At 35.0% G+C, this 144179-nt stretch overlaps 1 protein-coding gene across 2 annotated transcripts; it reads right to left on the bottom strand.

Moving 5' to 3' along the window:
- Positions 1-32513: 32513 nt before the first annotated feature.
- HNRNPLL (heterogeneous nuclear ribonucleoprotein L like) lies at positions 32514-83463 on the bottom strand. 2 transcript variants are annotated; one of them, XM_074286621.1, is made up of 13 exons: positions 83038-83463; positions 63976-64094; positions 57475-57712; positions 53054-53139; positions 51439-51535; positions 51279-51351; positions 47535-47606; positions 37054-37271; positions 35064-35185; positions 34135-34336; positions 33461-33518; positions 33282-33380; positions 32514-32730 (listed from the first exon to the last, which is right to left on the bottom strand). In XM_074286621.1, the coding sequence occupies exons 1-13, from the start codon at positions 83215-83217 to the stop codon at positions 32675-32677; spliced, it is 1620 nt and encodes a 539-aa protein (XP_074142722.1). In that variant the 5' UTR covers positions 83218-83463; the 3' UTR covers positions 32514-32674. The 2 variants fall into 2 exon arrangements, with proteins under 2 accessions (XP_074142722.1, XP_074142721.1); XM_074286620.1 differs by having other exon boundaries at positions 51439-51524; positions 53034-53139.
- Between the last annotated feature and the right edge of the window lie 60716 nt (positions 83464-144179).

Here is a 144179-nt window from a genome sequence, read left to right on the forward strand (position 1 = left end):
GGTTGTCCACTATCACCATTACTATTCAATATTTTATTAGAAATGCTAACCAATAAGAGTCGAGAAAGAGATTAAAGGAATAAGAGTAGGTAATGAGGAAATCAAACTATCACTCTTTGCAGATGACATGATGGTATACTTAGAGAGCCCCAGAGATTCTAATAAAAAGCTATTAGAAATAATTAGAAATAATTCACAACTTTAGCAAAGTTGCAAGATACAAAATAAGTCCACATAAATCCTCAGCATTTTTATACATCACCAACAAAAATGCAAAAGCAAGGGATACAAAGAGAAATTCCATTCAAAACAGTTGTCGAGAGTATAAAATATTTGGGAATCCATCTACCAAAGAAAAGTCAGGAATTATATGAGCAAAATTACAAAACACTTGCCACAAAAATAAAGTCAGATTTAAATAACTGGAAAGACATTAATTGTTCTTGGATAGGCCAAGTGAATATAATAAAAATGACAATACTCTCCAAATCTATTTATTTAGTGCTATACCAATCAGACTCCCAAGAAACTAATTTATTGACCTAGAAAAAATAACAACAAAATTCATATGGAAGAATAAAAAGTCGAGAATTTCAAGGGAATTAATGAAAAAAAGTCAGATGAAAAAAGTCTAGCTGTACCTGACCTAAAGCTATATTATAAAGCAGCAGTCACCAAAACCATTTGGTATTGGTATTGGTTAAGAAACAGACTAGTTGATCAGTGGAACAGATTAGGTACACAGGACAAAATAGGGTACAACTATAGCAATCTAGAGTTTAACAAACCCAAAGATACCAACAGTAGGGATAAGAATTCATAATTTGAAAAAAACTGTTGGGAAAACTAGAAATTAGTATGGCAGAAATTAGATATGGACCCACACTTAACACCATATACCAAGATAAGATCAAAATGGGTCCATGATTTAGGCATAAATAGATTAGAGAAACAGAGATTAGATAAACAGATTAGAGGAATTGTCTACCTCTCAGACCTGTGGAGGAGGAAGGAATTTATGACCAAAGGAGAACAAGAGATTATTATTGATCACAAAATAGAAGATTTTGATTACATCAAATTAAAAAGCTTTTGTACAAACAAAACTAATGCAAATAAGATTAGAAGGGAAGTAACAAATTGGGAAAATATTTTTACAATTAAAGGTTCTGATAAAGGCCTCATTTCCAAAATATGTAGAGAACTGACTCTAATATGTAAGAAATCAAACCATTCTCCAATTGATAAATGGTCAAAGGATATGAACAGACAATTCTCAGATAATGAAATTGAAACTATATCCACTTATATGAAAGAGTGTTCCAAATCACTACTGATCAGAAAAATGCAAATTAAGACAACTCTGAGATACCACTACACACCTGTCAGATTGGCTAAGATGACAGGAAAAGATAATGATGAATGTTGGAGGGGATGTAGGAAAACTGGGACACTAATACATTGTTGATGGAGTTGTGAAAGAATCCAGCCATTCTGGAGAGCAATTTGGAACCATGCCCCAAAAGTTATCAAACTGTGCATACTCTTTGATCCAGCAGTGCTACTACTGGGCTTATATCCCAAAGAAATACTAAAGAAGGGAAAGGGACTTGTATGTGTCAAAATGTTTGTGGCAGCCCTTTTCATAGTGGCTAGAAGCTGGAAGATGAATGGATGTCCATCAATTGGAGAATGGTTGGGTAAATTATGGTAAATGAACGTTATGGAATATTATTGCTCTGTAAGAAATGACCAGCAGGATGAATACAGAGAGGTTTGGAGAGACTTGCATTAACTGAGGCTGAGTGAAATGAGCAGAACCAGGAGATCACTATACACTTCAACAACAATACTGTATGAAGATGTATTCTGATGGAAGTGGAAATCTTCAACATAAAGAAGATCCAACTCACTTCAATGATCAATGATGGACAGAAACAGCTACACCCAGAGAAGGAACACTGGGAATTGAATGCAAACTGTTTGCACTACTGTCTTTCTACCCAGGTTACTTATGCCTTCAGACTCCAATTATTACCATGCAACAAGAAAATTGGATTTACACACATATATTCTATCTAGGTTATACTATAACACATTTAATATGTATGGGATTGCCTGTCATCTAGGGGAGGGAGAGGAAAATTTGGAAAAATGAATACAAGGGATAATGTTGCAAAAAAAATTACTCATGCATATGTACTGTCAAAAAGTCATAATTATAAAATTAATTTAAAAAAGAAGCTGTTAAAAAATTTCCAAGTAATGCATCTATTTTCATAATTATAATACAGAAGAAACAACAAGTCAGGGGGAGGGAGAAAAACAACCAAACAAAATTATTCCTCTTTAAGATGTTAGTTGATCATGAAAGTCAACATGGAGACAACTAGGTGGTGTAGTGGAGAGAGCACCAGCCCTAGAATCAAATCTGGCTTTACACTTGATGCATACTAGCTGTGTGATCCTGGGTAAATAACTAAATTCCAACTGCTTAAAAAAAAAAATCAGTGTAGCATGGTGACTAGAGGGCTGATCTTGGAATCAGAAAGGCCAGAGTTCATGTCATTTCTCTAATATGTACTAATTCATATAACCATGACCAAGTTACTTAGCATCTCCATGCTCAACAGGTAATTTCTCTAGCACTAAAGTGCTAGATCTGCAATAAACCAGATCTGCTTCATTGAATATATCATCTGTTGCTAAGTGAGTAGAACCAAGAGAACATTGTAGACAGCAATGAGAAGATTATTATGTAATGATCAACTCTGATGGACGTGGCTCTTTTTCAACAATGAGGTGATTCAGGCCCATTTCAATAGACTTGTGATGGAGAGGATCATCTGCATCCAGAAAGAGGCCTGTGGAGACTGAATGTGGATCACAACATAGTATGTTCACTTTTTGGGTTGTTGTTTGTTTGGGTTTTTTTTTTCTCTTTCTCATTTTTTTCCTTTTTAATCTATTTTTTCTTGTGCAGCATGATAAATGTAGAAATATGTATAGAAGAATTGCACACATTTAATCTATATTGGATTACTTGTTGTCTAGGGGAGAGGGTGCGGGGAAGAGAGGGAGAACAATTTGGAACACAAGGTTTTGCAGGGATCATTGTTGAAAACTCTCTTTGCATGTATTTTGAAAATAAAGCTATTATTTAAGAAAGGAACATATCATTTGTTTTTCAATCACATATGACTCTTCATGCAAAGTGAAAGGAGCAGAACCAGGAGATCATTATATATGGCAACAAGATTATACAAGGATCAATTCTGATGGACGTGGCTCTTTTCAACAATGAGATGATTCAAACCAGTTCCACTTGTTCATTGATGAAGAGAGCCATCTACACCCAGAGAGAGAAACATGGGAACTGAGTTCCCATTTAGAGTTTTTCTTGGCAAAGATATTGGAGGGGTTTGCCATTTCCTTCTCCAGTTGATTTGCCAGATGAAGAAACTGAGATGACAAAAGAGACTTGCTCAGGGTCACACTACTACTAGTGTCTGAGTCAGGATTTGAACGTAGGAAGGTATCTTCCTGACTCCAGTCCTGGAACTCTGCATTTATGACCCCACCTAGCTGCTCCTACAGAGATCAGAGGTCTGGACAAAAATAGAAATCTCTCTCCAAAATCAAGCACAAGTTTATCCTAACTGGCTGACTGCATGCTAGATGTTCTATTGTGTATTGAAAATACTTCCAATGAATCTGTAAAAGGAGCAAAGATACCCCATAAAGTTAAAACCATCAAATAGCATGCAACTTTCTTACACAAAGGTCATGTGAAAATATACTCAACAAAGTGGCACAATTTTCCAGTATACAAGGGCTCAGAACCATTCTTCATAGGTAAATTCATACTAACCATATCCCTGAACAGAGGTATCAAACTCTTGACCCATAGGCTAGAGTATAGCCCAATCAGATTAAAATGTAATTGGGAAATGTTTAACAAAGTAATAAAAATATAATATCATGGGAGACATGTCTTTTTGAATTGGTAAATAATTGCTGCCAAAATAGATCTACCCCAATGCAAAAATTATAGAAGTAAAAACATTTATTTTTATTATACATATATATACTGTATATAATTATTTTACTATGCTTAAGTATAGTTTCAGAGTTTTAGAAAAAAATAACTCCCGAATCCTGAGGAGGATTCTAACAAGGTAAACAAAAATTACATCAGAGTGGCAAGGAAATAAATGTTTCACATATTATAATAATCTCTTACTTTCTTTTAAGTTATAAAAGTTATCTGGGTTTTATTTTTAAAAGATTCTTAGTGCTTCTTTCAATGCCATAAAAATTGAACAAGTTTAGTTTAAGTAAAATCATAATCTCAATGCATCCCCTAAGGGAATAAATCTAGTTAAGCAGACTGTATATTTAAGCTAAGTCAGGTTACAATTAAAACTGCATTTAACGTTTGTAGAAGCTCTTTTTGTAATGGCAAGTACCTGGAAAGTGAGTGGATGCCCATCAGTTGGAGAGAATAAGTTATGATATATGAATGCTATGGAATATTATTGTTTTATAAGAAATGATTAGTAGGATAATTTAAGAAAGACCTGGAGAGACTTACATGAACTGATGCTGAATAAAATGAGCAGGACCAGGACATGGCAACAAGAATATGTGAGGATTAATTCTGATGGATATGGCTCTTTTCAACAATGAAATGATTCAGGCCAGTTCCAATGGTCTTGTGATGGAGAGAGCCATCTGCATCCAGAGAGAGGACGATAGGGACTGAATATGAATCATAAGTAGTGTTTTCACCTTTTTTTTTCTGTTTGCTCACTTTTTTCTCTTCTATCTCATTTTTTTCCTTTTTGATCTTTTTTTTCTTGTGCAGCGTGATAAATGGCGAATTATGTTTAGAATTACACATTTAACCTATGTTGGATTCCTTGATGTCTAGGGGAGGGGATTGGGGGGAGAGAGGGAGAAAAATATAGAATGAACGGTTTTGCAAGGGTGAGTGCTGAAAATCATTTTACATGTATTTTGAAAATAAAAAGCTATTATTAAAAAAATAAAACCAAAAACCTACATTTAAAGGATTCTCAATGGGCTGATTGAGAGGAGATATTTACATGCTTAGAATCAGCATCAGTAGAATCCTTTCCTCCAGTCAAATTACTTGGAAAGCCTTGATTCCTTTTTTGGCTTCTTAATTGAGGAATACATGGGGCCTTAAGTAAATTTTTGCATTCCATGGAATAGTTTCAGCTAGCTTACTAGGAGAACTAAGAAAAAATGGCCTTGACCTCTCTCCACAAATAATAAAAATTAATCAATGAAAATAAAAAGCAAATATTCCCATAACAAATATAACATAGTTAATGTTTAATTTGTGGTCTTCTTAATATCTGGCCCACAGGAATCTATTTGAGTTTGACAACACAATTTATAATAATAAGACAAGTATGGACACATAGACAAGACTTAACAAATGTTCCTTGATTGATAGTTTGAATCAGGGAGAGCTGGGGGTTGGAAAATGGATGGCTAAGATTGTAAAACCATCAAGAGCTTAGTACTTGCTCAGCATCTCCAGCAAGACTACCAGAGTGAGTATGGGATTTCCCAAAGTATGATTTTTTTTTTTCATTAACAGGTTGTGTTAATGGCTAGTAATGCCATCTCGTGGTTAAACACAGATCTCATTATGTTTTAAAAGCCTGGAAACTCTTCACAAAACACTTTAATTGCTTTTTATTCAACCAAATAAAGTTCAAACTTCTTAAACTAGTATTCAAGGTGCCCCATGCTTGGCATCCTACTTTTCCAGCAATTCAAATCAAACTAGTGCCCTTATATATTCAAAATTCCAGCTAAATTAAACTTTTCAACATTGTCCTTACCCCAGCTTCCCTTACTATCCTTTTGAAATTCCACTTATTTATTAAGGCCCAAAAAGCCTTATCTACCCTCTCTTCAATTAACAATGAGTCTTAGAGAAATCAGTGAGATTCTGTTGTATGAGATTCATGCAATATTGGTTTTGTATTTCTCTTATCTGCTTACCACCTATCATTTTATATTATTTATTTTTATATTTTTATATATATTGCATTCCTTTTCTAGAGTTAGCAGATTCCTATATCTTATCTGATCTTATTTAATATTCCGTGGATTAGCCTAGTGCTTTGAATATAGAAGGCTCTAAGGAATATAGCTAAAGTCTATCTTCAGATTTGTGCCTATAACCCTATTATACTGTTTTTGTGGTGCTGTGGATAGAGTTCTGAGCCTAAAGTCAAGAAAACATCTTTGTGAGTTCAAACGTGGCTTCAGACACTAACTAGCTGTATGGAAAGTCACTTCCTTCTGTTTGCCTCAGTTTCCTCATCTATAAAATGGGCTGAAGAAGGAAATGGAAAACCTCTCAAGTATCTTTGCTAAGAAAATCCCAAATGGAGTCATAAAGAGTTGGATGTGATTTGAAAAAAACAACAATCACAACCATGTGTCTATGCTGGTCACCTGTATCTCCACTTGAACTCATTGTCCCTGTCTAAAATTAGTTTTCATCACAGCCTCCCCCTCCCTCTTTTGCCCTACAATTTTAAATGTTAAATTCATTCTGTTTATTTAAAATATTTTTTTCTTTCTATTCTTTATATGAGATAAGGCACTGGACTCTGACCCTGGCCTATTTACTTGTAATCTCTTCCCTGCCTGTTCCCTTCCTGATACATGGAACTTTCAGACTATGGACTCAGATAATACTCCACAGTTACAATATTATTCATGTTTTCCTGGTGCTCTATCAATAACTATGGACTTTGTCATCTATGATACCTGATCAAACTCTTATCCCTACCTCCTCCCACACTGGCCTATTTTACAATTGCTCTTGACCTAATATGACACCATATTTTTTTTTCGATTTAGAATATCCCATGCATTTTTTATTTTTCCAGGTGATCAACCAAAGCCTGAATCTACAAATTGTTTTGCATTCGGAACTAATTTTAAGCTATTTAAAAATTTTTAAATTCTTTTAATTTTTTAAACTTTTGGTATTTAGTATTTTTATTTTCACTTCTAGGATCAAATATACATATCAAATATATATTATACATAAAAGTATGTTATGTTATAATACAATTATAATATATTGTCATATAATTATATTTATATAATACTTATGTTCTATAATTATAACTTCAATATGTAATGAATATGTTTACATTTCAAATATAAAATCTTCCATCCAAAGCCCTTCCTAACCTGCTTCTCCCTGTCCACCTTTCCAGTCTTTTTATACCTACATTCCCACACCCACATCCACCCACAAATTCGCCAATTTAATGATGTTGACCTCTTTACTATTTTTTACAAAAAGACACTTATCCCCTAATTCCCAGCATTTTCAATGGCTGTTCCTCAGACCTAATATTCTCTCTTTTCTCATATCTACCCTTTGGACTTTCCTGCCTTCTTCAAAATCCCAGGCAGAATTCTAACCTCTGCAAGAAATCTTTCCCTATCTTTCTTCCTTTATTTTTAAATTTTTTTTTTTAAGCTGAGGTTAAGTGACTTGCCCAGGGTCACACAGCTAGGAAGTGTTAAGTGTCTGAGACCAGATTTGAACTCGGGTCCTCCTGAATTCAAGGCTGGTGCTCTATCCACTGCACCACCTCGCCACCTAGCTGCCTCCCTACCTTTCTTAATTCTCATCACTTCCCCCTGTTGATTATCTCCACTTTATCCATGATATACAGTGTTTATATATTGTCACTTACATGTTATCACCCCCATTAAATTATCAGCTCCTTGAAAACATGAGTGCCTTTTGCTTTTCTTTGTATCCCTAGTATTTAGCATAATGGCTATCATATAGTAGGTACTTTAAAATATTTATTGACTGACATGTATCCAATCTTAAATTTTATAAGAAAAACATTTTTTCTCTAAATACAATTTCCGTCATGGAAATGTTAATTATGCTGCCAGTAGGGGGTGCTCATAAAGGAACTTTTTATTTTCTTCCAAATATTTTTTATTAAAATCTTTTTTTATTTTCAAAATACATGCAAAAATAGTTTTCAGTATTCACCCTGAAAAACCTTGTGTTCCCAATTCTTTTCTCTCTTTCCTCCGAAAGGAAGGAAGGAAGGAAGGAAGGAAGGAAGGAAGGAAGGAAGGAAGGAAGGAAGGAAGGAAGGAAGGAAGGAAGGAAGGAAGGAAGGAAGGAAGGAAGGAAGGAAGGAAGGAAGAAAGAAGAAGAAGAAAGAGAAAGAAAGAAAGAAAGAGGGAAAGAAAGAAAGAAAGAGGAAAGAAAGAAAGAAAGAAAGAAAGAAAGAAAGAAAGAAAGAAAGAAAGAAAGAAAGAAAGAAAGAAAGAAAGAAAGAAAGAAAGAAAGAAGGAAAGAAGGAAAGAAGAAAGAAGGAAAGAAAGAAAGAAAGAAAGAAAGAAAGAGGGAAAGAAAGAAAGAAAGAAAGAAAGAAGGAAAGAAAGAAAGAAGGAAAGAAAGAAAGAAAGAAAGAAAGAAAGAGACAAAGAAAGAAAGAAAGAAAGAGACAAAGAAAGAAAGAGACAAAGAAAGAAAGAAAGAAAGAAAGAAGGAAAGAAAGAGAAAGAAGGAGAGAAAGAGAGAAAGAAGGAGAGAAAGAAGAAAGAAAGAAAGAAAGAAGAAAGAAAGAAAGAAAGAAAGAAAGAAAGAAAGAAAGAAAGAAAGAAAGAAAGAAAGAAAGAAAGAAGAAAGAAAGAAAGAAAGAAAGAAAGAAAGAAAGAAAGAAAGAAAGAAAGAAAGAAGAAAGAAAGAAGATGGAGGGAGGGAGGGAAGGAAGGAAGGAAGAATAAATCTGTAAATACTATGAGTTAATAATTTAGAATTATTATTAGTTGAATGTTATTTAAATTATTCAAAGAGAAAGATTGGGGGAGCAGAAAATAGAAATCTGAGGCAGCTAACATCTTTGCTAAAATAGAGTTAGCACACTTGGTGAGAGCACCGTGCAATGAAACAAAGGTTAAAACTTTGATCTCTTATCAGGACCAAGTATCTTAATTCGGTTATAGAATTTTGCTCCAAATGTTATTCCCCTAACGCTGATTGAGACTGACTAGGATATCTGTTCCATTTGCCATGGTTGGCTCTAGGTTAGGAAGAATGAATAAATCAATACAAACTTTTCACTTTTTTCTGAGAAAACAATTTAGAATAGATGTCCTGCTAAGAGGCAAAGGTGGGAGGCAAGAACTCATCATATTCAGTGCCATTTTTTTTTTTAATACTATGATACATTCCTGAGGCAGAATCCGAAAACATAATATTGAAAAATGGACCCTCATACACTTAAGGGTTAAAAAGACTTTACATGCAGTTACTGCGTTTGCCACTAGATGGCTCATGGGCATAGGTAAGGCAAGATGCTGAATGAATTTTATATTTAGTTCATCTAGAGATGGGCAAAAACTGTGGAAGGACAATTTAAGGATGTTAGAAGTGCAATAGACAATATAGTCATTCTTTGTTAAATATATATATATATATATATTTGTAAAATGAGGAGAAAATCAAGTGAAAGACAATATGGAGGACCTGTGATCAATGACCTGGAACACCTCACTCTAGGTTTACAGCAATTGGGTTAGTTATAATCTTAGGGGGCTATGTCTCATAATACTAATTATTTTGCTCCCACCCAGTTTCTTCTGGAAACCTCAGAATACAGGTACTGTCTAGGTTTCAATCTCAACAGCAGTCTTTCTACCCTGGAGAGACCTCTACCCTGAGATTCTCTTTGTATTAATACTTATCATAGTGCCTGGCAAATGGTAAATATTTTACCTATCCTCTCTCTCTCTCTCTCTCTCTCTCTCTCTCTCTCTCTCTCTCTCTCTCTCTCTCTCTCTCTCTCTCTCTCTGTCTCTCTGTCTCTCTCTCTGTCTCTCTCTCTCTCTGTCTCTCTCTCTCTCAGTCTCTCTCTCTCTCTCTCAGTCTCTCTCTCTCTCTCTCTCTCTCTCTCTCTCTCAGTCTCTCTCTCTCTCAGTCTCTCTCTCTCTCTCTCTCTCTCTCTCTCTCTCTCTCTCTCTCTCTCTCTCTCTCTCCATCTATCTCTCCATCTATCTCTCCATCTATCTAATCTGTCTGACTAAATATATCTCTACATATACAAATAATTGCTGTTCTTACACAAACATTTAAGGTAACAATGCATATCAGATATAGGACATCTATATTCTTGTTTCATTCCATAAACACAAAGGGTTCCCAGAAGCCCATAAACAGTCAAAATTCAATTCTTTTCCCCTTTCATGTTAATCCCGCCTTTATTCTATGGATTTATGGCTCCGTGTAGTTCAGGCAGTAAATAATCTTGAAGTTTCTAGAAAGATAATCCCTAAATAGTCCAATGAGTTCCCCTAAATTTCAGGGAGTCACAGGCTTCCTATTTTATAGTACTCTCTGAAGGTTTTGAACTTCTCTAAGAAGGAAAAGAAATGGAGGTTGTTAGAAAAACAATCCCTGAGTCTCACTTTTTTAGCCCAAGGCTAAATTCATAATGTCATAGATTCATAGTGTCATTCTGTAGTTTGAAATTCTCTAGAAGGAAAGTGAACTTGAAATTGCCAGTGACATTCGCCGTCAAACATTAGCCAAATGAATAATGAATGATCATGGGAGTTCAGATTTGTCTTGAGTCTCTTGCTATTCAGTACCAGCTATAAGGACTACATACTCAATCCTTAATGGCTCTAGTATCATAAAAGCAACTTGAGCTCCCATATTTTTTATTTGTATCCCAGAACCCTAGTATAATACCTGACTCACAATAGGCACTTGATAAATGCTTATTAGGTTAGAGTGGGTTGGTCTGGAAATGTCTTCCAAGGTCAGGCTTTCAGGTACTCTCACCTCCTCCAAAAGAATAGGAGAGGAAGAAAAGGGAATAAGCATTAAATATGCTAGACACTGGACTAAGTACTTTACAAAAATTCCAATTAATACTCCCAACAATCCTATGAGGTAGGTGCAGTTACTAGCTTCACTTTACAGTTGAGGAAACTGATACAAACAGAGGTTAATGTTTTTTCTGTAATCACACATAGATGACAAGTATCTGAAGGAGAATTTTAACTCAGATCTTCTTGATTTCATGGGTTCAAGAACTTTCAACATTCAGCCACATAGTTAGCCCTTCTTGTGATCACATTTTTGACAGTCTGTGTCTCCTTCCTCAAGTATGACTTTTCATTTGTCCTCATTAAATTTCATTTAATTGGATTTGGTTTGATATGCTGAAGATATGTCAAGAACTTTTTTGACCCTGTCTCTGTTATCCAGGGTATTAGTTATCTCTTCCAGTTTTGTGTATCTGAAAATTTGCTAAACATGTCATATGCTTTTTTTCCCCCAAGTCATTGGGGTTGAGTGTTAGGATTACAAGGTGATAACTCAGGTTGTCTAAACAATTCTCTAGCTCAGAGTTCACATCTTTAGTTCACACCTTTAAAGGAGTTTACACCTTTAGACTTCTAAAAAGAAGTTCATTGGTTGAAGTATTTTCCTACAAGCCCCTGAGTTCTCACATGCCCATTCTCTGGGAGGATAAAAGAAGACAACATTGGGTCTGGAGGAGTTAGTCTGGATTGGGGAAGGACAAAAGTGGAGGAGATTCAGAGCCAGCATTCAGGAAGCAGAAGAGGCTGGCTGGAGGCTCCGGAAGCCTTTTAAGAAACCTACACACAGAGAAAAGGATTCACAGAGAAAAGAAACCTCTTCCCAGAGAAGGATTACAATTGAGAGAAGATCAGGACCTTTAAAGTGGAGGGAGTTAAACAATAAAGAACCAGGCACAGATCCCTACTATATACTACTAAAGACCCCATTCCAAATTGACATCATATTATCAATGACTCCTTTCAGTGGAAAAAAGATAGGTAGGTTTTCATGGTCTCTTTCCCAAAAGGTCTATCATTTGCGCTCTAGCAACCAGAACCTCCTTATTATTGAGAACCATATGTGGCAAAGAAGTTCCACTCACTGATTGTTTTACCTTTTGAAAAACAAAATTATCATTAAGATGATAAGGCAAGAAATTACAAGCAGAGAATTCCAGCAGCTATCCAGATGATCTGTGTCCCATCATTAATATAGTATTTCTTCATGATAGACTTATAATCTGTTTATCTACTTCCTCTTTTTTACCACTAACTCATAAATTTCCTTTCTGTCCAAATAGTCTATAGTATACTCCATATATAAAATTGATTTTCTGTCTGCTTTTATTACCCAGATACTCTCCATTATGCTATAAAATTTGAAAAGCAGATCCTATAAGTATCAATGATTAGTCAGTGATAGAAGAAGTAATTAAAAAGAAGAAATTATATGGGATGAATTTTCCATGAAAAAAAAAATAACCAAAGCACAGATGAAGGATACTCCTGTTCATGTAGCACATAAACCAAACAAAGCACATGGATGCTTGTGGATAGGGTAAGTTTCTTAAAGAGTAGAAATTGTTTCATTTTCTGTATCTGTATTATCCCTAGCACTTAGTATAATGTCTAGGACATCGAAGGAACTTAATAAATACTTGCTGATTGCCTGATTGTTTGATTTCTACAAGCTGTACCTGTTAAGTACAATAATGTAGGCTACTGCTGAGGCTATCAAATGGGTATAGGGAGCAAGAAAGAGCTCTATAACTATTGATTCTCAACCCTTTCCCTACTTTGTCCTTCAGAGGCTGACTTTGCCTTTCTTAAGAGTACCAAACCCTCCCAAGCCACAATGAAGCACAAGTTTATAGATATGTCAAAGATACCTGAAGAACAATAATGTGAAGTCTCCTTTCTTTCCTCATAAATGACGCTCAAGATCTGAAAGGAGATAACTTACTGCTTACATCCTCGTCTGGATTTCATGTCCGTCTTCATGCCTCTTTACCAAGTAGTCCACCAGAACTTGGTGGCCACATTGAATTCTATCCTCTCTCCAAGATAAAAGATCTGGGGAGAGGTTGCTGAGCTCCAAACAACAAGTCAAAGAATGGCCAACTTCTCATTCTGACTTTACCACTAACTCAGGATATCATTAGGCAGATGATTTCATCTCTCTTAACCACAATTTCTTTGTATGCGGAATAAGGACTGGTCTGTATGACCTCTAACTCCCTTCCAGATTCTAAAATTCCATGAAACAATGGAATCTAGTTACAGCAAATTGGACCTACACAATCTGGCCTCTTCCTCCATTTCTAGTTTTCTTGTACTTTATTCCCTTTATTATACTCAAAGAAATGGTAACATTGGTCTAATTGCTGTTCTTCACAGAAGACATTCTATTTCTTGATTCCATACTTTTGTGCTAGCTTCTCCCTATGCCTGAAATCCTCTCTGTTCTTATCTTTTCCTGGATTCCCTGGTTTCCTTCGAGACTCAGCTTTTATAAAACCTCTTCTCATTCTGTTTAATATCAGTGCCTTCCCTCTGAAGTTATCCCCAATTTATCCTGTATATCGCATTTGTTCATCATTATGTGCATGTTGTACCCCCTTTCTCATTATATTGTGAGCTCCTTAAAGCCTGTTGTTTTTTTTTTTTTTGCCTTCCCAGCACTCAGCACACTACCCAGCATATATGAGGTGCTTAATTAATGCTCCTTGAATGTCCATCAATTGGAGAATGGTTGGGTAAATTATGGTATATGAATGTTATGGAATACTATTGCTCTGTAAGAAATGACCAACAGGAGGAATACAGAGAGGCTTGGAGAGACTTACATGGACTGATGCTGAGTGAAATGAGCAGAACCAGAAGATTGCTGTATACTTCAACAACAATGCTGTATGAAGATATATTCTGATGGAAGTGGATATCTTCAACATAAAGAAGATCCAACTCACTTCCAGTTGATCAATGATGGACAGAAACAATTACACCCAGAGAAGAAACACTGGGAAGTGAATGTAAATTGTTAGCACTACTGTATATCTACCAGGTTACTTATACCTTTGGAATCTAATACTTAATGTGCAACAAGAAAATTGGATTTACACACCTATATTGTATCTAGGTTATACTGTAACATATGTAAAATGTATGGGATTGCCTGTCATCAAGGGGAGGGAGTAGAAAGAGGGAGGGGATAATTTGGAAAAATGAATACAAAGGATAATATTATAAAAAAATTACTCATGCATATATACTGTGAAAAAATTATAAATAAAAAAAATTAAAATTAAAATTAAAAAAATTAATGCTCCTTGACTTGCCTTAATGACTTGCAAGACCTTAAATCCTTGCTCCCCTTGGGAAAGAGGAAACTAATTTAGAACAAGGCACACAAGCAGCCTAGGCAGAAATAGTTATAGAAAACATGGAATTTAATTACTTTCATTATAAAATTGAATCAAGAATAAGGATAATTAGTGGATAGGCTTTATATTCCACTAGCATTCACACAATGTCAAGAGATTTTTATATATGACTATAATGCATCAAATAGACCCCCTTCCATAGGTTTACAGAAGGACTTGAACAAGAGGCTAGGCTGGCGTGAGTTGTCATTCTCGATCATGATCCAGTTAAGCATGTGTCAAAGGATGGCAGTATTCCCACGCATGCAAAAATATTTGTCCCACATGCGCAAAAATGTTTGTGGCAGCCCTTTTTGTAATGGCAAGGAATTGGAAACTGGGGGGATGCTTTTCGATTGGGGAATGGCCGAATAAGTTATGGTATATGAATGTAATGGAATATTTGTTCTATAAGAAAAAATCAGCAAGATTAATTCAGAAAAGTCTGGAGAGAAGTGTATGAACGGATGAAGTAAACCAAGAAAACATTGTACACAGCAACAACAAGATTATGAGATGATCATCACTGAAGGATGTAGCTCTTTTCAACATGAAGATGATTCAGGACAATTACAATGGTCTTGTGATGGAGAGAACCATATGCATCTAGAAACAAGACTATAGGGACTGAATGTGAAACATAGTATTTCCACCTTTTTGTTGTTGTTTGTTTGCTATTTGTTTTCTTTTTTTTCCTTTTTGATCTGATTTTTCTTGTGTAGCATGATAAATGTGGAAACATGTTAAGAAGAATTGCACATGTTTAATATATATTAGATTACTTGCTGTTTAGGGGAGGGTGGGGAAGGGAGGGAAACAATTTGGAACATAAAGTTTTGCAAGGGTGAATGTTGAAAATTATCTTTGCATATATTTTGAAAATAGAAAGCTATTATTTTTTTAAAAGGATGGCAATATTCCAACAGAAATCAGATTTGCCATTTGCCATTTACATTTAAATATAGATTTGGGAGAGACAAATGGTTGATAACATAGCATACCCATTTTGCTAGAATTAAGATAACCAATAAAACATTTGGAAAGCTCTTCAAAGGAGAATTCAGAGACAAAGATAGCACCAATAATAACAAAAATAACATTTGGCTTAGAATCCTTAACACACTCTATGTTGCCTCATTTGAGTCTTACAACAACCCCATGAGGTAGGTACTCCCATCCACCCATGTTCATCTTCATTTTATTTCTGTGCACTACAGAGTTCCTTCTTCCCTCAGTATATCTTGCAGACATATGGCCATCTCAGATACAGACTGTGAGGGCACCCAGAAGTATAGATCTCATTCTTTAAGGAGACTTAATAAGTTATGCAGAATGGGACTAACTCTATCTTTCATACTGATTCTGCAGCAAGAATGAAAAACTGGCCAGAGACCAGTATTTGTTCCCCTTTGTACTCAAGGAGTTCATGAGGAAAGTGGCTTCTACAACTATTTAGTAGATGATAGAACACACTCCATTTCTCTTCAGAGAAGGGCTTTCATTAGGCATTGACAGCATTGTGACATCTTAACAAGTTACACAGCCATACCAATGTTTGTTTCCTGAATGGGATCTCTGTTCTAAGCTATCTGGCAATGGTGCTTTGAGCCTCAGAATAGTTATGTCGAGTGGGACTTAAGGAAAAGAGCCAGGATTCCAAAATGAATGTGCATTCAGACATTTCCCTCTGCAATCCCCCAGAGCCTGCTTTTAAGGTCCCCTTTCCCCAGCTGCTCTTTAATCATTTCCCTCCGGATGCTAACTGAAGAGCTTTTTATCCCTCTGGAAATACAGGATTTAAGTTCTTTGGGAGCCATGGGGAAAGGGTTGAATGGGTGGGCAAGATTGGTTGTTGTGCTGTTTCTCTCTGGCCACAAGAAACAAAGGGAAAATTTTTTTTTAAATAATACTAGTAATTACAGTAAGAAAAGTAATAGAGACAATATAGAAAGAGAACAACCAAGGAGAAAATGGCAAGGCAGGGGTGAGGTGGTGAGGTGACAAAATACTGCAATTAAAGTAAGAAATAAGTCTGGACAAAATCCAATTGGGGTAGCTTCCTAAGAAATGAACTGGTATCCTATAACAAAATATTTTGTGTTAAATACCCTACCAGTGCCAAAATCATCACTGCCTTTGCCAACATCATGTCAACAACCATGAAGAAAAAAACATGTGAATCTGTAAAATGAATTAGTAAGCATCGGGTATCCCCATTAAAAAAGAGGGCAAACTTGAGAAAAGTTACTAGGGTATCTTGTCACACTGGTAAAAATGGCAGCTATTATTTAGTGTTTATGACAGTGAGACAGCCAGATGACAAAGTGGAAAGAGCATCGTTCCAGTTAAGGACACTGAATTCAAATCCAGCCTCAGACACTTAGTAACTTTGTGACTCTGAGAAAGTCCTTCTAACCTCAGTTTGCCTCAGTTTCCTTATATGTAAAATGGGAGTAATAATAGCACCTATCTCCCAAGGTTGCTGTGAGGCTCAACTGAGAAAATAATTATAAAATACTTGGAACATATTAAGCACTATATAAATGCTAGCCATTATTATTATTATTATTATCATCATCAGCTGTAAATTAGTCAACAGGTATCTATTGAGTAACTATTGTGTGCTCTATATCATGCAAGGTTTTGTTGTTAGTCATTTCTCAGTCATGACTCTTCTTGACCCCATTTGGTGTTTTCTTGGTGAAGATACTGGAGTGATTTGCCATTTGCTTCTCCAGCTCATTTTACAGAAGGGGAAATTGAGGTAAAGAGTGTAAAACTGGTTTGCCCAGGGTCACACAACTAATAAATGTTTGAGGAGGGATTTGAACTCAAGAAAATGTTTTCCTGACTCCAGGCCCAGTGTTCTACCCACTGAACCTCTTAGTTGTACTGTTGTGCAAGATAGTCTAAGTCAAGTCAACAATCATTTAAGTATCTACTATGTGGAAGTGTTAAGTTAAATGCTATAAGAGAAAAAATGAAATATAAGATATGAAATAATGACAGTAGAGAGGATGTCCCAGAAGCCTTGGTAAAATTTTAAGCTTTAATAATTTAAGAAATAGAAATGTAACAAACTTACAAAAATTTTGAAAGCATAGTTATCAGAATTCTTAATACATTGATGTTTATTATTACAATTCAATATATATCCATTACTTTGTTCTATACATCACTCTAATCAATTTTCAAACATTGTGAAAACTTTCAAGAGCTGTTTTTCAATTACTGAAAGATCAATCCTAGCATTAAAATTATCCAAAGAAGAATGCATATATGATGATTTTGATGTGATACCACAAGAAAAAGACTAATGGAAATAGATCTGGTGATTGAGATGGTCAAACAAGAGGAAGACCTTCAAGAGCCTCTATTCTATTCCAGAAAACTATCCAACACATTATATATTTATATAGGATGCTCCATCTAGCTAAAATCAAAATCATATTTTTTCCATTTGAAACTTACTAATTTAAATACATGTAAAAAGAAGGTAAATAAACTTCCAGATAATATATTTGTAAGTTTGTAGCATGTATACTTCTGAAGTTATTAAACCTTAAAATTTCACTAAAACTTTGAGTCACCCTGTATAATAATTAAGAATTCAATTGTGTAGTGATGATCATAAACACTGTTAAAAACATACCCACGATCATTAGGCAGAATTGGATTACCTCTTATTCTAGGAATACACAAATCATTGCAAAATGTAGGGGACAGATCTAATTCAATTCAACATTTATGAAATGACTACTATGTGCATCGCCCCGTGTTAGTATGGAAACATTGTGGTTCTTAAGAGCAAGAGTCAGATGAGGTCAGAAAATCGAACTGCTTGATTCTGTGTGTCCTAGATGATATATAGCTATTTTTTCTAGTGCTTTATTGATACCTTTCATGTTTTACATTCAAGTCATTTCCCATTATGTCACCATCACCACTAAATCCTTCCTTATAATAGCTTAGCAAGACAGAGTCACAAAGCAACCATGTGTGAGACCCTCACATCTCTAACTATTATTTCCAGCTAGCTAAGCCCTGCTATAGCTTATACTCTACTGGGATAGATCTTCAAAGCCTATGATCACCTCCATGATAATAGAGTAGAATTAGTTGAAAATACTTGTCTTATCATTTAATAAATACTTTGAGGTCATGGAGATATGATATGTATATAGCTTGCTGGTTCCTAGTAATTTGTCTGGGATCTCCTTGTAAGCAGAAGCTGGGGTTTGTTTTTGTTTTTGTTGCCTTTCTTTATATCCTCAGCATTTAGTACAATGGCTGGAGTAGCAGGTGCTTAATAAATATTTATTAATTCTAAGAAAAATGTGCCATTATAAAAACCATCTTAGCTGCATGCCCTTAAGTGTTGAGCTGAGCCCAGTTAGTGTTTTGGAAAGTTTTGGATGTTTGGATAGTGTTAATGGAGTAGGGTCCAAAAAAAAAAAAAAAAAAAAAAGGTTCATATAGCAAAGCTCTGCAATGGCTAGAAAAGATGATAACATTCATGGCCAGAGGATACCTGCTACCTCTGACCTAAAGCTAACTTTTTACTAGAGTCACTCACCTCTCCCAGCTTGGTCTTATCCTGCCTAGCCAGCGCCTTAAGGCTTAAAGGGCAGCCAAGGGTTACAGGAGGTAGAACGCTAAAGTCTGGAGTATGGAAGACTTGAGTTCAAATTCAGATACCAGCTATATGGTCCTGAGCAACCCACAATCTCAATTTGTACATCTGTAAAATGGGGGTGAAAATAATAGCACCTATCTCTCAGAGTAGTTGTGAGTATCAAAAAAAAAAAAGAAGAAGAAGAAGAATTATGAGCATTCAGCACAGCTCCTGGCACATAATAGTGCAATATAAATGTCAGCTATTATTATTAAAGAATCATTATTGATCTCTAGTCTAAATCATACCCATTAACAATCCCTGTTTGGGAAATATTCTCTTACTAGAGGCATGGAATGATATAGAGAGGATTCTTATTCTTACAGAAGGTGAGCTAAATGGTTTCTAAGAATTATTCTATCTCTGGGATTCTGGAGTCACTCTTCCCATAATATACCACACTAAAGAGAATCCAAATTGACTTAAATATCTGTTCCTGCCCTAGTGGATATAGGTGGAGTACCAAGTGTGCATTTAAGACATAGTACTACTTATAATTATTTATTAAGTGCCGATTTTGTGCCAGGTACTGTGAGAAAGACTGAGGATATAAAGAAAGGTAAAAAAACAAAAACAAAAACACAGAGCTCTTGCCTTCAAGAAGCTTGTATGACGGGGAGATGATATGCAAAGTACTACATAAGGACAAGATATATATGTATATGTAGATATACATATATACAATAATATATACAAAATATGTATACACACATATATATTTATGTGTGTGTGTCTGTGTGTGTGTGTGTACAAATGAAAGGGAAGAGACAAAGAGTGGAAGAGTGAGGGGAGTTGTTGGGGGAGAGGGAAGAGACCAAGGAAAGCCATTTGCAGATAGTAGGATGTGAACTGAGCCAAGAACCACATGTTCATTTGCTTGTGTACATCATCTTGCTTACATGTGTTTTTATTCCTAATAAATGTTCAGCTATATATTCTGGATAGCTCTCTAAAAACATAGTTATAAGAATTATAATCAATAGTAAGACGTTAATAAATTTCCAGCAACCTTTCTTTGATTTATCTTATCTCACTTGAATTCCGGAGGACCAGAGTTCAAATCTGGTCTAAGACACTTAACACTGCCTAGCTGTGTGACCCTGGGCAAGTCACTTAACCCCAGCCTCAGGGGAGGGAAATTGATTTTACTGATAAAAAAGGGGGGGAAGTAGTAAAGGGAAGGGGGTAGTATCAGAAAAAGGGGAAGGAGTGACAAAAAGAGGGAAACTACATCCCAGGAGGCATAGAAAATCTACCACATCTGAGGGAATTTAGAGAGGGGGAGAAACATTGTGTGAATCTTACTCTCATGAGAGTAGGCTCAAAGAGTAAATAATTGACATATTTGTTTTTCAGAGAATTCTCTCTCACCTCATTAAAAGTGGGGAGAGGAAAAGGGAAAAGGAAAAGGGGAATAAGGGAAGGGTACAAGAAAAGTGAAGGGTCTTAAAAGGAGGGGGGAGGGATATACAAAAGGGAGGGCTGCGCGTCACAAGTGGGGTCTATAAATTAAATATTGGGGAAGGGGTTCAGGGGGGTCAAGGGAAAAAGCATAATCTGGGGATAATATGATGGCAGGAAATACAGAATTAGTAATTTTAACTGTAAATGTGAATGGGATGAACTCTCCATCAAACGGAGACGGATAGCAGACTGGATCAAAAGTCAGAACCCTACAATATGTTGTTTACAGGAAACACACTTAAAGCAGGGAGATACATACAGAGTAAAGGTAAAAGGTTGGAGCAGAATCTATTATGCTTCAGGTAAAGCCAAAAAACAGGGGTAGCCATCCTTATCTCAGATCAAGCAAAAGCAGAAATTGATCTAATTAAAAGAGATAAGGAAGGAAACTATATCCTGCTGAAAAGTAGCATAAACAATGAAGCCATATCAATACTAAACATATATGCACCAAGTGGTATAGCATCTAACTTTCTAAAGGAAAAGTTAAGAGAGTTGCAAGAAGAAATAGACAGTAAAACTATAATAGTGGGAGATCTCAACCTTGCACTCTCAGATTTAGACAAATCAAACCACAAAACAAATAGAAAGAAATTTAAAAAGTAAATAGAACATTAGAAAAACTAGGTATGATTTTGGAGAAATTTGGAGAAAACTGAATGGTGATAGAAAGGAATATACTTTCTTCTCAGCAGCTCATGGAACCTATACAAAAATTGACCATATATTAGTTCATAAAGATCTCAAAATTAAATGCAGGAAGGCAGAAATAATAAATGCCTTCTTCTCAGATAGAGATACAAAGAGAAATTCCATTCCACACAAATGTCGAGAGCATAAAATATTTGGGAATCCATCTACCAAAGAAAAGTCAGGAATTATATGAACAAAATTACAAGGCACTTGCTACAAAAATAAAGTTAGATTTAAATAATTGGAAAAACATTCAGTGCTTGTGGATAGGCCGAATATAATAATATAATATAATAAATATAATAAAGATGACAATACTCCCCAAACTGATCTATTTATTTAGTGCTATACCAATCAGACTCCCAAGAAACTATTTTAGTGACCTAGAAAAAATAACAACAAATTATTTGAAAAAAAATGTTGGGAAAACTGGAAATTAGTATGCGAGAAATTAGATATGGATTCACACTTAACACCATATACCAAGATAAGATCAAAATGGGTCCATGACTTAGGCATAAAGAATGAGATCATAAATAGATTAGAGGAACAGAGGATAGTCTACCTCTCAGACCTGTGGAGGAGGAAGGAATTTATGACCAAAGGAGAACAAGAGATCATTATTGATCACAAAATAGAAGATTTTGATTACATCAAACTAAAAAGTTTCTGTACAAACAATACTAATGCAAACAAGATTAGAAGGGAAGTAACAAATTGGGAAAATATTTTTACAGTTAAAGGTTCTGATAAAGGTCTCATTTACAAAATATATAGAGAATTGATCCTAATTTTTAAGAAATCAAACCATTCTCCAATTGATAAATGGTCAAAGGATATGAACAGACAATTCTTAGATAATGAAATTGAAACTATATCCAATCATATGAAAGAGTGTTCCAAATCACTACTGATCAGAGAAATGCAAATTAAGATAACTCTGAGATATCACTACACACCTGTCAGATTGGCTAAGATGACAGGAACAAATAATGATGAATATTGGAGGGGATGTGGGAAAACTGGGACACTGATACATTGTTGGAGGAGTTGTGAAAGAATCCAGCCATTCTGGAGAGCAATTTGGAACCATGCCCCAAAAGTTATCAAACTGTGCATACCCTTTGATCCAGCAGTGCTACTATTGGGCTTATATCCCAAAGAAATACTAAAGAGGGGCAAGGGACCTGTGTGTGCCAAAATGTTTGTAGCATCTCTTCATAATGGCTAGAAACTGGAAGATGAATGGATGTCCATCAATTGGAGAATGGTTGGGTAAATTATGGTATATAAAGGCTATGGAATATTATTGCTCTGTAAGAAATGACCAGCAGGATGAATTCAGAAAGGCTTGGAGAGACTTGCATGAACTGATGCTGAGTGAAATGAGCAGAACCAGAAGATCACTATACACTTCAACAACAATACTCTATGAAGATGTATTCTGATGGAAGTGGATATCTTCAACATAAAGAAGATCCAACTCACTTCCAGCTGATCAATTATGGACAGAAACAACTACACCCAGAGAAGGAACACTGGGAATTGAATGTAAAATATTAGCACTACTGTCTATTTCCCCAAGTTACTTATACCTTCGGAATCCAATACTTGGATTTGCACACATATATTATATCTAGGTTATACTGTAACACATGTAAAATGTATGGGATTGCCTGTCATCTAGGGGAGGGAGTAGAAGGAGGGAGGGGAAAATCTGGAAAAATGAATACAAGGGATAATGTTATAAAAAATTACTCATGCATATATACTGTCAAAAATTATAATTATAAAACTAATAAAAAAATTAAAAAAAGAATTCAAGGAAATTCTCTTGTAGTCACAAATCTTTATTACCACCAAAGAATAGCAGGCTAAACTCAGAGGAGAACATCCAATTGAAGTCTAACAAAGTAGCTAAGGGGGTGGAGAATTTTTAAGAGGGACTTTTGGAAGGCAGCCAAGCTGGCTGTCAAATGGTCCAGATAGTGAATGAAGATGTAAGTCCATGTCTACTTTAAGGAGTGAGGCATGTAATGTCAAAGAAATAGTCAAATGATGTAGGGCTAAGGCACACAAAAATAGCCTGCTGACAGACATATTTCCTTGTACCCCAGGGTGTTACAAGAGTGTCACAAAGCCCCTAGTTAGCTCACAAAGGGGCTCTGAGTTAGAGGTTCTTGCTTGGGGGGGGTTCTGGGGCCCATCAGTATTAGCTCAAAAAAATATTGAAATAAAAATGAACAAAGATTTTATAAAACCAGATCATCTTGAGAGTATTTGCAGATAAAACTAGAAAGAGGAAAACAAATAGAGAAAGAATGAAACATCTGTTGTTAGTGTTTCAAAGCTTCTATTCTAAGCAGTGATGATAGTAGAACCACTGTCTCAGTCCCTGGTGTACCATGTCAAGAAGTAGCAATGATATTTAATAAGATAAAGTCACTAGAGCAGCTGAATCTGACTAGATAAATATAGGAAGAAAATAATCTTGGAGATTTTCGAGGTGATGAAAAGGAAGATCATTTCAGCCATAGGAAGAAAGTCAGTAAAAATGCCTTGGAAGTCAATGAAAATGTTCCAGGAACAAGAATCACAGAATATGTGGGAGGTTTGAATGTAGTGTATGAAGAATGGAAAGGGAGAGAGAGGGAAAAAGAGGGGAAGGTTATGAAGGGTTTTGACACCAAAACAGAGAATTTTATATTTGATGATGTCAAGTTGATGTTCCTAAGATACAGGTCTGACCACCTCACTGCCCTACTCAATATTAATTCCATGGCTCCCTATTAGCTCTAAGATTAAATACAATTCCATCTCTAGCTCATCCTTTTAAAAATTATATTTTATGTAAATTTTGTAATAATAAATAATAAACAAAAAATTAAAAACAAAACCAAAAACAAAAAATTACTTTGTAATAAAGTAACTATAGTTTATAAATATATATATATATACATATATATATGTTGGAGATATGTGCTCAAAATTTTTTTAGTTATAGAAGTACAGCATTAAAAGCGTGGTGACCACTTCTAAAGGAAATCAAGCCAAGTTCATTTGTACTTTTTTATCCTCTCCCTAAGAATTATGATCAAATATTTATTTTGTATTTATTTTGCATATTTTGTTTAGTCATTTTTCAGTTGTGTCCAACTCTTCGTGACCCTTTTGGGGGTTTTCTTGACAAAATATTGGAGTGATTTGCCATCTCATTGGAGTGGTTCTCATCTGCAAAACCTCCAGCTCATTTTGCAGATGAGAAAATGAGGCAAACAGGGTTAAGTGACTTGTCCAGGATCTAGGAAGCATCTAAGATCAAATTTTAACTCAAGAAGATGAGTCTTCCTCATTCTAGGTGCTCTATGTATTATGGCATCACTAACTGTCCTTATTTTGCATAAACATTCATATATACATATATATTTATTCTCTGCTAAAATAGATTTATTTTTGTCTTTATATTCTCAGAGTCAAGTACAGTTTGATATAATCATCATTAATGTAGGCCTATGTACACAGCAAGAAAAAGAGGAGCTATAGAGAAGCAATCAAATATAAAATCCTGTTTGACATTTTAAACCTTTCAAAAAGTGATTCCTTCCTACATTTCTAGTCTTCATATACCTCTCTCCCCTCTAGTCATATTCAATCCAGTACATTAGCCTCTTGACTCTTCTTTGATTTGGACACTTCCAAAATCACCCAACATCCCAATACTTCAGACCATCCTAACATCTCCCCCCATCCCAACAGCTCCCAACACTAACTCTCTGAATTGCTTACCTTTGTACTAGTTATCATCCACATCTGCAACTCTCCTACTTCTCCATCTTCTGGCTGGCTACAAGTCTCACTTTCTGCAAGAAGCCTAAATCCCTTTTAATGCTAGTCTCTTCTCTGAGATTATCTCCATCTCTGTCCAGTCCATATCTTGTCTGTGCATAGATATTGGCTAGGTGTCTCCCTCATTAGCTTAAGAACTTTTTTTTCCCCTGAGGCAATTGAGGTTAAGTGACTTGCCCAGAATCACACAGCCAGGAAGTGTTAAGTGTCTGAGGCCACATTTGAACTCAGGTTCTCCTGGGGCAGCTAGGTGGGCTGGTGCTCTATCCACTACACCACCTAGCTGTCCCAGGCTGTGAACTTCTTGAGAGCAAGGGCTACTTTTGATCTTTCTTTGTAGCCTCAACACTTCACATAATGCTTGGCACAAGCAAGCACTTAACACACACTTGTTGACTTCATGGTTGCGCAATAGAATTTAATTACTTATGCCATCCTTTTGCTGAGAAATATACTGGCATTAGCTGAGGTCTGGAAACGAAGATCCTACAAGACCCCTAAGAGAAAGATTTTATTGACAGCACACAGAACGTACATTGACTGGCAAGGAGAAAAAAATCACTATAATCTATGTGCATTGAGTTTGGAACTAATAGATCCACCCAATCAATCAATTTCTATTGGGCAGCAGCTTTGAGTCCATGTAATTTTCAAACACATAAAATGTTAATTGCATTAGATAATAGCTATAATAACATAAGTGAGCATATATATGTATTTATTTGTTCAGAGGGGTGGTTAGAAAAAAGGACAAGGAAATAGGGAAGAAAAAGAGAGGGAGACGAGAGAAGAGGGGAAAGGAAATGGGGAAAAGGGAAGACAAAGGTGAGGAAACGAGACAATGAGAAGGAGAGAGGAAAGGAAAGACAGAGGGGGAGGGGATTGATATAGGAAGAAAAGGAAGATGGAGAAGAGATGGAAAAGGGAAGGGAAAGGGGAAAGGGAAAAAAAAACAAAGGAAAGGGGAAAGGGGGAGGGAAAAAGGAAAGGGGTAAGGGAAGGAAAGGAAGGGGGGAATAAGAGAGGAAGATCAAGAGCGTAAGTGAAGAAGGAGGAGAAAGGGAAGAGAGTCAGGGGAAAGGAAGACAAGAGAAGGAGGGGGGAAAAGGGAATCAGGTACTATTACTATTCCCATTTTACAGATAAGGATATTGAACCAGATATAGATTAAGTAATTTGGCAGAATCACACAGTAATTAAGTGTCTGAGGTCTGGTTTGAATTTCAGGTCTTCCAGAAAACAGGGATAACCATTGAGCCACTTGATATATTTCTGATTAAAAAAATTTCTTTTTAGGATTGCAATTTCAAGCCTAAAGCTTCTTGAGCGATCAATGAGTGTGTGTGTGTGTGTGTGTGTGTGTGTGTGTGTGTGTGTGTGTGTGTGTGTGTGAATTAGATTCCATTTCAAGCCTTTGAAGTGATTAATTAGCAGTCAGGGTCTCAACAAAATAAATGGCTTAAAACTGAAAACTCATCCTCTTCAATTGATTTGCTTCTTTCTGTTACCTGAAAACCTGTTTGCTGGTAAACATTTATGAATACTGCCTTCGGTCTTGACAGTACTAAAAGTGATTGGAACTGGACCTGAAAGTCCAGGAAAATTAAAAGATTGTTATGAGAACACCTGCCCCCAAACACAGATTGATTAGAGAGGGTGCAATCTAGCTTTTACCACTCCTGCTCGCTGGAGCAATTGAAAAAAGCAAATCAACAGATCTACAACTATTACTTTAAATCCACCTACATTCAATTGCTTGAGGTTGAAGGACTCTTTTCCTTAAGTCACATAGGAGATTAGCTGTCTCTATTCTTTCATGGGTCACAAATCTCTTTATTCCTGAAAACTGGAATTTTTCATATAAACACGGGCAAACTGGGTCTGAATCAGCAAAGAATAGATTCAGATTGCTAGTAGTGTGGAAAGGATCCTATGAGAAGTTGTAGTGATTTGAGGGGCAAAAGCATTCAGTTAATCTATTGGTTTTGGATTGTACTTTCAAGTTACTGTAAAAAAAATATAGTCATAGCTACTTTGTATTCCTGTATTATGATTAAAGTTACATTTTCTTAAATAGGGAACTAAGATTGCACAGTGCAGAACAAAGAATTTAAGAGTCAAGAAGATGAATTCAAATCTTACCTCAGATAATTGCTTGCTCTGTGACTCTGGAGAAGTCAGTTAACCTTTTTCAGAACGTTTTCTCCCTCTATAAATAAGGATTATAGCACTACATGTTCCAGAGTTGTTAGGAAGTTAAAATATTTTCAAAGCACTTTGTAAAAATTAATGAGCTGTATAAATGCTATCATTGTTAATAAAGTAGACAATTTGACTCTATCTTGGGACATGGGAATTGGAAGAGGCACTAGGTGTCATTTCTGATACAAGCTGTGACTCTACCCTCCTCTAAATGTACTTTCTTGCTTATAAAATGATGCAGTTCCACTTTGTTTCAAAGAAACCTTTCAACTACAGTGTTCAGATGGCATGAATTCCCCATTCACCTTCTCTACCGAATGGGATTGATTTTATGTCTTTCCATCATGGTTAATAAAGGTATGGAATAGCATCAGTTTCATTGTAAAATTCAGGAAATACAGAAGTTCTTTTACATTGCTAAAACTTTAGTAGCAGAATGCTTACTAAGAAGAGTTAACATGGAGCAGCTTAGTAGCATACTGGTTAGAGGACCAGCCTTGAAATCAGGAGGATGAGTGTTCAAATCTGACATTGGACATTTATTTAATGCTTCCTAGCTGTGTGATCCTGGGCAAGTCACTTAACCCCAATTGCCCCAGGAAAAAAAAATAGTAAACACTATTTGTTATTGTCATATTACATACACTTGTTAGGACCTTGTACAAAGACCTTTGTTCAGGGTTGGACAGTTAGCCTCTGAAATACTTCAGTCACATAATTATATTATCATGTTGGGAAATATCAAAGGCAAAAGAATAAGGGAATGGAAGAGGATGGGGACAGATGGTGTCATGGAAGCAACAAAGAGCTTGGGCATACTTTGGGAGATAGTGAACAGAAGGGCCTATTGTACTATGGTCCGTGGGGTCATGAAGAATTGGACACAACTAATGACTTAGAAACATATGCCAGGGGCTAAAGTTACAAAGGCAAAAATGAAAGAACCTGCCCTCAAGGAGCTTAGGTATGGAGCCTCAGTGTTGCTCCTGTTGAGTTTCAAAGGAAACCTGGGGTTTTTAAAGGGGGACAACAGGACTCTTAAGGGGAAATTTTCATTGACAGTACACAGAACATGTCACATTGACTAGCAAGGAAAAAAATCACTATAATTTATGTGCATTAGGGTTTGGAACAGATACACCCACCCAATCAATTTCTATTGGGCAGTAGCTTTGGGTCCCCCATGTAATTTTCCAACATATAAAATTTTCATTGCATTAGATAATAGCTATAATAACATTAGTGAATATATGCATTTATTTATATAGAGGGGTGGTGGGAAAGGAAGAGTAGTAGTAAGTACTTCTGTGCAGCAAGGAAGAGCATGGCCAGTCTAGGAAAGTGTGTAAAAGGGATTAAGTATTGTACAGAATGTAAAATATATAATAAGGTAGCTTAGAACCTAATTTGCAAGGGGTGAAGCAAACAATTCTCAACATAAAGTAGGAGGTTTTAATGAATATTATTTCACTCTCAGGAAATACGATCTCTAAATATGTTTTTTAAAAGGCCATTGATTAATATTTTGGTATAAAATAGGTCAAGCCTGAAATATGTCAAGATCAAGCATCTTGAACATAAGCCATAATTTAAGACACTTACTGGTTTTTATCTTTCAAGTCCTTTAATAAGCCATAATGGCTCCAAAGCAAGATGTCCATAAGTTCATATTAGCTCTCATTTTCATTTGCTATTCAGTTCAAGTGGATGTTTAGCAACTACCCAAGAGCTGATGGAGTAATGGGCCCAGATATTTAAATCAGTTCATTATTTCCAAACTGGTGACTTCTTTGATCTGATTAGTTTGTCACACGATGGCAACTGACCTAGGCAAGGTGCTCAATAAGGATCTGTCCCTGGCTCCAGGGCAGGATCTTCCTGTACCAAAATAGCCCAAGTGCCACTTAATATTTAACTGATGTCCAGTGGTTTTAAATTACAGAGTAGAGACCACACTAAGCACTACCCCTATCTGATGGTACAAACTATAGTCACTCTTCTTTTTGTAGAAAAGCTAGCACAGCTTGCTGATTCACAGAATCTCCTTCAGCCAAAGAAAGGTTGTGAAAAGTTTAGCAGTGCTATATTCTCATGTAAAGGGCTCTCTACATGACAAGGCTACATAATACTAAAGCAGCATTCTGCTTAAAGTCTGTGCCTAAGAAACCCAGGTAAAAACAAAGCCCCAGGATAATGAATAATCTCAAAATATTTCCTGTCTTACCAAGTATTTTAATCAATGGCAAGTTGAAGGGATGAAAATTACTACTGGTATTTTAAGTCTCAAAATATTTTTGTTTTCACCTTCACCAGTAATATGTATACATTCACTAACTTTTCGGAATATACCAGGTATATGCTGAAATCCTTTAGGAAGTAGGAGGGATTGAAGAGGGAAGGATAAAAGATGAAGAGAAAGTTTGTATTTGCATTTTTAATTTATTGAGTTTTAACATCACAGTAAAAGTTTCATAATTATGGACAAGTTGGTGGTACAGTGACTAGAGGGGCTTTTTAGTCTATATGTACTATTATGGAAATATACCTCCATGGATTGAGAACTCTGTAGTCAATCAGTAACCATTTGGAGATGTTATGGCAGCTAGTTTACTAGTGAAAATTTTATGATCTGTAGAATTTAAAGTCAGGTGGAGCTCCCTATATTCTCTGCTCCTGATTACAGCAGGATGTTTTAAACCCACAACCCCTTTACTCCAAAGGCTCATTTCATTTGAAAACTACTCAAAAACAGTTAAGTGGAGTGGTTACCTAGCAACCTTTATCCCTGCAGACAGCAATGTAAAGATAACTGTAGACACAATTGACCCCTTTTCTTTATTTCTATCCTTGTCCTTGAGATAATTAAGTCATGGTTAAGCAGCATATCAATGATCCTAAGTCTAATGATGCTGCTTTTGTAAACATTAATAACTAGCTGATATATTCAGCCACAACAAAGGGATTTTAGAAAGGCAGCCATCATCATTTCATCTGCCATAATAATAATAAGCAATTAAAGGGCTTATTTTTATTTTGGAGGGCTTTTTAAAATGCAGACTTGAAACTATTTCCCCCTTCATTCTCAGTAGCAGTGATTGCTGCAGGCTTCTCTTCAATATCAGAAACAAGTTATCAGGGGGAAACATGTTAAGAGACAAATCTAGGGGAAAGAGCCAGTTCCTTCCAGGGCTGACTCAGGAAATGGTAATAACCCTCCAATGAAATCTTTAAAAAGGCATTTGCTACAGTGGCTGATCTACTACTAATACCTGTGCTCAGCTCAATGTCAGAATCACAGAATTCATCGAATAATTAGATTTATATGGCAGGGTCTCACTTGTCTTTTCAGTAGATAAGGAGCCTTTATCAATATACCTTAACACAGGCACCACTCAAAAGCAAGCCGATACATTAAATAAACTCTCCCCATTTCCTTGTTTTCTAAAGTCACAGGCACAACAGAACAATACTATTGGTAAACTGCATTTGGGTTGATATTAAAAGCAAAAACACCAAGGAAAAATTAATAGAGAAAAAGTTAACATAAATCCATCAATTCACATTAGAAAATCCAGACTAATTTTATTTTAAGAATAACTATATAGAAACATGAAGTAATAGAGAAGAAAAACAAAACCACCTTATACTAGTGGGATTACAGTTTATTTTAAATTAAATAAATGGAGGGAAATTTATGATATTGATCCAGTTATGAATGGCTATGTTTTAGGCAGCTCAGTACCCTCTAGTTATTGATCTAGCCAAAATTACACTTGGCTAAGCATGTTTTGTCCCCATTTTTAAGAGAGGTACTAAGTATGAATTTGAGATTTTCTGTGTCCTTAAAGAACTCCAAGGACCTTGGGTCCAATATTTTGAAATCTCATTAGCAAGGAAATATGTTGTTTTTAATTATAGCAACCACAATAAATAATTTTACATGAGATCTATATGGAATTTGCATTTACTTATATGAATCTAAGAGAAAATGTCATCACAAAATAGTTTCTGTCAACTAAAGACATGTATTTTCCCAGATATTTTCCCCCCTTTAAAAAGATGAACAACATATGTTAATTAATTTTCTCAGATACAACCACTATGAACCTGAGAATAGTAAGTTCTAACACTTGGTCTTTAATCTTTGGACCACATTTTAATTAACTGTATATCAGGTACTTTAAAAAAATTATTTCCCATGAAAGATTGATGCACAACTATATGACAGTCAGTATTTTTCTAAAACAAACAAACAAAAAACTGTTTAGGTTTGCTTTCAAAAGAAGTTTAAAATAACAATGCTAACCTTTCCCTTTTAGTTGTTGGATAAAACTTGCAGACATGTGGAAGGCACACATCTTATCCAAAGACCAGTAACCCACAAACTTTATTTAATCAAACTGTATCCATCATATTAGCTCATTCAAAGAAGATAGTCCACCTGCTGAAAATAGTCTAATTACTAGACAATCATGATTAGTTTTACTTCTTGAAATAAAAATAAACAAAAGAAATAAATCCACCACAGGACTTTTACACTTTCAAGTTATGAATACATAATATTTTAGTCTGTGGGGATGAAAGGGCATGGGGAAGAGGCACACCTCACACAATCTGAAATTCACAGCAGCATAGACTCAAAGTGCAAAGGGCATATAAAATAAATGCCTTATAGGATTCCTTCCAGATAGTCATTACTTTTTTTCTATATTAAATTTTTAACAAGCATTGAAAGTATACGTAAGATTAAGTCACATGCAACAAATGAAGATGAACACACTAACTCAATATTGAAACTTTAATTATAAAATCCCCAACTGGAACTAGCAACAAATGTAGCATGTCAATACAAATGGACAATGGCTAAAAAAAATACACCAATTTAAATAAGTCTGAGTGAATACTGTACAAGGGTATCCATGTCTGTTAGCCTTTTGGAAATATAAAATTAAGTATATTTATAGTAATTAAAATTCACCATGTGTCATGTTATCCTGAATGAGCACACTTTATAAATACAAGTTAGATTTCATGTGGATAACGTTGACAAATCTAAATAACTAAACAGATAACATTGGATTCTACTATATTAAAAAGCAATACTTTCACTTGCCAATTTATTTCATTCACAATGGAAAGACACCCGCAAATGCAAATACATTTCCAAGTGTGAAAAAAATAATTGTAATATTAGAAACAATATAACTGCATAATCTACAATGCAGAAGCAGATATTCTACATATTATGTAGTTATACTATTTTAAAATGAAAACAATATTTAAGCTTACAACAAATTCACTTGAGGCCAAAAGAAATCTGTTTATTATAAAACAACATACAAGGTCTTAAGAGAGAGCAAGGCAACATTAGATCAACCACTTTAGATTTTGAAAATGAAGTGTAGTTTGAAAACGTAAAGAAAGACGGATGTAGCTCCTAACATGCTATCCTCTTCTCTTCTTATAAATGGGATGAAGTTGAGAAGCAAAGCTTCAATGTGTAGGGATTAGAACCATCTGTAAAAATTAAAAATCAAGGTTAATGGTTAATTCTGAAACTGCTTTACAAACTACACAATTGGCAATTTAGAATCTCTAGTACAAGTTAATTGACCCTCTTATCGAGGAAATTAATACAAAGAGGAATGGAAAGAAGCAAAAATCCTAGAGTAAGGAGAAGTCTATTATTGTATTTGCTCTTTCCCTTGAAATGAGAAGCAAATTCAAGCTTAAGTTTTCTCCTTGTCACCACCCTCAGCTTACTTTGGATCAAATATTATTTTTCAAAGAGTGAGAACACCACCAATACTAAACCCCAAAACAGCTCAATTTCTTCCCTAGGTTGTAGGCTGAAGTTGGAAAAGGTATGCAGATGGTCTACTCTGTAGCCTGATCTGAGGATACCAGAAACTCCTCAAGGAAACTCAGCTGATTTAGAGCTTTTTAAAAACATTTGAGTGCATTACAGAGAAATATTTTATGTTAAAATAACATATCACAACTTTGTCCCACAGTACTATAATGATCTGGTACAGGTTATACAGGTTTGTAAGAACTGTTTGACTTACTTGGAACTCTTATTTGGTAGTGATTAAGAGCAGTAAGGGCTTCTACTGCATCCGTCTTGCATTCCCATTCTAATAGGCCAGAGAGTGTTTTGGCAGAAGCTAGAAGATAAAATGTAACTATTGTTTTCTTGTCATAATCAACTGTTCTAGAAACTAAAATATAGAGGAAATTCACTTACGTTTTGCATCAAACACTTTGTATTTGATAAATGTGAGAACTTCATGATCACTACATAACTGCCAAAGAAATAAAAACAAAAAAATTTTTTTTTGAAAAGTTTGTTTAAAAAAAAATCGCATCTTCTTTCCAAAAAGTAAATAATATTAAGGAATGCAGGTTAGGATCTTACAATTAATTGTTTAACATAAAAAAAGACTAAAAACAGCATAAAAGTAAACAACTTAGTGCTTACTGAATGATAAAGATAAATACAAAGTTCTCTGATGGGCTAAAAATAAATAGGAATACAATCTCTCTTTAGAAGACCAGGTAATTCTGGAAGCAAATTCTAAAATGTGATCCTAAAATAAGGATGGGCACAATTTTGCTTCAGGCCAAATAAAAGTAGATAAAAAGGAATAATTCTGTTAGTATAGGAGCCTGTACATTTTACCCCAACCTTGCCCTCCTTTAAACCCCCCTTTCCTCCCACAAAAGAAAATTTAGCTAGAAACCCATAAAGTAAAATGAGGGGGTTGGAATAGGTGATCTCATTAAAGTCTTTTAGGCATTATAACATTCCAAATACTGACTAGAAGAACAAAGACACTTGGCCCATACAAGATTTGGAGATGGATGCAAATTACAGTCTCTGCTTAACATTTACATTTTTCGGAAGCAATTAATTCCTACCTTTGAAAAGGTGTCTTCTGTAACACACAATGGAACATTGTAATAATGCAGCACACAAGAGGGTGGTTGGATTATGTTCTTGGATGCCTGACCAGCACTTGTAAAGCGATTATTTTTGCTCATGGCAAAATCTTTGTAACTGCTTGTACCATCCTCTAGTTCAAATATTTGACTAGGCACAACTGAATGTTGCTTAGACACACTAAATATCAGAAAGGAAAAAAAATACAGAATGAACACTGTTAATAAAGGTCACTAATTAAACCCAGAATAACATGTATACTATGTTTATAATAATCCCAAGGAAAATAAATTATAAGCAAATTTAGCTATTTAAGCAAATGACTAATTAGCTTAGGTTCTGATTGTTCTTATTATTTGCTTATCAATTAAAGGGCAAGTCTATTGAATATATTTTCTCATATTTGAATACTATTTTAAATTAAGCAAATTCCTCTTTTATTTTTATAGTACCTTCTTTTCCCAACATTTCTCCCCCTTATAAACAAAAAGATTTGAGTTCAACAAATACACTAATCACATTTAGTAGTCTGTATCAATTTTTCAAAAACAGAGGGGAGAGTGAGGGAGGCAAATAGAGAAAGAAAGAGACAGAGAGAAGGACAGGGGAAAGAGAGGAAGAATGAGAGGTGTAGGAATATACTTATTAGCACTAATCAATATTAGCATATTTTTAAAAATACTTATCAAATTAAAAGCATCATTTTAATCCAGTCTGTTGTAATATGGCTAAAAGGTCAGCCCAAGTAACACAAATACTGTAAATACCATTTCAAATATGGTTCTCATTTCAAATATGCTTTGAATTCTAAAAAAGATTAAGTTAAACTTCAATTCCAATTTTTAAAAAACTACAAATCAAGAACTCAAGAAGCAACATTTAATACATGTTTATTAAAATAAATTACCAAACATTAAGTCTTTTCCCAAATAACTTGACATTATTAAGATGTGTGACAGCTCGTTCTACAGCATACTCATCACCCATTTCTACCAATGCTGTACCGGGAATGGTTTTCATAAATTTTACCTGTCAATATAAAAGAAAAAAAATTCTATATCAAATATAAAGAAGCTGTGAGTAAATGGTTAAAGACGAAGCATGAAGATCATCTGAAGTCTCACTTAATTCTGGCACACCATTGACATTATGGCTTCATTTACACCAAAATCCAGTGGAAAGTGATTAGCCTTAGATTAGAATCTGTAGCCATTATCCAGGGAGGACATGATAAATGGATATCCTATTTATCTTCTTGACCTTCTCACTCAAAGAATAGTAATAAAAACAATACATAAGAGAAAGCAGGGTGTAATTGAAAGAAAATGTTGTAATAAAAAAAGACATAGGTCCAAGTTCTGCCTCTGACATAAAATGGCCCAGGTGACCCAGAACAAATTATAGAATATTTCAATATCCTAGAAAACTCTAACTTGCAGAAGTCACTATTCTGGACTGAGGGGACATCCTTGCCAGAACTTTGTTTCCTTCATCAATGAAATTACAAGTCTAAACAAACAAATAAAAAAAGATGAAGAAATGTAATGAAGCATCTATTTCTCTTAAATTTTAGTTCAATAATTTTTATTTTTGAGTTTTGATATAATATATGCTATACACATATACATACACAGCCATGGGGGAGAGAGGGATACTCCTACAATTCATTAGGCATAAAACCTCTCTCTTAAATTAGCTATTAAATATCAGCTCCAAAATTTGAAATTGACTAAGATATCAAGGGAAAAGACACTTAAATATCTGTGGGCAACAGTTCTTTAAAAATTACAGTGGTTTATATTTAATGTGTTTTAATTTTCAATATTAAGGTTTCAAAATTTCTATTAATAGAGAAATGAACTAAGTTTACCAATCAAATATTATTGATTTGGATAGGTCTGAGTTTTTTGATTTGTTTTACAATTTAATTCAATCAAGTATGGTGGGCCACTAAATCACACATATGTGATTATTAACATTTGTTTTATAAAATGAACAAACATCTGATCAAAGCAGATTATATATGCCAGATTCCAGAAGGTTTCAGTGGAGCTGATAGGACCTAGCCCCAACAAATCACTGATCTTTAAGGTTCTGCAGTAAGACTGGGTTGAGCATGGATATTAAATGTAAAGAAAGGAAAATTTTCTGTGCTCACTTCACCTCTTTCAATTTTTCAAAGATCAGTAATTTTGTTGAGGTGAGTCCTTTCACTGATCGATTTCAGAAACTCTCTTTGATTCATCAGATGGCCTTTGAGAAGAACTCAGGCCAAAAAACTTACCACTGTGTAGGAAATCAAGGAATAAACCTATCCAAACTTAGCCAAAGGATTGGTCTTCCAAAGACAGCCAGTAACCTCACTGGACTAGAACTTGATCTTGAAGTATGATTTTTTGGGGGTTTTGTTGTTGTTTTTTGGGGGTAGGGGGATGGGTCACTTAGTTGTCAAGAAGCCAATTCTAAGTACTTAGTTAGGAAAAGGGAAAGGAAAGGAACAAACATTTATGTAGCACCTATTATGTGCCGGCATTGTGTTGAGCACTGTACAAACATCTCATTTTAGTTTCACAACAAATCTGTGAGATGGATATAGCAAACAGAGGTCAAATGCTTCTGTGCCCAGCGTCACACTGCTAGAGTCTGAGGCCAAATCTGAACTCAGGTCTTCTGACTCCAGGCCCTGCTACACTCTGCCTCCTAGCTGCCCAATGAAGTTCTTACCATCTAAATTAAAGACCTGTGGTGGTTTTAAGCTTTACTTGTCACCATTATAATACTGGCTTAATATGAATGAGCTGGAAGAGTAAATGAGGAAAAGGAAGAGAATAAATGGAACAGTTTCAGGACTTCTAATTGGACAGCATAGCAACAAATGGTCACTTCATAAAGTTTACCTTTTCGATATTTCCATATAAACAGAACAGATTGAAGACCCTTGAACAATTCATCTTCAGCTGATGTAACCCACTAACCATAACAACTGAACCGGAAGGATTCCCCCCATGCATATAGGAGGAAGAAGCCTGTGGTAGGGGATATGCAACAAGTTCAGGTGTATCTCGGGAGCCCATTCGGTAACGGCTTGGTAAAGGCAACAATGGACCATGTGAACCTACAAAAATGGATGAGGGGGAAAAAGCACTTATTACTTATTTCATTTTCAGTGAATATACTTCATTATTAAAAATAACTTTCTAGAATTAGTTTTAACACTTCATTTATTAATGAAAAAATGTAAGAATTACTCATTAACACATTCCTGAAGGCTTGCTTTTAAAGCATATATTCTAAATAAAAAAGAATTTCACTCGTTTTTCCATGTCTATCTTACCTAGGTGATTAACTACAAATTAAAATATTTTTCTAATACAACTAATATCCTACAAAAGAATCTTTTGTTAGCAATTTCTAATTATAAGTTGACCTTTGGCCACTTTAGTTCTCTACTGGAGCAACTAATTCCATATAAACTGTATCCCAGAGTAGAATTTACTGCAATAAACTTTGTCCTGGATTCTATGGCTTATATAAAAGCTAAGAAAGCTAGAGGTACTAAATACAATATTTAATTTATCTGAGCAGCCTTACCTACCTAGAATCTAAAATTTTCTAAGTAGTCAACAAGAGACCACAATATGTTTGCATTAAAAGATATGTACTTTATTTAGAGGAACCTATTTCTTCATATGGTCGATACTATTCTAAGGAACTTTGTTACCTGATCACCCCACACAGCATCAAGCCAATAAGAAAGCAAGAATGAGAGTTAAGGAGCCATCAGAAGCAGACAAAATGAAAACAGAACAAACAATATGATCCGTAAAATTCAGACACAATAACTCAAAATGTATCACTATAGGACACTTTGGGACAAAAACAATTACCTTTCAACCCTTACAGGATTACTGATCTAGAGCTGGAAAGAACCTCAGATATTACTGCATCAAATCCTCTCACTGGACAGATGAGGAAACTGAGCCAAGGAGATTAAAGGATTTGCCTAAGTAATTAGTAATTCAATTAGTAATTTGTATTAGCTAGGATTTGTAACCAGGTCCTCCAATGCAGTGCAGTTTCCCTTCAATAGTACTACAGACCCGCCTATATGCTCATGCTATATAGTTTAGAATAACTAATAATGCTCAAAATAACAAATCACCAAGATGAAATTAGGTTATAATGTATGTGCTATTTTAAAGAGGGCTAAGAAAATTCTGACACATTCTGGGAAAATTTCCATCAATACTCCTTCTCTGACAATGACAAGATTTATTATAAATTCTCTGAAGATAGTCTTCATCTCTTAATTAAAAACCTTTCTGATAACTATAATCAAAGGTGTTATGCATTCACTCGCAATTTGTATAAGAAAAATCTTCTTGAAATCAAAGCAAACAAATTTTTGTCCCTAGCACTGTTTCATGACTGTTTGAGATAGTACGATTAGTGGATAAAAGTCTTGCCTTGCAATCAGGTGCAGATTCCATCTATGGCACCAGCTGCGTAACCAATCTCTAGCAAATTATTTAATTAGCAGCTTGAAACTCCTTATGATTTATCTGCAAAGGTATAGACAAACTGCAATCTGTTTTGGTGGAAGAACTTCCAACACTGGAAGTTTCCCTAAAATTATAAATCCTGCATTTGCTGAGAACTGCTGAATTATGGTTACTTCTATTGGCTCAACCAAGGATTGAACACTGTCCACTTTCCCTGACACGCTCAATGGAAAAGAGGTTTTTAGGTATCTTCTGGATGTTTTTTCTGTTAAAAGCAGAGGATATAAAAATCTTTGACTTGGTCTATTACTTATTTTAACTTTCAAAAGGAATTGAAGGAAAATCATGGACTTGAATTGGCTGGTAAATAGAAATGAAAAAAATCTTAAGAGTGACTATCATCTTAAAGTTCATAATAGTTAAGGAAGGGAAGGTTGAACATAATCTCTATACATATAGACTTCAAAGATGTAAATTTCAAAAAAATTCAGAAAAAAGAAGTAGTTTTTATCCTATGTTATGATTTACCTAGTTCAAATTCTAAAAACAATCCCATGTGACCACTATGAAAAAGAAAATGAGGAAGCATCATTGTCCAGCCCTGCTTTTTAGGAAATCTTGAGATGTTTGATGGAAGTCAAAACAAAACTTTAAGCAGTACTCACCATCTAAAGACCATTATGTAGTGCTCTGGTTGATACAAAGTTTAGCTAAAACAAAAGCCCTTACTCTCATCGAGTTTATTGCTTGTAGGGAAATGTATGACACAAATGTGGCTATAACAAATTAGTAAAGACTTGGAAATATAAAATGTTAGGTAATGTAGATTCAGTGCCCAGAGAAAGGAAGATGGGGAATGGAGGAGAGGGAGAGAAAGGGAAAAAAAGAGAGGGAGGGAGTGAAGAAGGAACAGAGAGGGGAAAAAGGAAGAAGGAGAGGGAGGGGGAAGAGGACAAAAATGTACAAGGGAGAGAGAGTGGGGGAAAGACTCATGGATGGGGAGATTCATGGAAAGTGTCATAGGGAGTAGACAATGAGGCAAAACACAAACAAGAAAACACAAACCAAGAAACACAAAAATATGGGCAAAGTAATGAAGACAGCAAATTGCAAAGTATGATCTAGGGACAAGAAGTCCAATTTGATTAGAATGTGGCATATGTAGAAAGAGGCAGTATGAAATAAGCCTGAAGTTAAGATGAAACCAGACTTTCGAGGGTCCTTAAGGTGAGAATATGGAATTTAGATGTTTTTCAGTGGTCAAGCATGAGGAAGCATGATCAAACAGACCTACTGTCGGATTTGAAGATCCAGGTTCCAATATCATCTTTCTATTAATTATCTATGTGATGCTAAGACAGACAATAAACTCACTTGGATCCTCATTTTATCATTTCCAGTAAAATAGAGATTTCCAAGGCTCCTTTCCGTTCTACACCTATGGCTCTAAAGGAAGTGAAAGGGCTACATAAGTGCACTCTACAATGCACTCAAACACACAGAAGAATGGAATACAAGAGGGACATAAGAAAAAAAAAACACAAGAAAGCCAACTCCCCAAATTAGCACACATTATGAAAAAATACTAAAAGGTAATAAAAACTTTGGGGGCCAAAATAATATGCCTACTCCTTGGGGCAGACGGGGCAAAGTTAATACATATTAGAAAGTACTTCTGTTTTCTCTAAAATAGTCAACAATCTTCAGACTGGAAATATAAACAAACATGGTTGGGAGTAAATTAAAAGGGTCAATTGAGAAAAAATGACAATGATTATACTATCTAAAATTATTTATTTATTCAGTGTCATCAAAAATCAAAAGATTATTTTGAAAAGCTAGAAAAAAATAACAAAATTCATCTGGAGTAACAAAAGCTTGAAAATCTCACAGAAAATGAAGGAAAAAATGGGAATGAAAAAGACCTAGCAGTTTCAGATCTCAAACTATATTAGTAATCATCAAAAATGATTGGTACTAAAAATATATTTTTAAAAATTATTCAACTCTAGCTGAAAAAAGTTTGATGTTAAGAATCAGAGAAATCTATGAAATAGTTTGGGGCATAATACATAAATGCAAACAAATATAGAAGTCTAATATTTGATAAATCCAAAGAGTTTGCTGGAAAGTAGTCTGATAGAAATCAGGAGAAATTAGGTTTGTACCAACATCTCATATCATATATCAAGATGAATTCGATGGATACAAGAACAAGACTTAGACATAAAAGGTGTAACCATAAATTGAAACAGCAAGGAAGAAATTTACCTTTCATATATTTGAATAAGGGAAGAGTTCAAGACCAAACAAAGGACTGAGAGGATCACAGAAGATAAAATGGACATTTCTGATTACATAAAATTAAAAATAAAGGGACAAAAGTAATTAGGAGAAAAAAATATTTGCTTCCAGTTTCTCTGAAAAAGGTCTTGTTTCCAAAATATATAAGGAATTGATTCAAATTCATAAAAGTAAAAGCCATTCTTAAACTGAGAAAATAGTCAAAGAATTTGGATGATGAGAAGTTTTTTTTAAAAATCCAACCTATAGATAGCATATGAAAAAAATGCTCCAAATCACTAACAAAAATGCAAATTAAAGCAATTCTGAAGTTCCACCATACATATCAATTAGACTAACAAAGTTGTCCAAAAAGAATATTACAAATGCTGGAGGGACTGTTCAAAAACAGGGATATTATTCTGTTCTCCTGATGCAGCTGAGAATTGGTCTAGCTATTTTGAAAAATCATTTGGAACTATGCCCAAAAAGCTATTAAATTATGCATGCCCTTTAACCCAGAACAATACTACTACTAAGTACATGCTCCAAGGAGGTCAAAGAAAAAAGAGAAAGACCCATATGGATGAAAATATTTATAGCAGTTCTTTTTATAATGGCAAAGAATTGGAAACTAAGAGGGTGCTCATGAATTGGCAAGGAATAGCTGAATAAATTATAGCATATGAATGAAATAGAATATTATAGTGCTATAACAAATTAGGAAAGTGTTTCAGAGAATTTGGGAAAGTTTATATAAATTAATGTAAGATGAAGTAAGCAAAACCAGAACAAATTTATATAATGGCAGCAACTATGACCAATGCAGTGACTAATCCAATTCCAGAGGAACAATGATGAACCATGCTAGTCATGCTAGCTCAGTCTCCTGACTAACAAGTGATGGAGTCATAATGGTGAATGAGGCATTGCATTGGAAATGGTCAATGCAAGAATGTTTTGATTGACTCTGCATATTTGTTATATGGTGGTGGTGGTGTTTTAAGACAAGAGAGGTAGTAAACAGAAGAAATAAAATTTTCTTCATTGAAAAAAATTTCCTTGCAAATTAAGACAACTCTGAGATACCACTACACAGATTGGCTAAGATGACAGGAAAAGATAATGGTGACCATTGGAGGGGATGTGGGAAAACTGGGACACTGCTACATTGTTGGTGGAATTGTGAATACATCCAGCCATTCTGGAAAGAGATTTGGAACTATGGTAAAAAAGTTATCAAAATGTGCATACCCTTTGATCCAGCATTGTTACTATACAATATCCCAAAGAGATCTTAAAGAAGGGAAAGGGACCTGTATGTGCAAGAATGTTGTGGCAACCCTTTTCATAATGGCAAGAAATTAGAAACTGAGTGGATGCCCATCAATTGGAGAATGGCTGAATAAATTGTGGTATATGAATATTATGGAATATTATTATTCTGTAAGAAATGAGCAGCAGGATGACTTCAGAGAGGTCTGGAGAGACTTACAGGAATTGATGTTAAGAGAAATAAGCATAACAAGGAGTTCACTGCAACAAGATTATATAATGATCAACTCTGATGGATATGGCTTTCTTCATAATAATATGATTCAAATCAGGTCCAATTTGTTCAGTAAAGAAGAGAATCAGCTATACCCAGAGAGAGAACTATGAGAAATGAGTGTAGACCACAACATATCATTTCCACTCTTTCTGTTATTAATTTGCTTGCATTTTTGCTTTCCTTCTCAAGTTTTTTACATATTTAACATGTATTGGGCTACCCTCCAGATAGGGGAGAGAGTGGGGGGAAACAGGGTAAAAGTTGGAACAGAAGGTTTTGCAAGGGTCAATGTTGAGAAAAATTACCCATGCATATGTTCTGTAAATAAAAAGCTATAATGAAAAAAAGGAAAAAAAAATTTTAATGTGTGAAATTAAACTCAAGAGGGAAAAAAAGAAGATAATAAAAAAAAAACTTCAATCTTTTCCTAGCTAGTTCTTTCCTACAACATACTTGGGTCTCCTGTGCCCATAAAAAACCTTCATTTAATTGTCTCCTCAAATTATCATTCTAAAGCACTGCTCATTTCATAAACAGAAAAGCTATCTGCACTTGTGTCTTCAATCTCTTCCCCTCTCATTTCTCAACTACCTGCAATACAGCTTTTAGCCTTATCATTCAGCAGAAACAAACTCTTCTCTTCAAAGTCACCAATGATATCTTTTCCCCCCCTGTGGTAACTGGGGTTAAGTGACTTGCCCAGGGTCACACGGCGAGGAAGTGTTACATATTGGAGGCCAGATTTGAACTCAGGCACTCCTAACTTCAGGGCACCAATGATATCTTAAGTGCCTCTTAACTACTCTACAACATTTGACAACAGGATCACAATCTCATCCTACATACTTGTTTTGTTTTGTGACACTGCTTTCTATTGGTTTCTCCTCCTATCTTTCTGATTGCTCTTTCTCCTTTGCTTGATCTTTATTCACATGCTGCTTCTAGTGAGTATACCCCAGGACTCTGTCTTAGCTCCCTAATCTTCTCTCTTTACATTTGGTGAAATTATCCAATCCTATGGATTCAGTTATCATATCTGTGCAGACAACTCCCAAATGTGTAGATCTAGACTTAGTTTTTCTTCTAGCTTCCAACCCCACAACACTAGATGCCCAACGGATATTTCTATTAGAATCACAAATTCAACATGGTGAGAAAAGAAAGTGGCAGAGAAGATACTGAGTTCCATTCTAGACATGTTGAATTTGACTGCCTTCACATTATCTGCTGAATCCTTGGCTTCCTCTTTACTCACTTAGTACCACCCTACCTTTGGCCCTCAAAACTTGTCATTTGGACTAGGGCAAAAAAATCTTAATAAATTTCCCTGTATCCAGTCTCTCCCTTTTATTTCCTAGCCTTCAGAGAGCTACCAAAGTGATTTTCCTAAAGCATAAGTCTAACCATATCACTCCCCTGCCCAATAAACTCAAATGATACCCTATTGCCTTTAGAATCAAGTACAAACTGTTCCATTTTGTTATTTAAAGTTCTTCTCAATCTGGCTCTAACCAGTTTTCCCAGACTTATTACACATTTTTTTATTCCCTTAACACACTGAAGAATCCAGTCAAACTTGCCTTCTTTCTTTATTTTCATGTTGTGTTATCTTTTGTCTCATACCTTTGTGGATGCTTTCCGCCATTTTTAGAATATATGCCCTTCTTGTTCCTACCTGTTAGCATTCTTGTTTGCTTCAAAGTTCAGATCAAGTATAACCTTCTATGCTAAATCTTTTCTAATCCCCCCCACCTTCTAATAACTCCCCCACAAAAAGTACCTTGTATACATTTATATATCCATACTTTGTCTCCCTTGATAAACTATAAGGTCTTGACAGAAAAGATTTCATTTTTATCTTTGGATTCTCAGACTAGGGGTTCTTAATCACATTTGTGTAATGGGCACTTAAGTAATCTGATAAAATCTATGGATCTCCTCAAAATAATATTTTAAATACATAAAACATTTAAGTTAAGAAATTATACTAAAATACAGTGACCAAAATATTTAAAGTTCCAAGGTTCATAGCTCCCAGGTTAAGAACCCTTGCCTTGAACAGTGCTTGGAATACAAAAGGAATTTACTAATTCTTTGCTGCCTAAAAAAATAACAAAGTTCAAATAACCCAGGCCTAGGTGCAATACTGCAGGTACTAAAACTATTTTCAAATATAACTAATAAAATAGGGCCACTTATCTTTGAGGAGTCCTAGAGAATAACAGAAATGCCACAGAATTTGAAATGGGAAGATGGTCTGAATTTTCAAAAGAAAAGGATGAAGATACTGCAATCTGTAGGTCAAAGAACTTGATCATCACTAGAAAAATTCTAGATTTGATCGTTAATGGCTCATAAAAATTAGAGAAATAGTGATAATGAAGAACTAGCATGAGTTCACCTAATAAGAATAAGTCATGCCAAACTAAGTTGGTAAGTCAGGGAAACATTATAGATACAAAATACCTGAATTTTCAGTCAGGCATTTATTTTAACCAACAACCTTGTGGAAAATGTGCACAGAGGAAAAAATGCACTCAACAGTACATTATGGTGGATTTATCCAGCACTTAGCATAACGCCTTGTATGTTGCAGTCATTTAATAGGTGTTTTATGTGGTTGTTGAAAAACTGATTGAAAGACTAAAACCAAGTAATAGTGATTAATGAATAGATTTAACCTGAAGGGATTCTTTTAGTGGTAGAGAGCTCCGATACTTGGACCTAGAGAAAACATATATGGTACACTTATCAAACCTAAAGGATTGAAAAGAAAGTGAGGGGAGGGAAGAAAGGGTTAGAGATCTAAGTATTTAATTGGATGACTGAATCAGGATATAAAAAATTCAGCTGGCTGGAACAGTGGATTCTAATCTAACAAGGAATGTGACTGTTATAAATGAAAAATACTACACTCAGGTTTTTTAAAAATCAACCATACATGAAGTACATATTGGGGCAGAGGATAGGTCTAGAAAAAGATTCCGGTTAACTGACTCAAGTGTTACATAGTTATCCAAAAAGATAATCCAATCATATGTAGAACTAAGAACCAAACTACATATGGAAATCACATTAGAATTTCAAAAGATATTAATAAATTGGAACATCTAAAGAAAAAGGAAACCAGGAAAATTGGACAGGAAACCTTGTACTAGAGATATTCTAAGCAAAAGGAGAATATTTATGGATGACAGTTTCATAGTGATTTAAGGCTTATAAAACACTTTATACACACATTATCTCATTTGATACTCAAAATAAATCTTTTAGTCAAGCACTGCTATTATTTTCTAATTTTACAATTTACAGATGAAGAAATTGAGAATCAAAGATATTAAGTGACCTTCTGAAAGTCATAAAACTATTAAATATCCAAGCCAAAATCTGAACCTTGGTCTTCCTGACCTCCTGGGTCCAGGATTCTTTATCATCATGCTATAATACTGCATAGATACCTAAATGATAATGTATTGGGTATTTCATAAAAGGAATTCACAATAACATAAGGAAAGCATCTTCAGCTGCCAATTTGTACAATCTCAATAAAACATTTTATCAATAGTATTCCTACTTGCTGCTGGCAAGAACAGCAGCCAGATACTTATCCTATAGTTCCTTTTTGACAAATACTCAGTTCTTTCTTTCTCTTATCACCTAAAGTTTTCTAATGTCAAAAATGCTAATAAAAGAATAACCTACTGACAGGCAGTAATAACAACTTAACCAGATGAGAGTTCATCTATTATGAGGCAACTAGATAGAATAAAATACTATGAGCTATGGTTTCAGAAACCCCAGATTCAAGTCCATCCCATCACTGTCAGTGTTACACATTGTAAGTCAGTTTTCTTATCTATAAAAGGAGGGGATTGTACTAAATTAGATGGAATTGAAGGTCCTCTCTAGTCCTAAATCCAGCATCCTAAAAGTTTTTTTTTTAGTCTATAGTATGAAACCATATCACAAAATAAGCACAATAAAGTTTCTAAGTCCCAGTCAAAAAGTCCATTTATTTCAAGGAATGTTGGCATGTTATTTACTACTATAAAAGAAAACACACAACTTCTTAAAAGTCCACTATAACATAGTACCAGTATAAATAGACCTCAAAAGAATAACTACCAACAGTACCAATAATATTACCTTCAAGACAGTGGGGGGAGGGGAATGGGGAGGTGTGTTAAGAGGTGGGAGGTGAGATTAAGAAAGAAGCATTTGATCCAAACCTTTGATTTCACTGACACAGGGAACTCTTAATGAAAGAACTCTAACCACCAAGGTAGATAAGCCACCCCAGTGCAATTTAAGCTGCTTAGGTCACTAACCATTAGTACAATCATCCGTTTCCACATGGTGGGGAGTTAAGAGTGTAGCACCTCCTTGGTCCAGAAAATCCATCCCCCTCATCCCAGAGAACTCTGATTTTTTTTTCTTCTGTTTCTGGGTTGTTTACAGTATCTTACTGTAAAATTTGGGTTTAAGTATTTGGTCATAGGCTTTGTGTCATCTGTTGAACTTTGCATGTCATCTGTAGCTTCTGCAAAACTTCTCCAAAAATCCTATTTAATTTCTTTTGATGCAAAATATACTGAAACTGTGCTGGGGAAAGCTACAATGTGAAAGTGACAACTATTTTAAAAGTACCTACCATAATAGGTGCTGAGGAACACAAAGACTGAAAAAAATCCTTACTCTTACAATGCTTACTTCTATCAGGGAAAAAAATATGTAGATTTATCAAGAATATGAAGAAGAAATTAAGAGAGGTTAAATGACTTGCCCAGGGTTACAACAAGGTCAGTATGTGTCAGAGGCAGGACTTGAACCCAGGTCACCTCACCCCAAGACCCATTCACTGTCCATTATAATGGCTCTCTTCCATTTAAAGAAATGCACTCACATGTGCGTGTGCACGCGCACACACACACACACACACACACACACACACACAACCATTCTGCACCAGACATACAATGTTCTTTTTTTTAAAAATCAGTTTTCAATTTTTCTACTATATTTTTCACTTTCATCAACTTACCATATCCATCATGTCTAAAGGATGAAGGGTGCTCTCCCAAAATGGCTTGCCTCTGACGACCCTTTCCTCTATCTAACACAGAAGTAGAAAAGTGGTTTTAACAGTCTGGATCTGTAGCACTTGATATCGTTCTCATACCGGACACATAGTATTACAATTCAAAGAAAGAAGATTGATTCCTGTTTAACTTTTAAAAACCATTCATATCCAATTTAAACACAAATCATATCTGTTTAACACCAAAAGTTTAGATAGATAAATTTTTCTGTCTAACAAACTCCACTTAACTTGAAAATATCTTTTGGCCAATAGCAGATACAAACACTTTAGAATTTAATGGAAGACTGAGTAATTTTCAGAAAGTGCAAAGTACGCCATGCTAAAAGGTTAACATCATACAGGGTTTACCAATGTATGTCTTTAAAACAAGCTGTAAGTGCAGGACTTTTGAAAGACAGTACCTGAATCATACTATTAGCTTCAACAGCAACACATTTTCAAAGTGGGCTTCTTTCAAGAAGTTTCAGCATAAGCCAACAACAACCTGTATTACATGGTTTCACAATCAGTAAACAGAGAGTATTTTTATATGTACATATACATATTTACAAATACCTAATGATTTATGAGAATGCTGAAAATTGCACATTCCTAGCCCATATGGTACCATGGGTTAGGATTTCAACTATCAAGTCAGTTTCTATTGACTTTAACAATAAGCAATAACTTGAACAACCCCAGTTTAAAATACCAAGAGAAAGCTAACCAAGGGGTCAACATTATTGGATGAGAGCAATAAAAGACTCTCAAGGCATTTTTACTAAACTACAGATTAGCTATATCAGATTTCCCAAATTTAACTAGAGTCATTAAAGTAAAATCTGATTCTAAAAATTTCAGGAATTTTTTTTAGCTTTTTTTAACCTCATTTTACAGTTTTCTGAAGATTTGCTGACCAAATATAGTGATTGGTCTAATTCAACTTAAACATTTAAGTCTTTATTTATTATTATTATTATTTATTAAGACTTAAAAGACTTAGGGCTTTGCCAGTATTATGCTTTCTATATTTTGAGCAAATGAGTTCTGTGGAAGATGAGAAAAACTCGGTTTTTTTTTCAAGTTTGGAGAGATATCCCCTCCACTTTTGTCTACTGTAAAGTTTAACAGATTAGTGATTACTATTCTCTACAGAAATTATAACTAGAATTACAGCTAAATTCTAATGTCAAAAGTGGCAATGTGGAGAACTGGAGGTTAGTTAAACTGAATTACCTAGTCTTAGCACTAATCTGATGTGGAATCCATTATAACCACTGTATTCCTCTGTTACCGCATTTATAAAATGAGGAACTAGATTAGATGATTTCTATAGTTCCTTTTTATGATTCTCTGTACTTGAGATGTTATTTTTTATTTGTGGACTTCTTACATTAGGACCAGCAATTCCACAATATACTTAAATCAGGACAAAAAAATTCAGGGAAAACTTTTCTTAAAACTTAGTGAGGATCTAAAAGAACTTAAAAAAAAGAAAAAAGCCCAAGTGTCTTTTGCAGAGAAATTCAAATAAAGTTGTTGGGTTTTTTTTTTTTTTAAAGAGCAACAGCAAAGATAGTTCCAGTGCCTATCATACAATAATGAAGGAAAACAAATTACCAATTTTTCTTTACAATATTATGCTAATAAATCAAAAATAAAGAATTTCTCTTTCAAAGAATGACTTACAACTCTTTTTTCACACTTTTCTCAGATAAATTAGCAGATACTATTTAAAAATCTAACTTACTTGAATTGGAATAAACAAGCTTTCCTTAGAGACAGAGGCAAGTATTTAAAAATGCAAATGTATAAGTAATATTTTAATGTTTAATATTTAAATGGATCCCATGATCTCATTATGGGTAATTTAGGCCACTCCATATAAATAAAAGATCTAGTTAATAATAATGAAAAGTTGGGAATTCCATGTTATACACTCAATGTCTATACTCTTAAATGAGTAATAAAAATTAACAAACTCTGAAAACTTATATAAATAAGAGGTTTCTCATCAACCACTCATCCCATTATTTGCATTAATAAGAATTGTTCATTATTTTATTCACATATACCAATACTTATACTTAATAGGAAAATATGAGGTTTGGCCAAAGTTAAGTAACAAAAGAAAACTATCTATAACCCCATGAACATGCAAATTAAGATTCTAGATATTAAAGTTAAAGGCTGATTGTTACTCAAGGGACCAAAAAGGCAAGTAAGTGGATAATCAATTATCTAATCTTTTTTGCAAGATTATGCTATTTAGCTCCTATCATCCAACATAGGATATTATAATAGAATCTGCCTTTTTTTTTTTAACTCTGCAGATTTACTAAAAAACAATTTCAAAATCTCATTCAAATGCTGACATTCTAGATGAGAACTAGCCAATACTGTAGTCCCCTTGTTAGCCTTTTACAAGATACACATTTTAATTTGTATATTCCAGCATTACCACAGTTATTTTGACAATTTTATGAATCAAATCTGTATTGATGAAATCCAGCATTTCTATAAAATAGCTGAATATGCATCTCAGATGAATTAAAGATTTTGTTTTCATGTTTATCTATAGTTTAAATATATTCTACCTTAAATAGACACGTTGCTTTCAATCTCTCAAATTTCTAAAAATTACACAACTTATACATAAATAATGCCTAAGAATTGTTACAGAAAGTGACAACTTTTATGAACAGCCACTTTACAAAATGCAATCTACACAGCAAATTGTCTCTTTTTAAACAAATGATGCATATTTTTAATTACTGTGTGAGAATTAATCCCTGATGTAATGTCCACAGTTAAGATTATACCAGTAAAAGTAATGTAATTGCACCAAATGGACACCTTCCTATTCCTTTTACTTTTAATATACCTGTGTGGACTCATGAAATATTATCCACCCCTCTCCCAACCCAAGGCCTTTGGGTAAATTAATCCTGATCATTAACTATATAACAATTTTAATTTAAACTATAAAGAACTAGTTACAGTAATGTGCAAAATCATTTACAACATTGTAGATAAACTGCATTTTATAGACTTTCCTTTAATGAAATGTTAACTTCTACAACTACAACCTTAAGGGAGAGTAGATCAATATACATACAATTGAATAAATGGGCACAGTCTATCATGGTATTCATCCCATGCAAGTCTGAAGTACTGTTAAGTGTCCTCCTTTAAAAACTGGTGGTGGTGTTGCATGCAGTATGCAGTCAAGGTGAATTGCAAGTCTGAGTTTTTTCAGAGGGCTTTTTGCTGATGCCGATGTTGTGCATGATGAAGTGTAGAGTCAGCCTGCTGGAGTCCTCTATCCTTCTTAATGCCTTGTCCAGCTTGGGGGGAAAGTCCTTTCCATAGAGAAGCAGTGTGCAAGTTTGTAAGGAATATTCTGAATCAGTTTCCTCTCCTCCAAAGAGTGAGAGCTGCTTGGAGAAATGCAAGTCCTGGAACTGCGGGCGTGCCTGCATGTGGGGGCTCCTTGTTGAACTACATGATAGCTCAGTACACATCAGGAGGGGGCGCTAATGTTCAATGTTAATTTCTCCACGATTACATCATGGCCTTTTGAAACAATGCATTCACCAACAAGACCTCATATGAACTAATTAGTTCATTGCAAGAAAAAGAAAACTAACTGCATATAAAAATGCCAGCATACACATTTACATTTTATAATACACAAACACCTACCTCGCCTTCCCAAGTATGGTTTTGTGTAGTCCCAACTGTCATTGTCGTTCCTAATAACATTTAGGCGAGTTGGCTGTTGAGATTAAATGACAATAAGTCAAAAGCATGAGGCTAAAACATAAAAACTGCTTTGAAGAACACAGAACTAAAAAATACATACCCTCGCATATTCAATTTTTAGTGTACAACATCCAGCATATATATCTGCTCCATTTAGTGCTGCTTTAGCTTTCTGGGCACAAAGGACTGATTCAAACATAAGTTTTATTAAGGAAATTTGTTCAACATAGATTTATTTGTTTTCCTTTTCTGGAAAAAGAGAACAAAATCTGAAACTTTACATGTATGAGAAGTGTATAAGCAAAAGAGGCTATAAAAGATTTAAAGTGAAGTTTTTGTTGCTGATTTTAATGTATGAAGTCCCAAAATGCAAAGGAAACAACCTAATTTCCCAACTAGTTCTTCTAATTCTAACAAAAATCATCAACAAAAGCATCTATAGAATTGCATGGCCATAATAAATACTACACAGATAAAATCTGTAACTAATTGACAAGTTTCTAAAATCTTATTCAATACTTAAAGCATAGTTTCCAGAAGAAAATACTGAAGGAAAAACAACCAAAAGATTGTTTTTAAAAATGTATGAATTACAGGGGCAGTTAGATGGTGCAATGGATAAAGGACTAGCCTAGTCAGGAGGACCTGAGTTCAAATCTGGTCTCAAACACTTAAAGCTTCTTAGCTGTGTGACCCTGGGCAAGTCATTTAACCTCAACTGTCTCAGCAAAATATATAGGATTACAATATGCTTATATTTCTCATATTCCAAATGTATACTCCATCTACAGGATTAACAATCATTTATTAAAGTATCACGGCACTAAGGATAGAGAAACTACTTAATTTGAAGGAAAGGAAAGAAATTAAATTTATATTTGTCTTGAAAGGGAAGGATTTCAAATCTGAGGGGAAAAGAGGAAAAGATGAGGCCATTCTGGGCATAAGCGATACACCAATAGACACAGAACCAAATCAACTCAAACTGTGATAAGGAAATTAGAGCAGGATGACATCTAGAAATGGTGTTCTACCCCAAAGTATAAAGGGAAGTAATATGAGACAAGCATGTTAAAGCAGTTTGGGAACAAAACTGTGGTGTGCCTCAAGTTTTTAAGTCAAAAATCCACACTTTATTAGATAAACAATGGAAGCCACTGAGAACAGCAGTGTGACACAGACCTATACGTTAAGAATACCTTAGCAAATGGTGTGAAGGTTATAATGGAGAAAAAATGACTAAAGGCAGGGAGCTAGGTGGGAGACAATTGTAAAAGCCTAAGAGAATTAACAAAGACCTAAAAAAAAAACAAACAATAATTTACACTGATACAGAGCTTTAAGATTTGTGAAGTACTTGACACATTACTAAATTGTCACAATAATCCTGTGAGATGGTAAGAAACCCTTGCCACAAAACAGACTGCTCAATAATTTAATGCTGTATAACTTTTATTAGCAGGTTGTTTTCTATTCTTCCAAAGGCCTCCCAATCAAGTTTCTTAAAATTGTGACTTGAAATTAATTTATAGTGAACTTTAAGGGTATAGTATACACATTATCTAATAATTATAAAAAGAAATTCATCCTATTAGAACTCAAAAGAAGTAAAATCTTAAAATATAACAGGGCTTCATTATAAAGTGCTAAAGAAAGTAATACTATGATTTTACATTCATAATCCCAAATGAGTACAAATATGAAATAAAGGATATTCAACCATTGCTTGTATTCCATTTCTCTTAAATATGACAATCCGTTGCACTTTTCCAACAGGATTGCACACTGTATATAAAACATCCTAAGAAAGAAAAAAAGAAGCTTTTAGCAAATTATTCACATTGTAAAATTCAGTTAATTATTACATTAAAAGGAATTAGTATGCTCCCCTTAAAAATAATAAAACCAGTACTACTGACAATACCTGGAACACCAAATTTCTAAATTACAAAAGTATTTTAAATTTGTTACATGAATCTGATAAACAAAAATCTCCCTAAATACAAATATGACCATGTTTCTTATCATTCCAGATATTTTCAAAAGATAGTATATACATCTAAAAATACTGTTAGAAGAAAATAAAGTATAGGCAATAAGGACACATAACTAATAAGAACATGAGATCCAAATGGGTATTTCTCTCAAACAAAATTAAAGCAATAAATGTTGGACAGAAAAAAATGTCAAGTATGCTATGTGTTTGTCCACTTATGTCTTCTTCAAAATATCAACTCTGTGAAGATAAGGACTATAAATTTTTCAAACTGCTGTATTCATGGTACTTCCACCCTTAAGAATTCATCCCTGATTTGAGCTTCAGGTAGATAAATGGACTTAGTTTTATATCATGGCTACAGACTGACCTGATAATCCTGACCACATAGTCTGCAAACACATGGCCTTTGTTACAAGAGCTGAAGATAGACAGAATGCAAATCTACCATAACTGTTGGAAAAGTTTAAAAGCATGTTATAAATAGTATGTCAACAGGGTCACCATGTACAAAGGACAGGTAGTAAAATAATGTGTGTCCACTGACATGTTATTGAGAATTATAAGAATAAAGTATGATGATGTAGAATGATATTTTATCTTTGTTTAATTACTCAGGAAGATAAACTACCAATTGCTTACAGTGTCTACTAACTATACCCCAGACACAAAAAAGATAAGCAAAAGTTGTGGTATGTAAGAGATCATATCCCTTAAGATTGGATATGTAGCACCAAACTCATTATTACAACAGATTTGTAAACTTGGCAAACATAGTACCTACTTATTCTTCTCTTGGTCTCCTTTGTATGCCTGAGAACTGCTGAAGCTTTAATCATCACTGTGGGAGATGGTAGTTGGCAATCAAAATGATTTCTTTGATGATAATGAGGTATGACCTACCCCAACCCATTGTTCAACAAATCAACCAGTATTTATTAAGCACATATGTAATCAGCACTAGAGACACAAAGACAAACCCTAAGCAGTGCTTGCCTTTTAGAAGATCGTGTGTACATAGATTAACAGAGTGTCTGGAGGATGGGAATACTAAAAATTGGAGGAACTCTGGAAAGGTCTCTTTCTTCCACTGCTTAAAGGGAACCAGCGATTCCAAAAGTTGTAAGGAAGGAAAGAATTCTAGCCCTAGACCTAGGGATAGCCTGGGGTGTGTGTCGTGTGTGTGTGTGTGTGTGTGTGTGTGAGAGAGAGAGAGACAGAGAGAGAGAGAGAGAGAGAGAGAGAGAGACAGAGAGAGAGAGAGAGAGAGAGAGAGAGAGAGAGAGAGAGAGAGAGAGAGACAGAGAGAGAGAGACAGAGAGACAGAGACAGAGAGAGAGAGACAGAGAGAGAGAGAGAGAGAGAGAGAGAGAGAGAGAGAGAGAGAGAGGAGATGGTATGTCCTATACATGGGACAGCAGTGCCTAAAGTTACATAAAATCAAAGAATAACTACTGTAAAATATCCTTTCCTTTAATTCTGAAAGCAATTTTGCAAAGAACCTAATTTGAACTAATTCTCTGTTTTCCCATGTTTCACTTTACTTTCAGAAGGGAATCGTTACACAAGAATAGCAAATCCTTACACGAGACATACAGGATCCTAGTAGATTTCCATATCTGTGAAGAATGAATGTACAAAGTTAACCTTAAAATTACTTTAATATAAACTATTTAAGTCAAGCTCTTACATCACTATCCAGCAATCAGAATAGTTCTGAGAAATTTATTGAAGAAAAGAGCTGACAAAATGAGAGAGAGAGAGCTCATCCAGATGCTCCTGAACAACAGTGGTAACTCTGACATCAGGAAATATTAGTCAAATAAACCTAGGTAGAGGATTAAGGCTCAACAATCATTATTCCTGAGTGTGACAATTTTTCCTATGGCTAGCAACTATCCTCTACTCAGAATTCCTGGGATTTATCCAGTCTATCCTGCCTTCCATTGCTAGCACTACCTTACTCCAATGCCCTCCCAAGTTGTTCTATCTTTACTCTTTTCTTGTATTTTATAACAATCTCCTTCATATTAAACACTTTCCTCTCACGATCATTTTGGCTTATCATAATCACGGAAACCTGGCTCCATGTCTCTGATAAATCAGAAGCACCTTTTCTTCTCTCCCTTCTGCTTCCTCCCCTCTACCTCTAGTGCCTTCCCTCTGAGATTCCTTCCCATTTACACTGTCTCCATCTTATAATTCAGAGTTGCTGACACATTGTCTCTACCATTAGAATGTGAACTCCTTGACAGCAGTGACTCTTTTTTTGCCTTTCTTTAATCCTAGCACTTAGCACAATGCCTGTCCCACAGCAGACCCTGAATAAATGATCCCTGATGGTAACGATGATGAGAAAATGAAGGCCCATACCCAAGTAATGGAGGAGCCAAAGCAGAGATGGAGCTGTACATGAGAGATCATTGTGAGGGCAGAATCGACGGCCCTTGGAAAGAGGTGAGATATGAAGAGATGAGAGAAGCACTGAGTCCGGGGTGACACTGAGACTGTGATCTGGATGACTAGGAAAGACTGTGATGCTTTCACATCAATAAGGGAGTTAGAAAGAAGCAGAGATTTGGGATTGGGGGAGTGTAAAATGAGCACAATTTTAAACATATTGAATTTAAGAAGTCTATGGATATCTATTATGAGATATCAACAAGCAGTTAGAGATGAAAGACAAGATGTTAGAAGAGAGCCTGGGATTCATTTGTATAGAGAATAATTAAATCTATGATAATTCTTATTCAATATATGGTTTTATAATATAATGCACCAGTACATGTTTAAATTTTTCAAACATTCTTTATAATGTATTAACTTCACAAACATTTAAGTCAAGAAACAATTGTTTTACTAAAAAAAATGTGATTCTATGGTATTCTCAAGAAGCAAAGCCTAGAAATTACAAGCTGTCATACAGAAAATGACTAAGTTGGATCATAGTCATTCCTCCAACTACCACACAATGAAACTTATTCATTATCTAGTAGAAGAAAAGATCCTACTCAGGGAAAATAATGACCCTAAATGTAGTTACCTCAGCAGAGTCTAGTGCCAAATCAATAATTCTGTGATGTTTTGATTAAACTTGATTAAATACTGACATGAAGTGAATTACCATCAACTCCTGAGATTTAAGGAATAGAGCTGTATTAACTTTCACTTTCCTTTCTGTATATTAAACTACTCAAACTCATATTTCTTTCACTTGCTTGTTTTTAAACATTTTTTTTTTAAATTTAATGTACAAAAACCAGATGATACAGTGTACTATATCTGGAATAAGAATACTCAAAGTCAGACCTGATTTTAAACATTTATTAGCTATGTAAACCTGGCAAGTCACTTTTTAAGCTCTGATACCTCTGTTTTCTCACCTTGAAAATGGGTATAATCCATTATATATAATGGGTATATGTACCTATGTACCAGAAAGACTGAGAATAAAATGAAAGTGTATAAAGTTACATTAATGCTACCTGCTAGTATTATTTATAATATGAATGATTTACAACTAATACGTTAACAATATGAATACTGTCCTTATAAAAATTCTAATTTTATGAACACCGAAGAACAAAAAGCTTATTTCTTAGACTTCAATGAAAATTCAGGTGAATTAGAAGAAAACAAGAAAATAAAATTTTAAATTTTAAAATAAAATTTAAAATTTTTAATAAAATTAGTTTTTAAATGATTTTAACAAGATGTTTAAATCATCTTCAAATTTCAACATGGCAAAATGTGTGACTGTCCTGAGCAAATATTCTGCCTATTTCACTGTGAAATTCTTCCCTCATAAAGTCTGAGATAGACTTCAAAGTATTTTCTGCCTCACATTCCCTGACCTTCCTTATTCTCAGGAACAGAATTGAAAACAGTGATGATCAATAACATTTACATTTACATAACAATAATAATAAAACGAATTGTTTTATTTACCTAAGTTGTTCCTGCCTACTGAGTGCACATGCTTATAATTAGGATACATTTTTTTTTAATCTTACAATCATATAAACATCCTCACTTTACATCCTCACTTTAAAAAACAGCTTAAAAATCCAGAAGCATGTATCAGTAAGATTTGTGATGTTGAAAACATACAGACACATATACACATACATATGTACATACCACTGTGATTGGGTAGAGGGGGTTCTGAATAGATAAAAGAAGAACCTTGTTGCCCCCCGATGGATCATCAGTATTTCCTGGCCGAGTGATCCTTTTACTTGTGGAGTAGTTGAAAAAGGCTTGTTGGCCAGCTATATAAACTGGTTCATCAGCAGCAAAGGTAACACACTCTTTGGCACTATCTATGTTTTCAAATTCCACTAGAGCCTGGCGTTTAAATGGCATCATCATCACATAGCTAGTTTTAAAAAAAAAGAATAACATTAGTTCATATGTAGTGTCCAGCCTTTTTATAGTCAGAACAAGTATTAACAGTTTTTCTTCAGTAAAACATCAGATCAGCCTCGACCATTTTTATTCAATACTATCAGGTTATCAGAATATCCCGATATCACTCCAAGCAACCAAGGGACAAGGGCAAAAAGATTTTTTTAAATTTCCTTTATTATATTAACTGATGATTCCAATCAATACTTTAAGGGTCTCTGATTTCATTAGTGTGTGTATTCTTTCTACCAATATACCACAACACTTTTACAATTTAGGAAGTTGTCTTTCAGATTTGCTGTAGCTGAAATATTCATCACCCTGCAGCCAACCTGTGGTGATAATCTTTTCCAAGGTCAGATGTATCCTTGTACAATAAACATAAAATCCTTTACCAATCTCATACTCCAAAACTTTCTACATCAGCAGCACTTTCCAGTTTGTATTCTCTGCTAGTAAAGCTTTCAAGAACCCACAGTCCCCTACATATCTCTAGAAAAAAAGGCTTTCACAGAAGGACAGGTCTAGAAATGAAGCTAAAAAGTCAGTTCCATTTCTCTACAGACAGGGACTTGCCCAATATCACAAAGTTCCTGTCAGGGCATAATCTGAACTCAGTTATTCTGACTCCAGTGTCAATATCAACAATAATAATATTTATTAAGTGCTTACATGCCAAGAATGAAGTCCTAAACTTACTCTGGCCTCCCACTTAAAAAAAAAAACAACAAAAAATCACATCCACATAATGGAATTTGGAGAAAGTGAGGCAATACTAACTAAAAGTAACTAAACATAAAGGCAGAATACAAGGAAGAAACTAAAAGACTAATTTCTAGAAAGGTAGAGCCTTCAAAAAGGAAGAGTGTACAAGAATTTTATAAGAGTCAGAGCTCTGTCAAGAAAAAAAGAGAAACTAATCTCCTACTCCTACCTCTCTGGATTGATTTTATACCCTATAATATCCTGCCATAATGGTAATAAATACAAATAACATCCTTCGCTTCTCTGGACAATAAAAGGCTACAGGATGAATTCTATATAGGCCCTATTACAATTTGTTCTTGGTATTTCTATTACTCAGACTAGAAATAACCAAAATATAAGACACATAGATTTAAACTGACATAAACAACTGTAAAAAAAGTCTGCTTTTAAGTAGAAGAATGAATCTTCTTATTGTCAGAAATATAACAATTTAGAGTATGTTTTTTCGTATCATACAGTTTAGCTCTTTATTATGCTGGTTTATTCTATTTAATATGCGTCTTGTACCCAAGTGTACAACTATCTTAAGGGCAGAACTCTAAATTCTCTCAACAGATACTTCCTGACTGATGTTCAGATGGAAGAATTTGATATAATTAGTTATACACAAAACAGATGGATATTTCCCTCCAAATGGCTCTGCAATTACCTAGCATTGAACAACAATTGGTTCTGCTCTTCTAGCATCCTACATTTCATGGATGTTACAATCATTCTAATATCAAATTTGATTTGTTTTCAAAGTTTTCACATATAATTTTCCCAAGATCTCATTTTTGAACAACAATCCTAATATTTCTTAATTATAAAAAGATACAAAGAAAGGTTCAGATACTAAGGAGGAGAGAAATGTGTTTTACTTACTGAGAATGCACTATCAATATGTTGGCCAATTTATTCCCACACAATTCGACACCAACAAAATGTTTCAACTCAAAAAAGAACTTATTAATGCCAGAATATCAGTACAATGTAAGTCCTGATGAAAAGAAAACTCATCCTTGCCTTCTAGGAAGGATGTTTCCATTCTACTTATATTCAAGTCTACTATCTGCAATGACCACAAATCTGCTTTCATCTAGAGTCTTCTCAGAACAGCCTCAAGTAGCTATTTCAACTACGGAACAATTCTACCTCTCTAAGAAAATACTCTATCTGAATTCCAAAAGGTCTAACTAACACAAACCTCCTGGCACCTATTTCAATATATCAAACATGAGAAAATTGCCCTTGGCTTTCTTTGGTTTCAATATGAACCAACAGTACAGAGACAGAACTATAATAGTTTTGCAGTAGAGGTAGAGAAGGGAATAACATTTTCTCAGGTATTCAACTTCCATAAGGTTGTACAATAAAAGGCTTAACCTAATTCTATTTTGCCACTTCCTTCAGAGGCACCTTTTATTGCTAGATACCTTCTGAGCACTCATTAGCTGTGAACCTAGGCAAGTCCCTTACCTTCTTTGAGCTACTATCTCCTCAATTGTAAAAAGGGATAAAAATAGCATCTATATCTCAGGGTTTTCAAATGATAATGTACATAAAGTGTTCTGTGAATTACAATAGGCTATTATAATATCAAATACTGTTTACAGCTTGGTTTAGATCCCCAGTGTCTACAAACTAGGAAATAATGGTTTTGTCAAAAAAAAAAAAAAAAAAAAAAAACACCACACAAATTTAATCAACTTGAATTTCAATTGACTACATTAAGAATAGTGACACATAGGTATTAAAAATAATTTATTATGCAGTTTGGAATAGAGTTTGGAACAGTATATAGAGAAACATAGATATATAGATTAAAAGATAAATTTAAAAGTAAGGGGACCCTAGAAGAAATATAATTCAATCTTCTTATTTTACAGATGAAGAAACTGAGGTCCAGAAAGTGAATCTTTTGACAAAAACCCACTGTTCTAATGCACTTTATCATTCACAGAACACTTTCCTCAAAACAGTTGCGTGAAATTTAAAAGTATTATTGCTCCTATTCTAAAAAGAAGGAAAATAAGGGTCATTTAGGTTAAATGTTTTGCCCAGAGTTATGTACCTATTAAGTTACAAAACCAGGACCAGAAAATAGTTCCCAAGAGCCTTCTGGTTCTATCTAAACTATACTACAATAGGAGAGAGAGCCAGGGACTGAAGATTGAAAAATGGTTATATATAATCTACACCAAAATGAATGATGACTCATCAAGGAGATGGCTGCTACAGTTGAGAAGATTATGTGGTCAGAGAACCTGGGTTGAAATCTAGTCTGTGACTGAGCAAGTCATTTAACTTCTCTGGGCCTCAGTTTATTCATCTGCAGAATGAGAGGGACAGACAAGATGGCCTCTAAGTTATCTTCTAGCTTTTCACAGTTCACTAACTCCTCAACTCTCATGATGTGCAACTCTAGTACTCTGCCTTGAACACATAAATATTTTCACATCTTTGAAATCACCATCATAGGATTTAAAATTCTACAAACCTAATGCTTGATACCTTCCTAAGCAAATAATCCTTACATGCCAGGGTTTTTTTTTAAATCTATGCCAATTTATAATATACATAAAAATATACATAAATTAGTAATGAGCTCTGCAACTTATTATGTGACTTTAAACAAGTCATGTGACATCTTTGGAGCTCAGATTGCTAATCTATAAAATGAGAAGACTGGCTGGATGATTTTTCCAAATTCCTGGTCTAAATGAACTAAAATCTAATATACGGAAAAAATTGACAAATGTGATTATCAAGGCATTGTCAGAGATATTTGAAAAGCTGTGCAGGACTAGAAAGATATATAGTGGGAATAGAAGAGAAAAAAAATCCCAATTCTCTAAAATTGGGATGGGAGGAGTGTATAAACTATAATCTAGTAAATTTTACTCTTGGAATACCTAGAAAAATTCTGAAACATTAAGCTGATACTTAGTGAACATTTAGAAAATGAAATAGTGATCTAGAGAGCCACCATATATCTTCAAGAAGAGGCTATGCTAGACAGATCTCATGTTCGTTATTTGATAACATAAGCAAATTCAAAAGACAGGTGTAGAAAAAGTTTAGATTTTAACCAATAATTCAATAAATTTTTTTGTGATATTCTTGTGGAAAGGTGAAGATATGATCAAGATGATAGTATAATTAAATGGATTCAGAACTGTTTCAATGGAAAGACTCAAAGCATAATCATCAACAAACTGATGTCAGCTTAGAAGATCATCTCCAATGGAATGACCTAGGAATACATGCTTGGCTCTATGTTGTTTTATTTTTCTATCAGTTAATTTGAATAAAGGCATAAATGAAATGCTTATAATGTTAGCAGATGATAAAAAGCTGGCAAAGATAATTGAAATAAATCAGAATTCCAAAAAATCTTGACAAGCTAGAATACCGAGCCTAATCTATTATGAAATTTAATAGAAATAGATGTAAAAAATTACAAATGTTGGGGTGACTGCAAGAAAGCAAAGCACATCAATACACTGCTAGTGAAGCTCTAGACTGGGTACAATCATTCTGGAAAGCCATTTAGAACTATCACCCAAAAGTTACTAATTTGTGCTTATCCTCTGATCTAGAGGTCAAAAGTCTATACCCCCAAAAGACATGAAAGAGAGATGAACCCATACATATAAATATTTGTAACAGCTTTTTTTGTGGTAATGAAGAATTAGAAACCAAATGTTTGGTTTCTACCAAGTGGGGAATGACTAAACAAATTCTAGTCTATAAATATAATAGAACAAATACTATATGTCATAAAAAATTATAAAAGGGCTAGTTTCATAGAAATTGAAAAATGTATAAACTATATGACTGGAGATCAATTTATAAAGCATTACAAAGAAATAATTTTTAAAGACGTAAGAGTGCTAATCAATATCATGAATAATTACAGTTCCAAAATACTGAAGAATGGTACCCACCTCCTGACAGAGATGATGAACTCAAATTACAGAATGAGACAATATGCTTGTATATAGCCAACATGGGACTTTGCTTGACCATGCTTGATCATATCTATTTGTTACAAGGATTTGTTTTCCTTTTTTTTCCCATTAAGAAAGAAGAGGTAAGAAAGAACATACTTAATTTTTTAATGATCTATGTATAAAAAGAAGAAAAAAGGCTGAGGAACTAAAATATACTAAAGTAAAAACAGCACTAGAAACTAACTTGAGTATCAGTTTTTAATGGATTTTTAAAAATACAAACATCTTTTCCTAACCAAATTCATTTTTCAGTGATGGGGGAAAGATTATAAAAGCCTTAAGCAAAGTTTCACATTTGAAAAAAATAAATACTATTTTTCCATTCTTTTTTAAAAGTCCTATGGAAGATTAAGAATTTCCTATAAGTTAATTTACCAAAATTGATTTTTTATAGCCCATGCCCATCAGGGTAGATAATCAATTGGAGTTCAGTTTTTCTTTCATTTATAATGGTTTTTCCCCCCTAGGGATTAAAGATAACACCTAATTATTATGTAACTTCCAACCCCCCAAAAGTCCTATAGTTAGCTCCAAAAAAGTCAACTTCACAAGTACAAAAGGAGGAAGGCACAGTTATATATAAATTTATTTTAAAAGACAGAGAAGTTTTCATGGACTGCAAACTTAGCACAAGTCAACCAGATGGTGTGGTGACCAAGAAATATAATGTAATCTGAGAATGTATTAAAAGATGTGCAATGTCTAAGATGAGGGTAAATAAAGTATTTCTGTATTCTGTTTTGATCAGATGAAAAATAGGAACATTTTAGAAAGGACACTGTTAACTTAGAATGTATCCAAAGGAACTCAGGTAAGGAAAAAGGCAAATTCAAGTGATATGAGGATTAATTGAAGGAACTAAGGAAAATTATTCTAGAAAACTTAGGTGGAACATGATAGCTGTCTTCAAGTTTTGAAAAGTCCTGCAGTGGAAAGAGGGCTAAACTTGTTCTTCTTCCCAAAACTAGGAACTAAGAACAACAAGTGGAAATTGCAAAGAGGCAAATTTAATCTTCATTTAAGAAAAAGCTTCCTAAAAATTAAAGCTTCTGAAGAGTGGAATGGGCTGCCCCAGTCTGATTCTTTTCCTACCAGTAGCGTCCATTGAAGGTCTTCAAGCAAAGGCTGGATTGGATGACTACTTACAAGATAGATTGGATGACTACTTACAAGATATTCTATAAAAGGGACTCTTGCTCAGTTAAAGTAAGGCTACTTGGCCTCTGCAGTCCCTTTCAACTTTAAGGTATTTTAAGTCTTGGTCCTTCATATCCTTTCCAGCTCTAAATCTATGCTCCCCACATGAAATATGCCTACTTTCAGAGGGAAAGCAAAGTATACTAAAACCCCACAAATACTAATTTAAAGGATTTGAAAATTAAGTCACATTCAAGCTTATCTATTATATTAAGGCACTACATACCTCTCCCAATAATTCAACTTATTTGAAGTTATTGTCAATTGTACATACCATATTGTTCCAAATTTTTCAAGAGCCTCCACAAGGTCTGCTTCCACCACTGATTCACACAGCCCTCGAACATGAACAACAGGAGAAACAGAAACTTTATGATGACTTCCACCTGCCTCCTAGCAAAGGAAAAATAAATTTCTCATTATATCTTTTAAAATCTAATTACCATACTTTTATAAATTAAATTTTGTTTTTAAAAACTTAAATCATACTCCCAATTGAAGAATTAATAAGATTACTTAAGAGAAAATTATTCAATCAAACATTAGGTTTTTTAAAGTTCTCAATAACATTATCTCAACTTAAAAGCAAAACAAAATTACTTTAGAATTCAACTCTGCTTTCAGAGAATCACAGGTACTATATTTCAAATAGATATTTTGATATTAGGACATTATCTCTAGAGATTACATCTCACTATTTTACCTTCATCCTGTTTCCCCTCAAAATTCTAATTCTAAATAGCCTTTAGTACCAAAAATTCCATTTTTGTCCCAGATAGCATTAATTAAGCAATAACATACCACTCAAGATGATGACATACTTTCAGTTGTTTTTCTCCTATGATAGTAATGGATTTCTCATTATCATTAATCAATTAACTAGGGATTAATCTGCTTCCATTACAATATGGGAATAGTTCACGTAGGGACCAATTTGCAGGACAATTTATAATTCATGTTTCTGTCTTTCCTGATGAGTATTAAAAACTCAAACTTATGAGTCAATGGAAAGTCTTTGAGCTAGAAACCTTAAAAAAAAGATTATCTAGTTTAAACTTCTCATTTTATATAGAAGGAAACTTAGATTTAGAGGGGAAAGAAGGAAATGGAAAGATATGAAGCATTTATAGGATAAATGATTTGCCCACAGCTACACAAATTAGCAATCTAGGTCTAGGTTCTTATTCTCAATTCAATGCTCTTTATACCACAGCACACAACCTCTAATTCTTCTGGTTGATTCCTCTAGAAAATAATATCCTTCCCTTAAATGGGATATTATGGATCTTTGAACATAAACTACTTAAATATAAATACGGAATGCTGAATGTAAACTAAATTATACGAACTAGAACTGGAAAGGACCCTAATAGCAAAATTACTCCAGCTGGTCATTCTACAGGTTGAGAAATTAGAACTTTGGGAGTTTAAAAAAAAAAAAAAAAAAAAAAAAACCTGATCAACAATACATAGTTGAAACCAGATCTGTGAAAAAAAAAAAATGCTTTAAAAACAGATGGTTCTAATGAAACTATGAGGGAGATTATAAGAAAGTATGATAATACCCAGGAAATAAACACTATCAAATCTGCCTACTGTATCTCAAATTATTCCATTACATGAACCTTCCTCCTGTTCTAATCAACTGCACATTCACATCTGCTTTCTCTTACTCACACACCTTTCCCCTTAGCTGGGACACCAATCTCTCTCCTTTCTGCTTAATAATAATAAATGTTTAATAAATTCTAGTCTCTTTTTTATGGTTCCACCTCATTTTCTAGATGATACCTATTGCTGATCACTGCAATGATCTTCCTTTGCACTGATGTATTGTCCGTTAAAAAAAATATTTGGAACTACAAAATCTCAATTATATAAATCAGTAGTCATAAAACAACATGGTACTGGTTTAAAAATAGCAAAGTAAGCCTGTGAAATTGTGTAGAAAAGAACCAGAAGCAAAAGTAATAGCACACTGATTATGTGCCAGGCATTATAGACACAAAGAAAAAAAATCCCTTCAGGAAACTTAAATTCTATCAGGGGGAACGTGCATAAATAAAAACAAAACAAAAATTACAAAGTATTTTCTGTATAGGTACTAGCAGATGGAGAGAAGAGCATCAGAAAAGACTTCAAGTAAAACATTTCATTTAAGTTGAAATATGAAGGGAGCTAGGATTCTAAGAGAATAGGACATTCCAGGAATGAAGACAACCTGTGAAAGGCAAGGAGAATGGGAAATATAATGTTGTATAGAAGAAACATGACAGAGATCAGCCTTGCTGGATTAGACTATGTGCAAAATAATGAGTAATATGACTAAAAATGTAGGCCAACAGCACACTGTGAAAGAGTCTAAATGCCAAACAGAGTATCTTATCATAGAGGCAATAGACTGTTAGTAAATCTCCAAACTCTAGCAAGAAAATGACATATTCAGACATAGGCTTTAGGAACACCAATTACTTGAGCAGGTATATGGAGAATGTACTAAGAATGGAGAAAATAAAAGGGAAGTCAATTCACAAGTTATTACAATAGTCCAGGAAATTGTTAATAAAAGCCTGAATTAAGTTGGTACAGGTGGAAAATGTGGGAGCAGAATTAATATTTGGTCTCACTTTTCATTACTGATAAAAGTCTGATAATATATAATATCATATCATTTACATAAATAATATGGAACTGACACAAATATAAGATCAACAACTCTTTCCCCTATGGATAAATAGTAATAGGATAGTTTAAAAATTGCTAAATATCAATGACCATATTAAAAATGCTATAAATCACTAATAAAAATGCAAAGTAAAACAACTCTGAGATATCAGTTCATACCCATCAAATTGGCAAAGATGATTAAAGATAAATAATCAGTGTAGGAAAGGTTATAGAAGATATATAATATTTACAGAAAAGAAAAGAATACTAATATACTGTTGGTAAAATTGTGAACTGGTTCGACTGTTTTGGAAAACAATTAGGAATTATAAGTGACTAAAAAGGGGACAGCTAGATGGTGCCTTAAGTCCAGAAGACCTGCGTTTAAATCCAACCTCAGACACTTAACACTTCTTAGCAGTGTGACTCTGGGAAAGTCACTTAATACCAATTGCCTCAGGGGGAAAAAAAAGTCCTTTAACCTTTGGGCATATTCTTCAAGATCAAAAACAGGAAAGTCCAAAACATTTATTTAATCATACTATAGGTATCTTACTATTTGTTCTTCCATTGTTTCCTACTCCTCACTTAGAACATCATGACCCACCTACCCTGAGAGAGTGAATCCACTCAACTGAGTTTAGTGGTTAGAATTAGTAGAATGAAATTTACCTGTCTGAAGTAGACCATGAAGTGTACCATATGCCATGTAGCCATGTACCCTGAGCATCTTGCCATTTGCCCTGCTGTAAGATACACCCCCCTCTCCAAACCAGATGACTGATTGCATCAATAAATCAACAAATAATTATTTAATAAATATTATGAACTGTAGGGGAGAGGGAGAGTATTTGGAATTGACTTTTTTTAAAAAGACATGGTCATGCTTTCAAAAAATTTATCATCTAGTTAGGAAAATGAGATAAACAATCCATTAATTGACTACTATATGTTGTTCTATGAGAGAAACATACAAATTTAAGTACATGTCAATAAACATTTATTATGTACTTATTATGTGTCGAGGACTGTTGCTAAGTATATACAAAGTAATACAAGATAATTGAGGAAGAGGGAAAGGGCAAAGAGGATCCATTAGCAGATATAATTTTAAAAGTATCTTTTAGAAGGTAGCATAAGCTAGATTTTATAAGATAATACATCAGAAAACTAAGTGGTATTTAATAAAGTTTTATGATAGCAAAAAAAAAAAAAGAAAAAGTCAACTGAAGAATGATTATATTATGATAAAGGAATGTCAAAGTATTATTGTTCCATAAAAATATAAGAAATTCAGAAAAACACTAGAAGATTTGTATTAACTATTGCAAAGAGAAATAAAACAAAAATATTTATGTATATGTGTATATATATATATATATATATATATATATATATATATATATATACACATAAAAATGAAAACACTAAAAGTTAACCAAAGCAATTAATTGCAATTATTAAACTGGTTCCAGAGAAGAGATAATGAGGCTCATTTTCTCCTCTCAGGAGAGGAAACAGCATTTAGGTAAAGAATATTATAAACACTAAGTAACAGAGTAGGTAGATGGGTTATTTTGTATAAAACCACTGTAGAAAAAAAATTAAGGAATCAATTAACAAAAATTTATTAAGCATCTTCTTTGTGCCAGGCACTGTGCTAAGTGCTGAGAATACAAAAAGAGGCAAAAGACAGTCTCTGCCCTCACAGTCTAAAATAGGAGATAACATGTAAAGAAGCACATACAATGCAAGCTTTAGACAGGATAAATGAACAAAAGGAAGACACTGGAATTAAGAAAGGTTGGAGAAGGCATCCTGTTAGGACTTAAAGGAAGCAAATAGTTGGAATCAAGGACAGAGAGCATTTCAGGCATAGGGGACAGTCAGAAAAAAAAGTCCAGAACTAAGGGAAGTTGTCTTGTTTATGTAACAGCCAGAGGGCCAGTATTACTAGATCCAAGTGTAAAGGGGAAGGAGTATTAATAACTGGAAAGATAGGAAATGGCTAACAAGATCTTGATGCCAAAGAAAGCATTTGGTATTTGCTCCTGAAGGTTAATAGGAAGCCAATGGAAGAGTTGACTTGATCCAAATGACCTTTTAGGAAAATCATTTGATAGCTGAATTTAGGATGGGGAGACAGAGGAAAAACCTGAGGCAGACAGACCTACCAGCAAGCTATTGCAATAATCCAGGGATGAGGTAATGAGGACTTGTACTAGTGTATTAACAGTCAGAAGAGAAAAGAGAGCTTAATTGAAAAATTTTGCAAAAGTGAAAATAAGAGCTCTGGGCAATAGTTTAGATCTGGGGAGTGAGAAATAGCCATAAGTCCAAAATGATTCCAAGAATGTGAGCCTAACGTACTGGAAGGGCCATCTTGCCCTCTACAGTGATGGGGGAGGGGAGGAGTTTGTTAAGAAGAAAGGAATTATTTTGAAAATGTTGAATTTAAGATGTCTACTGAACAGAGTAGCACAAAAGGCAGGTTTGAAAATCAGCAGCATAAAGATGGTAATTATATCCACAGGAACTTATAAAATCACCAAGTGAAATAGAAGAGTAGATGCCAGGAGGACGGCCCAAGACAGAACCCTAAAGGGCACTTGTAATTAGAAGGCACAGATGGAGAAAGATCCTGCAAAAGGGACAGAGAAGAATAGTCAGAGGAGAACCAGGAGAGTGTGATGTCCCAAAAACCTTGGAGAGAAAAAGAGTATCAAGGAAAGAGTGATCAACAATGCTAAAGGTTGCTGAAAGGTCAAGGAAAATGGGTAAGAGGTCGCCTGATATGACAACTAAAAGATCATTAGGAATTCTAGAGAGTGTAGTTTTGGTGAAATAGGGTAGGAAGCCAGATTTTAAGGAGTAAGAAGAGACTAAAAAGAAAAAAAAGTGGATGCACCCATTATAAACAATCTCTTTTTCAAGAGTTTAATTATAAAGGGTTGGTTGATAATGGAGATGGGAAGATGAAATGAGTTTTTTTCAGAATGGGAGATACATGGGCATATTTGTAAACAGCAGGAAAAAAAACAGTAGAAAGAGATTGAAAATGAGTGAAAGAGTAAGGATGATGGAAGGTGCAGTATGTTGGAAAAGATGAGATGGAAAACCATCCCTTGAACAAGTAGGAGTCAGCCTTGGTAAGGAGTGAGGAGTAAGAAAGAACAACAGATCAAATGGTGACAATAAAGCCCAGATAATTACAAGGAGACTGCCACAATCTTTGGGTACAGAAAGGTATGCAGCCCAGAAGATCAATACAGAAGGTTCACAGGCCAGGTACAAGGCAGAGGGAACAAGCATTGGCCAGCACTTGAAAGCTGCTGTGTTACCCTGACATTGAAGTCACTAAGGGGAGCCTGCTTATCTATGTAATGATTCTGGAGTCTAGTGCTCTGTAACAAGGAAGAGAGTCTAGAACTGGAAAGATGTTGCAGTTAAATACTGAGGCCAAGACATGAATCAGAGATAGGGCTAAAGTTGGGTCACTAGTCTCTCTCAGCACACTGACAGCAGTTCTCTACTAGAACTCAGATCAGGAGAAAGCCTGCAGCTGTGTTGCCCAGATTCAAAACTGGAAACAAAAGCCTATATGTAAAATTCAGACCAAGAGGGCATCTCTAATTCAGACATTCAGTGCAACACCAATTAGAAAGCAAGACTAGACAAAATCATATCAAAATTAAACCAAAGGAACAAAAAGTTAAGGACTTCAAGTAAAATAATTTTTAAAAGTAAGAATAAAGGAGTCTGATACTACCATAGTACAAAGTATATCATAAAACAATAACCATCAACATTTTTAGTACCAGTTAAAATTGAAAATTTGATCAATGGAAGAATTTGGATAACAAAATCCAAAGAATATTGCTTAGAGTCTGATAAACCCACATAGGCCAACAACTATGATAAAGACTTCTTATTTCAAAAGAATTGATGAGAAAAAAGGTAAAAAAATAGCTAGCATCTTGCGGCATATATCAAATGGATTTATGACCTAATTTAAAAGGTCATTTATTTTTTAAAAATTAGTACTGATCAACACTAGAAAGATAGGAATGGAAAGAGGTGTTTTCCATAACTATGGTAAGGAAAGAATTCTTAACAAAACAAAGAATAGGGGCAATCAATAAAACAGGCAATTCTAATTCCATAAAATTAAAAGGATTTTGCATAAACAAAATCAGTAGAACAAGAATCAACTACTTGAGAAAAAATTCCCACAGTAGATATCTCTGATGATAAAAGTCTATTTGTGAAGATCCATAGGAAATTCACAGAAAGATTTAAGAACAAGAGCCATTTCCTCAAAGAAACGTTGTTAAAGATATGAAAGGTATTTTTCCTTTAAAAAAAAAAAAAAAAAAAAAAGGAAGCTAATAACAATAGTATGAAGGGACAGAAATGATGACTAGATCTGTGATTTCATTGGCAAAGGGAATTCCCAAGTGAGGAATTTCCCTCCCATTATGATCAGTCCCTTCCTTCTTTACATCTTATAGTCTTTCAAAATTGCCTATGATCACTAGGAGATTAAGTGCCAGTATATGTCAGCAGTAAACTCAAATCCAGATCATACTGACCTAGAGGCTAGTTCTCTATATACAACACCATAAGTAAGAAAAAAATCTAAATCACTATTAACAAAAAAACAACAACAAATTAAAACAGCTTTGAGATTTCATTTAATTTTATTTCATATCTATAAGTTGGAGGAGAACAAAGGAGACAAAAAACAATGACAATCAATGAAGGGGCTGTTGGACAACAAGTATGCTAATGCAACAATGCAAAAGCTATAAATAGGTCCAACCATTCTGGGAAACTAAAATTATGTCCCTAAAGTCATTAACTGTACACATCCTTTGACCCTGCAACACTAGGCAAATATTACAAAAAGGTAAAAAGAAAGCAGGAAAGGGTCAAGTTCACAAAAATGTTTACAGCAGTATTTTGGGGCAAGGGGTAAAAAAAAACTGGAAACAAGTAAATGGTCATCAAGTAGTGAATGACGAAATAAATTATGGTATATGAATATAATGGAATATTATTGAACTTGTAAAAAATAACAGAAATGAAGAATTCTAATAAAACGTAAAACAAGCAGAACCAAGAGGATAACTTGAAGAATGAGCACAATACTATAAAGGAAAATATTAAATAACTTCAGAATTCTTATAGTGAATGATCATTAAATTTAGAACATGACCCTGAAGGTCATCTCCTGCCTCATCTGCTTCATAACTAGATGAGGACAATGATTCACATATTTTTGGAGATAAGCTAATGTACAAATTTATTTTGCTTGACTATATATGTTTGTTATAAGGGATAAGTCTATTAAAAGGGGAGTCTGAGAGATATCACAATATTGGAGTTAGTGGGGGTTTTTTGTGTTTTGTTTTTGTTTTTTTTTTTTTTGAAGAATATCAATAAGATTTTTAAATGGAATCTAGAAAGTGGCATCTGAGAATCTGAGAACAAGGGAGAGGAATCCATCCCATTTCTGTACATTTTTTTAACCTCATCTGAAGATGACAACAACAAAGGACACAAACTCAGTCACAGAATAGTACTTGATCACAGAATCTTAGAGATCATCTATTTCTAATCCACATCTATTCAATAATTCTCTCTATAAGAGCCCAACAATCATGCTTCCTCTGATGAACCAGGATCTCCTGTCTCCCTTTTTTTGAACAGCTCTGCCTGTTTAAGCTTGTTTTGCTTTCTTCCCCATTGTAAGTCTAGAATAATTAGCCTTTGCAACTTCCAACCATTGTTGCTTCTAGTTCTACACTAGGACCAAATAGAACAAGTTCAATACCCTTTCCAAGAAACATTCTCAAATACTTATTAAGAACATCTACAAGTTCTCTTTAGGTCTTCTCTTCTCCCTGCTAATCATACCCAGGTCTTCAACTGACCCTCATGTAGTCTGTCTCTCCTTTCCCTATGCTGGTCCACCCTCTTGTAGACACTCTTTAGGTTGCCTATACATGTTTGAAATATGGTGCTCATAGCACTTGATATCTGTGATTGCTGAGTCATTTTTCAGTCATATCTGACTCATCATAAACTCATCTGGGATTTTCTTGGCAAAGATACTGGAGTGGTTTGCTAATTCCTTCTCCAGTTCATTTTACAGATGAGGAAACCAAGGCAAACAATTAAGTGACTTGCCAAGGGTTACACAGCTAGTTTGTCAGGCCAGATTTGGATGATTATCACCCAACAATAGTACATTCCCCATAATCTTTCTTGTCTTAGAATTATTTATTGTAACTATTTTCCCACTCAACTGTAAGTTCCCTGTGGATAGGGATCTTTCTCATTCATCCTACTAACCTGTCCTTTGCGCTCAACATATGCTGGACAATTCAGGGAGGCCTATATAAATGATCACTGATTGTTCAGTTGATTGAAATTCTACACTCCAAAGCTACCAGCATACTGGAAAAATGCATCTTCTCAATTGATTCTAAGTTCTTTTAGGAAAGTTACGGGACACTATATTAGATTTGCTCCCAGGCTTGTGGGAAAACTACCTCCTCTAATCATTTTTTTCCCACAGAAGATCCTTATTGAATGTAGATATTCAGTAAACTAGTCCCAACCAGTTACTTAAACTCTTTTGAAATATGCCTCTTCTATGACAAATTTTAAGTTCTGTTATCTCCTCCCAACTCTTCAGCAATCTGAGAATCCCCAGCTTAGAAACTGAAGAGAGATATAATTTTGGACTGTCTGAGCCTCTAACTTCAGTTATATAAGATTAAGGATGGACCTTTTAAAAGCCTCTTCCAGGTCAGGTAAATGGCATAGTCGATAAAGTACATCTTCCTGAGTTCAAATCTGGTCCCCATGTGATTTTAGGCAAGTCACTTAACCCTGTTTTCCTCAATTCCTCATCTATAAAATAGGCTGGAGAAGGAAATGGTGAATTATTCCAGTATATTTCTCTGCCAAGAAAACCCCAAATTGGGTCACAAAGAATGGGACACAACTGAAACAAATGAATTTTTTAAATGTCTTCAACTCTAAATCTATGATTCCACAATCTATTAATGTTCAATTCAACATATCAAAATCCAGTCTTTTTATAGTTTAGCTCCATTGCCAAATCAAGAGGAAAGATCCATAATAAAAACCATATCAGATTTTAACAGAAGCAACTGCTTCAAATTTTTTAAAACCACCCAGGGCTATCACTTTATAAAATTTTAGAGTGTATATTTTAAAACACAGGCCTTTCTAAATGACAATTCTGACTAGTTTTATTCTTATATTTTCCTAACTTTATTCTTATTAATAGCTTCTATAATTAAAAAAAAATTGTTATAAAACCTTAAGTCATACCTGTCTTTTTCTCACTGAAACTTATCTAAGACTTGCTACACACACACACACACACACATATATATATATATATATATATATACACACACACACACATACACACACACATATATATAATGTAGAAACTAATTATAAATGAGAATTTATTTCTAGGAACACTGGTAATATATTTCATAATAACTACAATACAAATTGAAATATAAATTGAAATTTATTGAAATAAAATACAAAGGGTCAAAATATTTTACAAATACAGAGCTCTATGACACAAAGCAAGGAGTACATCTGAACTACAAGTCTCCATACTATTACTACCTTTTTCTGCACAATGCTGTAGCATGTTGCCAAGAATAGGTCATGTATAAGAAGCATTAAAGACATATTCAAGAAAGTATGTGAAAATGACACCAAGATGAAAATTCCCTATGAAGAATTTATAGAAGGACATGAGCAAAAATCTCACAAGATAAAATTGCTTGTGTTTATTATCGATATATACATGCATCCATGGAGAAGGAAATGACAAACCACTCCAATGTCTTTGCCTCCCCGCCCCCAAAAAAAACCCCAAATGAGGTCATGAAGAGTCAGATACGAATAAAAACCACCAAACAACAACAAAATCATATGTGTGTGTATATTTATATGTTCAAAATAAGGTACATAGATACACAGATATAGACATGTGAAAGGCACATCTCTGAAGGTGTGTACTAACATTTTTTTTTCAATACATACATACATAAGGCGGGAAATAAAAATTTTCGACAAAGTTGTTTTGATAATGTTTGAAGTTTATTTCTAATATTATATGTAAAAAAATTTCACATCTTGATAACTAAAACTAATAAATTTTATTAAACTTTTACATAAATTGGGGACTTTTGTCCCCAATTTTTTCCTTTCTTTTGTATGAACAGAGAAATCAATTCCAGTTACTTATCCAAACCCATTCTTAACCAGTCAGATAAAACAATGTTCATATTATCACTATTAATCCTTGAAAGAACAAAAAAAATTTTTTTTAAATAAGGCTTACAGGAAAAAACATAAAAATAGAACTGGTCTTCCAGTTTATATTTAAAATGTAATAAATTTCACTATAAAATCACTTGAAAATAAAAACTGACGATAGAAGATAAAATTCTATTACATGACCAAGTCATATTTAAATACTATAGTTGAAAATTTTTTAATAACGGAAAAGCTGTAATTCCCAGCATCACAATGGAAATATAATTTTCGATCAAAATAAATTTTCTCACAAAGAAATAAATTCCAGAACCAATTAAAAGTTCTTACAAAATTTGATCTTTAATCTAGAGTTTTTTATTTAATAATAATCTAGGACCTTGGTTTATTCCATTAAAAACTATATTTCTAGAAAAAGGAAAGTTGAAAACTTACCTAGGCTAAGCAAATTAGAGCTGACAAAAGAATTTTAGTTAGGTCCATGATATATCAAACCAGTATTTTGTTGCTTTTGTATGAGAGAATGGTTATCTTCTCTAATACCAGCCTGAGAAGGAGGTAACAATTCCAAATACCTCAGCTTCTCTTAGTAACAGTGAATCTATTCTTAATCAGTTTCTCTCAACTTGAGAGCTTCACTTGAAACATTTCTATTTAAGTACCAAATTCCAGGAGCTTAACCACTTGCTTTATAAAACTTCCTGATACTTCTACAAGGAAGGTAACTCCCATAATACTGATTAAAACCACACATTCTATCTCTTCAAGTGTAATTTTTCTATGTCTTTCCTCCATAGGGGATTCTACCCAATATGCTGGAGTCATTTCTGATACATTCTAATACACAGATACTTTTATATCACTTCTAACACACAACTGATCACTGCAATATGCTACAGAACTATGATATAGTAAAATAGTGCATTTAATGTGAAATTAGAAAAATCTAGACTTCACATCTCTGAGAGTATTTACAGACATATCAATCAACTGAGCTTTAGCTTTTTATTTGTAAAAACAAGTACTTACTTCACAGTATTATTCTGAGATACAAACATGAAATGTGATAAAAATTCCAAAGCACTAATATTAGATATTATTTATTCCTAGAATGCATCTCTCCATTGCTCTGAGTCACCTTAGTTTGATTTTTCAAAGATTATGAATGTTCCAAGACTCAAAGCCAAGTAATATCACCAAAAATATATTCACATTAAAAAAAAAAAAAGACTATTTGGGAAGATTTATATGGACTGATGCAGAGTGAAGTGAACAGAACCAGGAGAACATTACACACAGTAACAGCAATATTCATCAATGACTTAGGTATGCTCAGCAATACAATGATCTAGAACAATTCCAAAGAATTTTGGATGAAAAATGCTTTCCACTTCCAGAGAAAGAACTGATAAGGCCTAAAGGCAGTTTTTTCTTTTTTGAAAAACTTTATTAAGAACTTTATTTTTCTTGAAAGGTTTAGTTGGTTTGGGGTTTTGTTTTTGTTTGTGTTTTTTTGGTCTGTGTTTTCTTTTGCAACATAATATGGAAATGTTTTCCATGATAGCACAATATGGATTATACAATCCATACTGAATTACTAAACTTTTTAAGGAGTGGAGAGGGAAGGAAGAGAGAAAATTTGGATTTCATTACCTCTTTTTTTGACAAAGATAGTGAAGTATTTTGCCATTTTCTTCTTCAGATCATTTTATAGAAGAGGAAGTTGGGGCCAATAGGGTTAAATGACTTGCCCAGGGTGACACAGCTAATGTCTTGAGACAGCATTTGAACTCAGGAAGGTAAGTCTTGAAATCAAGAAGATTTCCCCAATACTTGGGGACAATGCTACTGTAACAGTGAATTTTAGTTAAACATTGTTATTATGTGTAACTGAAAAAAGTATGTAGGAATTTTCACTTACAAAAAATAAAGTATATCTGAGGCCCTGAAATCAGGAGGAATTCATTAACACAAAAGAAAAGAAAAATGGATTACTATGTTAAAAAAAAAAAAAACAGATTAGAATAATTAAAATTACTGTGTAATTCCACATAAATCCAAACCAGTATCATCTTTGTATTTCATTTTTAGCTTAGCTCTTTGCTGACCTATAATGTCTGTCCAAGACACATGGACTGATATATTAATCCAACTAGGCAACCCATTTAATTAAATATCATGGTTGGACATTAGACATTATCCATTTCTTTGTTTTTCTACGTAGATTTTGGGCAGTCATTGATTAAGGAAATTCTCCTCTTCTGGTGCTAGATAAAATCAGCACAATATTATACTCCAAGTCCCAGAAGTCTGTTATAAAGCTTCAGCAATATTCTCCAGACAGAAAAGTAATGGCATCAAGATAAAGAATGTGACATACATTTTTCGACTTATGTCCAATGTGTGACTCTGTTTTGCTTGAATATGAACTACAAGTACTTGTTACAAAGGCTTTAATTCCCCTCTTTTCTGTAGAAGGGAGAAATAGTTGTTATAAGGGGGAAAATAAATGTTTGTTAACTGGGGAGAGGGGGAATGAAATACAAGTTTGAAGTTTTTTTTAGAGTGCGTTCTCAAGTAGTGTTTATGGACAAAAAAAAAAAAAAAAAAAAAAAAAGTGGAGGAAATAATAGTCAGATCAGATTCTAAGATCAGCTCTAGTCCAAGCTTTCTCATTCATCTTTTTCAATCGTTCATCTCCAGAGACACTCAATTCCCAAAACTAGTCTACCTAAATCTAGCCTCTACCCCAACACACTCTACTACTAAAAACTAACCAGCTGCAGCAATATGAAATATGGACTCAAATTCTGACTTAACAAGTGATTGCTACTATAATGTAGCACACAGTATATTCTTTACTTTGCCTCTTATTAAGTATAAATGCAAAATAACAAAACTCTGATATGATGTAATATCAGATTATTATTACATTATCAGATTATATTATCTCATTTAGTCCATCATCATTTATGACATTTTCTCTGAAGTACTTCCCTGAAAGTGTTTTCCTAGTGCCAATGAACAAAGTTAGACAAAATAAGCCTGTATTTGGGGTTTCTTGAAAAAAGTATTCTAAATTTAATAAACATTAAAAAAATTTTCACAGCGAGAAAAAAATTGATTATATGTGAAAATATGAATCTCTTGGCACAGCTTTTCTCTATTTCTTTCAAGTATATAGATTAACATGTTACTTTTTTTTAATAGTTTTTTATTTACCAGATATATGCATGGGTAATTTTACATTGACAATTGCCAAACCTTTTGTTCTAATTCCCCTTCCCCCCCCCCCACCATGGTAGGTTGACCAATACATGTTAAATATGTTAAAGTATAAATTAAATACAATACATGTATATATGTCCAAACAGTTATTTTGCTGTACAAAATGAATCGGACTTTGAAATAGTGTACAATTAGCCTGTGAAGGAAATCCAAAATGCAGGCGGACAAAATTAGAGGGATTGGGAATTCTATGTAGTGGTTCACACTCATTTCCCTGAGTTCTTTCGCTGGGTGTAGCTGGTTCAGTTCATTACTGCTCTATTGGAACTGATTTGGTTCATCCCATTGTTGAAGATAGGCACATCCATCAGAATTGATCATCATATAGCATTGTTGCTGAAGTATATAACAATCTCCTGGTCCTGCTCATTTCACTCAGCATCAGTTCATGTAAGTCTCTTCAGGCCTTTCTGAAATCATTCTGTTGGTCATTTCTTACAGAACAATAATATTCCATAATATTCATATACCACAATTTATTCAGCCATTCTCCAATTGATGAGCATCCACTTAGTTTCCAGTTTCTGGCAACTACAAAGAGGGCTGCTACAAACATTCTTGCACATACAGGTCCCTTTCCTGTCTTTAAGATCTCTTTGGGATATAAGCCCAGTAGTAACAATGCTGGATCAAAGGGTATGCACAGTTTGATAACTTTTTGAGAATAGTTTCAAATTGCTCTCCAGAATGGCTGGATGTATTCACAATTCCACCAACTATAACATGTTACTTTCAAAGCTGTCCTACTTATCTGTTTCTTTCTGAACTTTCTTCAGTTCTCCTATATGCATTTTTTAAATGCTTCCTATATGCATTTTTTTAAATGCCTTCTTTCCTTTATTTTCTAAGTTTGGAGGATGCAATTCTACTGCTAGATCTCTTCTACCTTCAAATAATAAAAGAAAAATGTAATCCTTGTAACAAGTAAGTATAATCAAGCAAAACAAATCCATGTATTTAAACTGAAGAAGTCTTACTAGCGGATTAGAAACTACTAAAATTTTTCTTTGCTTGCTGACTTTAAAGAGAAATATAGCTGATCTATGACAAAACATAGCCTTAATTTCTTGGCCACATTCGATCTTTAGACATATTTGACCTTAAATAGCATAAAAACTAAAAGAGAAAAAATAAAGCATTCAAGTCATTAAAATTTTTTTCAAGCCACTTTTTAAAAATGAATATATAATGTATGTATACCACAAAAAAACATTAAACAACCTATGATAGGTAAAAATTATCATATCCTAAAATTCAAAACTATGTAAGCTTCCATCTCTTATCTGTTTCTTCAAAAGGTATATAATCATTGATCAATTCAGCCATGAAAGAGCAGTGCTAATTCAGTCTTGAGGCTACCAACTCTCAATCAGATCAAACCACACTGATGAACATACTTCACAATCTAGGATTACCAAGAACACAGTTGTTAAGGGTTGCTATGTCTTTACACATCTACAATAAGATCTGGGTTAACAAAATGAACTTTACTAAACTCTATCTCACACCCAGATATTTTTTAATGCTTTGCCATCTCAACAAGCAGCAAATGTCTATGTCAACCTAGGCCTACTCAATTGTATAAAACATTTTGACGCTAAACAGTAACATATTCTACATAAAATGCATTTCCATATTTGAAATATGTGAAATATCTTGTCTATTCTCTTTTAAGTATATATGTGTATACAATCTACATATATGTGTATATATAAGAAATAAGTTTTCACAATAATTAAATTTATAATAATGTAAATATAATAATATCAATAATCTCTCCTGCTTATGATCTAATACAGGAGGAAAAGAAATTTTTTTCTCTAAATTTTCCCTGATGTTAAAAACGTTCATAATCTCTTCCAAAAAAACCCATCAACCCATTCAGGATATTTAAATGATTAGTTACAGTGAAGTATTCATATGAATATTGAGACTGCTGTCAATAGTCATTCCATCATATCCACTCCAGTTTGAATTATGTTCCTCATGCCCACAAGCTATAAAGAAAGAAGAGATAGTCACCTAAGCTTTACTTAACCCAGGAGTATCTAGCCAAGGAAGACCAGCTATCCTGTGCTTTCTCTGAATCTTTTCCAAGGCTCTACTGAGATCCCTCTATAAACTACCCTATTGGTCCTATTTAAGTCCCTGACACTGGGAAACAACAAACTATGACAACATGGTGTTCTTCTCTTTTTCCTCCTGGTTTTTCTTGAAAACCAGAAAGTTACTCTGGCTCTTAACTTTGGAGGCTGTTCCTAAATTCAAAGTAAATTTGTAAGATTTCCATCAGTGGTTAAGGATCTAAAGTCATATTTCTATCTTCAATTGTTTATTTGAAATCTAAATTTGAAATTTAAAATTTAAGTCAAATATGAGTTAAGTTTCTTTGCCTCAATGGGATCTTGCAGAAAAGATAAAAACTCTATCCTACTCCGGCATGGTAAACTTTTGCAACAATAGCTAATAGAAGCCAAATGAAACAAACAATCCAGGAGTCTTTGATACTTCAGACTTTTTCTAAGAAGATACATCACAAAATTGAAACATACCTTATACGTAATGGAACAATCAATCCACACATGCAACTGTCCGTACTGTTGATAGTACAACTGCTCTTTAAACCCTCACCAACATTCAAAATAATCAATTCATCAATATTTAGTAAATGGACTCATTTTACATATAAAAATCCACTAAGTTTTCCTTTAAAAGGTATCCTTATTTGGTATCATTAATAAGTGTCACTAAACTAAAAAATATACATTATTGCCTTTTCTAATTTTAAAATTTGTAAACTCCATGGGAAACAATAATTATCCATAAAAGCTTTTTATGTTTGTTTATTTTAAAGATTTTTCTTCTTTATGATGAATACTTTAAATATAAGATTGTGTCATCCATACTTCCCTTAAACTGAAGCTAGAATAATTTTAGATAATGAAACAACAGACAGCTTAAAAAAAAAAAAATACAGATCACAGTAATAGATTTTTACTGAAAACATTCCCCCTCCACAGATATAATTTCATTCTAATCTTTTCTCAAAGCTGAGAGGGAGAATTTAAATACAGTATTAAGAAAAATCAATTCCTACGTGTTTAATTGAAAATCGCTCTGCCACAACTTCATAAAAAGTGTCTACCTGTCCACAAAAATAAAGTCACTCTGTTCTCTCTTCACAAATATACAGGCACTAATATATATTAACACTTAAGCTCACCCTTTCCTTCTTCATATACACAGGGAATATTTAACTTGCTGCTTCTCTTCTTTGACAACAATTTCTAAAGAAAAACTGGCAGTTTTTTAACCACAAGAAAATTTCACTTGAGTATCTTCTGTGTCAAGGTGCCCTCCCCCCCCCTTACCCTTCTGCTACAGCATAATCTCTAATGCAAGACTTTTAGGGGAAAAAAAACACTGATGATTTAAAATACCTAAGTAACAAACTAAAAGAATATGAAAACAAAGAATTCTACCAAGACAAAGTTGTCTTTAAGTTAAATACTTAAAAATAGCAATTTTCTCTCACACTTTCTCTACTAACATTTGAATTTAACTTGGAAAATTGCAATGCAAAATACAAGTTTTGTTTTAACTTCTTTTCTGGGTTTGGGGGTGGAATGATTGCTAAATCAATAATGCCTTTAAGTATAGGTTAATATATATTATTTGTGAACTAGAGTTGGAGGATCCTTTGGGAAGGCCTATTGATTGAAATGTTCCTATACAAAAAAATGCTAATAATTATGAAATATTTTCACTTATTTATTGTAATTATTACTTAAAAGAAACTTTAATATCTTTGTTAAATATTTTAGTCTGAGGCTAAATCAAAATTTAAGAAACTGTTAGATATTTTCAAAGTAAAATATTAAAACAAAAATGTCAAAAGTCAATGAAAAATGAGATGGAATTGGTTCATTTATTAAACAGATATCATTTTTATACGTATCTCAAAATACTCACACTGTTCTACGTAACCATTTGTCTCAAAAATTTGATTTTGGCCAAAGAGAAAGACAGGAACCTATTATTAAAGCTCCTTTCCACTGGAATCCCTCATCATTGCACTGCAAATCAAACTCAACTACTTCGGTGGGGCAAATTTTGGAACTAGCCAAACAAACTCATGCTTTTGAGTTTCCTTTCACTTTAAGTCCTTAAAAGAGCCTCTACCAGCACCAGTTATTGCTGCTACCTAATGCCTTAGAATCTTAAACTAATCCCAAAATATTGACGGCTCTACACGGTAACAATAAACTGCGGCAAGAGATGTTAGTTATTAATGCCTTTGAATCTCCTTTCACTTTAAGGTAAGGATGCACTTAAAAAGAGTCTCCATCAGCCCCAGTTTTTACAGATTATCCATCCTTCTGCTATAAAACCTTTAACAAACCCCAAACTGGGCGACTCTAATCAGCAATAATAAGCTGTGGCAACTGATGCTTGTTATTAATGCAAGAAAATAAGAAGCCCTCAATGAAAGTGGAGGAGAAAGTACCAGCCCAAGATCTTCCATTTAGATACGAGCCTCAGCTAAGGACCAAAGCAATTAGGCCACTCGACACTCCACAACAACGAAAACCATTTTTTCAACCAGAGCTACCGAAGCTGTTGTATGCAAACATAATCCCTCCCCCCACCCGCCCACCCCAGAATGAATCTAGCGAATAAACCTGGACGACTTCTCTCTTATTGTTAAGGCAAGGTTTCCCTAGGAGCATAACAAAGGCTTCACTCCCCTTAGTCTCACCCATTCCCCCAATGGGCAGCACCATTAATTAATTAATTAATTGCGGCACTTAAGTCCCCATCCCGAGGTCAGAAAGCACCAGCCGGCGGGGGAGGGGGATAGATACCCATGGCCACAGCAGTAGCTCCACCTCGGCCTGGTGCAGTTGGGAGCCCCAGGACGGGCGGGGGTGAGGGGTGGGGAATGGGGGGGATAGGGGGTGGATCTGTTTTGGGGGGCGAAGCGCTAGAGATAAGGAGGAGGAGAGGCCGAGCGGGTGGTCGCGGAGGCGCGCTTTGTTACCGGCTGAGAGTAGCTGCGGCCGCCTCCCTCACCCCCGCCTCGGGGCGCGGGCTCCCGGCGACTCTCGCCTTCCTCAGCCGAGTAGTCGATCTCGCCCTCCTCCGTCTTGAGGCGCTTGGCCTGGCTCTCGTATTCTCGCTCCTCGTAGGGCTCTCCGGGAGATGAGGACGAGGAGGACATGGCGGCGGCGCAGCGGAGGGTCTAGGGGACCGGCTGGGCCGGGTTGGGCAGGCCGCCGCCGCCCCGAGGTTTCTCCGCTCCGGCCTCTCGCCGCCGCCGCCGCAGCCGTCGGAGCGCGCAGCCCAAAGGGATCCGCTCGCGAGCGGACAGCAAAGGGAGCGAGCGAGCGAGCGAACTAGCGGCCAGAGGATGGAGAGGGGTGGGGGCGGAGAGAGGGAGGGGACGCCCCGGGAGGAGGCTCCCTCCGGAGAGGCCGCTCCCCCTGGTTACCGGCGCCAACGGACCCGAGAGGCCTCCTTCTCCTCTTCTCCTATCCCGAGGGGACGCGACGGGACTGGGGGATGGGGGGAGGTGGGGTGGCTGAGGGACGACAGCTTCCGGTCTTCCCTCCTCCCCCGCCCTCGGGAGTCTGAATCCCGGCAGCCGCCCGCCGGGGATCGTGATCAAGCCCCAGACTTGCCAGCTACGCCTCCTGCTGGGATTCCAGATCCTATTGGCCGGGGTTATGACAGACCTGGCCTTCTATTGGCTCGCTGGTCTGTTTGTCCAGAGCCTCCTGTTCCCACCCACGTTCCCTCCCCGCATCCCTGTCGCCGGCGGCTGAGACCTTGGCCTCGGAATGCTGACCCTGGCTCCGAGTCCCCGACTCCACGAGCTTGCTCGCCCTTCTTGGGGCGCTGCCCCCGCGGACGACAGCTGCGCCACCCGTGCGAAGCTAGGTGGAGAGAAGAGAGGGTAACGAGGATGGTGGCGGTTAACCGCCTCTCCCGCTTATTTAAATAAAGGTTCTTAGGACTTCTTTGCTTTCAAAAGAGGTCAAAGAAACTCACTTAGCGCCTTCCTTATCCCCTCAGCCCCGGGGATTCCTAAAACGGAAGGTTCCCCCTTTCTGATGCCCAGGTGCGCCTTTCCTCAAACCACATCCTCTGCGCACCCGGGGGTAGCTGCCTGCCGTGCCCGTGCCCCCTGCACACCATGGCAAAGCCCCTTCCTTTCTTTCTGCGCAAGTTAACTTTGTTCTTTGCTCTGCACCCGGCTGTTATTAGCAACTTGCATTAGTGTATATAAAGCCCTGAGTCTTTAAGGCTGCCATATCAGCTCGTCGGAGCTTCCCAACAACACTGGGAAGGAGGGGTTATGATTACCCCCATTTTACAGAAGAGGAAACAGAGGCAGAGATGTTAAGTTGATTTGCCAGGTGTCACACAGATAGTATATATCTAAGGCAAAATTCGAACTCAAGTCTATGATCTGAGGAATCAACCCCACATATCAAGTGTTATTTTGTTTTGTTTTGTTTTTTTCTTTTTCCTTAAGCAGAGAAAAAAATTCTTTGGCTCAACTTCTTTAGCCATAACTTGCCTAATCAGCAATTATCTTAGCCTCCTTGATGTTTTGGGGGTTTTTGTCTGTTTCGATTTGGGGGGAGGTTGTTGGGGGTTTTTTCCCTTTGAGAAGGCGACCCTGGATTGTTAAAGACCCACAGAAGCTCCAGGAACTAGACTGGCAGGATTTAGAGCAAGATTAGCTAATAGTGGACCACCTACCTAATCCTGACTAGCAGCAAAACACTTTGGCCAGAGTAATTTTTGAAGAAAAGCTACAAAATTATGCAGAGTCTATGGTAGTAAGGGGATAGGAAGTGGCCACACCAATGAAATTTCCAATTTTAAAGTACTGGGAAAACTTTCTTATCATTACCCTCCAAAATAATAATAAATTTGAGATGCAGTTTGACATTTCCAACTTAGCTAAAAAGGGACACAACCAACCCCCTTTTCCAGAGGAATTTAGTGTAAAGAGGATTCATTTTAGATTCTATACAATGACTTTTAGTTATTGAAATACCAAAGAATCTTATAAATCCATTAGATTATATATCTCTTGAGGGCAAGAACTGTCTTTGGCTCATTTTGTATGTCCAGCACTCAGCAAAGTGCTTGGTAGACAGTAGGGGCTAAATAAATATTTCTTGACTGATTGAAGATTTTGCCTGTAATTGTAGTAGGTCCTATAAAGTATGGGCTACTAGGAGTGATATTCCAATGTATGCCTTCTAATTCCTGGTCCAGGGCCTTGCACATTATATGAATTAAAGAAACATCAAGAGGCAAGGGAGAAATTGTCTATACTTCAGTAATATTAGTTGCTACAGAGGAGCAGTACCAACAATTAAACACACATTTATCCCAATATTAGACCCTGAGCTATAATTATAAAAACAAAAAAAGGAAACAATCCTTTTTTTAGGGGAATATCACAAATACAAAAATGGGCCTCTGCTGTCATTGTCCCTTAGTTTCTTCCCTTAAATGTGGGTTTCTAGTTCCCATTTCTCAAGCTAATTGGACCATGTGTTTTAAGTGTTTTCTCCCAGTCTATACTCATTTTCTTTTTCAAAGCAGTTCCTTTCCACTGAAAAAGATATCTCCCTTACTGTTGACAGTGTTTTGCTATAAATTGTTTTGTGCTTTATAATTCTCATTGCCTATCATATATTTAAATCCAATTATATGCTCTTTATATAACATTACATAACTATAATCATTTTCATGAGAATCCAGGTGCACACTGACATAGAAACACAGGAAGCATTTAAGATTTTGATATAAAACAAGATAAAGAAAATGAACAAGAGAAGGATGTGGAATTTTTTAAAGGGACATATTATATATAAAGAGAAAGTCATAAGTGAAGAAATGTCATTGGCAAATCAGTACAGTTAGAATAATAAATGATTTCTTATGATGATAAAAATATTTCTCAAGCTCAGCAAACATTTATTTTTTGGAGAACCTATAATGTTCATATTTGGTAAATATTCAATCACTTGCCAAATCTTATCAATTTTACTTCCACAGTATAGTTTGAATCTGTCTCCTTTTCTCTTCACCTTGCTGTAATCACCCTGATTCAAGATCTCATCTCTTACTTAGACTACTACAAAAACTTCTAATTTGTTTCCCTGAATCATCTTTTTTTGCTACTTGTCTGAAAGATTGATATTATTAAATATCTGACCATGATACTCCCCTGTTCAAGAAATTTCAGTGAATTCATCTTTCCTATAATATGGAATACAAATTTCCATTATGTTTCTATAGTGCTTCACAGTTTGGCACTGACCTCCAATTCTAGGCTTATTTCACATTACCTGCCTTCGTATACTCTTACCAAACTGGCTTAATTATTAATCCCCATTACAAGATTCCTTCCCCACTATATTTTGCATAGAGCTAGGATGTACTCCTTTTCTACCTTCACTTTTCTGACTTTCTTGAAAGCTCAGCTAAGATGCCACCTTCTACATGAAGCCCATCCTGATGTCCCCAGTTACTTACCTTCATAAGTTACTTTGTATATATTTTGTATTTAATATTTTGTGTACAAGTTGCTTTCACTCAATAGAGTGTAATCTTTTTGTCCAATTTGGTCCTCATACCCTCACACTTGAACTATTACAGTCACCTGCTGGTTGAGCTTCCTTCCTCATCTTTCCCTTCTCCAGTCTGTCCTCCATTCAGCTGTCTCACTGATTTTCCTAATGCACAGAAAGGACCATATCACCTCCCCACATCCAATGCAATAAACTCCATTGACTCCCTATTTCCTCCAAGATCAAATACAAAATTCTGTATTTGGAGTTCAAAGCCTTCCAATAATCTCACCCCCTCTTACTTTTTCAGTCTATTTTCAGTCCTACTATTTTCAGTCTATTTCAGTCTGATAAACCAAAAAAATGCAAAGAATGATACTGGCCTCTTTGCTGTTCTTGAAACAGGACACTGTATCCTCTCATTATATACTTTTAAACTGACTGTCCCCAAACCATTAATTCTCTTCTTCTTCATCTTTATGTCCTTGTTTTTCTGTTTTCCATTAAATCCCAGCTAAAATCCTTCCTACAAGAAGCCTTTCCCAATATCCTTTAGTGCTATTATCTTCCATCTGTCTATGATCTTTAATTTATCCCATATATATCTTTTTTGTACTTAATTGTTTACAAATTCTCTTCCACATTAGACTGAATTCTTTGAAAACAAGGACTTGGGGGAAAGGCACTTTTCTTCGTAAGGTCAGGTTTAGACACAATACTTGGAAGATAGTAAGCACTTAATAAATGCTAATTGACTTTTTTTTTTTTTTTGGTAGGGGGTGGCTGGATGTATTTATAGCCCTAGCACCTAACACAGTGCTTTGCATATACAGGTATTTAATAAATGTTCGGGTTTTTTTGCTATTGTTTTAAATATTCCTTCTCTACTCTCTTGTGAAGCTATTGTAACCTTCAAGTTCCTGACATATATCATTTGCCCTTTGCCTTCTTTATTATTTCTTTGTAAAATGAACTTTTTTCCCTTTTTCTTTTTTTCTAGAAACATTTCATTCTCTCCTATCACCTATAAACTAGAGAGGTCATTCTTAGCCTTTCCATCTTCTTTTCAATGAAATAGACCAATCTGCATGTTGAGCATGTATAACAGTCACAAGGCCATTGTGAAGCTACAACCATCATAGACCCTGTGCAGGTCATTGAAAAATTCTCTCTAATTTCTCTACTAGCTGTAAATGAAATCCTTAATTCTTGTCATTCTTGTTAGCAACTTCCCAGCAGAACATAAGAGAATAAAAAATATGGTAGCTAGCCTGCTGTTTTCTCCTCAAAATTTGCTAGAAGTTCTGATGGCATGTTCACATGAATTCTGAGTAATGGTTGATGCGCTCAAACTTTCCCAGGAACCAGTGAAGTGAAACTAGGCTGTGTGATTGCTCCCATGCCTTTTAACATGTTTTCAGTGATGTTGTCAGACACTTTCAACAAGGATAAAAACCGCATCTGTAAAGTTCTCTTTGATTCAGTTTTCTTGGGATATCTGGGAGCAGTCTTCCTTTCAGTCAGAGTAATCACCACAAGTGCAGCCAGGTGTTAAAGTCCAAATCCTTTATTATCTCTTTCAAAGTCTTGTCACCTTTCCTGAGGCTCGGCTAGTTTTCTTAGAGGCCTATCTCTCTCCTTGGTTCCAAGAGCTTGAGCTCCTTCCGCCAGTCCTTTGTCTTCTCTGCTTCTGCCTCTAGCTTCCTGAATCTCTCCTATTCTAAAGGTTTGTGTTTCAGCCTCCAGACAGCACAAAGGTGGACAATGGAATGAATCTGTCTCTGCCTCTGAGAGCTTCTTATGCACTTGTCTTTTCTGGCCCTAGGAGCTTCTTGCGTATATACCCCACACTGAGTATACACCAATCATTATATCACTAGGAAACCATTATTTGTTGTAGGATTAAATCAATGCTTAACTAGATTTAACCATTGTCTCCTCAATTCCACTTAGTACCTTGTTTCAAGTTCTGGCCCATAACAGGCATCACGTTCAGCTATTACACTGAGAGTAAATTATTTAACTTGAAAAGAAGATTACAAGCCAAGACTAAAGTGGAGGGTGTGTTAATGCTTAATTTTTTGTTTGTAGATGATTGTGCACTCAGTGTATCCTCTGAGGCTGAGATGCAACAAAGTATGGATCAATTTTTTGCTGCTTGTGCTAATTTTGGCTTAATAATCAACACCAGGAAAACACAGATTCTCCACTAGTTGGTAACACACAATCCATACATAGAACACCAGTTACAGCTAATAGAGAAATGTTGAATACCATAGATAGGTTCACTTACCTTGGCATTATACTTTTTAGGGATATAAGAATAGATGATGGAATTGAGATACATTGCCAAAGTCAAACTCAGTGTTTGAGAGGCTCAGAAGGAAAGTGAGGGAGAAAAGTCGAATTAGGCTGATTACCAAACTGAAAGTTTACAGAGTCATTGTGCTGATCTCAGTGTTGTATGCCAGACAGTATACCAAAACAACTTAAATGTGTTGATCTCATTATTGGAATACCAAATATAAGCTTGCCTAAAAGACTATTTTAAGAATAACTCACACAAGACAAGCACCAAATGGATATCAGAAGAAGCAATGCAAGTATATTCTCAAGGTCTCTGAAAAACTTTGGAATCAAATGTGTGACATATAAGATGCTGGCAAAGGACAACCTAGCATGGTGTGCCTCACTTAAGCCCAATATATGTGTGAGTTGAAAGACATTGCCCATACCACTTTGCCATTTTTATCTACCTCAAAGTCCTGTGATAATAGGCAAGTGATGAAGCATCAAGTGTAGATATACTGGGAGCTGTTTTCACGACTGTATTACACATGGGAATCCCAGGTTGTAGATTTGTCTTCTCACTGAACTGAAGCAACAGTGCGATTTTGCAAACCCCTGGATCTTTTCCCTGATATAAGAAAGGAACTAGAAAGGTGCCCTGAAAATGATCTGCTTCACCTAACCTAACCCTAGTCTCCTTACCATGGAAGGCAAATATCTTTCCCTGTGGGTGAAATACAAAAAAAAAAAAAAAGGCACAAAAATACGAAAATACAAAAAAAAAAAAAAACACTTTTATGAAGGTGATTCCACTCATCTTTGAGACATGGAATGTGCACACACTTATGTACAACATGAAATCCAATATACCTGAAAAAATGAACATTTCTTGTTGCAAGAGAATTCAGCAAATATGGCATACAAACTATAACCCTGAGTGAAACAAGGTTGGGCAAATGAAGGCCAACTTACCAAAGTCAGAGTTGAATACACATTTTTCTGAAATAGCCATAGTGATAGGGAACCATGAAGCTGGCATAGATTACACAATCAAAAGAAATTAGTCAATGTATACTTCCCAAAAGGAGTGAATGACAGGCTCATGACAACACGATTGTCACTTGAAGGAAAATGCCATGCCATTATCATCTGCCTATGTTCCCACCATGATGAACTCTGATGAGGTCAAAGAAAAAGTTTATGGAGATCTAGAGACCCTCATCATCTATGTGCCAAAAGAAGACAAGCTTATAATTCTAGATGACTAATGCCAGAGTAGATGTAGACTATCAGACATGGCAGAGTCCTTCAGCAGAATGGAGTTGGAAACAGCAAGAGCAACATCACTTACTACTGAAGACTTGTGCATCTCAAGATCTTCTTATCATAAACACTGTCTTCCATTTGTCAAAATGCAAAAAAAAAAAAAAAAAAAAAAAAAAAAAAAAAAAAAAAAAAGCTTTTATGAATGCACCCTTGCAGCAAAATAAACATTTACAAGGGTGTTATTATAAGGAGATGAGATAGAGAAGGATGTAAGTGTTTTGAAGGCAACATGTGGTGCAGGCTTCTGGACTGATCATAGACTTATCCTCTCCTAACTAAATATTCACAGAAAACGAAAGAGCAAGCCCCAAGGCAAGACAAATACCAGAAGATTTATTGTCAATAGATTTGAGCACTTCTCTGTGTATGAACAGTTTGAAACTGACATGGAAGGAAAACTGAATTAACATCTGGAAACAGTGGAGAAGAAAAGAAGTGAGTAGCATTTAGCATACAGCATTGCATTTATTCATCTGGGCAAGAACATTTATAAATATCAGGAATGGTTTAATGAAAATTATAGGGAAATTCAGAAGCTATTAAATTAAAAAAAAATGAAAAAAATCTACAGGGTTTACCAGCAGGATAGTTTGTCCTTCTTGAAGAAGGCAGTGTTTAACGGCAGTGCTTAATTTTATCACAAGTAAAAATGCATGCAATGCTTAGAGAGATGTAAGATTCTTAGCTTAGTAAGAAAGGCAAATGAAATTCAGTTTTATTGTAATCATAACAATCCAAAACACTTTTATGATGCCCTGCATGGTATTTTTGTGCCAAAGATCTATGGTGCACCTCAACTACTCAGTGCTGATAGAGCCACATCAATTAGTGATTAAGAACATGGTACTGGAGACATGATTGAACACTTCCATGGCATTCTCAACATACCATCATCAATCAATGTTGAAAAGCCATTAACTATTTACCTTAGGTTAAAGTCAGTTCCTCTCTAGTCAAACTTCCAACTGAAGAAGAGATTTTAAATGCCATTAGGTTCCTGTTGTCTGGCAAAATGTCTGTTGCTGATTTTATTCCAGCAGTTTACAAGGTAGAGGATCCACTGCAAATACAAAAGCTGCTGAAATTTTCCAGGTTATATACAAAGAGGTGGTTATCTCCCAGGAGTTCAAGGATACCTCCATTGTCCATCTCTGAAAAGGAAAAGGAAATAGATTATCCTGTGACAATCATGGGGGACACACACATATTCTCTCTCTCTCTCTCTCTCTCTCTCTCTCTCTCTCTCTCTCTCTCTCTCTCTCTCTCTCTCTCTCTCTCTCTCTCTCTCTCTCTCTCCTCCCTTGCACCCCAGCAAAATCCTTGCCAAAGTCCTCCTTATTAGGCTAATCCTTCACCTGGTCATCTAAAACTTCAGGATTATCTTGATTTGAATTTTTATTGTTGTTAATTTCATGTGGTTTTTAATAGTTTATCATTATTCCTTTGATAACTTCCTCTTCAAATCTTGTAACCACTTATCTAATGGGGAATGTGTAACTATGATTTTGACCTTTGCTCTAACCAGTCACTGGTCTGACTATAAACAAGAAAAGCAATTCTAGCATGTTTACCACATCAGCAGTCTCTAGTTTTCTATCACTCTATTGTCAAAATTTAGAGTTCACCAAAAGTCCACTTCTTCCTTCATTAAAGTCCTTCACTGATTCTTCATTGTGCATATAGATGATCTTGTCCATTTTTACAGCTACACTCAATTTAAGCAGGTCCTAACCAATCAAAAAAAGACTCTAATGTGCATGAGGCCAGAAACCTTGTCTAAAAACAATCCTTTTTGATGACTTGGTTAACTTGAGTAGGCATCAACAAATGTGTCATTTTTAATAAAAGTTCCATTGAAATGGAAGGAAAAAACAATTATTAATTGAAGGAGGCTTATCAAAACGGTATCCTTTGGAAGTTTTTTTAATAAAAGAATTTTCACATTCAGTCTTAAGTTAAAAAAACAGATCTATTTCCCTCTAACTTAGGAAAAAATTCTTTTTATATCTTCTGCAGGAATTAAGTAGCTATTGCATTGAGTAAAACTGTGATATCTACAGTTATTATAGCATTTTTATGAAACATGTTCTTGAAGCCTCATAAAAGGTTTTAAATGGACTGTAATTTAAGAGAAATTTAAATCCTATAAAAATAAAAATTCATACTTACTACTTCACAATGGCATATCATATGAAAGTCACAGTATTATAATCTAGTTAGCTATTTCTAATATGAATTTTTTTTCTTTGTAAATAGGGTAGAACCTTTATTATCTTTTTAAGCATTCCTTTTTATATAATACTGAATTCTTCACTTTTAATGATATATTACAAAATGTTTTGTCTTTATGTACAATTTATTTCTGACAAATACAGAGTTGTAGCTTTGAAAAGCTAGTTCTTTCCTGGCATGTGATTACAGATATTTACAAAAATCAAAATTTGTAGTCATAAATAAATTTTAATATTTCTGGTAATTGATGTGTTGCCCTTATAATTGCCTATTATTTTATCCTTGGCAAACCAATAATAATGAGTATTTGTCCTTTAAAAATTCATAAAACAGGAGAACACAGGAGAAGTTCTTTTTTTAAACTCTATTTGGCCATATATATAATGAATGTCTCAGAAGAATATATGAATGAATGAATGATATCTAATATCATAAAATTTGGACGATTTGTATTTTATCAAGTCAAGCAAAAGAGCATTATTAAGAACATGAATACTATGTTACAGATGATCTTCTAAGCATCGAAAATGCAAAGAAGAAAGAATTAGTCGCTGATCTAAGGAGCTTACTATCTGTCTAACAGGATAAATCTCATGCCGACAACTATGTACAAATATGATCTAAAAAGAACAAATTAGCTCTAATCTTAGAAAGCATTAGCATTACAGAAGATCAAAAAAGCTTCCCTGAAGAAACTAGTATCTGAAGGAAGCCAAGGAGTCTGAGATGAGCAGTAAAAGAATTCCAAGTATGTGGGTTGGCCAGTTAATATGCCAAAAGCTAAGAAATGGACAGTATGAGGAATAGCAAGGAAGCTAGTGTCACTGAATCACAGAATATCTGGAATGCAAGTCTGAGATCAAATACCAAGGGGGCATATTTTGAAGAGATTTAAAATCCAAACAGAGGATTTTGTATTTGGTCCTAAAGGTTATAGGAAACCACTGGAATAGGAAACTATTGAATTGGTGGCAGTGACACATAATAATGATCAAATCCATGTTAGGAAGATAAATTAGATGTGTGTTCTTCCATTAGACTAAACTTGAGAACAGGGACTGAGTTTTGTTGTTGTTTTGTTCAATTGGGATGATATTTCTTCTGCATGGGGTTTTTCCCCTTTCTTTGTATTCTTAATACTCAGCACAGTTCCTGGGTTAATAAATGCAAGTAGACTAATTGACTGACAGATGAGTGAAGATTTGATTAAAATAGAGAGAGACTTGTGACATAGAGACTAACCAGGACACCACTGTAATAGACTAGGTATTAGATAATGAGAATAGGGGGCAAATTTGAGAAATATTGCAAAAGTAGAAGTTACAGGACTTGGCAACAGAAGAATATTAAGTTTGCAAGACTGAGAATCTAAGAGAATGGTGCTACCTTCAGTGGTGTTAGGGAAATTAGAAATAGGGAAAATTTAGGGAGAAAGAGAATGAATTAAATTTTTGTTATATTGAATTTAAGATGTCTATAAGAGATCTAGTTCAAGATATATAATATACAGTTGGAGAAATAAGACTGGAGATCAGGAGAGAGATTAAGGATGGATAGATATGAGAATCATATGTACTTATTGTTCATGTCAAACTCTTCTTGACCTCATTAGGGTTTTGCTGGCAGAGATACTGGAGTAATTTGCCATTTCCTTCACAATTCATTTTACAGATGAAGAAACTAAAGCAAGGGGGGTTAAGTGACTTGCCCAGGGCCACACAGCTAGTACATTTCTGAGGCCAGATTTGAGGTCACAAAAAATGAGTCTTCTGATTCCAAGCCCAGTACTCTATCCACTGGGCCAACTCACTGCCCAATCCACGGAAACTAATGAGATTTCCAAGTGAAATAGTAAAGAGAGAAGAAAAAAAGGGCCCAGGATAGAGCCTTGGGGGATAGCCATGGTTGGACATGGTTTGGATGAACATCCAGTAAAGAAGACTGAGGAGGTAGTCAGATAGGTAGGGAGAGAACCAGAAGAGAGCAGTATCTTTAAACCTAAGGAAAAGAGTATTATTCTCACCTTTTTTTGGTTTGCTTTTTTTCTTCTGTTTTTCTTCTTTTGTTCTTATTTTCTTTCACAACATGAATAATATGGAAATATGTTTAAAATTATTGTACACATATAACCTATGTCAGTATGCCTGCTCTCTTGGTGAGGGGGGAGAGTGAAAAGAGGGAGGGAAAAATTTGAAATTCAAAATCTTACAAAAATGAATAATGAAAACTATTTTTACGTGTCATTGAAAAATAAAATGCTATTGAAATTTTTTCTTGAAAGATAGAGACAGAGACAGACACAGAGACAGACAGAGAGATAAATGAGATAGAGACAAAAAGAGACAGACAGATAGAGACCAGACAGAGAGAAATGACTCAGAGACAGACAGAGACACACAGAGAGAGATAGAAGAAAGTATAAAAGAGAAGAAGGTAATTGACAAGGCCTAAGGCTGCAAAGTAATTAAGGTTTACTTACTAAGGATTTTGGCAAGGCTTTTAGATTTAGTCAATAAGAGCTCTTTGGTAACTTGGTAACTGGTGGAAGTCAGTTTGCAGGATCAAGAGTAGAGTGAGAAGAAATGAAATGGCAACATTGATTGTAGATTACATTCTCAAAGAGTTTAACCACAAAAGGAAGGAAAACTATAAGATGATAACTATTAAGGATGACTGAATCAAGTGAGCATTTTTTGAGACTAGTGGAGACTTAGGTGTGATTGTAGAACTCTCATGAATGTAATAACCAATCAGAAGATCAATAATGAAACATGCCTCCCAGCTCCTAACAGAGGTGATGTACAAAAAGTGAAGAAAGAAACAGCTATTTCTGAAGGGCCAATATGGAATTTGTTATGCTTGACTGTGCATAACTGTCACAAGGGTTTTGGTTTTTTTCTTTTCTTTTTTTTTTTCACCAATAAAAGAGGTCAAAGGGACAGGGAAGAGAGGGGAAAGAGACCATCAGTAGCATTGTTTATTTTAATAAGAAAAGACGGTAATTGAAATATGTCTTTTTAATGTTCAAAAAGAAAATAAAAGGAAGGCCAGCAGGAAACACAGAAAAATAGGACAAGTTTTACAGTTACATGTTAAATTAATTATATTCTTAAAAGGGGGAATATGTTATATGTAACAGATTTACAAATTCATATATGATCTGCTTTTTCTGTTCTGTTTTGTATATGAAAAAGATAATTGTCTTTGGTGCTGATTTCAAAATAAAAAATATTTTAAAAATTCAAAAAGTTTATCTCACTTAAAAGAAATCTCCTTTATCAGCTAAAATCAAATCATTTTAAACATATACATTAAGCTGCTAATCTGATCTCTGATAGAGAAAGAAAGTTTTTTTAAACCTCTAGCACAAATCTCTCTACAAGTTTCCATGAGAGAGCATAATTTCTCTCCCCTATCTTTGGATATGTATTGACTCTCCAGGTGACGATCCAGTTCTATTCTCATAAGCTTTGTGTTGTACAGGGTGTAATTTGTAACCCTAGGAATTTTCCTTCGAGCAGAAGGATACTTCAAATCATAAATTTGAATGTGGTAAATCAAACTCTATTTAGCTAAAAGTTGATTTATTTCTAAACCAGTTCAGGTGTAACACTGCTCTCATTACTTGGCAAATAGTAGGTGCTTGATAAATACTTTTTGACTAATTGACTGACTATTCAAAATCTGTCCATTCTTAAAACAAAGATACCAGATTATCTTTCCTGATTTCCTGATTTAATATGTCTACTCAAGAAGCATCAAAGCCAGAAGATGCATGGATTCTATCTATGGGGTGAGCTATCTTGCCCAGAAAACTAGAGGGAAAGGAGGTCATGGAACCCCTTTTATCACAATAAAATTTCCACTGGTCATTATAAAAAAAAACTCAAATTCTCTTAAAAGTATCAAAAAATGCCATCACAAATAAGCTATTATTAATTTGTAGCAAAACAAACATAATTATGAACACAGTAAGGTTCATAGACTCCTTGAAAAACCTTTTTAGATGCCCATTTATTTTGATGCCCTTTTACTTTGAAAATGACTTTAGATCTAAACAAACTGTGTTAATACTTGCTTCTTCAATAATATTTAAGTAAATAAGTAACCACAACTCAAACAGAAGAAGGATTCATTAGGGTATGACCTTCAGTCGGCTTTAGAAATTCAAGAATAATCTACTAACATCTCCATACGTTTTTTTGCAGATACAAGGAAAAATTATTTGAGAGGTTATATAGGGGAAAATGACTATAGTTAACATGTGCACAAAATATCTTTAAGTTTTGTGTTACATTAAATTTGATTGCTATTATCATAAATTTGAATGTGGTAAATCAAACTCTATTTAGCTAAAAGTTGACTTATTTCTAAACCAGTTCAGGTGTAACACTGCTCTCATTACTTGGCAAATAGTAGGTGCTTGATAAATACTTTTTGACTAATTGACTGACTATTCAAAATCTGTCCATTCTTAAAACAAAAATACCAGATTATCTTTCCTGATAATCCTGATTTAAAAAAAAAATTTTTTCTGACCCAGAGGAGATATGGGAGACTAAATAGTATCATATACATTTACACTAAAAAAAAAAAAAAAAAAGACATTGAATATCATCTCATCCAAATTTTATTTTGTAAATATGGAAAATGAAAACAAGAGGTGAAATTCTGTGATACTACTATAGTACTCCCTCTGAGCTCAGTCTCTCCAATTCCCATTGGCATTGATAGGTTGCTCCCCAGAGAGCAACTACTTCTCCCCTTAGAGTTCTAGAGATAACACTGAAGAAAGGGAATTTCAATTTCTGTCACTCGTGTGCTCCCATTTGATATACTTCCCAATGCCTATGAACCAATTGATATAAATTAGCTTTTACAAAAGTAAATTCACTGAGAAAATTCAAGAAGAATAGTCATTTCAAACAATCTCCCCAAACTAAGGGATTCACTCTCCTCTTACATGTATATAAAGTCCCTAGAGAGGAAAGAATTCCAACTCAACAGGTGGTCAGGTTTACATGTAGACCACATTTAGGGCAGAGAAATACCTCTAAACTCCTGCCTCAGGGAGTCCTTTTCTCCCTTTGTGGAGTCATCATGAAAGTCCCCTCTGTGTAGTTCTCTATTCCAAGGATCAGAGTGTCTTAGACAGTATTTTTTTCTATCAGGTCTTTAAATCTTTATTCCTCCCTCTACAAGCTCTTTTCTGTTGTTGGCCACTGCAATTGCATCTGGTGGACTCTGCTACCACCTCCAATTGCCAGGGAGAATGAAGATGCCTCTTCCAAGCCTTTGAAGTTCACAAGATTAAAATCTAGTCATTTCTGTCTCTGGATACTGGTTCACCTAAAATTAGGAAAGAATAAACACAAAAGAAATAGAAAATGTCATGTGTTCATAAACCCATTGACAACAGATAAGGCAGCTGTTGTCCCACTGGGTAGCTCTAACAATTCTTGATTCACTCTACAGCCAGGAAAGAAAAGAGCAAAAAAGGCTGGGAAAAGGAAGTATCAATCTATGGTTTTATATACAAACTCACTTCTGATTCTGGCATAGACTAAATTATCAGCTCCTCCAAATCTCTGCAAACCAGAAGATTCCTCATCATTTTCTGTCCCCACTCTGTCACTCAACACTGAAAGAAGGTGTTCCCCAAGCTTCCACCTAAATATAATTGAAGTCTGGTGGGAATATTGCATGAGCCCATTAGACAGCTCTAAGGCAGGCATTTTGGAAGGTCTGGACTCTGGCCAGTCCTCCCATTATACTGTAAAATTATTTGGCCAAGGTAATGGTTGGATATTGAGAAATATTGTGCTGATCCTGGTAAGTATTAGCAATAGTTAATTCATATTTTTGTGGTCTTTTGAGAATTACAAAGTTTTTTTCTCATAATAGTCCCCAAGGGTAGATCACATAAGCATTATTTTAACATATGAAGAATTTTACATGTTTATTTAGGATGTGAATTTTATATTTGTAAATATGTTGTGATACATACTTCATATATTCTACATATTTACAATTTTATATAATTTTAATGTTTTGTTGATGTTTAATCACTTCAATCACATCGACTCTTCATGATTCATTTGGTACTTTCTTGACAAAGACACTGGAATATCTTCTCCTGTTCATTTTACAAATGAAGAAACTAAGGAAAACAAGATTAAGTAACATGCCCAGAGTCACACAACTAGTAAGCATCTAAAGCAGATTAGAATTCAGGTGTTGCTGACTCCAGGCCAGGCCTGTATCCATTGTATCACCTTATATGTTTTACATATGAAAAAACTGAGGGTCAAGGAATTGAAATGAAATATCATACATAAAACAAATAGATGTATATAGACAGAGCACAGAGAATAATTGGTGTAATTTCCCCAGATGGGAACATAGGCCTATGGTTTAGAAGTTCCTAATATATTTTTAGTCATTTTTTTAATGAAAATACCATATGTGATACTTTGTATTCTTTGCTTAGTATTAGAAATATTACTGTTATTACTGTTAAGGATTTTAAAAGTAAGTTGAGTATTAAAAGCTCCATTTTACCATGATATAAGCTACCGATTCAATTCCCTCTATGCCCCAGTTACCAATGCTCCTACTACTAGAACACCACCTTGGAATTATCCAGTAAGATACCTGGGTATTCTTCAGTACTTTTATACAGTCATGAGAGTATAAGTGCTTCCCCACTATCCCTCTACCAGACACAGGACTATCATGTGCCTATAGAATGAACATGATCGTAAATATATTGGGAGCTGGGACATATATACTACAAAGTGAAATCTCTGCTCTGGGAAAGCTCTCTGAAGGTAAGAACTTGCATATACATAATTCTCTATCATAGAGTACAGCTGATTGAACAGTGAGCTTTCTGAAAGCAACAGAGACAAAAAGGAATTTGTAGACAAAGAAGGATTTAGACAATTTATATAGAAAGAAGTCTAGAAGAATGAATACTTCACATTCTCCTGAATCTGAAAAAAAGAAAATGTTTGGTAATATATGTTCTAAGTTTGGGAGTATGCTATCATCAATAGTAAACATCATTTAATCAATGAAATCAAGTCTTTTTTTTATTCTGTATTTTTCCTCTTAAAAATTCTCTATTTTTAGATTATATGGCTTTCATTCTGGAGAGCAATTTGGAACTAAGCCCAAAAAGTTATCAAAATGTGTATACCCTTTGATTCAGCATTGCTGCTATTGGGCTTATATCCCAAAGAAATACTAAAGAGGGGAAAGGGACCTGTATGTGCCAAAATGTTTGTGGCAGCCCTTTTCGTAGTGGCTAGAAACTGGAAGATGAATGGATGTCCATCAATTGGAGAATGGTTGGGTAAATTGTTGTATATGAAGGTTATGGAATATTATTGCTCTGTAAGAAATGACCAGCAGGAAGAATTCAGAAAGGTTTGGAGAGACTTACATGGACTGATGCTGAGTGAAATGAACAGAACCAGAAGATCGCTGTACACTTCAACAACAATACTGTATGAAGATGTATTCTGATGGAAGTGGAAATCTTCAACATAAAAAAGATCCAACTCACTTCCAGCTGATCAATGAAACAGCTACACCCAGAGAAGGAACACTGGGAAGTGAATGTAAATTGTTAGCACTACTGTCTATCTACCCAGGTTACTTATACCTTTGGAATCTAATACTTAACGTGCAACAAGAAAATTGGATTTATACACATATATTGTATCTAGGTTATACTGTAACACATGTAAAATGTATGGGATTGCCTGTCATCTAGGGGAGGAAGTAGAGGGAGGGAGGGGAAAATTTGGAAAAATGAATACAATGGATAATGTTATAAATAAATAAATTAATTAATTAATTAAAAATTTTTTTAAATAAAAAAAAAGATTATATGGCTTTACTAGAAAGGATGGAAGGGAGTCCAACTCTCTCATTTCACAAAAGAGGAAATTGGGCTCCAGAGAAACACAGTGACTTACTCAGTGTCACATATAGCAGGGACTTGCATCAAGGCTCTTGACTTCCTGACCGATTCAAAAGTGTGGATACCCATATTTTTAGAATTATGAATGACTCATTAAATGAAGTCCTAACTCACTTTGTTTATGAGTGTTTAATATTGTAAAATTTCTAGTACAGAACCCTACATATAAAAGGAACTTTTAAAAATTACTGAATCTAGTCATTCATTGAAATGTTCCAGATTGTTACTCACTGCTCTCGTCATTGAGCAAACTATAAAACAGTATAGTGGATAATGGGCTGACCTGGAGTCAGGAAGATCTGAGTTCCATTTTAGATTCACATACTTATTAATTCCATGATCCATCATTTTACCTTGCTGCCTGCCTCAATTTCTACTTTTGTAAAATGGGGATGATAATGATAATACTTAGCTCCCAGATAGTTGTCAGGATAAAATTGAATATTTTAATGTATTTTGGAAGTCTTAAAGTACTAAATAGATACTAGCTATTTTTATAATGAAAACAGCAAAAATCTGGATTCTAGTAGATTTTAAAGGGATTTTGAAGAAATTACTCAACCACTTTGAACCTTAGTTTTCTCCTCTGTAAAAAGGAAGCTGGACTCAATATTTCTGGGGTTTCTTCCATTTCTGAATCTATTATCTTGTGATCCTATAATTCTATGAGGCACAGTACAAAAATATATTTTTCTCAATTTTATGTCAGGACATATGTAATTGTCCTTCTATAGACAAGTCAGCACACAATTGAGAACTTTTTGGTTCCTTTGGTATCTTTTGAGTAAAATCAACATGCTCTGTCTTAGGGGGGATAATTAGCAATGTCCTAGTATATTTATGTTTTAGTCCAGTCATTAAATATAAATTTCTTAAAAGAAGAGACTAGGTTACTCATTATTATCTTTTTCTCCCCTATACCAAATAGGGACTTAACTGAGACTTGTTATATTTTATTCTACTGAATATTATTTGTAAACTTCATCATCTACAGCATAATGCTCTGTGATTACTTTGGACATATGAAAACTTTTCTGATTTCTGTGTCAAATGACCGCTACAAATAAAGCTTTTACAGCAGAAGCTTTCTAGATTTAGAGTCAAAGAATTTAAGTTTTAATCCCAGCTCTCTGCCTCTTACTAGCTGCCTGACCTTAGACAAGTCACTTAATAAACAAATAAATAATAATAAATATATAAATAATATGATATATAATAATAATAAATTATTTTTTAAAAATAAATTAAAATAACAATCAATAAATATAAAAATAAATAAATGATTATAATTATAATAGCCTCTATATAAGGTTCGCATAATGCCATGTATATACAAGTGCATGCATATACACATAAAACATCATTTATTTCTCACAACAACCTACTTCTCTAGGCCTCAGTTTTCTCAAATGTAAAATGTAGGGCTTGAACTAGATGATTTCAAATAGGAGATCCAGGAATGTATGGTTGTTTTTTTGTTTTGTTTTGTTTTGTTTTGTTTTGTTTTGTTTTGATTAAAAATATTTTGATTGCTGAGTTTCAATATAATTGCTTTCCTTTGTAATACATTTTATTTTTTTCATTTAAAAACATTCTAAGGAGGGGCCCAGAGGCTTTACCACACTTCTCAAGACACAAAAACGTTAAAAACCCCTTCTTTGAATATTCTTCCAGTTCTAAATCTATGATCCAAAAGCAATTTTATTTTGGTATATGTATTAGATTCCTGTCTTTTTCTTTAATGTTTTCAAAGGTCATTTAAAATCTTCAAATATACCATCTATTCATAAATCTCATCTCCTGAGAATGAAAGCAGTGGAGATTTATTCTGAGAATTTAACATCCTGTCCTGTTTAGAACAAAGAATAAATACGTATCCATGAGAGTATCTCTATGACTTTTTCTTAAACCTAAGGGTATAATATTTCTGATGATCTCCATTACTTTTCTTGTTTGACAGAGATCAAGAAATATCCATGAGACTACTACTCAAAAGAGCATTATTAATTTATTTCTATGAATACGTTTTTAAAAAGTCATTGTTCAAACATGCTGCAACCATGAATATTAATTTATTTCTACTAGTAATGCTAGAAAAGTGACTGTTCCAGTACACTACACCCTGAATATTAATTTATTTTTACTAGTAATGCTTTAGAAAAATTACTATTCCAATACACTGCATCCCTGAAATCAATTTATTTCTATTAGTAATGCCAAAAAAGTCCTTGTTCCAATACATTGCACCCCTGAATATCAATTAATTTTTATTAGTAATGCTAAAAAACAAAAAGTCACTGTTCCACTATACTGCACCATAAAGGAAGTGAAAAGAAAGCTATTAGCTTACCAGTGGAGTCAACTGAAACCACAGTGGTGTACTATTTCAAGAGCTATCTTCCTGCCTATCTATTTTGTCCCTTGCATGATACTAACCTCAGCAAGTTTTCCCATTTTTAAATAATTTGATAGTAATCTCTATAACAAAAGTCAATTAATAAACATTTATTAAGCACCTACTTACTATGTATTAAGTACTATCAGAAGCTGGGTTAAGTGCTGGTGATTAGATTAAGAAGTGATTATGAGTAATCACTTCTCCTTCAGTTGAAGGAACAATATTAAAGATATTTTGCCTTATATATGGGCTAAATTAGTTTAAACTTTTTAAACATTTAAGTCAGTGGTCCTCAAACTTTTTAAATAGGGGGCCAGTTCACTGTCCCTTAGACTGTTGGAGGCCCGGACTATAGTAAAAACAAAAACTCACACTCTGTCTCCACCCTCAGCCCATTTACCATAACCCAGCAGGCAGCATAAAGGTCCTCAGTGGCCGCATCTGGCCCACAGGCCGTAGTTTGAGAACCCCTGATTTAAGTGTTCAGATTTTTAAAAATAAAATAAAAGAACTACAAGGTTTTTTAAAAAGCTGCAATATTTCTGTCAAAAACTAGAACTAACAAAATTACTAAAACAAATATATCAAACATCAGAAAATATAAATAAAACAAAATAAAAATCAGGAGAAATGGAAAAAAGAAGGGAGAATCATAGAACAGATAAGTTTTTAGCATATCCACTGACCACGAATGTTAAAGACTTGGCTATTAAGGACAATCAATTCAAAATATAGCTATACATGGAATAATAGAATACCCACAATATGGGAAATATTAGGAAATACACCATGACTCCTGTTTAATGTTGCATAACTTTGACTCTCTTTTTCTGGATCAAAAAAAAAAAAAAAAGGAGACAGTAAGAACAAGTATTTAAATAGCACCCAGTACATGCCAGACTCTGTTGTGAGCACATAATGCCAAACACATAGAGCCTGGACCCAGAGCTTTACCCATTGCTTCACCTAGCTGCCTCTGGAAAACTCCAAGGTGAACACTAAAGTTAGCTTTATAGATGAAACCATCAGTGACTTCAGTCGCTGGTGCTCCCAGATTATGCCTTCCTGAAGGAAGGAGGCTCTCTCTAAAGCAGACAAAGACAGCTGTTTGCGTTCTCAACGGAATATAAAACCCTTTTCTACAAGAAACAGTTCCTTCTGCTTTCTTTCAAGTCCCAGATAAAACCCCACCTTCTACAGGAAACTTTTGATTCCCTCAAATTCTACCACTTTTCCTCTATTGGTTATTTCCAACTTATCCTGTATGTTTGTTTATACTCCCATTTTCATGCTATCATCCCCATGAGACTGTGAGTCCTCAAAAGCAGGAGCTGTTTTTTACCTTTCTTTGTATTCCTAGCACTTATGCAGTGTCTAGCAAACAGTAGGTGCTTAATAACTATTTATTGACTGACTGACATAGCAGACACTTACTAAATGCTTACTAAAATATAGTCTCTGTGGGCCTCATATTTTTTTTAATATCAAAATGAGGAAAAAGCAGTTTGATTGCTCAGAAGATAGAGCACTGGACCTGAAGTCAGGAAGATTTGAGTTCAAATCCTGCTTTGAGTAAGACACTTAACCTCTGTTTACCTTAAGCCACTGGAAAAGGGAATAGGGAACCATCTAGTATCTTTACCAAGAAAACCCCATGGACAGTATTACCATGAAGAGTCAGATACCACCAGCCCTGAATTCAGGAGGACCCGAGTTCAAAATCTGGTCTCAGACACTTAACACTTCCTAACTGTGTGTCCCTGGGCAAGTGACTTAACCCCAGCTCCAGGGGAAAAAAACAAACAAAAAAAGAGTCAGATACAATTAAATGACTAACCAAGAGCAACAACAAAAAGAAGGAAATATGTCCAGTTCTAATTGATTTTTATGAATGCTTCATCATTTCTTTAAACGTCCATTAAATGAAATGGCCACAGAAATCTTCCTGCCTAGTTCCAGCACTCCACCAGCCTTTAGCTGAATATTTCTTTCAATCAACAGGTTTTGTTCAGTCAGTTTGATTGACACATGTATGTTGAAATAACCGTAATGAGCAACAGGGGGAGGGGAGGTAAGGAGAGTTAAAGAAAAAAAGCAATTCATAAGCATTCAATAATTACTCATTGAATCTATCAATATCAAAAGTGCTTAGTTGTTAGAGCAGAGATTGCAATGAGTACTAAAGATAGCACCAAATCAACTTATTCACATATCATTAAATTAACTTCTTCTGATAAAGACTAGTAATGAGGAAAGATGGTGCTATCACAGTAACTTTTTCTCAGTCTAGAAAGTGTGATCTGTGAGATGATATCAGCTGCTTTTATCAGCCTACCAAAAAAGTGCACAGAAAGAGGAAGCAATAGTAAAAATTCATTGCCTGATTGCTTTCTCAGCACAATATTTTTGCTGAAGTTTCAAATGAATGGAAAATAGCAAAGTGACTTGATAAATAGTAAATCTTCTTGCAAATATTTACAAGAAGTTAAACGTATACCTGCAAATTTAAGTAGCTAATTTGGTAGGTATTACTATTAGGTAATAGTATTATTACTAATACTAGTATTATTATTAATATTAGTTAGAAATATATAAAGTAGACTAGGTAGGAATGTATAAAGTATCTACTGATAGCAAGTTAAGCTTGTAAAAGGATGGAGATAAGGAGTTGGCATTTCAGTGAAGAGATCTCAGTAAAGAACCTCCTTGATCAATGTAGTTTTAGAGAATTGCCCAAAGTGCTAAGAAATTAAATCACCCTCGGAGAGTCACAAAAACATACATGTTAGAAACAGAATTTGAATCCAAGCCTTCCTCCCTTTTTTTGCAAAGTTTTACAAATTATTTTCAAGAGGGAAAGAATGAAATATCAGGTAGGAAGATGGAATCAGGAGCATCATCACATAGGAAGTATTCTGAAAGCTAGGCAATCTTTTCTCTTTGGCGCCTCTTTCTTCCTGAGCAAATATACTAATTTGTAGGTGATGGGAGTCATCTATAACTAGGTTACAGGACAGTCAGAATGGTGCACTGGTTTTAGATTTAGAAACCCTATTTTTGAGTTTATGGCAGCACAACTTGGAGTATGTGACTTTAATTGCTTCATGTGAGAAATAGGGATTAAAAATGACCTTTATTGTTCATCTGTGTCCAAGTCTTTGTAACTGAAGTGGTTTGCCATTTTCTTCTCCAGCTCATTTTACAGATGGGGAAACTGAAGCAAACAGGGATAAGGGACTTGTCTAGAGTCATACAGCTAGAAAGTGGCTGAGGCTGAATTTGAAATCAGGTCCTCCTGACTCTAGGTCTGACATTCTATCCACTGAGTGTCCTAGCTGCTCTAAAAATGACCTTACAAAAAAAGGAAAAGTAGTATGGGGCAGTGACTGAAATAGACTGGGTTTGTAGATAGGAAAAGCTGGGTTTGAATCCTGCCTCATATCTAGCTGTGCGAGCGTGTTTCTGAAGCTCAGCCTCCTCATCAATAAAATGGGAATGATCACTCTCTGCATCATATCATAGAGCTATTAATAAGATGATATATGTGAAGGTTAGAACAAATATGGTTCAGTAGAGACTTGTAGTCACAGAACTTGAGTTTGAATTTTATTGTTACTATATGACTTTGGGCAAGTGACAACATATTTGGGACTCAGTTTCCCCATCTGTAAAGAAAAGGGGTACACTAGATGATGTTTGAACTCCCTTCAAGCTTGGGATATGTGATCCTGCACCTTAAACCTTAAAGTGCCATATAAAAATGATCTGTTAGTCTCCACTAACTACTTCTAGATAGAGACACCAAAATTATCTCTATTTTACAGATAAAGAAACCAACACTCACGTTACAGTCAATCAAGTGTACAGCTCAAAATTTGGAACTATGCCCAAAAAGTTATCAAACTGTGCATACCCTTTGACCCAGCATTGCTGCCATTGGGCTTATATCCCAAAGAAATACTAAAGAGCAGAAAGGGACTTGTGTGTGCCAAAATGTTTGTGGCAGCTCTTTTTGTTGTAGCTAGAAACTGGAAGATGAATGGATGTCCATCAGTTGGAGAATGGTTGGGTAAATTATGGTATATGAAGGTTATGGAATATTATTGCTCTGTAAGAAATGACCAGCAGGAGGAATACAGAGAGGCTTGGAGAGACTTACATCAACTGATGCTGAGTGAAATGAGCAGAACCAGAAGATCACTGTACACTTCAACAACAATACTGTATGAGATGTATTCTGATGGAAGTGGATATCTTCAACATAAAGAAGATCCAACTCACTTCCAATTGATCAATGATGGACAGAAACAACTATACCCAGAGAAGGAACACTGGAAATTGAGTGTAAACTGTTAGCACTACTGTCTTTCTACCCAGCTTACTTATACCTTTGGAATCTAATACTTAATGTGCAACAAGAAAATTGGATTTACACACATATATCTAGGTTATATTGTAACATATATAAAATGTATGGGATTGCCTGTCATTGGGGGGAGGGAGTGGAAGGAGGGGGGGGATAATTTGGAAAAATGAAAACAAGAGATAATATTATAAAAAAATTACTCATGCATATATACTGTGGAAAAAAAATTCTAAATAAAAAAAAGTGTACAGCTCAAATCCAAACCCAGGTCTTCCATTGCAAGACTAGAGATCATTGCATTAACCCACAATGTCCTTTCCTAAAAAGAAAAAAAAGTACCGTGTTTGCCAAGTTAGAATCATGGTTTGTAATTGTGGTAACAACTTGAAATGACAGAAAAGCACCTGCCAGACTTTTCAGCTGCCACACTTTGTTTCTGGTTTTCTTTAAATTTCTTTAAAGATGGGGAAACTGATATCCAGGGATGTAAATTGATAAAATATGCAAGTTTTGGGGGACAGCTAGATGTTGCAGTGAATAGAGTGCTGGCCCTGAAATAGGCCTGAGTTCAAATCTAGCCTCAGACACTTAACACTCTATAGCTGTGTGACCTTGGGCAAGTCACTTAATCCCAATTGCCTCAGCAAAAAAAAAAACAAAACAAAAAAACAAAAAAAAACAGGATTTGAACCCAGACTTTTTGACTACCAAATCTTTAATCTTTTTCTATGCCATACTGCTTCCTGATAATTGATCTTTATCCTTCTTTTCTTTATTCCTTTCCTTCTTCCTTTTATATTTATTAACCCTTACTAAGTGGGAAGCAGAATTCTATGCCCTAGGAGAAAGGCAGACTGTCAAGAAGCTTACTGTGTAGTAAAAGAGATCAGCTATACACAAATCATACCAACATGAAAGACAATAAAATAGGTGCATGCATTTTCTAGAATCTATAGTTTTGTAGTGTGGGCAGTCTCCCTACCCAAACAGATCATAACTCCTCCATTACCATGATCTTCAAGAAAAAAATTCATCAATGTGCTAATCTGGTCCTCCAATGACCAGCAGGGGTAAAAGCAAGTTCCACTTGTAATGTTCTAGAATGACTAACCCAACTTCCCCTCAGACTAATGAGATGGAACCTCAGAATGTGGCTTCTGGATCCCCCAAAAGTCTAGAAGTAACTGCAGGTTTGGAGAGTTGTTTCTGTAGCGCCATAGTTCATAAGCCCCTATAATATGCTTCCTGCTATGTTGATATCTCTCAGTGAGGCAGACTTCATTAGCTTCTAGACCGAGTTATTTTATTGCAGTGGTAAAGTTGGCACAAAATATATCCAGCCATAGTTCTGTAACATATTCTTCCACAAGAGCACACGAAGTCTATGTGCTTAAAGAGCACATGTGACAAAGGGGCAGCTCACCATTCTTGGAGCCCTTTTGTTGAACTCCTTAAGATGTTTCTCATGGATAGATTCACTCCTGTAATCTTTGTCATGCTTTAAATCTGTGTCTAGTCTGTCTTTGGCGTCCATTGCCAATAGATAATTCCATGTGTTGATCTAGAGAGGCTACTAGGGCTGTGATGGGACATAGGAAATTCTCCAGACACTAAATGAAGACAAGCCACATAACTGAATCACCTTCTTTAGAAAAGAACAGTATATATGTGGAATAGACTAAATACAGGTTTGAAATAGGATTAATTCAAATGACATATTCTTGATAAATACCCTATTCAATATCATGGTTAAGGAGGTATTGTCAATAGCTACAGGAGCCCCAATGGCTTCTATTAGAGTCTCTCCATGTACTGAAACAGGTCTCAGTTTCAGAGGTAACACCAGATACCTGATGGCCATTAGCTTCATTCAGTGCTGAGATTAATATAATATGTTGATAAAACATATTTGGGTGTCTATGTAATAGCCCAATTGATGAAAGAATGAATGACTGGGTGGATAAAAATAGTATTTAATAAATTTCTACTACATGCAAGGTGCTCTGCTGCACTGGGGATAGAAACACAAGGATTAGACAATCCCTGCCCTCAAGGAGTTAAGCTTCTACTAAGAGAAAGTGACACTTACAGGGAAGTGGTAACTAGAAAAGGGAATTTTTGTCTGGGGAGCCACAGAGATTATGAATAGAGACAAATGTACTTAGAATCTCCATCTTACAGTGCAAAAAAAAGAAAGGAAAAAAGAAGAAAAAGGAAAGAGAGAGAGAGAGAGAGAGAGAGAGAGAGAGAGAGAGAGAGAGAGAGAGAGAGAGAGAGAGAGAGAAGGAGGAAGGAAGGGAGGGAGGGAGGGAGGAAGGAAGGAAGGAAGGAAGGAAGGAAGGAAGGAAGGAAGGAAGGAAGGAAGGAAGGAAGGAAGGAAGGAAGGAAGGAAGGAAGGAAGGAAGGAGGGAGGGAGGGAAAGGAAGGAGGGAGAAAGGAAAGAGGAAGGAGGGAAGGGAAGGAAGGAAGAAAGGAAAGAGGAAGAAAGAGAGGGAGGAAAGGAGGAAAGGAGGGAGGAAAAGTCCTATTAATTTCTCAAGAGTCACTCTCATCTAATCTGTCCTGGAAGAACAATGATATGTCTTAAATGCTAGTTCACATTTTCCAAAGGCCAATACTTCCTTTTAACTCTTAAAATGTCTCTGTTGGGGGAGGGGCGGGTAGGGTAGAGCAGAGTGTTCCCTTGTAGAACTGGACAATAAAATGAAAGGACTAATCTTATTGCAACACAAGTCATTTAACCACTACAAGCAAGCAACTCACAGAGCCTTTTCCCAAAGCCAGGGCACAATTTCCATTATTTAATCCATGGAGAATGAAGATCTGTATCCATAGTCTTGGGGTGCCATGTCTAGAGATCATAAAGAAGTCATGAGATTAATGGAACAGAGCCCCATGCAGTTACTGTCTCGTAGGACAATAAAGGTGATTCAGCAAAGTTTCAACAACGAATTAACTCCAGTCCCAAAAGCCTCACACGCTCACACATCTCCCACACCTAGTCACTGGGGAAGTACTAAGTATAGTGACATGAAAGTATCCATGGGGACAGGACAGAGAGATACAGATCAAAGAGTCCTCCAGACTAAAGAAATACCTTCCCTGCAGGAAGATGTCCAGGGGATCTCAAATACAGTCACACTTTTCCCAGGTCCTGAAGACTTGCCTGGGGGGGAACCACTTTCCATGCTGACTAAATTTGCCAAAGGTTATATAGAAGCATCTGGATTCATCTTCACTGGAAGTCTCTCTCTTTTTCCCTCTTGTCTCTTTGCTGTGTATGCTATTCCAGGCTTCCATAAAAGCAATTAAATTCAGCTTAGATCTAACAATCAGTTCCCTTCTTTCCTCAATCCTGGTACTGATTTAGCTTGTGGTTACTTGGTCCTTTTGGGCAGGAGGTGGTACAGTGAATGGACTACCAAGCCTAGGGTTAGGAGGACCTGAGTTCAAAACCAGCTTCAGATTTCAAATCACTTAACCCTGTTTGCCTCACTTTCAGGGACAAGGAAATGCCAAAAACACTCCAAGACCTTTGCCAAGAAAACCCCAAATGAGCAATGAATATTGATCCCACTACTCTGGTTCTGATACACCATAAGATTTAACAATACTACTGTGGCATGTGTCCTGAGTGGAGATTCAGACTTTGACTAAAACTTTTGCTTATACCAGAGAACTGATTAAACAGCAAGCAAGTAACTTCTTTATTATAAGGGATGGCTCTTGGGAAGAGGAGAGAGGAAGGATGTGGGAAAATTTGAAAGCAATACAAAAACAAAGGAAACTGAGATAAACTAGGGTAAAGTGATTTGCCCAGAGTCACATATCTAGTATGTGTCTGAGGCTGAAAATAAGTCTTCCTGATTTCAAGCCCAGTACTGTATCCACTATGGTCCTACCTACGTGCCTTAGGTGTTATCAGTATCCCCATTTTATGGATGAGGAAACAGACAGAGAAATTAAATAACTTGTCCAGAATCACACAGCTAATGTCTGAGGCTAGATTTTAATTCTGGTCTTCTTGACTCCAATCCAGCATTTAATCAACTGTATCAAAGACAAGTTAAAATTCCTTCAGAAAGACTCAATTTTTTTTCTGCTGTTTGCTGAGAATGGGCAAGGATATAATCACAGTTCCCAGATCCAGTGCTTTACAACATCTATAATTGGGAGCTCAGCCTCTACACCAAATTACCCAATGTGACAAGGAAAAATGATCTCCTTCTCTGTGAACAGGAACTAGGAACAAGCTCAGCTAGCAACTCGGATGAACAGTATCAGTCTGGTTCTTACATGATTGCATTGTTTAGCTGGTTTCCTGTGCAGCTATACCCTGGAGGGGGGAGGAGGAGAGATTCAGTAGCTGACCTAGATCATCACCAACCCTGTGATGATTCCCCACATGCCACAATAACCATTTGATGGGAGGAGACCCAGAGCCAAACCCACAGCACTGCTGATCCTACCTTTCTTAACTTCTGTTGTTTTCTTCCTACAAACCTCCTTCTTATTCTATATATCATGTTCTCATACAGAGTAATTTTCTACTCATCACTCATCCACTGACTCTTCCAACATTCTCAACGTCATTATGTTCTTTTTTTTTTTGTACCAAGGCCTGTTTCTTTCAGCTATGACTCTTTGCATTCCACTCTCTTGACAAGTGGCTTACAACTCCATCAACTTCATGTCAATAAGATATAAGCAGAAACCATGGTCACGATTTGCCTTTTTCCTACCTTATTAATAAAGCTTCTTATTGAAGTTGATATTCAAAAAAACACTCCTATGATGGGTTCTTATTCCTTACCAGGACTTGCTTTAAAATTTTTTCAATCAATAAAATCTGTCTTTTTTTCTTCTTATCTCCCCACAACCAACTGAGAAGGAAAGAGGAAACAAAACATATATATGTATAAAATCAAGAAAAAACTAATTTCTATTTTTGTATTGTACTGGATATATCTCCCAAAAATCATCTCTATACTAGGAGATGGATAGCATGATTCATAAGAAGTTCTCTAGAATGTAATTTGTCATTGTATTGATCAGAATATTATTGTGCTGCAAGTATTCTATTACATTTATAGACCATGACTTGTTCAGCCATTCCCCTATTGATTGGTACTTCCTCCATTTCTAATTCTTTGTCACTACAAAAAAAGCTACTATAGAATCAAGACTTTCAGTGCTTTGAAATATTAACATTTTAAACTATTATTAATAATTCAATATTGGTCATCTCTATCAAGTTTAATAATCCTTTGATTATCATTATCCCTTATTATTATTAAGGCATAAAAAGGGATGCATATGTTCTTTAAAGGTATCCATCACTTTTATGAAGAATATATTATGTAAAATTTAAATAAAAGACCATAATTTTGTTTATCCATTCTCCCATTGAACAAATTATGGTCTTTAATCACATGGGGAATTTATTGAATAAATTATGGCACACAAACATAGTAGAATACAATTATGCCATTAAAAAATGATGGAAGGGATAGTTTCAGAGGAACTTGGGAAGATTGATCTGAAGCAGAGATAAGTGAGCAAAACCAGGAAATCAATTTATACCATAATAACAACAAACAACTTGACTATGCATATTTGCTACAAGGATTTTGTTTTTCTTTCTTCCTTTTTGTCCAAAGCTCAGGATTTGAAAGAGAGAAAAGAAATGCTTTTTAATTGAAAATAAAATGATATTTTGAAAGAAGAAAAAAAGAATTCAAACAGAAGAGAGATTTCCTAAGCATGACAATGCTGTATGCAAATAAGCTCAGTACTGATGATCTTGCTCTGGCTGAATCTAGCATCAGAATACTACAGGACCTCTTTAATGATTTCCATGGCCATTCCAAAGAGATCGGCCTAGAAAACCACATAGGAATACCTAAGAGAGTTGAAAACTGTGTATTGCTCCGATTATAGTAATTAAGTGAATGGACAGCCCATTGAACATCAGTCCAAATGTATTTCTTAGACAGGCACTGCAGATGATTGCAGAGCAAGGGAAAAGCTAAAATGTTTCCAAGCCAGTCTCTGACACCAAAGTCCATCTTTTCCACAAAATATTCTCCTACTGATGCTGTTTGGCTCTGATTTCCTGGCAAACTACAATATCCAAAGGATCAAAGTTGCAAATAACCAAAGAGTAATAGAGTTGCATAGTGATAATAAGTAGGTTATACAACATTATTAAAGATGATTTGTGTCCAGGATTTTCTGTAAAAAAAAAAATCAAGGACAAATATGATTGGGAAAGAAGATGGACTGCTCACTATTAACACATGAAAAAACAGACTGACCGTCCCAGTGTTACAATGGGTATTGATGAAATGTTAAAAGACTTGTAGATAGGTTTTGTTGAAAGTTAGATTGACTTGGTAACCCATTGTTCTCAGGTTTACTTGTCAATCAATACTGGGAAGAGGTATCTATAGCTTTGTACAGCCCACCATTTTTCACATATCAAGTTACCTTCTATCTGTTTGTACCTATTGAACATCACATCATCCTCATGTACCCGTTACCTTGGGGAGGTTCTGAGAAGCAATGGTCCATTCCCTTTACTGACAGAAACCTATCCTAACTGGCTGTATCTCATTAACAAAGTTATCAGTAAAAGCTGGCTCCATCTTGAATCCCTTTCTGATCTCCAGTTGCTACCTTGACATGCCTTTAATAATCTTCTTTTAATTCTCTTTGTCCTGAATTTGGGTGAAAGCCCAAAGAATTTTCCTTTTAACAGTTTCTAGCACATTGGATGAATCCTCTATGGAAAGACCCCTAAGAAAATTACAGAGGTTGAAAAAGCATAGTTGGGTTGAAATGTGTACCTATGAAAGGAAAACATGTATTAATGAGATCATGGAATGGAATAAATAAGCATTTATTAAGCATCTACTATGTGCTAGAGACTGTGTTAATTATTTTATAAATACTCTCTTTGATTATAGGATGAACACGTAATATTTAAAACTAATTTTTAGTTTATGTTTTTAGTTCACTATTACAATGCCATGTGGTGCGATGGATAGAGCCTTGGATTTTGAGGAAGACGAGTTCAAATTTGATGTTATTAGCTGTGTGATCCTAGTCAAGTCACTTAACCTCTATTTCAATATTCTCATATGTTAAATGGGTTTAATAATAGCACCAACTTACCAGGATTGTTATGAGGATCAAATAAAATAACATTTGTAAAGTGGAATGCATTTCTTAAAACACTAGATAAATATTACCTAGTAGCAGAAGAAAAACCACTACAACAACAAAAAGCTTTATCAAGTGGTTTGAAAAGGTGAAGAAAAAAGGAGAAATTCAGCTGCAAATTAGATACTGAAGATGAATATACAAAATGACTCACTAAATACTGAGCCTAATTCTATAAAATGTCCCTTGGGGCAGATCCAAGTTCTGGGTTGCCACTGACTTCAAAGTGACATGTACTCATTTCTGGGAAATAAGTAACAAAGGGAGAAATTAGCTCAAAACAATTTCATCTCAGCCACCTACACTAAGATATAAGTAGGCAGAAACCCAGGGGATGTTTGGTTTCACTGTGGAAACAGTATTAACTATTTTGTCAATGCCCATCTTGGGGGCACTATATGGATTCAGTGTTAGACATAAGAACTGAAGCTCAGTGGTGACTTTAGCATCAAACAGTGATGTTATATAAAAAGAGATTTTCATCTATTTTGGCAATATAGGGTAGGTGGACAGATATTAAAATCAATGTCCAAATATTTTGGTAATTCAACACTTTATTCAATAGTTTTCCCCATTAGATAGATGATTAAAAGCTATTTTGACTTGCCCAAGGTCACACAGCCAGCAAGTACCTGAGTCAAGATTTGATCTCCAATCCTCTAGACTCCACTTCCTGAGTCTATCCACAAATTGTGCTGCCTAGAAGCCTCTTGAGTTCCAGACTTGAAACCATTTAAAGTAGACAGCTAACTAGCAGCACTTTTATTTTTTTTTTTATTTTTCCCCCTATCTTGAATTTCCAATTTCTTTTCAGCTGTGTGTGTTTTATTATTTCTAGTCTGAAGATTCTTGACAGTGATTTATGAGTGAAGTAATTCTATCATCATTACTATTCTATCTCCCCAAGCAATGGACTATTGCTTGCTTTGTTTGCTTTTACTCCCAATGTGACCCAATAAAGTCTCTTTTGGGAATTTGGCCTGTTACACAAGTATCAATCCATTCTGGACCTTAGCTTCCTGACACTCGTTTTACAGGTTTAGCTCCTGTCCATTTTTTTTTTTAAATAGCTAGCCCTGGTTAGCTCATGGTCCTCCTTCCATCTTCTGAAGGGTTATTTTAAAACTCAAGGTCATTACAGAAATTTCTGCTAAACCACATCATGGTTTCTACAGTTGCTTCACCTTTTCTTCCTCATCCTGACCATTGTGGCTTTCTTGTGAAACGGGCATGTTTTTAGGACCTTCTCAGTCCCCTTCTCAGCTCCCTTTGAGATCATCAATCACATCTCTGAAAGTTTTAAAATTTGCCTTCCTAAAAGTCAAAAGAAAGGTTGGGATGATAGTATTTAACATTTCCTTCCTTCATTAATACAAACTCTGAGATCACAAAGTCACTTTCATTCAAAATGCCCAGTTGCTGTTTGCTCTTCGTATTTCATTTCAGAATTGGCAGCTGCCCTTGGGTTTTTGCCAACTTTCTTAAAGGTAAAAGTATCAGAAAGGAAAGAATTTATCATAGAATGGACATTCACCAAACAATAGCAATGCCTATTCATAGAATGATTGATCTAGAAAGGGACCTTAGAGATGACCTAGTCTAAGCCCACCTCATTTTACAGATGGAAAGCTAAGGACCATGGAGAGTATCTATCCCAAGATGACTCAATAATTAGGAACAAAACTGGGAAAATAATTCCTGTGCCTTTTCAGCTACCTCACACTGGGTCTTGGATGTTCAGTTTTCAACAAAACAAGACTAATCAAGTCTAAGTCCTAACAGTTGAGGTTTTCCCCAGAATATACTATCTTATCATTTTTGACCAGGTGGAGAAAAGAATGATGTAATATGTATTTCAAAAGCAGCATTAAAGATAAGATAGTATAGTTTGGGGAAGCCTCAACTGTTGGAACATAGAATTGATTAGTGTTGTTTTGCTAAAAACTGAACATTCAAGAGATAGTCAGTGTAGTATAGTTAGGTGGTGCAGTGGGTACAGTATTGAGCCTAGAGCCAAGGAAGACCTGAGTTTAAATCCAGTCTCAGACACTCAGTTGTGTGACTGAGAAATTTTCTTGCTACCCCTATTTGCTTCAGCTTTTTCATCTGCAAAAATGAGCTGGAGAAGGAAGTAGCAAACTACTCCAGATCTCTGCCCCAAAAAAGTCCAAATAGGGTCATGAAGAACTGGACATGACTCAAATAATTGCACCATAAATATATCAAATTGAATTATTTGGGGGGAATTTGTTCAGAATTTCAGCAATTCCAAGCCATTCCTTAACACAAAAATTGATCTTTTCAAAGCAAGGGAACAAGTATTTATTAAGTGCTCACTATGTGCTAGACATAGTTGTAAGTTCTTTACAAATATCTCACTTGATCCTTAAAACAACTTTGGGAGGCAAGTCCTATTATTATCCTCATTTTATAATTGAGGAAATTGAGGCAGACAAGGAGTAAATGACTTGTTCAAGGTGACACAAACTCTTAAGTATTTAAAGCCAGATTTGGATTCAGATGGAGTGCTCTATCCCAACATCTTTTCAACATAGATATTCTCCCAGTGATAATTTATGACTGTGATTCAAGGAACAACATAGAATCCAAAGGAACAACCATTGCTGCTGCTGGACACTGGGAATACAAGGACAAAAGTAACAACTGCTAGAATTCGTTCTCTTACTCATGATTTTGATGTGTTGATGATCTCACTGATGTGGAACTCCCTCAAATAATACAGATTTTAATCCAGCCACATCTTCTTAGGCTCCATACTAGGAAGATTTCTTTAGATGTTTTTCCATCACATGAATGCTAGTTGTTTTTGTTGAGTTGTGTCTGTTTCTTCCTGACCCCTATTTGAGATTTTCTTGGCAAAGATACTGGAGAGGTTTGCCATTTCCTTCTCCAGCTCATTTGACACATGGGAAAACTGAAGTAAACAGGTTTAAGTGATCTGTCCAGAGTCACACACCTAATAAATATCTGAGGTTATATTTGAACAGGCCTTCCTGATTCCAGGCCTAGGACTTTTTCCTTTGTACCACCTAGCCACTCCACAAAATGATAGACTTTTCCATTGGTGCAAATATGCAATATCTCTTAGAATAAGATTATCTTCAAAGCAAGGAGGTAGGAGATCAGGCAGTTGTGATGGAATCAAACCCACTTGCATTTCTATAGAGCTTGTAAAGAGTGTGACCACATAGCTCTTTTCGTAGTGGCTAGAAACTGGAAGATGAATGGATAGACATCAATTGGAGAATGGTTGGGTAAATTATGGTATATGAAGGTTATGGAATATTATTGCTCTGTAAGAAATGACCAGCAGGAGGAATACAGAGAGGCTTGGAGAGACTTACATCAACTGATGCTGAGTGAAATGAATAGAACCAGAAGATTGCTGTATACTTCAATGTTGGATGAAGATGTATTCTCATGGAAGTAGATATCTTCAACTTAAAGAAGGTCCAACTCACTTCCAGTTGATCAATGATGGACAGAAATAACTACACCCAGAGAAGGAACACTGGAAAGTGAATGTAAATTGTTAGCACTACTGTCTATCTACCCAGGTTACTTATACCTTCGGAATCTAATAATTAATGTGCAACAAGAAAATTGTATTTATACAGATATATTGTATCTAGGCTTTATTGTAACACATGTAAAATATATGGGATTGCCTGTCATCGGGGGGAGGGAGTGAAGGGAGGGGGGAATAATTTGGAAAAATGAATAAAAGAGATAGTTATTTTAAAAATTACTCATGCATATATACTGTCAAAAAAATTTATAATTATAAAAAAAAAAGAGTGTGACCATAGATGATTCCACTGTACTAGCTAAAAAGTGGTAGAAAGTCTCCAGATAACTAATAGCTTTTTTTTCCCCTGAGGCAATTGAGGTTAAATGACTTGCCCAGGGTCACACAGCTAGAAAGTGTTCCGTGTCTGAGACCAGATTTGAATTTAGGTCCTGCTGACTTCAGGACTAGTGCTATCTACTAATAGTTTTTTTTTAAGTGGTAGAATTTAGTATGTCTATTGAACCAGAAAATCAAATTAATACCATGAGTGAACATAATCCTTATCCTTCAGAATTTGGTATGGGAAAACAGAGGGAGAAACAGGAGGAGGAAAAGAAGGTGAAAGAGAAGGAGGAAGAGGAGGATGGAAGAAGAGGAGAAAAAAGAAGGAAGAGGAGGAGAAGGAAGAAAAGGAAGAAGAGGAAGATGAAAAAGAAGAGGAAAAGGAGGAGGAGGAGAAAAAGGAAGAGGAAAGGGGGATCAGGGGAGGGTTAGGTGTCATTAAATTAAACTATGGAATACCTGGAAACACTAAACTCTCTACCTTTGCCCTGAAAGCTTAGAAGATTCTAGATTCTATGATTTGCTCCTTTAAGACTGATATAAAGGAAGTTTTATCTTTGCTCTAAGATTTCCCTCTTCCCAAGACAAAGAACGTATTATTGCTAAACAAGACTAGAATCTGTCAAGGTCATGTGTTCTGATTTTATGTACTACAAAAATTGGGCCAAAATTATGTGACAAAGATGCCAGCAACGCTGAATAAAGCCTTGGCACCAAAATTTGTTTACGTTGGTGCTCCAGGAACAGAAGGAAGATTGCAACCAGAGGAGACTAGGGAGGGAAGGGAAAGAGAGGGAGGTGCAGGCTACTTTCTTTCCTGTAGGAAAACCCTGACACAGAACAGATGCAGACCTATCTTAAAGGAAAGTCATGCAGAAAGTTTTCATAATGGAAAAGTAGGAAGGATTTTCTCCATCTCTGTTACCAAGGAGACACTAAAAGTAAGAGGAAGAAACCTGAGTGATCACCTAATACCAGAGCTTATTAACGTGGGGGCCATGAACTTGTTTTCTTAAAAATATCTTGATAACTGCATCTCAATACATTTTGTTTCTTTTGTAATCTGGTATATTTGCATTTAAAAACATCTCTCTGAGGAGGAGGTCCACATATTTCAGTAGACTGCCAGAGGAGTCTGACATTTTTAAAAAAGCTAATTAGGGGACAGGTAGATGGTACAGTGGATAGAACATCAGCCCTGAAGTCTGAAGGACCTGAGTTCAAATATGATTTCAGACACTTAACCCTTAGTAGTTGTGTGACTTTGGGTAAGTCACTTAACTCCAATTACCTCACAAAAAAAGTTAATTAAACCCTTGATCTAATTTGATAGATTAATTTTAGAGCTGAAGAAAGTAAAGCCATTTATATTGCTTTTCGTGGAATAGAGCATGTTTGAATTCTAGATTTAGAGAATAAAGCAAGTGGTAATTTGTTATGAGCTAGAACTCTGAAACAAGAATTCTTACAAGGTGTAAAGTCAGTGGAATTGATGAGACAATGGTTTAGCATGGTGCTTAATAGTTCTCTAAATCCAGTATGACTGATTTAATCTTATAACAAATAATGGTTTCCTAGTGATATAATGATTGGTTTATACTCAGGGTAGAGCATAGAAACTGGGACGCAGAGCCAGATTCATTCACAGCCAGAGAAGACAAGTGGACTGGAGGTGGGAACTTAAGCTCTCAGAGCCAAAGAGAAAGAGATTCATTCCATCTTCATCAGCCTCGTGGTGACTGGCCTGTCCTCCTGCTCCCTCCACTGAGACCAAGAGCCATCCAAAGGGCCTCAAGAAAGCTAACCAGGACCCAAGCAAGGAGACAATAAAGAACTTGGTCTTTGGACTTTAATACCTGGCTATTCTTGTGGTGATTAGTCTACTGAAAAGAAGGCTGCTCCAAAGACCTCCAGGAAACCAAACGAGAACATTACAGTAATTTAAGAAAAAGTTTTTAAATCATGCAAAAGCTTCCTGATAATCTTAAAGCTTATGAGGCAAAATTAAAAATTATCCCATTCCATAAGAATCTTCTGGCACCCTACCATCTTATCCATCCTGTACCTTAGACAAGAAAGGCCTTATTCCCATTTAGATGTCTTGTTTCGAAAATTATAGGTTGAAAGCTATGTCCATTAAGATATTCGTTTTTTTTACAGATTTCCTTATGAATTTCCTTGAGAGAGAAAATCAAAACAATAAAGAAAAACCCATGACAAAGGGTAAAAACAAAAACAAAAGAAAAAAGTGAACATAGCATGTGTGATTTATATTCAGTCTCTATAGTTCTCTCTGGATATAGATGGTGTTTTCTATCCAAAGTTTATTGAGATTGCCTTGGATCATTGAACCATTGAAAAGAACCAAATCTGTCATAGTTGATCATTACACAATCTTGCTATTGCTCTGTACAATGTTTTCCTGGTTCTGCTTGTTTTGCTCAGCAGCAGTTCATGTGAATCTTTTCAGGCCTTTCTAAAATTAGCCTGTTCATCATTTTTTATGGAACAATAATATTCCATTACTTTCACATACCATGACTTATTTAGCCATTCTCCAATTAGCATCTAGTCGTTTTCTAATTCCTTGCTACCACAAAAAGGGCTGCTACAAATAATTTTGCACATATGAGTCCTTTTCCCTCCTTTAAGATTTCCTTGAGACACACACCCAGTAGAGACTCTGCTGGATCAAAGGTTATGTATACACAGTTTTACTATCCTTTAACCATAGTTCCAAATTGGTCTCCAGAATCATTTCACTCCAAGTTATCCTTTTTTTTTTTCCTGAGGCAATTGGGGTTAAATGACTTGCCCAGGGTCACATAGCTAGGAAGTGTTAATTGTCTGAGACCAGATTTTAAGTCCTCCTGACTTCAGGGCTGGTGCTCTATCCACTGTGCCACTTACTGCTCCAACTCCAAGGTATCCTTAAAAAAAATTCAAAGGGGACAACAGAAATGACACCAAAAAGAACCACAGACAAACTGAAGGGCTTTGAAAGCTGTAGGTTGAATTTAATTACATATTTTAAAAGGAAGGGAAACTATATAAAAGTAGAACAGAAAAAGAATATTATACACAAAACTGCAGATCACAAATAGTAATTGTAATTTTGAATGTGAATCATGTGTTTATAGAGGCTCTCTTTGTGTTGGCAAAGAACTGGAAATGTAGAAATCCCCATCAGATGGGGAATGGCTGAAAAAGTTGTGATGGAATACTGCTGTCCTAAAGAAATGATGAGTTCAATGACCTTAGAAAGGCTTGCATGAAATGATGAAGAATAAGGTGGACAGAACCAGAAGAACACTGTGTACAGTAGCAATATTGTTTTAAGAATTACATTGAGTGAATAAGTCATATAAACTATTCTAAATACACAAATTAAAAATAAAGAGTAGATGAAGAAAGTATATGCAATCCAGAAAAAATGGTAAATAGAAATATGTGTAGAAAAATTTTACATTTATTTCTATTTGTGTCTAATAGTATAACTCTAGGACAGGGTGGGAGAGGGAAGACAAAAGTGCAAAAAAAGGAAATTTATATGATAACTTATCATATAAATTTGCAGTTTTATGTGCAATCTTTTTTTTATTGAACTGTGTTAAGGAAATGTTTGTTTTGTTCTAAGAATTGAGAATTTTACACACACACACACACACACATACATACATACATACACATAAATGTGTATATATACATATAGAGAGACATACATATATTTATATATATATAATAAATTCAATAATTCATGACTGCAAATTGGCTTCTAAGATATCATATGATATATTGGCAAGCAGACAAAGAATCTTGCCCATACACTAGATAACTCATGGAAAGAACAAGGCCTTGTTCTTCTTCTAAAACCTTGGGTACTCCCTTTATTCAAAGATATTAATTGTAAAGAACTTATAGTATTATTCTTCCAAAGGTAGTTTTATTTTTTTAATATGGTCTTCAGAAGATCAAAAAGCCTTCAAGAGCAGAAGGAAAGACTCTATGACACTAGAATTTTTAGAAAATATGACTGTCTGAGGAAAGAAATTTACAGAACAAGAGCTTTTCTAGAACTTTTAAAATAAGAACACATAGACAGATGCAAAGATGCCTTACTTGTAAGACCTATTCTCTATTTTGTCTGCATTGCCACAAAAAAATTAGCCAACAACTGGGGGGGATTTTGTCCTCCATCACTTTTTTTAATGCAAATAACTCAAGTAATCCTTTGTTTGTGACTATTAAAAAGTATCCTCAAACTACCAAGAAACTACTTTACAAAGCTAGAAAAATAATAACAAAAAGTCAAGAATTTCAAGGGAATTAATGAAAAAAAATTGCAAATAAAGGTGGCCTAGCTGTACCAGACCTAAAATTATATTATAAAGCAGAGATCATCAAAACCATGGTACTGGCTAAGAAATAGAGTAGCTGATCAGTAGAATTGATTAGGTTCACAAGACACAATAGTCAAGGACTATAATAATCTAGTGTTTGATAAATCCAAGACTCCAGCTTCTGGAATAGAGAATTCACTATTTGATAAAAATTGCTGAGAAAATTGGAAAATAGTATGGCAGAAACTAGACACTGACCAACAGCTAATATCCTCTACCAGGATAAGATCAAAATGGGTTCATAATTTAGACATAAAAGGATGATACCATAAGCAAATTAAGAGAACAAGAGATAGTCTGCCTCTCAGATCTATAGAGAAGGAAAGAATTTATGACCAAAAAAGAAGTAAAGAACATTATGTAATACAAAATGGATAATTTTGATTATATTAATTTTAAAAGGTTTTATACAAACAAAACCAATGCAGCCAAGATTAGAAGGGAAGCAGAAAACTAGGAACATTTTTCACATACAAGGGTCCTGATAAAAGCTTCATTTCTAAAATATATAGAGAATTAACTCAAATTTATAAAAGTACAAGACATTCTCCAATTGATAAATGGTGAAAGGATATGAACAATTTTCAGATGAAAAAATTAAAACTATTTCTTCTCATATGAAAAAATGCTCTAAATCATTATTTGATTAAAGAAATGCAAATTAAGGTAACTGAGATTCCACTACACACCTCTCAGATTGGCTAAAATGACAGAAAAAGATAAAGATAATGATAATGGAGGGGATGCAAGGAAATACTAAAAAAGGGAAAGGGACCTGTATGTGCCAAAATGTTTGTGGCAGCCCTTTTCATAGTGGCTAGAAACTGAAAAATGAATGGATGTCCATCAATTGGAGAATGGTTGGGTAAATTATGGTATATGAATGTTATGGAATATTATTGTTCTGTAAGAAATGACCAACAGGAGGAATACAGAGAGGCTTGGAGAGACTTACATCAACTGATGCTGAGTGAAATGAGCAGAACCAGAAGATCACTATACACTTCAACAATGATACTGTATAAGGATGTATTCTGATGGAAGTGGATATCTTCAACATAGGGAAGAGCTAATTCAATTCCAATTGATCAATGATTGACAGAATCAGCTACATCCAGAAAAGGAAAACTGGGAAATGAGTGTAAACTGTGAGCATTGTTTTTTTGTTTTGTTTTGTTTTGTTTCTCTTCCCAGATTATTTTTACCTTCCGAATACAATCCTTCCTTTGCAACAACAACAACAACAAATTCGGTTCTGCACATATATTGTACCTAGGATATACATAAGATATTTAATATGTATGGGAATGCCTGCCAACCAGGGGAGGGGTTGGAGGGAAGGAGGGGAAAAACTCAAAACAGAAGGGAGTACAAGGGATAATGTTGTAAAAAAAAAAATTACCTATGCATATGTACTGTCAAAGAAAATGTTATAATTATAAAAATTAATAAAAAAATTTTTAAAAAGATAATGGAGGGGATGGGGGAAAACTGGGATACTAATATATTATTGGTGGAGTTGTGAACTGATCTAACCATTCTGGAGAGAACTGGAACTCTACCCAAAAGGCTATGAAATGGTACATACCTTTTGATTTAGCAGTGTCTCTACTGGGTCTATATCCCAAAGAGATCATAAAAAGGGGAAAAGGATCCACTTATGCAAAAATGCTTGTAGCAGCCTTTCTTGTGGTAGCAAGGAACTGGAAACTGAAAGGATGTCCATCAGTTTAGGAATGGCTGAATAAGTTATAATATATGTATGTTATGGAATATTATTGTTCTATAAGAAACAACCAGCAGGATGATTTCAGAAAGGCCCAGAGAGACTTACATGAACTGATATTGAGTGAAGTGAGCAAAACCAGAATATTGCACAGAGTGGTAACAAAATTATGAGATGATCAATTGTGATGGACTTGGCTCTTTTTAACAATGATTTAGGCCAATTTCAAAAGACTTGTGATAGAGAGCCATCTGCATCCAAAGAGAGGAAGAGGGGAACTGAATGTGGATCACAAGATCCATTTTTGTTGTTGTTTGCTTGCTTTTTTTTTCTTTCTATTTTTTTTCCTTTTTGATCTGATTTTTCTTGTATAGCATGATAAATATGGAAATTTGTATAGCACAGCATTGCAAAAGCAAATGAGTTTTTTAGTCTTGAGATCTTTCAAGCCAAATTTGTCTCTTTTTAAAAAAAAGAGGCAGCTTATAGCCTCGGCAATAAGAGCTGAGAAAGAGATTCAAGGAATTAGAGTAGGAAATGAGGAAATCAAACTATCACTCTTTGCAGATGATATGATGGTATACTTAGAGAACCCCAAAGACTCTGCTAAAAAGCTATTAGAAATAATTCAGAATTTTAGCAAAGTGGCAGGATACAAAATAAATCCACATAAATCCTCGGCATTTTTATATATCACCAACAAAACGCAACAGCAAGAGATACAAAGAGAAATTCCATTCCAAACAAATGTTGAGAGTATAAAGTATTTGGGAATCCATCTACCAAAGAATAGTCAGGAATTATATGAGAAAAATTACAAAACACTTGCCAAAAAAATAAAGTCAGATTTAAATAATTGGAAAGACATTCAGTGCTCTTGGATAGGCCGAGCGAATATAATAAAGATGACAATACTCCCCAAACTAATATATTTATTTAGTGCTATACCAATCAGACTCCCAAGAAACTATTTTAATGACCTAGAAAAAATAACAATAAAATTCATATGGAAGAATAAAAGGTCGAGAATTGCAAGGGAACTAATGAAAAAAAAGTCAGAGGAAGGTGGTCTAAGTGTACCTGATCTAAAGCTATATTATATAGCAGCAGTCACCAAAACCGTTTGCTACTGGCTAAGAAATAGACCGGTAGATCAGTGGAACAGATTAGATACAAAGGACAAAAAAGGGTACATCTATAGCAATCTAATCTTTGACAAACCCAAAGATACCAACATTAGGGACAAAAATTCATTATTCGGAAAAAACTGTTGTGAAAACTGGAAATTAGTATGGCAGAAATTAGATATGGATCCACACTTAACACCATATACCAAGATAAGATCAAAATGGGTCCATGACTTAGGCATAAAGAATGAGATAATAAATAGATTAGAGGAACAGAGAATAGTCTACCTCTCAGATTTGTGGAGGAGGAAGGAATTTATGACCAGAGGAGAACTAGAGACCATTATTGATCACAAAATAGAAGATTTTGATTACATCAAACTAAAAAGTTTCTGTACAAACAATACTAATGCAAACAAGATTAGAAGGGAAGTAACAAATTGGGAAAATATTTTTAAAAGTAAAGGTTCTGACAAAGGTCTCATTTCCAAAATATATAGAGAACGGACCCTGATTTATAGGAAACCAAACCATTCTCCAATTGATAAATGGTCAAGGGATATGAACAGACAATTCTCAGATGATGAAATTGAAACTATTTCCACTCATATGAAAGAGTGTTCCAAATCACTGCTGATCAGAGAAATGCAAATTAAGACAACTCTGAGATACCACTACACACCTGTCAGATTGGCTAAGATGACAGGAACAAATAATGATGAATGTTGGAGGGGATGTGGGAAAACTGGGACACTGATACATTGTTGGTGGAGTTGTGAAAGAATCCAGCCATTCTGGAGAGCAATTTGGAACTATGCCCAAAAAGTTGTCAAACTATGCATACCCTTTGACCCAGCAGTACTACTACTGGGCTTATATCCCAAAGAAATACTAAAGAGCGGAAAGGGACCTGTATGTGCCAAAATGTTTGTGGCAGCTCTTTTTGTTGTAGCTAGAAACTGGAAGTTGAATGGATGTCCATCAATTGGAGAATGGTTGGGTATATTGTGGTATATGAAGGTTATGGAATATTATTGCTCTGTAAGAAATGACCAGCAGGAGGAATACAGAAAGACTTGGAGAGACTTACATTAACTGATGCTGAGTGAAATGAATAGAACCAGAAAATCACTATACACTTCAACAACAATGCTGTATGAGGATGTATTCTGATGGAAGTGGAAATCTTCAACATAGAGAAGATCCAACTCACTTCCAGTTGATCAATGATGGACAGAAATAACTATACCCAGAGAAGGAACACTGGGAAGTGAATGTAAATTGTTAGCACTACTGTCTATCTACCCAGGTTACTTATACCTTCAGAAGCTAATAATTAATGTGTAACAAGAAAATGGTATTTACACACATATATTGTATCTAGGTTATGTAAAATGTATGGGATTACCTGTCATGGGGGGAGGGAGTGGAGGGAGGGAGGGGATAATTTGGAAAAATGAATTTAAAAAAAAAAAAAAGAGGCAGCTTAAAGAAGAATCTTTAGGAATGGAGATGGACTGCCCCATTTTTCCACAAGCCCGAGATTTCCTGATTCTATAGCTCCTTATTTTCCCAGTCTTCCCAAAAGAGAGAGAGAGAGAGAGGTGACAAAAACACTCCCTGATTAAGGGACTTTTTGTGGAAGTGTAGGACTTGCAGTCTGTGCATCCCCAGACAGAGAATTATCCTGGGTGTGTGTTAGGATTACTAGGTGAGAACTCAGGTTGTCTGGACAATTACAAGGTGAGAACTCAGGTTAACTTGATAGTTCTCTGGCTCAGATTCTAAGAGGAGCAAGCTCATTGGTTGGAGTGCTTCTTCCCAAAAGCCCTTGCATTATCCCACGCCCATTCTCTGGGAGCAGGTTTCTTTTCTGTATAATCTTTTCCTCTATGAGCAGGTTTCTTGGGAGGCTTCTGGAGCCTCCAGCCAGCCTCTTCTTCTTCCTGAATCCTGGCTCTGAATCTCCTCCATCTCTTGTCCTTCCCCAGTCCAGACTGCTTGTCCAGGCCCAATGTTGCCTCTTTTATCCTCCCAGAGAATGGGTGTGGGATAATGCAAGGGCTTCTGGGAAGAAGTACTCCAACCAATGAGCTTGCTCCTCTTAGAATCTAAGCCAGAGAACTATCAAGTCAACCTGAGTTCTCACCTTGTAATTGTCCAGACAACCTGAATTCTCACCTTGTCATTGTCCAGACAACCTGAGTTCTCACCTAGAGGTGTAGAGCCCCAGATAGCCCAAATTTTCCCCGGAGTTTGGGCCTTCCTAACTATAGAATAGTCCACCAGCAAAAAGGGACTTACTTGCAGAGAGTTGGAACTTTGTAGAAGAATACTTGAAACAAGGTGTTAACTCAGTGGAATTGATGAGAGAGCCATCAGGCTCTCTAGTTCACATATATACTTAGTACTTAGTATGGTGATGTAATAGTTCTCTAGTTCATACATATTCAGTATGCTGTAATGATGTTATTGTATTTAGGTATATAAGGGCTGAGAAGGACTGGATATGAGACATTCCATCTTTGACCAACTTCTTGGGGGCTCTCCAGCCTCCTGCAATAAGATCTAGACTGGGCCAGAATAAAGACTCTAGACTCTATTCCTGACAATTCTTGCAATGTCTAGACCAAGGCCCTTCCAGAGAATCTCCAGAAAGCTAGCCTGGACATTACACTTACCTTAGCCACACTCTCAGGGATGCCCATAAGAATTACCAAATGATGAGGTGCAAGAATAGGGGATAAGAGATCCCCTCTGATCAGAGCCTCAGGTTTTTTTGTTAAAGAGTTCACAACCTAAAGTCAGTGTGGCAAAAGGAATTTTTAAAGCTTTCCTGGTGTTGGCAAAGGTGGGTTAACAGACCTCTGATTATATCAGGTAAATGTTGGTCTGGAGGCTGGGGAGCAGTTTGAGCCACTCAATAGAGAACTATTGACTGTGCCTCTGGCCGAGATCTCCAATTGAATGAGACCACTTAAGATGGGGAGGGCTTGTCTGGGATCACTTAACTTGGGAAGGGCATTGTCTAGAAAAGGTATGCTTTTCCCAGGTTTTGAGAGTCTCCCCAAAGGGAACACAGTTTACATCCAGCCCCACCCCAAAGGTTATATCATTTTCCCCAAAAAAAGATCAAAAGGAAGGGAGAAAAACTTGGAACACAAGGTTTTGCAAGGATAAATGTTGAAAACTATCTATAAAAATATTTTGAAAATATTGTTGATAAGAAAGACAGAAAGAAAACCAGCTGTGTGGACAGATACTCTGCTGGCAAGTTTACCTTCTACTGTGGATACATAATACATCCAAGGTGCATATAGGTGGTGCAATGGATAGAGCACAGGAACTAAAATTAGAAAAACCTGAGTTCACAGGTCACAGATACTTACCAGCTGTGTGAGCCTGGGTAGTAGTTGTGTAACTGTTTGTCTCAGTTTCTTTATCTAGAAAAGTAGCTAGAAAAGGAAATGGCAATGCACTCCAATATCTTTACCAAGAAAATTGGGGGAGGATTCTAGGAAGATGGTGTAGTAAATTTCAAGCTCTCCCAATATTCCCCACAAATAGTACAGATTTGTGCCTCAGAACATAGACTAGAGAAAAATCATGACTTGGTGTAGAACAGGGATCTGAAGAAAGCTCTCAGGCTGGGATTAACCTGTCCAAAGTGCAAATGCACTGGGCTAGCGCTATAGAAACATCAAATGGGTAACCCCTTGGGCTAGCTAGGTGTGACTAGAGCTTCAGCCAGAAGAACACAGAGACTCTCACCTCTCCGACTGTTTGTTGAGTGGGAATTTGAGTCCAGGAATACAAAGTAGGCTTTGGTTGATTGGGTATGCAAGGTCCAGGTGTGCTGCTGAGATGGAGCCCTGGGCAAGAAAGAACCAGCTCTGGGCAGGTGCAGAGGTAACGGGCAGGGACACTACTGGCTGTGGGCATTTGTAGGAGGGTGGATCTCTTGGTTTGGGGTTCTTGGTCTGAATGGAAAAGTGAAGGGAAATTTGAGGCATCATTCCCCCACCCCACAATAAGAGGTGCTTACACTAATACCTCTTTAATAAAACAAACAAACAAACAAAAAACAATGAACCAGCAAAGAAGAAAGAACCCTACCCTTGAAACATTATGAGAACAGAAAAGACTAGGATTCATCTTCAGAAGAGGACACTTTAGCTTCTACCCCAAAGAGTAACATGAAATGGCTCCCTGCCCATTTATAGAACTGCCCAGAATTTGTAGAACTAAAAAAAGAATTCAAAAATCAAATGAGAGACATTAAGGAAAAACTAAAGATAAAAATTAAAACCATCCAAGAAAAACAAGAAGAATACGAAAAAAAAAAGTTAACCAACTAGAAAAGGAGGTACAGAGACTCAAAGGAAAAAACTTTTAAAAATTTAGAATTGGGCAAGGGAAGCGAATGAAGCCATAAGAGACCAGAATAGAACAGAATGTGAAACATCTCATAAGAAAAACAACAGATCTGGAAAACAGATCAAGAAGAGAAAATATAAGAATAATTGGACTGCCAGAAAGTTGTGACCAAAAAGAAAACCTTAATACAATAATACAAGAAATAATCCTAGAAAATTGTTCTGGAGTTATAAAACATGAGGGTAAAGTAAACATAGAAAAAATCCATCAGTAACCACCTGAAAGACATCCTTTGTGGAAAACACATAGGAATATTATTGACAAATTTTGAAACCCCAAAATTAAATAGAAAATTTTGCAAGAAACAAGGAATAAATAATCCAAATATGCTGGAGCTACAACTAGAATTGTACAAGACTTCTCAGCAGCTACAGTAAAAAGACTGCAGGTCTTCAAATCACATCTACAGATAAGCAAAAGAACTAGACCTGCAGCCAAAAATATCATATCCAGCAAAATTATTTGTAATTTTGAATGAGGAAAAACAGACATTCAACAAACTTGCAGATTTTCAGGACTTTCTCTCAACCAAACCCAAATAATGGAAAATTTAGCTTATAAGATCCAATATCAAGGAGTAATTTTAAGGAATTCAACATAGACAAACTGTTTACACATGGACAAATTGTTTGTTTTTAACATGGGAAATTTATATTTTATGTTTAAGATTTATATCAACAATAGGATAGGTTCAAAAGAAAGACTGGTAAAAATAGTAGTCATGTTATACAAATAAGGTGCAGAGGAAAAATAGACACAGAGGCATTAGAAGGGGGAGAAGAGGGCTCGTAATTCTGAAAACCTACTCATATTGGGAATGGGTTCAATAAGCAACATTACATATATACCATGAAGGGTATAGCACCCTCCAAAATCTATAAAGAGATAAGGAGGGAGAAACGGTGAATGGGGAAGGAAAGGGTAAGGGAAGAAGACAAGGAAGAGATCTCTGGGTGGGGGGAGATTAAGTAATAGTAAGTCAAGTTATGGATCAGAATTTAATGAAAGCATCAGCAGGGATAGGAAAGACATGTGTATGTATGTGTAGTATGTATATGTGTGAGTACATGTACATGTGTATATATCTACATATGTATACATAAATAATATCTTTTCTTAACTGCAGCTTGCTTAGGGGGTAAGGGATGAAAGGGAGGTATGTGTGTGTGTGTGTGTGTGTGTGTGTGTGTGTGTGTATCTACATATGTATATATAAATATATCCTTTTTTAACTATAGCCTGCTTGGGGGTTAGGAGGGATGAATGGGAAAAAAGAATAAAGTAAATAAGGTGCATATTCATAAATATAATTTCTTCTTCTAATATATATATACATATATATATATATACATACTTTCTCAAATTGATATTTGTTCTTATATATTTTGAATCCTCCCTGATCTGCTGGTTACATGATAATCTTCTCTTTTGACTTGTTTCATTTTATTTTTTATTGTTTTTCTATTTTACTGTCCACTTATTCTGTTTCTTCAAATAAAATAAATTTGGGGGGGGGAAGAACATTTTAAATAGGGGGATGGAGAGTCTAACTTGAATGAAACAACTGAACAGCAACATATATATTCAAAGCAACAAATAAAAGTAATGTGCAAAATAAGTGATTTTTTTAAAGAAGATCTCTAACAAAAGAGGAAAACCTGAAAGGTTTCTGAAAAGAGGAGGCATTTGGGCTAATTCCTAAAGGGAGCTAGAGTTTCCATAAGGAGAAGGTAAGTAAGAAAAGCATTTCCAAGAATGACAAACAGACTGTTCACATGCACAGAGATAAAATATTAAGGTTGAGGAATAATGAGAAAGTCAATGTTTTCTGGAACACCACAATAAAAGGAAGTAATGTGCAATTATCTTGTAAAGATAGACTGGAACCAAATTGTGGAATACTTTAAATGTCAAATAAAGGAGATTAATTTTTTTGAATGTTAGAATTATATTCTTGTTTAATAGTATTTTATTTTTCCAAATACATGCAAAAATAGCTTTCAATATTCAATATTTGACAGAGATACTATTAGTACTATTAACTCATATTTGCCTAGCATTTAGGGGCATTAAGGATGCACAGTGAAAAACCCTGAGTTCAAATCCTGCCTCAGACAGTTACTAACTGTGTGGACAAGTCATTTAAAAGCCCCAGTTTCCTCATCTCTAAAATGGGGGTAATAATACTTCCTACCTCCCAAGACTGTTGAAAGAATTAAATGAATTAACATACGTAAAGCATTTTTCAAGTGTTAAAGTGGTAGATAAGGTGTTATTGTTAATATGTATACAAAGCACTTTCCTTATAAAAAATCTCTAAAGTAGAGGGTTGGATATTTTTCTCCACATTTTAAAGCTGAAGAAACTAAAGCATAGAAAAGTCGTGTAATTTGCCCAGCTACTAAGAGTCAAAATCATGAATTAAGAATTAAGGTTTTTTGACTCTGGGTTTAGCATGCTCTCCACTAAATCATGATGACTATCTTCAATTTCAGCATGACTATACATCAGATAAATCATTGTCAAGAAAATATAGATGTGGGGAAGTTAACTCAGCAAGTATTTTTTTCAAATTAATTTTTTTCAATCAATAAAAACTCACTTTTTCTGCCTTTTACCCCATCTCTCCACATGGTAAAAAAAATTATTTATTGCTTTTTTTAGCATTCATTTTTAAAATTTTGAATTCCACATTCTTTCCTTCCTTCCAGGTTTTCCTCCACTCATTGAGAAGGCAAGTTAGAATACCCATTATACATATGAAGTCATGCAAAGCATATTTCCATATAAGCTATGTTGAAAAAAAAGAATTAAGAAAAATATAGTATGCTTTAATCTGCATTCAGAATTTATCTTTTTTTTTCTCTGAAGGTGGATATTATTTTTCATCATAAGTCTTTTGGAATTGTCATTGTCTGGATGAGAGTCACAAAGTTCCAGTTGATCATTGTTATAATTTTTCTATTACTGTATACAATGTTCTCCTAGTTCTGCTCCTTTCACTTTGCACCAGTTAATAAAAGTCTTCCTAGGTTTTTCTGAAACCAAACCCTTTATCATTTCTAATAGCACAATTGTATTCCATCACAGTCATGTATAATGGGCCAGATTTCTGGAGAAATGTACTTGAAACAAGGATTCTTACAACAAGGTATTAACTCAGTGGAATTAATATAATGATTCTCTAGTACTTAGCATAGTTCTGCAAGTTGACACCTATTCTACAAGATTGACACCTAAGATGATGTACTTATGGGAGAGATTCATCAGCCTTGTGGTGGCTCTCCTGTCTCCTGCCTCCTGCACTGAAACCAAGACCCATTCTGGAGGACCTCCAGAAAGCTTGCTGGGCCCCAGGTAAAGGAGACAGACTGTGAAGAGGATAATAAAGACTTTGGACTATTCCTGACTATTCTTGTGATGATTATTCTACTAAATTGAAGATTGGTCCCAAGACCTCCAGAAAGCTAACCAAAACATTACAGTTATGTACCACAACTTGTTCAATATTTTCCAACTGAAAGGCATCTCCTCAGTTTCCAATCCTTTACCATTACAAAAAGATTGCTATAAATATTTGTGTACATACAAGTCCTTCTCCTCAGATACCAGACCCTGAGATTCTTTCTTTAGCTAAATCATCAAGCATTGGAACTCTACTGCAACTCCAATGGGTTGGCCACATTGTTTGAATGTTAAACATCTGTTTTCCTAAAAGACTATTTTGTGGAGAACTTACACAAAGCAAGAGCTCACATGGGTATCAGAAGAAGTGATACAAGGACATTCTTGAAGTTTCTCTGAAAAACCCTGGAATTGATGTGAAACATGGTGGACACTGGCACCATGTCTGCATCAAAGAAAATGCTGTGCTCTCTGAGTGAAGTAAAATTATAGAAACTCAAAAGAAATGTTATTTGTACAAATTTTGAGACATCTCCACACCAAATGTTCACATGGACTATTTGTAACCAACTGTGATAGAGCCTTCTGAGCTTATACTGGACCTATTAGCTGCAGTCAGACAAACTGTACCTTGGCTCCAGCATAGTGATGTGATTTTGGTCCTTTCTGAGGAAGAAGACAACAACCACCATAATCTCTTTGCCATTCCTCCACAGTGAGAAAGAAAAAAGACTAAAACTCTCGTTAAAGATATGTATTGTCAAAAAAAAAAAATATATATATATGTGTGTGTGTGTATACATATATATATATATATATATATATATATATATATATATAGCTTCTTGCCTTGGCCATGAACCCCTTCAAGTCTTCAATCTAAATTTGTCAATTCTCTTCCAGTAGGAGTTTATAGTTCATCATGAGTCATCTGGAATCATGGAGCAAGTATCCAATATAGATGGATTATTGTGCTAAATACTCCATGTGATGAGATGGAGATGGAGAGAAAAGCATAGGACATAGAACTGGAAGGGACTTTAAGGATCATTTAATTTAATCCCCTCACTTTAGAAAAGAAACTGAATCCTCAGAAATGAAGGGACTTGCCTGATGTCACTCAGTAATTAAGTAGAGTCAGGATTTAAAGACAAAATTTCTAATTGCAAATCCAGTGCTCTTTCCATTATACTGCACAGCAGAAAAGTGTTGTGGTGAGGATTAAGGGAGGAAATAGGAGACAGGATGGATATCAGGCTTTTACTTCAGATCAGCCAGGCAAGTCAGAAGAAATAGATAAGCTTCAAATATGTAGCTCTTACTGGAATAGAGGCTAGGGATAATTGTGATGGAGGTCTTTATAATACTGAATGAGCAACTAAAAATTTCTCCTTACCTTTCCAAGTAGAACTTCTGATAAATTCTTGACTTGTTTCATTAATAATTTCATCATTTGGAAACCAGAATTGTAAATGCAATTCTGACTCTGATCCAGAACCTTTAAGATCAAAATAGTCTTGAAGTAAATGTAATCTTCTTAAATTCATGATAGATAAGGAAGGAAAAGTTCATGATAGATAAGGAAGAGAAATTATATGATTGATAAGGAAGGGAACATTGAGATTAGTTTGATGAATTCCTTTGACTTTAGGAGAGCAGATTTCAGAGTTCAAAGATGAATTTTATATGATGCAAACTGATTCCAAAGGAGGATGTGCAATGTACAATGCCAAGGTCTGAGATTCTAAAAAGCAGTATATTAATGTCTTGTGTTTGGTTCTGGGCACCATATTTAAAAAGAACATTATCAAGATTGGAACATACAAAAGAGGTATGAGATAACTTGAAACAATGCTATTCCTAAGTACAAACCTAATTATCTGGAAATGACTACCCTAAATAAAAAAATTTAACAAATCCAAAATCCAATTTATTGAGTAAGAATCGGCTTTGAAATTCACTGTGCCAAGAATTAGTAATACATAATGACCACAATAAAACTTCTTGACTTCATGGACTTTATATTCTTCTTGAGGGATACAGACTATCTATGTTAAAGAGTCTGAAGGACTATGATATGGAAGGGGAAGTGAAACTTGTTCTAATTGGCCAAAAAAGGCCTAAATAGGACTACTGAGTAGTAACTATATAGAGACAGATTTTGACTCAATATTAAGTTATTTGTTCCCAAATCAATGGATTAAATGAGTTAATTTACTTATTCAATGATAAACCAATAAAACTACCAAAGAATTAAGTCTGTTGGAATTTCCTTGAATCCCTCATTGTTGAAAAGAGCAAAGTCCATCACAGTTGATCATAACATAATTTTTTTTTTTATGGTATACAGTATTTTCTTGTTTGCTTAGCATCAGTTCAGAATGATATTTTTAAATTCATAAAATAAAATCCATATGGTTACAAAGGAAACTCATTTTATTGAATGGGTTGCCTTGGTAGGTAATGAGTTCTTTATCATAATTCATCAAGTGGCACTTTTCAGGGTTGCTATAAAAATAACACATTCCTTAGATAGTGGTTGGACTAAACCAAAGGTTTTTAATAGTGTGTGTGTGTGTGTGTGTGTGTGTGTGTGTGTGTGTGTGTGTTTGTGTGTATATGTGTCATGGACTCCTTTGGCAGTTTGGGAATCTATGGATTTCCTTCTCAGAATAATATTTTAATAGTATTTTATTTTTCCAAATACATGTGATATATAAAAGATAGTCAACATTCACCTTTGCAAAACTTTGTTTTACAAATTTTCCTTCCTCTCTTCCCCTTCCCTACTCCCCAAGACAGCAATCAATCCAATATAGGTTAAATTTATGCAATTCTTCTAAACATATTTCCATATTCATCATGCTGCATAAGTAAAATCAGATCAAAAGGGAAAGAAAGAAAAACACAAGCAAGCAAACAAACAACAACAACAAAAGAAGAAAATACTATGCTTTGATTCACATTCAATCCCCATAGTTCTCTCTCTGGATGTGGATGGCATTTTCCATCACAAGTCTATTGGAATTATGTTTAGCATATATTGGATTACTTTGCCACCTAGGGGAGGGGAAAAGGGGAAGAAGGAGAAATTGGAACACAAGGTTTTGCAAGGGTCAATGGTGAAAAATTATCCTTGCATACATTTTGAAAATAAAGAGCTTCAATTAAAAAATAACAACAGGCAATATAAAATATTTAGGAGTCTCCCTGTCAAGACAAACTAAGGAATTGTATTAATAGAATATAAAACACTTTTCATATAGGTAAAAACACAACTAAATTGTTTATGGGTAGGATGAACTAATATTACAAAATGGAAATTCTGCAAAAATTAATTTACTTATTCAATAACAAAACTAACAAAGAATAAAAAAAAATTCAAGTCTATTGGAATTGCCTTGAATCATCTCATTGTTGAAAAGAGCAAAGTCCATCACAAGTGATAATCACATAATTTTCTTGTTATAGTATACAGTGTTTTTTTGTTTACTTAGCATCAGTTCAGAATGACATTTTTAAATTCATAAAATAAAATCCATATGATTACAAAGGAAACTCTTTTTATTGAAATACAGTCATCAAAAAAAAAAAAAAATTTCCCCTAACTTTCTGGGTCCCAGGTTAAGAATCCCTGGAATAAATTATCTCTGTGATTCCTTCCAACTCTGAAATTCAATGATTTCATGAAGGTATTAAAAATATTGTCACAAATAAATTTATTGGAGATTATATTATAACCCCCATTTAAATGTATACCCCAAAATTTTTCTTTCAGAGAAATGTAAATGTGAAATTTGGAAGCTAAAGTCAGAGTTGATTGATAGACAAGAGGTTAAGACTAACACCTTGCTCATCTATGTGGGCTGATGACTTAGAGTAGAAAAGAAAGATAAGGGGAAAAAAAGAAACATATGAATGCAATCTAGAAGGCTACAGATGTATATAGGAATACATTGATTGACAAAAGTTCATTAGAAAAAGCTGGAGGTTTAGGAAACAAAAAGCAACTATATGGGAGAAATTATCTAGACAAGCAGAAAAGATTTAGGGACATGAAATCAATTAAAGAGGCATTGGACCAAACAGAGGATTAAGAAAAATTAGGAGGATCTGTTTAAAATAGCCAATATGGATATACAAGATCCTTGATGCAGACATATATAGAAGCTGGAAGAAAGGGTAAGTAACCTAAGATGAATACAAAAGTATGGCCTTTAATAATGGCATCAGGCATGCAAAATGTCAGAGTTGAGGAAGATTAAAAAAGAAAGCTAAGAAGAACATTAAAGGATTATTGTTGTTAGCTATATTGGAGAAAAGATCATCAAAAAGGAGAGCACTACCACTTAGGGTGAATGGGAATAATGATAACTTATATGAAAGAACAGATAGATTGATTTTTCTTGTGCAGCATGATAAATGTGAAAATATGTATAGAAGAATTGCACATGAATATATATTGGATTACTTGCTGTCTAAGGGGAAGAGGGTGAGGGGAAAGGAGAAAGAAAAATTTGGAATACAAGGTTTTGTAAGGATGAATGCTGAAAACTATCTTTGTATATATTTTGAAAATAAAAATTATTATGAATAATAATTTTTTAAAAAGAACAGATAGAGTTGCTTATCCTTTATTTTGCTTCTATTTTCTAAACCAAGGAGAATGATCCTGGGATTTAAAAAAAAAATGACAGAATGAAAATGTCAGTGGGGAGTTGATGCCTAAGATAAGGAATGATATGATCAGAGAACACTGGCATTTCCCTCATGAGTTCAGGTCACCTGAACTAGGTGAACTTCATGCAAGGGTAAAAATTCTTAATAATCTTTAAAAATTGTGGAAATCTGGAAATGTACCACAGGATTGGAAAAGGCAAATGTCTGCAAACTATAAGACAATGAATTTGACATCAATTCCTGTCAAGATTTGAGGTCATATTATTAAAGGGATGGTTAGTGAGCACCTAGAAAATGAAATGGTGATCACAAAGAAACAGCATGATTTTATCAAGAATAGGTGATGTCACCTTGACGATTTTTTAAGCCAAAAAAAGCTTCCCTTTTCTTTGGCAATATTCCTAGACTGTAAGCTCTCCTCAGAGCTAAGAATGTCTTTTAAATCTTCCTCAATGTCACCAATGCTTAGCATAGTGCTTTAAAAAATGCTTGTTGACTGATTGATACATTGGTATGTCTGGGGCTGTAGCCAGTCAGTCAACAAGCATTTATTAAGTACTTACTATGTGTCAGATATTGTGCTAAGTACAAAGAAAACCCAACAAATAAAATGAATGAAAAAAACACCCAGTCCCAGCTCCCAAGGAATTCACAGGAAGAGGTGAAGGAGGTGAATTTGAAAACTAATTGAGGGACTAGATAATGCTTGTAGTAGAAGATGGGATTTTATCTGGGACTAACCAGAAAGTGAAGATGAGGAGGGAGAGTATTCTAGACAAATTTAACAGAGCACAGAGCACTTTAACAAAGTCTTTCACACTATTCTTATGAAAAAAGACAAAGATGGGACTACTTGCTAGTACAATTGGATGAATTCTGCAAAGGTTGAATGGGGTGTTTAAAATAGCACCGTTCCATGTGAACTTAGAAGCAGGTCTCTAGGATAGTGCCCAGGGCTCTTAGCTGGGTCCGGATTAATGTCATTGTTAAGGACCTGTGAATGGCGTACTCATCAAAGCAGAGATTAACATAAAGTTAGGAGGGATGAATAGTCAACAAAGTAGATAAAAAAGCTAGGTTCAGAAAATACCTTGAAAATAAACTTGGAAAAAATTAGAACTCTGCACAGTTCTTAGAGAATGGACCTGAGTTCAAATTCAGCCTCGGGTATTTTACACTTACTAATTGTGTGATCTTGGGCAGGTTATTTAACTCCAATTGCCTTGACAAAAAGAAAAAAAAAAAAAAAAAAAAAGACTTGGAATTCTGATCAACACCAGTTCCAAAGTATTCATTAGGAAACATGCTGTCCATTTGCAGATAAAGAAATGCTAGACTTAATTTTTTCCCCTTTCTTGCTTTTTCCCCCCTAGAACATGACTAATGAGGAAATTTGTTTTGCCTAACTATACATATTGAGAATAGGTCTTGTTTTTCTTGTCTTTTTGTTGGAAAAGGGGAAGAGAAGGGCCAGAATCTACAATTGAAAGAAAAAAAAAAAAAAGGAATAAAAAAGCTTCTCTATTTTAAAAAAGAAAAGGTGAAAAGAGAAAATATTTTGACAGCTCAAACATTAGGCAACATCTAATAAGGTGAAATTGAATGAAGATGATGGAAGGTATTATAATTAGGTAATAAAAATATCTCCCTGGTGTGTTGTAGTCAAGAGAAGTAGGTGAACAGCATCCAAGGATGGTAAATTAACTGTCCAACCTGTGATTGTGGAGACATTATTAGTGATCTTTGCAAAATCATGGAAAACTGGAAAGTTAGGGGACTTCAAACTTCCAAAAGCTGATGGTGAAGGTTAGGTAGTAGAGGTGCTGCTAGAGAGCAGTCTATCTGAATGATCTAGATGAATGAGTTAGTGGTTGTAAGCTTAATAGAACATCAACAGTGTGACAAGGCAGTTACTCTAGGAAGATATTCACCTCAACACACTATCAAGTAACTAACTTTCTATTTTAACTACTTATTCTTGTTATCTTCCTACTAAACTCTTGTTTCTTTGCTGTGGATGGTAGCCAAGTACAGTCAGAGAGCTCTAAAATCAGCCTCCTGGCACAAAGCTCAAGTTACCCTGGCCTAGTTATAGCTCAGAGGATCAAAAACTAATTAATTAATTAATTAAAAGATACCAAATCATACCCCAAAGGAGCAGCCCTTGCTTTCTTGCAGAGGGTTTATCTTTGGCAGAATACTATTTGTCTCTTTATATCAAAATGGAAAAGCAGCAGAGCCTGGTACATAGAAAGTGTGTCTCTTATTATTATTATCAAGATACAGTCCTAAAGAAGACAATTGAGGAGACAATTGGAGTCCACAGCCATATATAATCAAGATCAAGCTAGTTTGGTCTAGATCTAAAAGGCAGTAATAAATTGTTTTGATGAATAATTGGTAACTTCGCAGACTCATCTACAACACCCTTATACTCCTCATTCCTCTGAATTTGGATGGTTCCCTTGTAATAAGAGTACTTAACCTTTTTGTGTCGGGGATTCCGTCAGCGACTATCTGATGAAATCTATGAACTCTCTTCTCAGAACAGTGTTTTAAAATGTATAAGATAAAATACATAGGATTGTAAAGAAAATCTTAATGAACTGAAATATAATTATTCAAATATTAAAAGTTCCAAGTTAATTAACTCTATCCACAAATTCCCTTGGGGCTACCTAGGATAAGAATCATTCTTCTAGGAGGTAACAAGATTGTCTTAAGCTAAAAAATAAAATAAAACAAAGGCTTCATTCTCTAAGTGGCTCAGAAAGAAGGAGAAAGAAGCCCAGAAGTGGATCAATTTTGTTGTTGTCATTTCAATCATGTCCAACTCATCATAACCCCTTTGGGGAGTTTTCTTGGCAAAAATAATAGAGTTGTTTGCCATATCCTTCTCTAGCTCATTTTTCAGATTAAAATGATGTACCTAGGGTCACAAAGCTAGTTGTGTCCAAATAAATATCTTTAACAAAGAGAAACTGAGGCACAAAATAAAAATTTTCAATAAAGAGAAAGTGAGATACAAAATTTCAAGCACAATCAGTTTATTACTATGGAGAGCAAACACCAATAAATTAGCTCCAAGATACTTTATGGTCAAGGATCTGTCTGACAGTTGGAGCAGCATTTTTGTATAGTTGAAAAGGTAGCAGATTATATAGGTATAAAAATATCTCAAATGATGGAAATTGAATCTGCAACTATTATTGATCTGACCCCAAAATGGAGAGCAGGCTATGCTTGGCTTAATTTGGGAGGAGAATTTCCATAACTATTCCATAGTCCAGAGCAACAGGAAAAAACACAGTTGACTAACATACTCCCAAAAGTCTCATAGGGAACAAATATCTAGTGACCAGACTGACTCATCTCCTCCCACATCCAGAAAAAGCTTGCAGATTTAAATCTTGGTGGTTGGACATTTGCCCAAAGAAACAGGGAAGTTTATTTTGACTATTATAAATACACAAATTTGTAAAGGGCTAGAACTGAGCAATGCACTTGGATAATGAAGCACGTGAGACTAATTGCCAATTGGACGGTTCCCTATTAACTTGTTTGAAGGTTGACCCTCCCCAGCTGTTCTGTGCTGACTTTATTGGTGGGACAAAGAGGGGGAAGTGACTTGTGTGGGAGGAGTAAGAGAAACTTGCGTGGTGGAACTCACGCTCACTTGCACTAGTGACCTGGCGTTGGAGTAGAATAAAGACATTTAGTGGTCCTGACTCCTGCTGATTTCTGGGAAGATAGAGTTCCAGCATTTGGCGCCCAACGTGGGGCGCCACAAATTAGCTACAATGAATATACAAAGGAAGACCCTATCTGTATTCAGAGAAAAAACTGATGAATAGAAGTATGTATAGAATGATTATGTATAAATTATATATGAATGTGTCTAATGGTAGCCATTTCTATAGAGAGAGGGTAAAAAGGAAAAAAAAAGACATTTTCATGATAACTTTTTATATATTTGAAAGAAATAGCAAGTTGTACATAATAGATTTGTAGTTTCATGTGCAATCATCTTTTTATTATGCTACATTATAAAAAATGCTTGTTTTGTTCCACAAATTAAAAATAAAATAAATAAAATTTCTAAAATACATATGTGTTTTAAAAATATTTATTATTTAATTTAATGATAACAGAAAACCCATTATTTGTTCAAATACTAACACATGAAAAATAATAATAAATCATGAAATATCAACTTTCAAATTTCACAATAGACAACTGAAATTATAGGCGTAAGGGAACTCAAATTCGCATAATGATGGGGCCAACTAAGACATAGTGAACTGATCATTACTACATCATAAAATGAAAATAATATAAAATAAATAGGGTAGCAACTTTAAATTTCACAGTAAATTAAAGGTCTTTCATGTCTGTTTCCCTTCATTATTCCTAAGTTATAAAAGCAAGGTGCTACTAATTAGGTAAGTGAATCAAATTTGTAGTTCAGAAAACAAACAAAAAAGGATAAAGGCAATCTATAAAGGTATGCCCTATTCAGATCATACCAGGATAAAAATGTAACTAAAGATTTTTGAGTTTATGGGTCAGATTTTTTTTAGGTGTTTCCACAGATATCCTCTGACTTCTAGTTTAGTTTGTGTCCAAATAACCACTGGCTTGGCATCTTTCTAGGTATCTACAAAGATGTCCAGAGGATGGCGTGGGTAGAAGGATATATGGACATGATCTATTGTCCATAGCCTCATAGCAATGGCTGTTACAGCCTACTTTAAAGATATCAACCATTTATTTTTTGTCAATGTAGTATAATGGGTAGAGAGGTGTCTCAGAGCCAGAAACACCTGGGTTCAAGTCACCATCTTGGACACATCTGTAACCCTGAGCTGGGTAACCCTGAGCAAATCTCTTAAGATCTCAGTATTCTAAACAATTTGCTTTGTAAATTGGAAAAAAAACTGCTGAACTGCATTGGTAAAGAGAGTTTTCTCCTCTGGGTTTTCCCCTATATCAATGAAATCATCATTTCATGAATGTGGACTATTTGCATTTTTTTTCTTTCTAGGTTATTTTTACAATTCTTTCTGAATCCAATTTTTCTTGTGTAACAAGAGAACTGTACGGATATGTGCACATATATTGTATTTAAGAAATACTTTAAAATGTTTAACATGTATAAGACTGCCTGCTATCTAAGGGAGGGGGTGGAGGAAGAGAAGGGAAAAGTTGGACAGAAGTGATTGCAAGGGACAATGTTGAAAAATTACCCATGCGTATGTTCTGTCAATAAAAAGCTATATATATATATATATATATATATATATATATATATATATATATATATATATATATATATATATATATATAAAAGAAATCATCATTTCAGTCCCTGTTCCTACTCCTATTGATCCATAGTAAATGGGAAAAGGAACAATTCTTTTGAGGGTAATAAGACTCATTAGCCCCTTTTTCCTGAACTTTTAAAATCTAATGACAATTGTTTGTTTCAGTTCAACTCCCTAAAGTATGGCCAATGATTTAAAACCTTACAGAGAAAAAAATGTTACCCCAATTTTTTTCATTTATATTATCTTTACTCCCTTTTGTCCTTCCTTTGGATTCTGCAATCAGATGCATCCTTTCCACAGAAAATGAGGAAATTCTGACATAGTTGAAATTTTTTTTTAAAGAAGGGAGAAAAATGAGGCCATTCAAATTTCATGGAGCCTATATAATGGTAAGTGATAACAGCTTCCAGCAATTATTTCACTCTTAAGAAAAGTAATTACCATAGCAACGGCTTTCTGGATCGAGCTTTTCCTAAAAGCTCTTTCTAAGCTCAGTGCAAAAAGCAGTGAGGGAAAACAGTTATCAGAGATCACATGTGCTCTGCCTGGAGGTAAGGAGTATGGAACTAAGAGCAATAATAACTAACATCTGGCAACATGAAATAGCTTACCTGTCAGGTCTACAGATAAGGGAAGAATTTACGACAAAACGAAAGGTAGAGAGCATTATGAGAAGTAAAATGGATAATTTTGATTACATTAAATTAAAAAGGTTTTGTACAAACAAATTCAGTGAAGCCAAGATTAGAAGTAAAGCAAAAAATGGGGTGGGGGAAGGGAAGGTG

Source organism: Sminthopsis crassicaudata, chromosome 2 (assembly GCF_048593235.1).
Source record: "Sminthopsis crassicaudata isolate SCR6 chromosome 2, ASM4859323v1, whole genome shotgun sequence".
Lineage (NCBI taxonomy): Eukaryota > Metazoa > Chordata > Mammalia > Dasyuromorphia > Dasyuridae > Sminthopsis > Sminthopsis crassicaudata.

Excerpts from the sequence above, each read along its gene's own strand:
- HNRNPLL (XM_074286620.1), bottom strand. The coding sequence starts at position 83,217 with ATGTCCTCCTCGTCCTCATCTCCCGGAGAGCCCTACGAGGAGCGAGAA. Across the intron at positions 51,525-53,033 it reads ATATCCTTTATTTCATATTT|TCCTTTGTGCCCAGAAAGCT; the intron begins GTACTCATTTGG and ends TGTTTGAATCAG. Across the intron at positions 35,186-37,053 it reads TATATGGAAATATCGAAAAG|GTAAAATTTATGAAAACCAT; the intron begins GTAAACTTTATG and ends TTATATTGACAG.